Here is a 144,179-nt window from a genome sequence, read left to right on the forward strand (position 1 = left end):
TGCTCTTCTATATGGTGGAGCACAATAGCCAATGGGATTTTAGTACAGCCTATTTTAAAAATACTTTCTCCACTTACTAGTGTGTTAAATTTAAAAGATCAATTCAACATGACTTTTAGTAATGCTGATGTTAAATGGTATCACATTTATGAAATATACTGAAGAGGATGGCTTCACACAACTGGAGAAGTCATGGATTTAAAGATAATAGGAATTAGAAGGTTGTTTTTATTTTAGGATCAAAGTGTATGAACATTTCCAAGTCTGTTCTCTTTGGCAGTTGGGTATCTGCTACAAAGCTTATATTTTTATTTATATATAGATATTTTTTTCTTTTTTTGAAGTCAGAAAATACTAATGATAGAATTATATCATATTGCATTTTTCAGTTTGCCTTAAGATGTCCACGTTCCTGAATTAGTTGTAGTTTAAAGAAATGTTTCAATTCCTGACAGATAACAGTGGTCTCAAGTATATAAATTACTAGTTAGTATCTAGTGAATTTTGAATGCTGAAAATAGCTCACGCTGTGCCCTTAAGCCAAGGTATGAAGCAAGGTTTATTTTTAAACATAATCTTTGTGGAGCCCTGACCACAAGGTAGAGATCAGGGACAAAGGCACAGCAAAGCATTAAAATTATCATTTGAGTTTTTAGATTTGGCAAGGCCTTCCAGAACGGGTTTGAGGAACAGGTATAGTTCATTTTACTTTTCCCGAAAGGTGTGAAGGCTGTATCAGTGTGCTCCAAATGCCAGTAAATTTGATTGCAGAAGAGAGAAAGCTACCCACTGGTGGTAAACCTTAGGTTGACTAGGACTTTGCAGTTCATAAAGCATTTTACAGTAACAGCTATTAAAAACCATGATGTATATTGAAGTACTGAACTGGATATTTTGTTCCTCTCACTTTGCTCCTACTGGAGTTTTTAGCTAGGTCTACAGTGTGACACCTGGGCAGTAGTGCCAGACAGTGGTCATCATAGGAATTCCAAGAGCACTGGAGAATGATAGGAGAGCCTCTTCTATCTCCCCTACTCCACTGTTCAACAGCAGTTCTTTGATTATCTGACACCAACTGGGTTTCCTTCAATTCTGACAGTACCAAGAGTTAACGACGGTACCAAGAGTTAACGTAGATTCCAGAAGTTAGAAGTACCACAAGATTGCCCCCACTTCAGACACCAGCCGACAATAGAGTCCCCCGGGTACCCACACTTCTGCCTGGCCAACTACAAATTAGGTGTTCCCACCCCCTCCCAGGTTCAATAATGTGCTAGAATGACCCAGAATTCGGGAAAGCACTGTACTTAGGAGTATAGTTTTATTATAAAGGATACAAACCAGGAACAGATGGGAGAAAGGACGTGCATAGGGCAAAGTGGGGGGAGAAGTGTGCAGCACTTCCCTGTCCTGTCCTGGTGCTCCACCCTCCCAGCACATGGATGTGTTTACCCAGATGCTCCTTTAACATTGTTTACTTAAGTTTCATTACCTAGACATGATTAAGTTATTGGCCATTGATTATTGAATTCTCTCCAGCCCCTCCTACTTCCCTGGAGATCTTGGGGGTGAGGCTGATAGTTCTAGCCCTCTAATTCATATGGTTGATTCCTCTGGTGACCAGAGCCTAGAGTCACCTCATTACATAAAATCAGGTATAGGCTTGTTAGGAATAACAAGAGATGTAACTCAGGAAATTGCAAGGGTTCTAGGAGCTTAGTGCCAGGAACCAGGGACAAAGACTGAATACATGTTTTTTTATTATACCGTATGTATCATCTGAGATTCAAAGGAAAACTAACTGAACCCTAATGTCAATACATTTAAAATCTAGAAATCTTTTGGATGTGTACAAAAACAGAAGGATCTTATAGTCTTACCATTTAAAAAGGCTGCCATCCTCATCCTACTATTGAAAGTAGAAATATTTTCATGGAAAGGTAAGTGCTTCTGCTCCAACTACATTCAGTTTTGAAGTAATATTTCAATATTAAAAAAGTCCATGAGAGTCTTCTAATTACCCACTTTATACTTTGAATAAGCAAGCTATTGACTGAGGCCTAGATGTAGATAAAGTGTCAACCAGTAAATCAAGTGGATTTTAATGCACATCTTCAACATGGGTTGATCTAAACGAACGAACAATTAAAGACCAAACAAATGGTCTTTAAAGTGTTCACATGGCAACAGTTTTATAACCGTCATGTAAAATTACAAGTAAATGACCTCTTAAAAGTTGAGCCTGATTTTGTTGGAGGTAACATAATAGCTTTGAATTTATTAACACTAACCACTGTGTTTGTTATATCAGGAGAGAGAAACCTAAGCTGAATGCTTTTCATGTGTAATGTGCTGAGCTGTGCCATGGCTCTTAAAGAATTTGTCATAAAGGATTCAAGTGAGAAGCAGAAGGAATTAAAACTATCACCACCAATTACTGAGATCCATTTATATTTGGAGGCCTAGAAGTGTATTGCTTTAAAACCATAAATGTAGAGGCTGTCATTATCATAAATATGCTGAATTTACAGAATATCTTAAAACTACTACATGTTCTATAAATGTTACTTCATTAATTCTGTTGACATGGTACGTAGGAAGGCAGCATGTGAATTCATAATTTTTTTCTCCTTAACTTTCCTACAACCTAATATGACACTAAATATGACACATAATTATACAACTGAAGTGATGCCCACCTTGCTACTTGTACCAAAGTACAGCCTAGGGGAGAAAAATCTTGTAACAGAATAGCGTCATTTATGAATCACTTATTATATGCCAAGCACTTTATATTTAATCATCTCAATGACCTCATGAGGTCATTAACATTATTAGCTATCATTTTACAAATAGAGGAAACTAAGAGGAGGAGATGAGAAATAGCTGGTAGAAAGTGGAGCCAATATTTGAAACCAGGGAGTTAGACTCCACAGACTACACCCTTGATCACTAAAATACAGTTACCTCTGTATGAGATCTGTTTGTGGCTGACAATATTGGATTGCACAGAGCATAAGACACCCATTTTCCTTTTGTAATTTACATCAGCCCTTGATGGGGTTGGGGTGAGGGAACAGGAGATCAGAAAAGGTGGCAAAACACATGGAGCAAATTGCCTTTTGGTAGCTCCTTGCCAGTCTCCTTGCCTTGAGACCACACCATCTAGGCAATGGTTCTGCAACAACAGCATGCATCAGCATTTTGTTAAAATGTACAATTCAATTGGTCTGGGTAAGGACCCAAGAACTTGCATTCCTAACCTTCCCAGGTAATAACACTGGGTTTAGTCCTGGAACCACACCTGGAGAATGGCTGACACAGAGTACTTAAAGGAAGCACAAATGACTAGCCAGTAGCACTAACCTGTTTTGAGGGTCTCTTCTTTTTTTGTAGCATAGTCAGGTGCTACTCAAAATATCTTGTTACTTGTTGTTCATGTTTACTATTCATGTAATGGACTGGACTAAGACAACAGTCTTGGATTTTTTTGTTTCAAGAGCATTCTACGTATTCTCAGTAATGAATTGCCTTTATAATGTTTCTGAAATGAAAATGCCACAAAGACATGAAATGTTAGAGAATAATAAGAAATTAGAAACGGAAAATCACAATAATTGAATAATTTTGCTTCCACTGAGTAACTCAAATATACTTTAGAGACAAAACAATAGCTAATTATCTGCTGAGGAGCAAATGTCAGTATGAATTCACCTAAGAGAAGAGCTAGATCATTAACTGGTTGGGGGTTTGGTAGACCACCCATATTAGAGCAGTAACTGTGTCCTCTGAAATAATAGTTATCAATTAGATACAGCTATGAAACACTATGGAGGGAATAATAGGGGTTCAGAACCCTAGTCCAGTTGAAATGGTGCTTATGAAAAACTAAAGACAAAAATCAAACAAAAGTAACTTTGATTCTGACAACTTTTCATGAGATAATTTCACTACAGGATCAATGGTCCCAGAGCCTTCATCTCTTCACTGTCCAACTGTAAATAATACCCAAGTGCTGATTATAAGAAAATATCACCCCTATTGCTATACTTGGCTACATAGTCAAGAAAAGTTTGGAGTATAGTTGCTACTATAGTGGGAATCTCAGCAACTCAAATTTTTTAATGAAAATTACTTTTATAATGAAAACTTTTTATATGAAAATGTTTCAAGATCACAATTTGGGTTTTTTTCTCCCCCCCCCCACCTCTCTCTCTCTCTTTTCTCTGTTGTACTTTAGAAAGAAAGCTCAATATTGAACATTAATGACTAAATGATGAGGCAGGAAAGTCTAAAGTGAATTAAAGTACGCAGTATATCAATAGAATTTAAGCTGACTGGCAGGAGTAGTGGCTCCTCACTCAGCTGCTGAAATTTACAACCTTTTTTTCTACTTTGTTGTTGTTGTTAAATTATACTTGCTCAAGTAGAAGATTCACCTATTTTAGAAAAATAAGAAAGTTAAAAACTACTCCAAGACCCATTAATCAGAAATAACTATTGTTAACATTACATGAATGTCTGTCCATATACATATGCACGAGAGAGAGAGAACTTTTAAAAACAGAATTGCCATGCTAGTCTTAATTCTTTTTTTTTTTTTTTTTTTTTTTCTTTTTGCGGTATGTGGGCCTCTCACTGTTGTGGCCTCTCCCGTTGCGGAGCACAGGCTCCGGATGCGCAGGCCCAGCGGCCATGGCTCACGGGCCCAGCCGCTCCGCGGCATATGGGATCCTCCCAGACCGGGGCACGAACCCGTATCCCCTGCATCGGCAGGCGGACTCTCAACCACTGCGCCACCAGGGAGGCCCTAGTCTTAATTCTTTTGGTTTAATTTTGCTTGAATTTAACAGAAATAAGAAGGGAAGCAGAATACATGGATAAACCTCAGATAAATGTTTCTTTACTACTAGTCCTTTAAAGGTTCCTATAAAATTAAGGAAAAAGGGATTTTAATAAATACTAATTGTCAGTGATTGAATTTGATTTGCTAATTATATTTGCATCGTCAAGGCTTATAAAGTCAGTGTGAAGATTAAACAGCTGATTAATTACAGCACAGAGAGAATTTGTGAAATAGAAGATAGAGCTGAAGAAATTACCCAGAATGTGAAAGAAGGTAAACAGAAGGTAAAAATCTGGAAAATATGAAAAAAGCCATGAGCTAGAATGAGGGGGTCTGACACCCATAATGTTCAATTGGAAAACCTGAAAGAAAGATAAACATGGGACAGGGATCATATTCAAAGAGATATTGTCTGAGAATGTTTCTGAATTCTCTGTAAGACATGAAGTCTCAGACTCGGGTAGCACACAGAACCTTAACAGCATAAAGAAAACAAATTTTCCTGGAAGAGGATATACCTTTTGAGTTACAGGTTCAACTCTACAGCAATATGCAGTCTTAGATAACTTTTGCTCTGTCTTGGCTCCCAAGATATGTCAAATATCCCTACCAGGAGAGAGGAAGGAGAGTGGAGGTAGGAAAACCCCATGAATAGCCCAGGTTCACATTCAATAGGGATGCTATGTATCAGGTAACTTAATGACCAGAAAATTAGAGTAGAATGTCCCTATATGCCCTAGAACAGCACTAAAGGTGGAAAGGTCCCTCAAAACCTGAAATAAAAATAATAGCTACCATTTATTAGGTATTTATTAGAGGAGGTTCTGACGTTTGGGCCCCAACTACTTAGAGACTGTGATGAAAGGAGTAGACAGATACATTGTCAGTGGGGGGGTCCTCCTGACTACAACCTGAGCCCATGGACTCCAGATTAAGAAAATCTAATGTTTTCCAGAAACTTTGTCTCAATTCTCACAACTCTCAGATTACAGGTGAGGAAACAGACTAGAAGGTGCTTGAAACCAGAGTGTCATATAAGTAGTAAGTAACAGAGCTAGGAGTCAAGGTGTAGCTTTATGACTCAAAAATCTAAACTTTTAGCCACTGTCAATGTTACTCAAAGTATAGAACAAGGACCTCCTGCATTAGAGTCAGTGTTCCTAAGAATGGATTTGACTTCTTTTCCGCTAACACAAGGGAGCAGGGTTTAGCAAACTAAATTTTAATGAGCTCTGCAATAACATGAAACTGTCTATACTGTCTTTATAGGGCTTACAGTTTCATCAATTCTTTTGGAAAATAATATTTTTCTGACATTAAAATTTTTTTCTGACATATACACCCATTGTAGAAAATGCAAACAACACTGAAAAGTATTAAGATTGTTTAAATCACCTGAGATTCTGCCACATAACCAAAAACATTTCCAATGTCTGGTATAGTTCCTTCTAGTTATATATATCACAAATGTGTGTCATTCTGTTTTGTAACTTTTGCTTTCACTTAACATGTTGAAAATATTTCCCCATACTATTCAAAACAAGAAACTTTAACCTCTATATATTATTGTTACACTGTAATCAACCTATTGTTGAATGGCCCTTTCTAGGAGAAAAACAACACTTTTTTCAAGTGAAGGGAATTGAACCATGAGGTCAGCCCTGTATGGCTGGGTATCCCGGGACTCCCAAGGGAAGGGAAGGCATGAAGGAAGTGTTTATGATTTGAAAGGGAGCAGGCCCTAGCAGCATGTCTGCAAGAGAAATTGGGGTATAGGGGGCTCCTGGAATGGAGTCTGGCCAATCGACTTTAAGAGAAGCGGTTTCTGATGCTGAGTTTTAAGTTTTCCTTTTCTATGATAGCCTAAAGTTTTCAGTAACCTCTTAATTCTCTAGAATCAAGCATCGGCTTTGCCCTCTGGTGCTGTACGGGTACACGGTGGGAGGGCCTATGACAGAGTACATGTCAGGTTGGGAGTTTGAGGCTCTTGGGATCTAGGCAGTTTCTTTATGAAATCCTGCTCTGTGTATTGTCATGTTGTAGGATTCAAGGAGTATTTTATATTTTAAAAATATGCAATGATTTATCCTGTATTTTATTGTTTTAGAGAGACTGACGACATGTATTAAGATTACTCCTTTTAAAAAAAGTCCTTTTGTCTTTTGAGGAGAAGTCCTCCCTTCAAAGTCACACTTTTCTCACAGAGACCCTTTATCCTACACAGGTAGATGACCACTCTTACAAAACAAGGAAGCCATTATTCTAGGTTCTCTTGGTTTTCCTGCCAATCTCAATGGTCAGTCTGTGGAGCTGTCCAAGGTTTTATTTCTTGTCTTTCCTGTTCTGGCCCCTTTAATCATCATACAAAGAGGCAGCAGAGGGTAGTAAGGAAGAGCTGCAGACTCGAGTCAGATTGCCAGGTTTGAATCCCAGCACCAGCACTGGACAGCTGTGTGACCTTGAGCAAGTCAAATAACGTTTCTGGGCCTCAGTTTCCTCATCTATCAAAACAGGGATGGTAGTAAGAGCACCTAACTAAAAAGGTTATTGTGAGGATTTAATCGGTTCCTCTTTGTGAAAGTGTCACAGTTCCTGGCAAGTAGTGAAAAAAGGAATCTTTGGATACCCTAATTTCTACCATAAAAGGGTTTTAAACTTAGGTTATTTTTCTCCTCAGCTCTTTCGATTTTGTAAATACTCCCTGGTACTCATGAATTGAGGATGCCGCAACAGGAGGAGGAGGAAAGAGTGTTCCCTGAGCTGTGACTTAGGGCCCCTGATCATGGCTCTGCCATTAACTAGCTGTGTGGCCCTTGTTAAGTTAATTGACCTCTCCGACTTCGATTTCCTCCTCTGTAAAATGAAGGACTTGAACTTCAATAAATCATCTCTATGCTTCAGTATTCGGTGAATCACATTCCCTCCTTGTTTGTAGACTGGAAAAATATTTGGCACCTACCGTTAGCCAGAGAGTCATAGCTGCGGAGTACACAGGAACTTAGGGGTCCACTGCCTAAGTGGCACCAAAGGAACAGGGCCTAATATATGCAAGGACTCCGCGCTGAGGGTGGCATTAGCGCTTATTTCTGCAGAGCCTAAACCCTGCCAGACTCACCTGAAGGAGCCGTCACTGTGGTTTGCTAGAAAACCCCGTTCTGTTAGGAAGATTACTGGGTCGCTGTCTCCCAAGGACACGGAAACCTTTTTTATCCAGAGACTGGAGCGGCTCAGTACGAAGCGTGAGTTGATGGGAGCTGTGTCAACCCTCTTTCGGCTGTGTGGCCACTTCGCATCCGTGCTCTAGGAGGCGTCCTCTCTGCAGCAGGGCCAAACCGCCTCCTCGAGTGTCTGCGACGGGTGTCCCCGCGCCGCGCGCCCCACTCCCTCCAGCCCCTCCCTCCTGGCTGCCATAGAAACCGACCTACGAGGTCCAGGCCCGCGTCCCGGCACCTCGCGGGCCTCTCCTTCCCCGCCTCCGCCGGGCCAGCCCCCCGGTCCGGATTGGTCCTTCGGGAAATGCTGCGGGGCGACTGGGTCCCCTCGGAGAAGCCCGGGCCGGGACGGTGGGCGGGGTTTGCCGCGGCCGCCGTCCGTCAGGTCGGCCACCCCTGACAGCTCAGGGAGCCTACAGCTCGGCCGCGGCGCCCCGACACCCACGCACCGCCCGCGTCCGCGCCAACAACCGGGAGCGCCTGGCCGGGCGCCTCGCAGCCGACCCCGCGAGAGGAGCTCGCCACCAAGGTAAGCGAGGGCCGCGGGGCTCGCAGCCAGCACCCCACCCGGCAGCCCCCTTCCTCCGCCAGGCTGACGACCTGGGTGCTGAGGAGGGACGCCTCTCCTCCCCGTGACCCGAGAGGAAAGAGAGACACGACTCCTGGCGGGGGTGGGCGACTTGGGGTTAGGAGAAGGTTAGGTGCTTTTTAGGGGCGCCCCCTCCCAGGCCCAGCGCGCCTGGGAGGAGAGCGCGTTAGAGGCGGAGACCGGAGTGTGCCGGCGCGTGGGGCCCGTGCCCGGGGGCGTGTGCGCCTGTGTCCCGGAGTCCCGGCTTGGTGCGGGCACCCGTGTCTAGGGGCGCGCCCTGAGCCTCGCCCCGCGCACACCAGCTGCGCGCCACCAGCGCTCCCGGGCGCAAGCCCAGAGCTCGAGAGTTTGTATCGAGGGCCGGGGACCTGCGTGACCCCGGCGGGCAGTGGGCAGTGGAGGAAACTGACAGTGAACGGCTGTGGCCCAGAGGAAGGAACCCTCCACCACCCCCCACGCCACGACGCGCCCTAAAGAAAAACGCTCCTTTTGAAAGACTGTACAAGTAAGGAAGAACCTGTCTCCTCTTCCCTGAGGTCCCTTCAGGAATATTAGGAGCTCGAGGATTGGGCGATGCGACCCGGAGAGGATCGCAACAGGGTCTTTAAAATGCCGTCTCCGATCAGCTTTGTGTGCCTGACACAATATCGGAGCGGATGGAGAGGTCCAGGCAACAGATAAAGGTGCTCCTAGCCCTAATAAGGGTAGCGGAGGTTCAGCCCTCTGCACTTTTTTTCTTCCCTTCTCTCTCTCCCTCCTCCGCCGTCCCTCCCGGCCTGTCTCCCCACCCCCTCCCCGTTTTCGTCCTCCCGACTTTATTAGACAAGAGGGCTCTCTGTTAGAGCCACCCTCCCCCACCCCATTCCTCACCCCGTTTCAAACCGAGAGCGAAGGAACCACATTCTAAGCTCTCACCCGTGCAATTTCAGACAAGTTTGGAAGTTAAACAAATCGCCTTTGCACTCGAGGCCGCGGGAATCCAAAAGGGAAACAAACAAAACCAGACCGAAAAATCGATTCCAAGTTAAGTCAAGATTGCAAAGGGGAATCTAGAACGAGTATTTGTTCATGGCGATATGATTTTTTTTAATGTTTGAAAAATATGTATCACTCAAGTTTGCATCGTCAGTATTCAATTTGATTCACAGAAGAGCTTCAAAAGATGGTTTCTGTTAGTGTGGCAAAAGCACTTCTAATTTTGGTTGCCATGGTAACTGAAGAAGTCGCCCGGCACTGTTGAGAGGCTGCCTGGCTGGATCCAGGAACTGTTCTTGAGGAGATCTCCCCACGTCGCCTCATGTTTCCATGGTAATAATAATCGAGCCTGTAAGACACTTGTTTCTTTAAAGTACTAAAAGCCCAAGGCATGTCGTTGTTGTTTAATTTTACCTTTTCAGAGTGTGCAATTTGTGAAACAGATCTTCCCTCTCAGACAACTGAGAGTAAACACTGCCCTCCAGCCAATCAGTCCCGCTGGCCCAGCTCCCTTCCCACAGCTCTCTGCACTAAGGACAGAGGCCGAGGAGAGTGTCTGATGCTAAAGGAATCCTGGCCTGTGACCAGATCTCTCTCCCCATTAAGCGTTAAATTTGGAATCCTAATTAGCTTTCTAATTAGAAGAGGGGGGAATGTGAGTGGGAGGCCCAGAAAGAGGCTAATAGGGAAAAAGCGAAGTCCAGCTCTCCATGGACTGGTGTTTTGTGTGCTGTTGAATTGCCTAGTAAAGTCCTCATAGGTTTATTTTTGGCTTGACCACTGTTAAGTGGTAAGCCTGTAAAAACCTTCAGAGAGGCCTCATTCTGTGCTAGGAAAAAAATGTGGATTGATATTTAGTTTGAGGTGTGTGCTTTTTTCTAATAACACTGCATTTAAAATAAAGACAGTTTTGTGTGAAATCTCAATTTTCCAGTAATAACTACAGATAGGCCATAGAGCCCTTTATGCTCTTGGTTTGGCCTTAGGTTTTCAGTTAAAAAGGCTTAATTTGGGCGGAGCAATGGTCCCATTCAAATACTTTTATTAGTAAGTGTTGATGTCTTTAAAGGACCATAATTTTTTACACATTCACAATTCCTGAGCATTGAATCCTATAAATTAAATTTACATATTGATAGCATATGACTGGGAAATTTGAAAGCCCCTACACTTACAGTTAAAAAAAAAAAAGAATTTGTCTTAGTAGGTTAATGTTTTCAGCCAAGTATCTAGTTCCATTTTAAGAAACTTAAAAATTAAAATATAATGTAAAATCCAACTGCATTCTTTGCATCTCATTACAGTATTTCTCTAGGGACTAAAGAGCCTTAATTCATTGGCTGATTTTCTTTCAGTTGTTGAAAGGACAAACTGTTTATAAAATTAGTCTCATTCTATGGTTGTCACTTCCTATGGTCATTCTAGAAAAAGTTCTCTAGAATTGAAGTTTCAAGAAAAGAAGAAAATATTAGATTTCTTATGAAGACAGTAGTCTACAATTTGAATTAATCAGATCACAGTTCTTAAATTACTTTTTTCTCAAGAACTTCAAAGATAGCTCAACCATTATCATACAGTATACTGAGGAATATTAACCAGTTTTATGGATGGGCAAGTTGTGTTCTAAAGAACACATCATCTCAGCTAACTACTTGGAAAATTAAGAGATGAAAACTAAAATTACCTGGCATGTCTATGAACATGAGTATCAGGTAGGACTTAGAGAAAATCTAGGTGAGAAGAGAGACAAGGTAGAGTGGCAGGAAGAATTTAAGATTATGAGAAAAATAAAACAGTAGGGGAAAACTCTTAAGTGAGAAGAAAACTCACAGATTAAAGGAAAGGGAGTAAAAAGAAAAAATTGAGTGTAAAGAGAGTTGCACAGAAAAACAAAAACAAAAGAAAAACAAGTTGGAGAACAGGAAGCTAAAAAGAACTCTACTCTTCATCTTCCATGGAGAACAGAGAATCTGATGCTTTTCCAGAAAGCCCCCACTATCCTATTTAGCAAAATCCTCCAACTTAGAGGATCTCTGGGAGGCCTGAGTGGTGGACCAAAAATCTCTCTGGGTCCCTGCTTCCTCTCAGTAGTATGGGCTGAGGCAGCCTTCCCATCTGCTCGCTAGACCTCCTTCTTCCCAATCCTTAAGCCACTAAGAAAGCTTTCTACATTTACACTTGTTGGGATCATTTAGTTGGGATAATTTGTAGACACACTTGATTATGTAATTGCAATTTTTAAACTTTAACTTGCAAGTTTCACTTTTAAAAATTGCTTAAATTGGGCCTCCCTGGTGGCGCAAGTGGTTGAGAGTCCGCCTGCCGATGCAGGGGATACGGGTTCGTGCCCCGGTCTGGGAGGATCCCATATGCCGCGGAGCGGCTGGGCCCGTGAGCCGCGTCCGGAGCCTGCGCGTCCGGAGCCTGTGCTCCGCAACGGGGGAGGCCACAACAGTGAGAGGCCCGCATACCGCAAAAAAAAAAAAAAAAAAAAAAAAAAAAAAAATTGCTTAAATTGTTATCAAAGTAAGGCATTCATCTAATTTTGTGAATTAGAGCATGTGAAAAGATTCTAACAAAACAACAGTCCCCCTCCTTGCGAGACTCTGCTCTTAGCTGTTTGATCACATACCTCCCCATTTCCAAATAATTCACTTACGTGGCTGGTCCTTGAGTTACCAGTTTTAGACAGAATCTATGTACTTTCTCTTATTATAGGGGAAGATATAGCTCTCTTACTCCACCCGTCCAACTTCCCCTTCCTCCATTTTTGCAATGTAGTTGGTGGAAGAAAATCAGCCAGAGCACTATTAGTATAACCCTTTATTTGCAAATACCAGGCAGGGGAGAGCTCCATAGAGCATCAAGCTTAGGCAAGGAGGACGGAAGGTTTCCTAGGATTTTAGCCAGAGCAGCCAGAGTTCTGCTAACTTCAGAAATAGTTGGTCAAGGATAGAAAAGGGAGAAATTGCTCTTTTGGATTTGTAGCCATTGTTTGAGTAATTTGGATTTTATACAGGGGATTGGGGAGGAAGATTTAGGGGCTAATGTCTTGTGCTAGGACGGTGAGGAGGAAGAGTGCAGGAGACAAGGACTTGCACACGCCTCCGTGGAAAATCCTGCCCTATAGTGCTTCTCACAAGTGACATCGCAATGTTAATTAAATCAACCTTGTGTTTGCATTGCTGTGACTGTGTGATTATTGTTCACTGCAGGGCCAAATCGTGAACTATGGTTGTATTTCTTTTTCTCTACAACTATCTTGAGGAAAATAGTTTTTCATTTGTTTACTTTTTAGAACCTATCGCCATTTCTTCTAGTGGCTCTTTAAAATGCCTCTCCTGGGTATTTTCCACACAATGGAATGCATCGGCCAATCGTCTTCTTTCTGGGACCCACTCCAGCCCTCCAAAACGGACCCCTCAGTTCTCCAGTCTGAACCAGTTTTCTGATGGCCCTGACACACACTGGCATTCCAAGATTTTACCTTCCTTCTGTGCTGATTCCCTGTTCCCCCTGTTCTCTTGTTTTCTTCTTTCTTGGTTTATGTGTTCATTTTATGGAGCATCCATTTTGCTAGCTTCTTAAGAAAGGGTACAGGAAGTAAATTTGGGGGACCTTACATGTCTGGAAAAGTCTATTTCACTCTCACACTTAATTGATGGTTTGCCTAGGTATAGGATTCTAGACTGGCAATTCATTCCTGCAAATTTCCGAAGATTGGTTTATTGTTTTCCAGCTTCCAATGTTTCTGAAAGTTCATTGCCATTCTGATGTTTGATTCTTGGCGTGAAATCTGTTTTTTCTCTTTGGAACCTTGTAGGATTCTCTCATTGTTTTATGAAATTTAAGTAAGTATGGATTCACTTTCTATGGATTATGTTCATATACTTGGTAGAGCCAGGAAACTCATGTCCTGCAATTACAGGGAATTAATAATGTAGGCATACTTGGGAAATTATTCCATTTTATTGGTTTCTTTTCCTTGTCATGTATTGATTATTGTTAATTGTATCAACTCAGGATTTTTAGCTTTGAATAAATTGGTTGCTGCCCTTTGGAATCATGCATGCTGCCAAACCAGTTTCTCTTTTCTCACCACTTTTGGTCTTTTAAAAACTGATCTCTACTCTCATTCATATAGTATCATATCCTTAGCTCTACTAATAGTTTTGGAACTCTTTGGGCATCTGCATTACGGTACATATTGGTTTGAAGATGTTAATCTAAACACAAAGACAGCAAATTTGCTACAGACTAATCAATGACGTGAAGGCCAAGACTGAAATGATGGTGCAGGTTTCATGACCTTTCATGTCAACTGTTGGTAACCTGCAGAGTAAAATATCTCTCTAGAATATAGACTTGTTCAGCTTCACATTTTACAGTGGAGGAAACCAATCCTGAGATGTTAAGTGTGGAGTCATTTCTCCTGACTCCTTTCTTTTTTTTTTTTTTTTAAACTTCTTTTTTTTTTTTTTTTTTTTTTTCTTTTTGCGGTATGCGGGCCTCTCACTGTTGTGGCCTCTCCCGTTGCGGAGCACAGGCTCCGGACGCGCAGGCCCAGCGGCCATGGCTCACGGGCCCAGCCGCTCCGCGGCATATGGGATCCTCCCAGACCGGGGCACGAACCCGTATCCCCTGCATCGGCAGGCGGACTCTTAACCACTGCGCCACCAGGGAGGCCCCTGACTCCTTTCTAAACCACTATTCTTTCACCTTGTCTCCTCTCTCTGCTTGGCTACCTTGTCTTATATTTCTTTTTCTTTTCATTTCTTAATCTTCTTTTCTTTAGTATAAAGAAATAAAGAAATATTATAGTTCGTTACTGTAAGACATATTATGTTTATACATAAAGTATATGTTCTAAAACAGTACATATTCCAGAGGCAGCAAGAAGTAGGGGTTAAGTCTAATTCTGGAATAGCTTGCTGAGTTTGAATCCTGGCTCTGTGACTCACCTACAATGTGACCTTGGGCACATTATTTTACCTCTTTGTACCTCAATTTTGGGGGCCTATAATAATGGTACCTACCTTCTAGGATAGTTGCGAGAATTAAATGAGTTGATTCATGTAAAGCTCTTAGAATGGTGCCTGGCATACAATAAATATCAATGTCGCTAGTATTCTTGTCAGAAGTACAGAAACAAATGTTAAAATGATAGAAATAATTATCTTTTTTTAAAAAAATAATTATCTTTAATTCTGTCTCTACTACCATCTATAATCCCAACTAGAGAGATGACCATGGTTAACATTTCTGAGGGTTGTTTCTTGGTAGTTAAAAATAAAGCAAAAAAAAAAGGCATATTGTACATACAGTTTTAATGTTGCTTTTTCCACTTGTCTTTATAGTTTAAGCTTGACTGTTCAATATTCTTCTGTGTGGTATATTTGCTTCCTGTATTGGCCCTAACACAGAGCCTTGCAAATTAGGTTCTTCATAAGTACTAACTGACTGGGAAGCAAACTCTTCCTTCTGGACCCTTTGGGTTTGGAACAGGTGTAAAGAGGTCTTCCTGTCATGAATTCGAGAAGACTCAGTTACCTTTAAGACAGGTCTTATCTTTCTCTAGACAATGAAAGCATTCTGGCATCTGAAGAATCTGGAGATGGCATCTGAAAAGTGTGGATTAGAACAAAATGAGGGGATACTCACATGAAAAGATGATGGAGGAGGAGGGGGAGGGCTGGGTGACAACCAGAATGGAAGTGGTGGGGTGGGACTCAGTGGGACCATTAAGCATGGAGGTGTGGGTCTCCTCACCCGCACGGCAGAGACCACAAGGAATGTGGATCTGATATTTTGATTTTTTCCTTGGAACCTCAGCAATTAAGTGAGGCTGGGAAGCCAGTGAAAAGGCTTCTGTGTGCAGACACATCCTGAAAGCTGAGGCTTCTTTGATCTCCTGGGAGATCCGACATGATCTTCCCCAGTGCATGACAGTCACGTCTGCTTCACTCACACAGGACCTATGTAGCCAGAAGCAGTCGACTTAGCAATGTTTCCAGAGTTCTGGAAGTAAGCCTTGAGCAGCCCCAGTGAAGATTCATGCCTCTTGAGAGCACTCCATGTAACACTGAGACAAATTTATCTTAGTGGGTTTGTGTTCTGTCATGTTGCATGTGCTAGAGAATTACTGTCTTCTCAGGAAGCAGAGAAGTTCTTCAGAGGTTTGTGGTCTGGGTGGTGGGTTTTGGATGGAGATATATAGAAGGTGATGTAGAAGGTGAGGAGGAACACTTATGTCTTGCCTAAACTCAGGCTTCCTTAGGAGTCACCCTCTCTGTATAGCACATCACATCCATGTGAGAACTAGTCTGTGTGGTTTGATGACTACTGTCTGCCAAGAAAAATAAAAAAGATTTAAAACAATAAAACAGGTGACATAGTTAATAGCTATAGGAAACAGGATGCAACATTTTTTTAAAGGTTAGTATATAGCAGTGCTAAGTTAGTATATAGCAGTGCTAAGTAAGTAGACTCTGGGTTTAAAGCTGTTTGTCTCATTGATGGAATGTTCAGTGATAGTTGAAATTTGGTAACTTAAACCTTTTTTGTTCAATGCTAGATTAATTGGTGAAAGTTGCCCATCAGAACAGAGACTAAGGTGCAAATACAGACTATTACTCCCATTCTTGGCTAATAAAATACACTCTGATCATATTTAATTATGAAGGTTTTTTAAAAAGCCTTTTAAACTTTTCTGAACTTCTAGTTTAGACAAATACCCTTTGGACATAATCAACAGCACTAGTTCTTGTAGCAGACAGTGAGGTACAGATTTTCCTACCCTTTACATTGCCTCACATTCAATGGCCATTAAAAAAAACAACAAACCACATTTCACTTTCTGTTTCCCTGACCTACATTTCCTTATCTTAGCACTTGCTTAATCACAGGGGCAAATACTTTCAGGTTTCATCTCATTCACAAGTTTTCCCTGAACATTGACCATACCCCACGTGTTCTCTGGGTGCCCGCCCTACCTGTACATATGTCTGGCCCAGTGCTTTGAACGTTATATTTAAATTATCTGTTTAGGTGTCTACCTTGCCCCACTAGCTGATGATTTAATCGTACCTATGTGGCTCTTAGGGAGGACCTCGTACCCACTGGCTTAAAGTAGTCAAGCACTTAAAAATAGTCTGCTGAACTGGATATTTCATCTTGTTATTGGAGGAGTATCCCACAGCCCTAGCTCGGAGGGAGGAAGAGAAACTGGGCTTTCCAGCCCCTACAGCAGAACAAGGCAAGGAAGGGAGAGTTAATAAAGATGTTGAGTGAGCCAGCCTACGGTGACTGCCACACCATCACTGATTGATAGGGTGACCATGTGTCCCAGTTCATCAGGGAAGGCTCTGGATTACATCTGTTGTCCCAGTGTGATTATTAATAGCACCCCCTTCTACTCTCAAAAGTGTCTTGGTTTGAGTGACAAATTCTGTGTTGACCCTACTTACTGAGCACTTGCTATTTATTGTAGGCTCTCATTAAACAGTAGCTATTAATAAGGGAGATAGACCACAACCATAAGATAAATAACACGCCAAGATTACATGTGGTGGTCTAACAGCACTTCATAGGTCTAACCGTTTTGACACAGTCTGTGGCTGGTTGATCTTCAGCTCCACCCCTCCCACTCCCATGTTTCCTACTGAAACAGGAGGGAAGGGGGCAGGGCACAATCTTTAAAAGAATGACATAGCCATAAGACATGACAAAACTGGTTAGAACCAACTAAGTCCAAGATGGTGGAAGATTTGACTTCCAGTGGACCTTGAGCCTCATTATACACTCATTGTAATACATTAGCATCTAAATGACACACCCACCAGTGCCATGACAGTTCTGAGGCTAACCATAAAAGGCCAAAAAGTGGGTGGTGGCCCAATTCCTGGAAATCCCCACCCCTTCCCTGAAATAGTTGGAATAATCCTTCCACTCATGAGCCTATGAAATTACCCAGCCCATAAAAACTAACCACCCCATATTTCGGCACCTCTCGCCTTCTGAGATGGCCCACACTCCATCTGTGGAGTATGTTTCTTTCTAAACAAATCCACTTCTTACCCAGCACTTTGTCTCTCACTGAATTCTTTCTGTGACATCAAGAACTTGAGCTTCATTAAATCCTGAGACCAGGTGTGTAATCTCAATGAAAAGACCGTAGGTTCAGGGACTTCCCTGGTGGCACAGTGGTTAAGAATCCGCCTGCCAAAGCAGGGGACACTGGTTCGATCTCTGGTTCGGGAAGATCCCGCATGCCATGGAGCAACTAAGCTGTGTGCCACAACTACTGAGCCTGCGCTCTAGAGCCCGTGAGCCACAACTACTGTAGCCCACACTCCTAGAGCCCGTGCTCTGCAACAAGAGAAGCCACGGTAGTGAGAAGCCTGCACACAGCAACGAAGAGTAGACCCTGCTCACCACAACTAGAGAAAGCCCGCGTGCGGCAACAAAGACCCAACACACCCAAAAAAGAAAAAAAAAAGACATGGGTTCAAGTCCCAATCTGAGTTGCACGGTTTCACTATGACCTCCTTTCTAAAGGACATCTCTTAGGTTTTGCAACATGATTTTCCTGTCACTTTTATTTTTGAAACGAAAGACTTAGAATCTAGAAAATTTGCATGTTCAATCATCCCAACTAGTTTTTGTTTAGATTTTCCCTTGGGAAATCATGTTATCAAATAGCTGAATATATTAGTATTCCAATGTCACACTGCCACTTTAAGGAGTAACCATGTTATAGATTTTGACATTTCAGTTGCCTATTGAAATGGTGATACTGGACTAATGTCTTAAAGGTACCGACAGCTCCTATTCCTGACCCATTCCAGGCTTCCACCTCTGACCACCCTTAATGTAGTTTATAATTATTTTGGAATTTTTCTTCCTTGGAAGTTCTCACCTCTACCTTCTCTGCTAACCTCTCTTCCCCATTCTTAAAAACGCATTTATTTTTATGAAATCTTCCTCAGGTAAGATTTTCATTTTCTCAACTTTTCACGTGTCAGAAGATAGAATCATCTGCTGAGCACTTCCTGATTGAGCTAACTGACGGAAGTGTTGAAAAAGGTACCTCCTCTGGTATGCGGGCCTCTCCCGTTGTGGAGCACAGGCTCCGGATGCGCAGGCTCAGCGGCCATGGCTCACGGGCCCAGCCACTCCGCGGCATGTGGGATCTTCCCAGACCGGGGCACGAACCCATGTCCTGTGCATCGGCAGGTGGACTCTCAACCACTGCGCCACCAGGGAAGCCCCCTCCCCTGTTTTATGCCCAGGACAACTCATTGCCTTTTTGGAAAGTTGCTTAAAACCCTACACTTCTGTGGCTGTTCTAAATGACTCATGTTAACAGTTTTGCTCATACCTCTTTCAGAAGGCATGAAGATGTTTGCCGTCCTGAAATTTGGAGTTGAGAGCAGGTGTACCAATCTAAAGCATGAAATTGGAACAAGCCTGTTCCATGTGTTATGGAATGCAAGACTAAATATGCCATTTTAAGCATACTCATACACAAAAACAAAAAACAATTGAGATTTCAATTGAAATTCACTAAGTTTGTATATTCATTTGGGGAAGAGTTTACATCTTTATGATAGAGTATTCTCTTATTAAACATGGTATGTTTTTTCCATGTATTAGTTCTCCTTTTATGTTCTCCAATAAGCTTTCATACTTTTCATGATTTATGTCTCTCTCATCTCCTTTGTTGGATTTATTCTTAGGTATCTCATGAATTTTCTTTTTTTAAATTTTTATTTATTTTTTTGCTTTATAACAAATTTAATCAGTTATACATATACATATGTTCCCATATCCCCTCCCTTTTGCGTCTCCCTCCCACCCTCCCTATCCCACCCCTCCAGGCGGTCACAAAGCACCGAGCTGATCTCCCTGTGCTATGCGGCTGCTTCCCACTAGCTATCTACCTTACGTTTGGTAGTGTATATATGTCCATGACGCTCTTTCACTTTGTCACAGCTTACCCTTCCCCCTCCCCATATCCTCAAGTCCATTCTCTAGTAGGTCTGTGTCTTTATTCCTGTCTTACCCCTATGTTCTTCATGACATTTTTTTTCTTAAAGTCCATATATATGTGTCAGCATACAGTATTTGTCTTTCTCTTTCTGACTTACTTCACTCTGTATGACAGGCTCTAGGTCCATCCACCTCATTACAAATAGCTCAATTTCGTTTCTTTTTATGGCTGAGTAATATTCCATTGTATATATGTGCCACATCTTCTTTACCCATTCATCCGATGATGGACACTTAGGTTGTTTCCATCTCCGGGCTATTGTAAATAGGGCTGCTATGAACATTTTGGTACATGTCTCTTTTTGAATTATGGTTTTCTCAGGGTATATGCCCAGTAGTGGGATTGCTGGGTCATATGGTAGTTCTATTTGTAGTTTTTTAAGGAACCTCCATACCGTTCTCCATAGTGGCTGTACCAATTCACATTCCCACCAGCAGTGCAAGAGTGTTCCCTTTTTTCCACACCCTCTCCAGCATTTATTGTTTCTAGATTTTTTGTTGATGGCCATTCTGACTGGTGTGAGATGATATCTCATTGTAGTTTTGATTTGCATTTCTCTAATGAGTAAAGATGTTGAGCATCCTTTCATGTGTTTGTTGGCAGTCTGTATATCTTCTGTGGAGAAATGTCTATTTAGGTCTCCTGCCCATTTTTGGATTGGGTTGTTTGTTTTTTTGTTATTGAGCTGCATGAGCCGCTTATAAATTTTGGAGATTAAACCTTTGTCAGTTGCTTCATTTGCAAATATTTTCTCCCATTCTGAGGGTTGTCTTTTGGTCTTGTTTATGGTTTCCTTTGCTGTGCAAAAGCTTTTAAGTTTCATTAGGTCCCATGTGTTTATTTTTGTCTTTATTTCCATTTCTCTAGGAGGTGGGTCAAAAAGGATCTTGCTGTGATTTATGTCATAGAGTGTTCTGCCTATGTTTTCCTCTAAGAGTTTGATAGTGTCTGGCCTTACATTTAGGTCTTTAATCCATTTTGAGCTTATTTTAGTGTATGGTGTTAGGGAGTGATCTAATCTCATACTTTTACATGTCCCTGTCCAGTTTTCCCAGCACCAATTATTGAAGGGACTGTCCTTTCTCCACTGTACATTCCTGCCTCCTTTATCAAAGATAAGGTGACCATATGTCCGTGGGTTTATCTCTGTGCTTTCTATCCTGTTCCATTGATCTATCTTTCTGTTTTTGTGCCAGTACCATACTGTCTTGATTACTGTAGCTTTGTAGTATAGTCTGAAGTCAGGGAGCCTGATTCCTGCTGCTCTGTTTTTGTTTCTCAAGATTGCTTTGGCCGTTCGGGGTCTTTTGTGTTTCCATACAAATTGTGAAATTTTTTGTTCTAGTTCTGTGAAAAATGCCAGTGGTAGTTTGAGAGGGATTGCATTGAATCTGTAGATTGCTTTGGGTAGTAGAGTCATTTTCACAATGTTGATTCTTCCAATCCAAGAACATGGTACATCTCTCCATCTATTTGTATCATCTGTAATTTCTTTCATCAGTGTCTTATAATTTTCTGCATACAGGTCTTTTGTCTCCTTAGGGAGGTTTATTCCTAGATATTTTATTCTTTTTGTTGCAATGGTAAATGGGAGTGTTTCCTTGATTTCACTTTCAGATTTTTCATCATTAGTATATAGGAATGCCAGAGATTTCTGTGCATTAATTTTGTAGCCTGCAACTTTACCAAATTCATTGAATAACTCTAGTAGTTTTCTGGTAGCATCTTTAGGATTCTCTATGTATAGTATCATGTCATCTGCAAACAGTGACAGCTTTACTTCTTCTTTTCCGATTTGCATTCCTTTTATTTCCTTTTCTTCTCTGATTGCTGTGGCTAAAACTTCCAAAACTATGTTGAATAAGAGTGGTGAGAGTGGGCAACCTTGTCTTGTTCCTGATCTTAGTGGAAATGGTTTCAGTTTTTCACCCTTGAGGATGATGCTGGCTGTGGGTTTGTCATATATGGCCTTTATTATGTTGAGGAAAGTTCCCTCTGTGCCTGCTTTCTGCAGGGTTTTTATCATAAATGGGTGTTGAATTTTGTTGAAAGCTTTCTCTGCATCTTTTGAGATGATCATATGGTTTTTCTCCTTCAATATGTTAATATGGTGTATCACGTTGATTGATTTGCGTATATTGAAGAATCCTTGCATTCCTGGAATAAACCCCACTTGATCATGGTGTATGATCCTTTTAATGTGCTGTTGGATTCTGTTTGCTAGTATTTTGTTGAGGAGTTTTGCATCTATGTTCATCAGTGATATTGGCCTGTAGTTTTCTTTCTTTGTGACATCCTTGCCTGGTTTTGGTATCAAGGTGATGGTGGCCTCGTAGAATGAGTTTGGGAGTGTTCCTTCCTCTGAAATTGTTTGGAAGAGTTTGAGAAGGATGGGTGTTAGCTCTTCTCTAAATGTTTGATAGAATTCGCCTGTGAAGCCATCTGGTCCTGGGCTTTTGTTTGTTGGAAGATTTTTTATCACAGTTTCAATTTCAGTGCTTGTGATTGGTCTGTTCATATTTTCTATTTCTTCCTGATTCAGTCTTGGCAGGTTGTGCATTTCTAAGAATTTGTCCATTTCTTCCAGGTTGTCCATTTTATTGGCATAGAGTTGCTTGTAGTAATCTCTCATGATCTTTTGTATTTCTGCAGTGTCAGTTGTTACTTCTCCTTTTTCATTTCTAATTCTATTGATTTGAGTCTTCTCCCTTTTTTTCTTGATGAGTCTGGCTAATGGTTTATCAATTTTGTTTATCTTCTCAAAGAACCAGCTTTTAGTTTTATTGATCTTTGCTATCGTTTCCTTCATTTCTTTTTCATTTATTTCTGATCTGATTTTTATGATTTCTTTCCTTCTGCTAACTTTGGGATGTTTTTGTTCTTCTTTCCCTAATTGCTTTAGGTGCAAGGTTAGGTTGTTTATTCGAGATGTTTCCTGTTTTTTAAGGTGGGATTGTATTGCTATAAACTTCCCCCTTAGAACTGCTTTTGCTGCATCCCATAGGTTTTGGGTCGTCGTGTCTCCATTGTCATTTGTTTCTGGGTATTTTTTAATTTCCTCTTTGATTTCTTCAGTGATCACTTCGTTATTAAGTAGTGTATTGTTTAGCCTCCATGTGTTTGTATTTTTTACAACTCTTTTCCTGTAATTGATATCTAGTCTCATAGCATTGTGGTTGGAAAAGATACTTGATACAATTTCAATTTTCTTAAATTTACCAAGGCTTGATTTGTGACCCAAGATATGATCTATCCTGGAGAATGTTCCATGAGCACTTGAGAAAAATGTGTATTCTGTTGTTTTTGGATGGAATGTCCTATAAATATCAATTAAGTCCATCTTGTTTAATGTATCATTTAAAGCTTGTGTTTCCTTATTTATTTTCATTTTGGATGATCTGTCCATTGGTGAAAGTGGGGTGTTAAAGTCCCCTACTATGATTGTGTTACTGTCGATTTCTCCTTTTATGGCTGTTAGTATTTGCCTTATGTATTGAGGTGCTCCTATGTTGGGTGCATAAATATTTACAATTGTTATATCTTCTTCTTGGATCGATCCCTTGATCATTATGTAGTGTCCTTCTTTGTCTCTTCTAGTGGTTTTTATTTTAAAGTCTATTTTGTCTGATATGAGAATTGCTACTCCAGCTTTCTTTTGGTTTCCATTTGCATGGAATATCTTTTTCCATCCCCTTACTTTCAGTCTGTATGTGTCTCTAGGTCTGAAGTGGGTCTCTTGTAGACAGCATATATATGGGTCTTGTGTTTGTATCCATTCAGCCAATCTGTGTCTTTTGGTGGGAGCATTTAGTCCATTTACATTTAAGGTAATTATTGATATATATATTCCTATTCCCATTTTCTTAATTGTTTTGGGTTCGTTATTGTAGGTCTTTTCCTTCTGTTGTGTTTCTTGCCTAGAGAAGTTCCTTTAGCATTTGTTGTAAAGCTGGTTTGGTGGTGCTGAACTCTCTCAGCTTTTGCTTGTCTGTAAACGTTTTAATTTCTCCATCAAATCTGAATGAGATCCTTGCTGGGTAGAGTAATCTTCGTTGCAGGTTTTTCTCCTTCATCACTTTAATTATGTCCTGCCACTCCCTTCTGGCTTGTAGAGTTTATGCTGAGAGATCAGCTGTTATCCTGATGGTGATTCCCTTGTGTGTTATTTGTTGTTTTTGCTTTGCTGCTTTTAATATGTTTTGTTTGTGTTTAATTTTTGACAGTTTGATTAGTATGTGTCTTGGCGTATTTCTCCTTGGATTTATTCTGTATGGGACTCTCTGTGCCTCCTGGACTTGACTAACTATTTCCTTTCCCATATTAGGGAAGTTTTCAACTATAATCTCTTCAAATATTTTCTCAGTCCCTTTCTTTTTCTCTTCTTCTTCTGGAACCCCTATAATTCGAATGTTGGTGCATTTAATGTTGTCCCAGAGGTCTCTGAGGCTGTCCTCTGTTCTTTTCATTCTTTTTTCTTTATTTTGCTCTGCAGCAGTTATTTCCACTATTTTATCTTCCACCTCACTTATCCGTTCTTCTGCCTCAGTTATTCTGCTATTGATCCCATCTAGAGTATTTTTCATTTCATTTATTGTGTTTTTAATCGATGCTTGATTCATCTTTAGTTCTTCTAGGTCCTTGTTAACTGTTTCTTGCATTTTGTCTATTCTATTTCTAAGATTTTGGATCTTGGAAATAGAATCTTGGATCATCTTTACCATCATTATTCTGAATTCTTTTCCAGGTAGACTGCCTATTACCTCTTCATTTGTTAGGTCTGGTGGGTTTTTATCTTGCTCCTTCTCCTGCTGTGTGTTTTTCTGTCTTCTCATTTTGCTTATGTTACTGTGTTTGGGGTCTCCTTTTTGCAGGCTGCAGGTTCGTAGTTCCCGTTGTTTTTGGGGTCTGTCCCCAGTGGCTAAGATTGTTTTAGTGGGTTGTGTAGGCTTCCTGGTGGAGGGGACTAGTGCCTGTGTTCTGGTGGATGCGGCTGGATCTTGTCTTTCTGGTGGGCAGGTCCACGTCTGGTGGTGTGTTTTGGAGTGTCTGCGGAATTTTTATGATTTTAGGCAGCGTCTCTGCTAATGGGTGGGGTTTTGTTCCTGTCTTGCTAGTTGTTTGGCATAGGGTGTCCAGCACTGTAGCTTGCTGGTCGTTGAGTGAAGGTGGGTGCTGGTGTTGAGATGGAGATCTCTGGAAGATTTTCGCCATTTGATGTTATGTGGAGCTGGGAGGTCTCTTGTGGACCAGTGTCCTGAAGTTGGCTCTCCCACCTCAGAGGCACAGCACTGACTCCTGGCTCCTCAATTTGGGATGATTTGTTGTCTATTCATGTATTCCACAGATGCAGGGTACATCAAGTTGATTGTGGAGCTTTAATCCACTGCTTCTGAGGCTGCTGGGAGAGATTTCCCTTTCTCTTCTTTGTTCTCACCGCTCCCGGGTCTCAGTTTTGGATTTGGCCCCGCCTCTGCATGTAGGTCGCCGGCAGGCATCTGTTCTTCGCTCAGACAGGACAGGGTTAAAGGAGCAGCCTCTTCGGGGACTCTGGCTCACTCAGGCCGGGGGGGAGGGAGGGGCACGGAGTGCGGGGCGAGCCTGCAGCGGCAGAGGTCGGCGTGACGTTGCACCAGCCCGAGGCGCGCCGTGCGTTCTCCCAGGGAAGCCGCCCCTGGATCCCGGGACCCCGGCAGTGGCGGGCTGCACAGGCTCCCGGAAGGGCGGTGTGGACAGTGACCTGCGCTCCCACACAGGCTTCTTGGCGGTGGCAGCAGCAGCCCCAGCATCCCACGCCCGTCACTGGGCTCCGCGCTTTGAGTCGTGACTCGCGCCCGTCTGTGGAGCCCCTTTTAGCAGCGCTCTTAATCCCCTCTCCTCGCGCACCAGGAAACCAAGAGGGAAGAAAACGTCTCTTGCCTCTTCGGCAGCTCCAGAGTTTTCCCGGACTCCCTCCCGGCTAGCTGTGGCACATTAGCCCCCTTCAGGCTGAGTTCTCGCCGCCAGCCCCAGTCCTCTCCCTGCGCTCTGACCGAAGCCCGAGCCTCAGCTTCCAGCGCTGCCCTCCCCGGCGGGCGAGCAGACAAGCCTCTCGGGCTGGTGAGTGCCGGTCGGCACCGATCCTCTGTGCGGGAATCTCTCCGCTTTGCCCTACCCAGGTATGTGGGGAGTTTCTTGCCTTTTGGGAGGTCTGGGGTCTTCTGCCAGCGTTCAGTAGGTGTTCTGTAGGAGTTGTTCCACGTGTAGCTGTATTTCTGGTGTATCCGTGGGGAGGAAGGTGATCTCCGCGTCTTACTCTTCCGCCATCTTACCCGGCCATGAATTTTCATTGCTACTCATATGAATGGAATATGTTTTATTATTGTTATATTTTCTTTTTATTGCCAGATTATTATTGGTGAATACAAATGTTATTGAATTTGCACTAATTTTGTCTTCAGCAACATTTTTAAACGTATATATTAGTTTTAATCGTTTGTGAGTAAAGTCTCTAGGATTTTCAATGTTTAAAATTCTCTGTCAGGGCTTCCCTGGTGGCGCAGTGGTTGAGAGTCTGCCTGCCGATGCAGGGGATACGGGTTCGTGCCCCGGTCCGGGAAGATCCCACATGCCGCGGAGCAGCTGGGCCTGTGAGCCATGGCCGCTGGGCCTGCGTGTCTGGAGCCTGTGCTCCGCAATGGGAGAGGCCATAACAGTGAGAGGCCTGCGTACCGCAAAAAAAAAAAAAAAAAAAAAAAATTCTTTGTCAGCAAATCAGAAGTTTTGTTTCTTTTCACCATTTAGTTCTTGTCTTCTTTCATTGGCCAGAGGCTCCAATAAATATTGAATAGAAGCAGTGTTAGCAGGCAGCCTTGTCTTCTTCCTGGTTTTGTAGAGAATGCTTCTAATATTTCACCATTTAAAAAGATGTCTGCTGTAGGTTTTTGGCAGATAGACTTAACTTGGTTGAGCATGTTCCCCTCTATACCTAGTTTGCTAACATTTTTATTAATAATGAGTGTACAGTTATTTGGTTTTTAAATTTAATTTTATTATTTATTTTTTATACAGCAGTTCTTATTAGTTACCTATTTTATACATACAAGTGTATATATGTCAATCCCAATCTCCCAGTTTATCCCACCACCACTACCCCTCCTCCCACATCTCCCTTAGTGTCCATGTTTGTTCTCTACATCTGTCTCTATTTCTGCCTTGCAAACGAGTTCATCTGTACCATTTATCTAGATTCCACATATATGTGTTAATATACGATCTTTCTGACTTACTTCACCCTGTATGACAGTCTCTAGGTCCATCCATGTCTCTACAAATGACCCGATTTTGTTCCTTTCTATGGCTGAGTAATATTCCATTGTGTATATGTAGTACATCTTCTTTATCCATTTCTCTGTCGATGGGCATTTAGGTTGCTTCCATGACCTGGCTATTGTAAATAGTGCTGCAATGAACATTGGGGTGCATGTGTCTCTTTTTTGGGGGGGCTGTGTTAGGTCTTTGTTGCTGTGCATGGGCTTTCTCTAGTTGCGGTGAGCAGGGGGCTACTCTTCGTTGCAGTGTGTGGGCTCCTCATTGTGGTGGCTTCTCTTGTTGCAGAGCACGGGCTCTAGGCGTGAGGGTTTCAGTAGTTGGGGCACATGGGCTCAATAGTTGTGGCTTACCGGCTCTAGAGCACAGGCTCAGTAGTTATGGCACATGGGCTTAGTTGCTCCGTGGCATGTGGGATCTTCCCAGACCACAGCTCGAACCCGTGTCCCCTGCATTGGCAGGCGGATTTTTAACCACTGCACCACTAGGGAAGTCCGCATGTGTCTTTTTGAATTACAGTTTTCGCTGGGTATATGCCCAGTAGTGGGATTGCTGGGTCATATGGTAATTCTATTTTTAGTTTTTTAAGGAACCTCCATAATGTTCTCATAATGGCTGTATCAATTTACATTCCCACCAACAGTGCAAGAGGATTCCCTTTTCTCCACACTCTCTCCAGCATTTGTTGTTTGTAGATTTTCTGATGATGCCCATTCTAACTGGTGTGAGGTGATACCTCACTGTAGTTTTGATTTGCATTTCTCTAATAATTAGTGATGCTGAGCAGCTTTTCATGTGCCTCTTGTCCATCTGTATGTCTTCTTAGGAGAAATGTCTACTTAGGTCTTCTGCCCATTTTTGATTGGGTTGTTTGTTTTTTTAATATTGAGCTGAATGAGCTGTTTATATATTTTGGAGATTAATCCTTTGTCCGTTGATTCGTTTGCAAATATTTTCTCCCATTCTGAGGGCTGTCTTTTTGTCTTGTTTACAGTTTCCTTTGTTGTGCAAAAGCTTTTAAGTTTCATTAGGTCCCATTTGTTTATTTTTGTTAGTATTTCCATTTCTCTAGGAGGTGGGTCAAAAAGGATCTTGCTGTGATTTACGTCATGGAATGTTCTGCTTGTGTTTTCCTCTAAGAGTTTTATAGTATCTGGCCTTACATTTAGGTCTTTAATCCATTTTGAGTATATTTTTGTGTATGGCGTTAGGGAGTGTTCTAATTTCATTCTTTTACATGTAGCTGTCCAGTTTTCCCAGCACCACTTATTGAAGAGGCTGTCTTTTCTCCATTGTGTATTCTTGCCTCCTTTAACAAAGATAAGGTGACCATATGTGCATGGGTTTATCTATGGGCTTTCTATCCTGTTCCACTGATCTATATTTCTGTTTTTGTGCCCGTACCATATTGTCTTGATTACTGTAGCTTTGTAGTATAGTCTGAAATCAGGGAGTCAGATTCCTCCAGCTCTGTTTATTTCCCTCAAGATTGCTTTGGCTATTCGGGGTCTTTTGTGTCTCCATACAGATTTTAAGGTTTTTTGTTCTAGTTCTGTAAAAAATACCATTGGTAATTTGATAGGGATTGCCTTGAATCTATAAATTGCTTTGCGTAGTATAATCATTTTCACAATACTGATTCTTCCAATCCTTGAACATGTTATATCTCTCCATCTGTTTGTGTCACCTTTGATTTCTTTCATCAGTGTCTTATAGTTTTCTGAGTACAGGTCTTTTACCTCCTTAGGTAGGTTTATTCCTAGGTATTTTATTCTTTTTGTTGCAATGTTAAATGGGATTGTTTCCTTAATTTCTCTTTCTGATCTTTCATTGTTAGTGTATAGGAATGCAAGAGATTTCTGTGCATTAATTTTGTATCCTGCAACTTTACCAAATTCATTGTTTACCTCTAGTAGTTTTCTGGTGGCATCTTTAGGATTTTCTATGTATAGGATTATGTCATCTGCAAACAGTGACAGTTTTACTTCTTCTTTTCCAATTTGTATTCCTTTTATTTCTTTTTCTTCTCTGATTGCTGTGGCTAGGTCTTTCAAAACTATGTTGAATAAGAGTGGCGAGAGTGGACATCCTTGTCTTTTCCTGATCTTAGAGGAAATGGTTTCAGTTTTTCACCATTGAGAATGATGTTTGCTGTGGGTTTGTCATATATGGCCTTTATTATATTGTGGTAGTTTCCCTCTATGCCCACTCTCTGGAGAGTTTTTATCATAAATTGGTGTTGAATTTTGTCAAAAGCTTTTTCTGCATCTATTGAGATGATCATATGGTTTTTATTCTTCAATCTGTTAATATGGTGTATCACATTGATTGATTTGCATGTATTAAAGAATCCTTGCATGCCTGGGTTAAACCCCGCTTGATCATGGTGTATGATCCTTTTAATGTGTTGTTGAATTCTGTTTGCAGGTATTTGTTGAGGATTTTTGCATCTATATTCATCAGTGATATTGGTCTGTAATTTTCTTTTTTTGTGGTATCTCTGTCTGGTTTTGTTATCAGGGTGATGGTGGCCTCATAGAATGAGTTTAGGAGTGTTCCTTCCTCTGAAATTTTTTGGAAGAATTTGAGAAGGATGGGTGTTAGCTCTTCTCTAAATGTTTGATAGAATTCACCTGTGAAGCCGTCTGGTCCTGGACTTTTGTTTGTTGGAAGATTTTAAATCACAGTTTCAATTTTATTACTTGTGATTGGTCTGTTCATATTTTCTATTTCTTCCTGGTTCAGTCTTGGAAGGTTATACCCTTTTAAGAATTTGTCCATTTCTTCCAGGTTGTCCATTTTATTGGCATAGAATTGCTTGTGGTAGTCGCTTATGATGCTTTGTATTTCTGCAGTTTCTGTTGTAACTTCTTTTTCATTTCTCATTTTATTGATTTGAATCCTCTCCCTCTTTTTCTTTATGAGTCTGGCTAAACGTTTATCAATTTTGTTTATCTTCTCAAAGAACAACCTTTTAGTTTTATTGATCTTTGCCATTGTTTTCTTTGTTTCTATTTCATTTATTTCTGCTCTGATCTTTATGATTTCTTTCCTTCTGTTAACTTTGGGTTTTGTTTGTTCTTCTTTCTCTAGTTCCTTTAGGTGTATGGTTAGATTGTTTATTTGAGATGCCTCTTGTTTCTTGAGGTAAGATTGTATTGCTGTAAACTTCCCTCTTAGAACTGCTTTTGCTGCATCCCATAGGTTTTGGATCGTGTTTTCACGACGTGTCATTTGTCTCTAGGTATTTTTTTATTGCTTCAGTGATCTCTTGGTTATTTAGTAACATATTGTTTAGCCTCCATGTGTTTGTGTTTTTCACGTTGTTTTCCCTGTAATTTATATCTAATCTCATAGCATTGTGGTCAGAAAAGATGCTTGATATAATTTCAATTTTCTTAAATTTACTGAGGCTTGATTTATGACCTGAGATGTGATCTATCCTGGAGAATGATCCGTGTGCACTTGAGAAGAAAGTGTAATCTGCTGTTTTCGGATGGAATGTCCTATAAATATCAATTAAATCTATCTGGTGTATTGTGTCATTTAAAGCTTGTGTTTCCTTATTAATTTTCTGTCTGGATGATCTGTCCACTGGTGTAAGTGAGGTGTTAATCTCCCCCACTATTATTGTGTTACTGAAAATTTCCCTTTTATAGCTGTTAGCATTTGCCTTATGTATTGAGGTGCTCCTATGTTGGGTGCATATATATTTATAATTGTTATATCTTCTTCTTGGATTGATCCCTTGATCATTATGTAGTGTCCTTCTTTGTCTCTTGTAATAGTCTTTATTTTAAAGTCTATTTTGTCTGATATGAGAATTGTTACTCCAGCTTTCTTTTGATTTCTATTTGCATGGAATATCTTTTTCCATCCCCTCACTTTCAGTTTGTATGTGTCCCTAGGTCTGAAGTGGGTCTCTTGTAGACAGCATATATATGGGTTTTGTTTTTGTTTCCATTCCGCAAGCCTGTATCTTTTGGTTGTAGCATTAAGTCCATTCACATTTAAGGTAATTATCAATATTATGCTCCTATTACCATTTTCTTAATTGTTTTGGGTTTGTTTTTGTAGGTCCTTTTCTTCTCTTGTGTTTCACACTTAGAGAAGTTCCTTTAGCATTTGTTGTAGAGCTGGTTTGGTGGCCCTGAATTCTCTTAGCTTTTGCTTGTCTGTAAAGCTTTTCATTTCTCTGTCAAATCTGAATGAGATCCTTGCCAGGGAGAGTAATCTTGGTTGTAAGTTCTTCCCTTTCATCACTTTAAATATGTCATGCCACTCCCTTCTGGCTTGTAGAGGTTCTGCTGAGAAATTAGCTGTTAACCTTATGGGAGTTCCCATGTATGTTATTTGTCATTTTTCCCTTGCTGCTTTTAATAATTTTTCTTTGTCTTTAATTTTTGTCAATTTGATTACTATGTGTCTCGGTATGTTTCTCCTTGGTTTCATCCTGCCTGGGACTCTCTGCGCTTCCTGGACTTGGGTGGCTATTTCCTTTTCCATGTTAGGGAAGTTTTCGACTATAATGTCTTCAAATATTTTTGGGGGTCCTTTCTATCTCTCTTCTCCTTCTGGGATGCCTATAATGCGAATGTTGTTGCATTTAATGTTGTCCCAGAGTTCTCACAGGCTGTCTTCATTTCTTTTCATTCTTTTTTCTTTATCCTGTTCCGCAGCAGTGAATTCCACCATTCTGTCTTCCAGGTCACTTATCTGTGCTTCTGCCTCAGTTATTCTGCTATTGATTCCTTCTAGTGTATTTTTCATTTCACTTATTGTATTGTTCATCTCTGTTTGTTCTTTAGTTTTTCTAGGTCTTTGTTAAACATTTCTTGCATTTTCTCGATCTTTGCCTCCATTCTTTTTCCAAGGTCCTGGGTCATCCTCACTATCATTATTCTAAATTCTTTTTCTTGAAGGTTGCCTATCTCCACTTCATTTAGTTGTTTTTCTGGGGTTTTATCTTGTTCCTTCATCTGGTACATAGTCCTCTGCCTTTTCATTTTGTCGACCTTTCTGTGAATGTGGTCTTCTTTCCACAGGCTGCAGGATTGTAGTTCTTCTTGCTTCTGCTGTCTGCCCTCTGGTGGATGAGGCTATCTTAGAGTTTTGTGCAAGCTTCCTGATGGGAGGGACTGGTGGTGGGTAGAGCTGGCTGTTGCTCTGGTGGGCAGAGGTCAATAAATCTTTAATCTGCTTGTCTGCTGATGGGCGGGGCTGAGTTCCCTGCCTGTTGGTTTTTTGGCCTGAGGCGACCCAGCACTGGAGCCTAGTGGCTCTTTGGTGGGGCTGATGGTGGGCAACGGGAGGGCTCATGCCAAGGAGTACTTCCCAGAACTTCTGCTGCCAGTGTCCTTGTCCCCTCGTTGAGCCACAGCCACTCCCTGCCTCTGCAGGAGACCCTCCAACACTAGCAGGTAGATCTGGTTTAGTCTCCTATGGGGTCACTGCTCCTTCCCCCTGGGTCCTGATGCACACACTACTTTGTGTGTGCCCTGCAAGAGTGGAGTCACTGTTTCTCCCAATCTTGTTGAAGTCCTGCAATCAAATCCCGCTAGCCTTCAAAGTCTGATTCTCTGGGAATTCCTCCTCCCATTGCCGGACCCCCAGGTTGGGAAGCCTGACGTGGGGCTCAGAACCTTCACTCCAGTGGGTGGACTTTTGTGGTATAATTGTTCTCCAGTTTGTGAGTCACCTACCCAGCAGTTATAAGATTTGATTTTATCGTGATTGTGCCCCTCTTAACGTCTCATTGTGGCTTCTCCTTTGTCTTTGGATGTGGGTTATCTTTTTTTGTGAGTTCCAGTGTCTTCCTGTCGATGATTGTTTGGCAGTTAGTTGTGATTTTGGTGCTCTTGCAAGAGGGAGTGAGTGCATGTCCTTGTACTCCGCCATCTTGAACCAAATCCTCACAAATAGCTCAAGTGTACAGTTTTATCGAATGCTTTTTCTGCACCTGCTGAGCTGTTCTTTTATTTTTCTCCTTTAATTGATTCATGTGTTAAATTAAATATACACATCTTCTATTGTTAAGCCATGCTTACATTCTTGGGAGAAGTTTTAGCTTGTCATACTTTTATAAATATACTGCCAGATTTCATTTACTACTATGTATTTTACATTTTTTATATTTATGTTAGGGAGTGAAATTGGCTTATAATTTCACTTTTTTGTGCAGTCTGCTAAATTTCAACAGGTATTTTATTCCAAGATGGCCTGAGCTGTGATCTAACTTGTTTCTTCTCTGGTGTATACATATACAGCAAGTATTGCTGTGTATTCTTATTTATTTATAACTTCCATTGAGGCATTTGAACTTGTTTAGCAATAATAATAATCATAGTGAACCATTTTGATTTTTCTCCGTGTAGGTTGTCATCCAATAGCATAGGGTTATCTAGAGTTTCATCAAGTCAGGTCGGGTACTTGCAATGGGGAAGGCAAGTCTATTACGTAGTTGCAGATTAAAAGATACTTCCATTTGTATATTTACTGTCACTGATATTCATCAGGCCCAGTGGTTTATTAGAAAACAAAGCACTTTAAAGACTCTTCCTTTCTGATTCTCCTGCCTACCCTTGCTGCTATCTGTAACTCATGCCCAAGCTTGGACCTCAGGGCAATGACTTGTTCCTTTGAGCGTTATGTTCTACTGTAGTGTAGACCACGTGAAGGCAGCCAGTGGAGTCAGGAGGGCCTGGTGTCCATGCTGCCCTGACACTCACTTGCTCTCTGAGTTTGGACAAATTCCTCAGCCTCTATAAACTTTAGTTATTTCATCAGTGCAATGGGAATTTTAATATCTGTCTTACAGGGTTTGTCATAATGACTAATCAATAATATAAAAGCACAGTGTCTGGTATATAGTAATTGCTTATAAAAGTAGCTTTTAGTGTACCTTCTCTGTCATATTGAATAAAATGCTAGTAAGACTATGCTAACACCAACTAAAAGCATGACTACTTACAGTCGTCCTTCCACAGGTGCTATTAGTTTGTGGTTTATAGGTTTATGTTACTTCACCTTTCGTATATTGTTTTAATTCTTTATTTTAAAACAAATATTTTTTTGGTGCCTACCATATCCTAGGACTAGATGCTGGGGAATATTAAGAATACAAGGTAGGGCCTCCCTGGTGGCGCAGTGGTTAAGAGTCCGCCTGCCGATGCAGGGGATACGGGTTCGTGCCCCGGTCTGGGAGGATCCCATATGCCGCGGAGCGGCTGGGCCCGTGAGCCATGGCCGCTGGGCCTGCGCATCCGGAGCCTGTGCTCCGCAACGGGAGAGGCCACAACAGTGAGAGGCCCGCATACCGCAAAAAGAAAAAAAAAAAAAAAAAAAAAAGAATACAAGGTAAACAAGCAGCTGAGGTCAGTCTAGAAAGGCCAAACGTAATTAGAATATGAGCTGATAGGTTATCAGATATGAGATAGCAAGACAGAATATCAGGATAAGATCTGAGAATATCAAGAAATGAATTTCAGTGGGAGTGATTAGGGTGGAACAGCTAACTCTGTCTGGTCTAACACCAAGAAGGTGATACTTCAGCAGGGTCTTGAAGGCTGACTGAGACAAGGAGCAAGTGTGCTCCAGTCAGGGCAAGTTGGGTATGTCAGGCTACCTGGGCATGAAAGGATATTTTACGATAGGGATGGTAAAACTTCAGGAATAAATTGCATAATAGATTCAGATCTCAGAATTCCTTTCAGGGCTGCATATTTAACTGTGAGTCTTTGAGCTTGGGACAAGGGACGAGCGATGCCTTGGAATCCTGGGTAAACACTGATCCTCTAGTGTCCTAGTGGTAGGATTTAATTCACCACTAATTAGTGTTGGTTTTGGCTCCCATGGGGAAGTGTAAACACAAAGAAGGCAAGGAGTAGGGAGAAGGACAAAGGCAAGTGCATGGGTGTGTATATTTGCAGAACCATTTTGGAGGAACTGAGGAGTGCAGAGAAGGTCTTGAAAATAGAGCAGGGATTATTTCTCATGCTTTGAAACCCAGCAAAATCTGCTGGAGGCTACTAATGTGTCACACCCTTAAAATAAAAACAGAGGGAAACGGAGCCTTCTTTACTTGTACTGTGATCATTTTAACCTCAGTAGCCTTCCAAAGGGAACCCGTAATCGGGTTGTTTTTATTGTCTGTGGGCTGGAGCAAGCATTGGTCTGTAAACATTGGATGCTTCCAACTCAAATAACCTACTTAGGAATGTCTACCCACATTGGAGGTGTGCTTCACTGGGAACCTTAGAGTGCTGTACAAAAGCAGTAGGGCATCTCCTCAAACTCACAAGGTTTCAGAAATTTTCCAGCTAGTGGTGCTCGGGTGAGGGGCACTTGTAACAAACCTGCCCTTGTTTTAGGAGACAGCACTTGAAAGAGTTTTGGGTTTTGTTTGGTTGTCTTTTTTAGATTTTTGCCTTTTCTTCTTCATCATACAACAGTTGTTTGTGGTGGGTTTTTTGTTTTTTCAGCCAGAGAAGGATGTCTGTGAGAGAAATATCTGTTTCTTCCAAGATCCACACTACCTTTTAAAGCATCTGTACGATTCAAGTCAATTCAGCCAGCATTTATGTACTCCTCCTGGGTACTGGGTGCCCAGATCCTGAAATTAATAAGATTGAGGACCTGCCCCATAGAAACCCACGTTCCAGTCAGGAGGACAAATATGTACCCAAGTAACTCAAACACCAGACAGGATTTGAAGATGTTGAAGGAAAATGTTGGAGTTTATGGGGGGAAACCAGAGGAGGAGCTAAATTCTTGCGAGGAGTATCAGAAGGAGAACAGAAGGGAAGGGAAAAGAAGGAAAGGAAAGGAAAGAGAATGGAATGTAGTCTTAATTTGAATACGTAGAATTTCAACCATTAGGTGACTGAAATTAAGGAATGAAATTAATCTCTTGTAAAACAAGAATTTAAAATAATTTTTCTGCTTACCAACAAAATAAACTTGTTTTAATCCATTGATTAATTCTTCTACTCCATAAGCAAGCATTGAGTACCTATGATGTGCCAGGCACTGTTCAGAGATAGAAAAGGAAGAGAACATCTCTGCTTTCAGTTCCTTCATTGTCTAAACAGGTAGACAGAGATGTGCACACAAACAGTGACACCACAGAGAGGCAGATATACCCAGAGGGATGCATGAAATACTCTTGAGAGCCCCGTGGGTGTAAGAGAGTCAAGGACGACTTCACGGACGGATAGAGTTTTGGAGGTTTGATGGTGAATGGGTCATGGAAACAGTCAATGTAGAGGGCATGTCATGTACAAAGGCAGAGAAGCATGAAGCAGCCTGGGATGTTTATGAGACCTCAGGTGTTTTGATATGTCTCAAATATAGGGTTATAAGGGATGAAAAGTTTGGCTGGGTCTGGAAATTAAATGGACAAGAACAGATTAACAAGAGAAAAAGGATACAAATTTATTTAATATACATCTCATGTGACATGGGAGCCTTCATGAAGAAATGAAGACCCAAAGAAACAGGCCTGAGTGTTTTACACTGGGTTTGATGGAGAGTTGACAGTCATGGAGGAATATGATAGGCTAAGGAGTACGAGTTGAGTGTAGTCAACTGGTAGAAACTTAGCAAAGCCTCTTTGTTAGGATTCTTCTCTATGACCCTTTGTCTTCAGAGATAAGGCTGCTTCTTTCCTCCAGGTATAGGGAGAGCCCGTCTCACCTGAGGGTTGTATAACATGTTTCAGGGAAGAGGGGCAAGGCGAGAAGAAAGTCAGAGTGACTCTCCTGCTTAAAATACTATGGGGCCATATTTTGGGGTAGCATGTCCTGAACCCCATCAGGGTATATGGAGGGGGCAAATGAGAGGGAGCGGGGGAGATGAGAAATGAAGCTAGAAATAAAATCAAGAGCCAGATCTTTGAAGAGTTTCTAGACCATGCAATGGAAATTGAATTTTATCCTGTAGTCTTTTTTTTTTTTTTTTTTTTTGCTGGGACATTCTTTTTTATTCATTTTATCCTTAGAGAAAAGAAATTTAACTTACAAAGACCCGAAGCAACAATTTGTCAAAATAAGTAACCCATACAGGGTTTACAGACACCAAAGGCATGAAAAGTGGATTCCAACACAAAGCATGACGTGACTCCCAGCTGAAGCCAAACCGAGATGCCTGGGTCTGGGCCTCAGGGCAGTGCTAGCCCCCCATGGTGGAGGCCACAGCAGCACCTACCCCCCTATAAGTTTCCAGGGGAGGAGCCACTAGGAGGCCACTTCCTCCCTCTGGCCCCGGAGGGCTCAGCCCCTCCTCCTCACAGCTGTGATCTGCTTTGTGGAGAATTTACAAGATGAGGATGACCTACAGAAACCGTAGGAACTGACCGTACGTCCTTTCTTATCTGTGTTCAGTGTCCCACCATAGAAAAGTTCGTATCCAGAGAGAGCAGGTACGCCACGTGGAAGGGGCTCTACGCTAGGAAGACAGTCGGGAGGGCGGGGCAGGGAAAATGCCGAGCCCCGGACCTTGACCGTGACCGGCGGCGTGGAAACCGTACGTGATGTCAGTGGGTCCAAGTGGAGGTTGGAGAGCTCCCCTCGCTGTGCTGCGGCAGCTGCCCCTTCCCTCCCGGTCCTGCCGCCCGCAGGCGTGGGGCTCCCACCATCCATCCGCGGTGGCGCTGGGCTGGCAGGGGCGGCGGGGGGGGGGGCGGGGGGGAGGGAGGAAGGGAGGGAGAAGCTCCCTGTCCTCGCCGCTCCGGGGCCGCCCGCCCGGAGCTGAGGTCCTCCGACCTTCAGACCGTGATGGAGTACTGAGGTATATAGTTTCTCGGAAAGTTTGAGAAACGGAATCAATAACGTGCTCGTCGTGGGGCCCGACGGCGCGGGAGGACTCAGGCGGCTCCCCAGCTGCTGCTGCGGGTTGAGCGGGAACTTCGACTGCTAGGACGGACAGCGCCGGGCTGCACACCTGCACGCTCAGGCCGCCATTCTGGGCCCCCGTCCGGGCTGTCCAGGCACAGGGTGCTGCCCACGTGCTGCAGCTTGGAATTGCCCTCCAACTGCTCCCATTTCTGGTCTCAGGACTTAATGAAGCTCAGGTTCTTGATGTCTCATCGCAGAGAGGATTCAGCGAGACACAAAGTGATAGGTAAGAAGTGGATTTATTTAGAGAGAAACACTCTCAAGAGTCTGGGCCGTCTCAGAAGGTGAGAGCGGCCTCCTGCAGTCATTTTAATGAAGGATTTTAAGTGGGAAAGTAATACCTACATTTTAGAAAGATCCTGCAGGTGGTCTCCTGGAGAATGAAGTTGACTGGGCAAGACAGGAAATAGAAAAGCCCGCTAGAAGGCTGTTTCAGCCAACTAGGTACCGGGTGGGATTGAGACCTTCAAAGACCATCACCATCATCCCCCACATGCAATTCAAAATTTAAGCAAAGCTAACCATAAAATAAGAATAATAGAACCCAGGTTCTGATTTTTCTTATGATGATTGTTTAGATGCATTGAAAAAGTTATGTTAAATATCAAAATATTTTAAGGCTTCTATTGCCTCTTCTCTTTGGTGCCCTGGTCTGCTGGTGCCCTAAAGCATGTGCATCACTGTGTCTTGTGGGATCCAGCCTGCCCAGTACAGGCGTTGGTCAGGGTGATGGGTAAAAAGACTGGAGTGGTTTGAAGTGGGAGAATCAACAGGACTGAGTGATGGGTGAGGGGAAGAGAGAAGCCAGGGACGGCGCCGAGCCTTCTGACTTGGGTGGCAGGGTTGTGCCCTGCCTTTGGATTTCTACTGCTCATCACTGCTGACTTTTGGCCGTGGCCCCTCCCAGGCAGGCACCCTTCCAGCATCTGTTCCCTCTGCAGAGTGCACCATCCTTTGCACTTAGTCCAGGCTCCAACGGGTATTTTTAAATGCCCTCATCCAAGGGCCCCCAATAAATCCCTCACAGACTTTAAAATCCTCAGGACCAGATTCAGCCTCTGACATAACCACCATTTCAGCACAGCTCTGTCATGAGACTCCTGACACATCCTTGGCTCAGATAGGAGGGCTCAGCAGGGGCCCCCATTCCTTTCACCCATCTCTCATCCTCCCCTTGTAGGTGGCTCCTCTGTGCAAAGGTAACCTGGTCCCCTTACTTACTCTGGAACTGTGGCTCAGTGACAAAAGGAGAAGATGCACCCTGTGGAGACACAGCTTTATCCCGATGACATGCATCATGTCATCACCCACTGCCAGCCCCCAAATCTGTCTGGGAACAAAAGGCCCCAGGCAGCAGCTACATATATCTCTGGGATTGTTTCTGAATATTCTGAAATATCCATAACTCAATTGGGAAGAGAATTCCCCCCATGATCCTGGGACTAGAGTTCATTATACTGTTTTCTTCGGGATTCCCAAAGCCCTAACTTTTTTTTTTTTTTTTTTTTTGGCGTTACTTGGGCCTTCCACTGCTGTGGCCTCTCCCGTTGCGGAGCACAGGCTCCGGACGCACAGGCTCACCGGCCATGGCTCACGGGCCCAGTCGCTCCGCGGCATGTGGGATCCTCTCAGACCGGGGCACGAACCCGCGTCCCCTGCATCGGCAGGCGGACTCCCAACCACTGAGCCACCAGGGAAGCCCCAAAGCCCTAACTTTGAGAGAAACAAAAACAAGTGCAGAGTGCACACCAGCTAATATTCTCCATGAGGGCTTTAACTCCCTCTTCGTGTTCCTCCAGGCCTGGTGTCAGATACTGGCACCATAGTGCCATGTATTGTTTTCATCACCAATATTGGAGCACCCCCTTCTGCCTGGGGGTGTATTCTACAGTCAGTTGGTAATTATGTCACCATTTCAACCACTTGACACAAAGTGCCAGATTTCATTTCTTTCCAAGTCACCCTACTTCTGAACTCACAACTCTGGAAAATCTCAGCTTTGGAATGCTGGCCTAGACCATGCCAGGTGGGTAGGCCAGTTTATTGTATCAGAGATGAGTTACTTTTACATACACAGTCACCAGAGAGAGGCCACATTCCCCAGAAATCGGTGGAGGTAAACATATATTTTTAGTCCTTAAGCCAAGAAAATCGCTGTCATAATCATAAATAGTCCAAATAACAACAACAAAAGCGCACACTGAAGTACACAGGGTGAAATGTGAAAGAGCTTCTTGAATTCTCCACCTCCTCCCCTATTTCATTTCCCTCCTCCTTGGCAACAGTCGGATACTGCACATCCAGAACTTTTCCTGCACTTTGTAGATATCTTTCCTTATGTGTGCATAGATAGCCATTTAAATGAAGTGACTGTTATCATGAAGCTCTCAGAGATGTGCCCATTTCATAGATCCGTACATCCCCTTATCTTTACAATGATAAATAACTCATAAAATTCAAACTAAAGTAGTACAGGGCAGGGAGGAGGGGGAGTGTGGGCTGAGAATCACAGCAGAAATCTTGATGCATAATTCAGAATCTTTCCCTGTTCAGTCTGTGATCTTTCTGCAGTTTTATACATTCGAATAATAATAATACCTGGTCTCTAGAGCTCATGCTCTGTTCGTGGGCTGCCCCATGAGATGAGATCCTTGTTATCTACTTTCACTCACCTCCTTGGGGAAATATTTTCCTCCTGAAATACCGGGTCAATTAGCAAGCACCATGGAACAGTATGTAATTCTCAGAACTGGCTCCAGAAGCCTCCTGGCTCCCTGGTGGGTGCCCCTTAAACTGCCTCGCCAACACTGTGTAATCACTTCTTCTTCAACCAGCCCCAGATTGTTCCCGCTCTGGGGAAGAAAACGCCTCTAATTACATTTGCCTTTTTCTTCCTCAGTCGCCAAGGTCCTCTGTGCAGACGCCTGTGCTCAGCAGTTCCTGGAGCAGCAAAGGCGCAGCCAGACAGGAGGGCCCTTCCTCTCCTTTTAGAGAGCAGTGAATTTTGCTTTTCCAAGCCAGGTAGGCCTGCGTGATCTTTGACTTCATGACTCATGTTCTTTAATGGATTTACATTATTATTTACTATGTTACTCCCTTCACACGGAAAGCCAGTTTGGTATTAATGTATTTTCTCTTCATGTAAAATCCAGAATGACTGCTTATACCTACATGATTTATGAATTTCCTGCCTCCCTAGAGGATATTCTGTTTCTCATCAAGATGAATATTTATTTGATTTAAAAAAACAAATAATCTTTGATCCTGGTATACCTACGGGTATCGACCTATAAAGACATGTAAATACCCTTTATTACCATTTTCTTTCGTGAGAGCATTTAAAAATGTGGAGATGCTGTATTTTCTATGGGCTAAATTGCTCTTTACTGAAGACCTCAGGAATGGTTTTCTGTGAAGTGAGTTGAGGGAATGTCCTTTATGGAAACCGGGTGAGGGGTTTTTCCCTGTGTTTGTTCCTGGCCAGCCTCCTATGAATTTTCTTTTATTTTATTGAAGGTTTATTTTATTTTTTTTATTCAGCAGGTTCTTATTAGTTATCTATTTTATACATATTAGCGTATACATGTCAATCCCAACCTTCCAGTTCATCCCACCCCCACCCCCCAACCCCCGCTTTCCCCCCTTGGTGTCCATACTCCTATGAATTTTAAATTGTTCATGACAACAGAATAAGAAAAAGCTACAGCAGCTGAGACGTCAGATATAGTAGCCATGGAGATAAAAGGGCTGCTTTTTTCCCTCTGGGATGCAAAATTTGTGTTTAAATGTGAATGACATCTTGAGATCAATGCATTTGGTACAGTTCAGTAGTACAATAAAGAATGGTGTCAGAGATCGGGTAGAAAGATAAGGAAGTGTTCACTTAATGAATGAAGGCTTTTTGGAAGAGGTGGGCCAAAGATGAAGTATTTTGCGAACTAGGGACAAGTCATGTAATCTCTCTGGCCCTTGTCTCCTAAGCCCTAAAGTGAAGGTCAGGGAGGGAAGGAGCACTGAAGTGTCCTCCGTTTCTAACATTCTGTAATTCTTTTTTTTTTTTTTTTTTTTGCGGTACACGGGCCTCTCATTGCCGTGGCCTCTCCCGCTGCGGAGCACAGGCTCCAGACGCACAGGCTCAGCGGCCATGGCTCACGGGCCCAGCTGCTCCGCGGCATGTGGGATCTTCCCGGACCAGGGCACGAACCCGTGTCCCCTGCATCGGCAGGCGGACTCCCAACCACTGCGCCACCAGGGAAGCCCTGTAATTCTTTGTTCTAGCCATTTTGGACAGTGTAGGCAAAGAACAGCAGACAAGATCTAAATAAAAGTCTGAAAGGGGAGATAGATAGCTGTTAAGAATGCAAGCTGGAGGGACTTCCCTGGTGGTCCAGTAGTTAAGACTCTGCACTCTTCCCCTGCAGGGGGTGCAGGTTCAATCCCAGTTACGGGAACTAAGGTCCCACATGCCCTGTGGCGCAGCCAAAAAACAGAAAGTGAGCTGGGATGGAAGATGTGCGCAGAAATGTGAATGGCAGAAAGGGAACATGAATGGTCTGGAATCAGAAGGTTGTATTTAATCCAAAAATATGGTCAAGGTAGTAGGAAAAAGATTTGAAGGCAGCTGGCTGGATAGTTTACATTAAGTGAATATTTTCTAGTGTAACATTTTAATTCCCTTAATTGTTTCAAATGTATTTTAACAGCTTTATTAAGATGTAATTCAAATACCATACAATTGACTCATTTAAAGTATACAATTCGATGACTTTTAGTATATTCACAGAGCTGTGCATATTTGCATCACCACAGTCAGTTTTAGAATATTTTCATTACCCTAAAAAGGAATGTTGCTCTGCTTAGCCAGTATTCCCAACTCCTCCCTCTAAGCCCTAGCCAACCACTAATCTACTTTCTGTTGCTATAGATTTGCCTGTTCTGAACACTTCATGTAAGTGGGATCATACAATATACGGTCCTTTATGACTGCTTCTTTCACCTAGCAGAATGTTTTCAAGGTTTGTCCTTGCTGTACATATGTCAGTACTTCATTTCTTTTTATTGATGAATAATATCCACTGTATGGATATACCACATTTTATTTATCCATTCATCAGTTGATGGATATTTGGGTTGCTTCTACTTTTTAGCTATTATGAATTATGCTGCTATGAACATTTGTATATAAGTTTTTGTGTGGACATGTTTTCATTTCTCTAAGGTATATACCTAGGAGAGGAATTGCTAGTTTATGAGATAACTATATTCAACTGTTTTAAAAACTGACAGATTGTTTTTCAAGGCGCTGCACCATTTCACATTCCCACCAGCAGTGTATGAAGTTTCCAGTTCCTCCACATCCTCTCTAACACTTGTTATTACCTGTCTTTTTTATTCTAGCCATCCTAGTGGGTGTGAAGTGGTATCTCATTGTGGTTTTGCATTCCCTGATGGCTCATGACGTTGAGCGTCTTTATATGTTTTTACTGGCCATCTGTATATCTTCTTTGGAGAAATGTCTATTTAGATCCTTTGCCCATTTTTATTTTATTTATTTATTTATTTATTTATTTATTTATTTATTTATTTATTTACTTTTGGCTGAGTTGCGACTTCGTTGCTTCGCCCAGGCTTTCTCTAGTTGCGGCAAGCAGGGGCTAATCTTCGTTGCGGCGCGCGGGCTTCTCATCTCGCTGGCTTCTCTTGTTGTGGAGCATGGGCTCTAGGCACATGGGCTTCAGTAGTTGTGGCACGCAGGCTCAGTAGTTGTGGCGCACGGGCTTAGTTGCTCCGCGGCATGTGGGATCTTCCCGGACCAGGACTCGAACCCATGTCCCCTCCATTGGCAGGCGGAATCTTAACCACTGAACCACCAGGGAAGTCCCCTTTGCCCATTTTTAATTGGGTTATTTGTCCTTTTATTTGAGTTATTTTTGGTGTTATCTTTTTATTTTTTTATTTTTTATTTATTTATTTATTTTTATTTTTTTTGCTGTACGCGGGCCTCTCACTGTTGTGGCCTCTCCCGTTGTGGAGCACAGGCTCCAGACATGCAGGCTCAGCAGCCATGGCTCACGGGCCCAGCCACTCCACAGCATGTGGGATCTTCCCGGACTGGGGCACGAACCCGTGTCCGCTGCATCAGCAGGCGGACTCTCAACCACTGCGCCACCAGGGAAGCCCTTTATTTTTAATTGAGTTATTTTATTTATAGATTCTCGATACAAATCTTAACACTAGACTACCAGGGAGCTCCCAGAACCTAGTTTAAATTTATACTAACTCAATTTTAGTGAAATCAAGAAACTTTACTCCTTTATAGCTCCATTCCCTCCTCCTCTTTGTTGTACTATTATTGTTATAACTATTGTACCTTTATATGTTAAATATAAAACAACATATTGTTATAATTATTCATTTATATGATTTAATGTCTTTGAAAGAAGCTGAGAGAAGAAAGGATAGCAAGTGTAGATAGACTTGAGGATTATTACAAACCCCTTGAGTGAAGAAATCCTCTCTACTTTGCTTCATTATCATATCCCCTGCACCTAGAACAGTGTTTGTCATATACTAGATGCTCATTTAATATATAAATGAATGAATAATGATCTCCATACAGACAATCAATGAAGTCCCAGAGAGAGACAGTCCCAATAAGATGTAGAGATGAGTAATGAAGAGATTAAGATTAAGAGAATAAGGTTGCGTGAGTTGTGTGTATTGGGGGAGAGGTAATAATCATAGTGAGAAGAAATGAGAGTGTCTTTCTTATTCAGTGCCATATGTGTCTGAGGCTTAACATGGTGTTGACATATAGCAGATGCTCAATAAATGTTGAATGAATGAATGATGCATCCTATGGCTGGTGCAGATCTTGGAGGATGAGACAAAAGAGTTTCAGTCTTAGAAGTCCCTGTGTTGGGACTTCCCTGGTGGTCCAGTGGTTAAGACTCTGTGCTCCGAATGCAGGGGGCCCAGGTTCGATCCCTGGTCAGGGAACTAGGTCCCGTTTGCCGCAACTAAGATCCCGCCTGCCGCACCTAAGACCTGGCGCAGCCAAATAAATAAATAAATAAATATTTTTTTTAAAAAAAGAAGAAGTCCCTGTGTTCCCCAAGTGAATACAATCTCTGTCTCTTCTCAGTGCCTCTGGCTCTAAACTGGTGCTTCTCCTGGGGTCTCACCTTGTGTCCCACATCCCCACTGGACCGCCTGGACCACCTGCTCCCTTTGTGGATCCTAAGCAGGATGTCCAATTACTGAAGGATGAGAAGTGCAAGCCTATTGGTTAAGACTGAGCAGAGGCAAGACAGAATAAATTTATCATTAACCAAGCTGGTAGGGTGGAAGCTGGGCAGTGAGAAGGGGAAGAAGAAAGTTATTAGGGATTGGCGGAGGCAACTCAGAGAAAACCTGTGATCTTCTACAGTTGTATACTCATTCATTCACCCACAACATCTATTGAAAGCTCGCATAGAACAAAGTGTTCAGCTTTCCTTATGCCAATTATTAAAGCCTAGACATAAAAAATTACTGTATTGTAAAAACATTCTGGAAATAACTATATACCCCGCTGTGGTGGTGAAGATGAGCCCTGAGACTGGAGCCTCCCTGCCTGGGCGTGAATCCTGGATGGGTGGAGTCGCCTGGCCTCCGTTTCTGTAAAACTGAGAATTCATGTAAGGATTCAGTGGTTAATACACATAAAGCACCTAGAATAGTGCCCACCCCATCGTATGTATTATATTATGTAAGAGCTAGCTATTATTATCGATGTAATAATTGTTATTAAACAAAGACTAGAATAGTTGAGATTATCAGTAAATTTCAATAAAATTTTAGACTTCCCATTTTCCATACTACATACCTCTCTAGGCTTCTCCTTAGTAGCAGCCAATTATGTATATATGTATTTATTTATTTTACAGCTTGAGCGAATGAGAAACAACAACTCTCTTATATATTTTTATTTCATTTTGTTATGTGGTTACTGTGGTAAAGAGCTGTTTTCTACCTCTGAAAAACCGGCTTTACTCCAGAGGTTACCAGAACAGAGAGAAGCCCCCTGGATGGATAATTCAGAGGGCAGGAGAGCAGTTGCTTTCCTTTCAAATTAGGTTGATCTGAATGAATTCCTGCCTGAGATTTCAAAGCTATGGCAGGTCAATGGACTCAGGAATCAAAGACACCAAAGGTGATGTTTCTAATGTAAATGTATGAGCCATTCAAAACACTGATTAATGACTGTTCCTAGCTGGTTGTATCATGTAAAAGAGCAGCGTCATGAAAGATTCTTTTTTAAGGTTTTAAAAAAAATCTTTAGATTAGAAAGATACAGTAGAAAGGTTGGATGTTTATTTCCATCGCTGAATGCAAGGACCGCCCCTCCCCCCCTACTCCCCTATTCCCCATAAGTGTTCCATAACCCACTTGCATTGCTTGGACCCTTAAAGTTCACTTGTACAATTAAGATTTGTCTTACTGTAGAACTGCAGGGTCCCTTCCAGTCAGTTTTCTCAGTTGAAACATAGAACACACTTCAAACACCAAACATTGGTACCCAGTGTGCTTATCTCAGCAGCAGATCGCCTATTTTAAGTCATGCATGCACAGTGAATGTCCAGGTCGTTGGAGCCTTAGTAAACTCATCATGTGGAGAGGGGGTTTTTGGCACATAATAGGTGTTTAATAAATGTTTGCTAACTGAATGAATGATGGTGGTGATGGTGAGCTGAAAATAACATTTATCATCAATAGGAGTCTAATCTAGATTTTTCACCCTGAATGATACCAGACAAGTCATTTAAACAGATCATTTCATGCCTTGGTTTCCATGTCTTTAAAAGAAAGAATTGATATAATTAGTGGTTTTAGGAGTAGACTAGAGCTACGTTAATTCAAAATAATTACACTGAAGACTTCTACTGCCGAGCTCACCTGGTTACAGCAAGGAGCAGGGAAGCAATCTAAACATCAGGTTATACATTTGTCAACACAGTCTTAACACTGATTGTCAGGAAAGTGAGCACTCGCTCTTATTTGGCCTGAGGTGCCTTCCAGGGAGGGATGCTATCAGGTAAAACAAATAACACAGTGGATATGCAGCTACACAATTATTTATCCTCATTAACTATCCAAAGTAAGAGGAAGAAATAACACATTTAAGTAAAATGATCACATTATATATCATCCAAACAATGACACTTTTGAGAATAAAAAAAGGAGGTAATATTAATTTCATTGGGAAACGCATGGACACTATTAGGCAAACCAGAATGTACAGTCAGCCTGGGTCTATGCCATGTCCAGAAGCAGTCTCAAGTGTGCAGGATCAATTTTGCCCTTTTTTGCCTAACTAAAAATTTTCCCTTCCTGACCTCACCGTTTGCCTGTGATAGAACTCTCAATCCTCTTAAGATCTATGGTAGATCACTTGTAGCTTCAGCTTTATTTGCTAGTTACAGCATCTCTGTTTCTCATTATAAAATCATTAGCATTACCTAGGCAACTAAGAATGAGGCATATGCCTTCTGCTCCGTTTGGTGAAATTCTTCCTCTGTTTTTAGCTAATTTCCTTATGTGAGTGTTCTACTGTTATTCACACCTTATTTTGTCTGATTTTCTACAGGTCCTGGTGCCCTGTACACATTCTCCTAAATTTGCTGGTGACACGTTTCAGTTCTACTAGTGAATCTTGATAACTTTTCTTCCTCCTATAAGATAGATTTCCCCTCTAACTAGCACTGCCCACTCAATAGTCGTAGGATATTGACACCTCAGCTGGCTGTACCCACTAGAATATCCATGTATTCTGGTGGAAAAGAGCCAGGTCTTTTATACATTTGCTCAACAAATATTTAATTGAGCTCTTATTGGGTGCCAAATACTGTTTAGAGTCCTGGATATATAATCTAGTCTGTGATCTGTCTGCTGGTTTTCTTAATGGTATCTTTTGATACCCGTAAATTTTAAATGCTGATGAAGTCAAACTTATCAAATTTTTTTTCCCTCTTACTGTTTGTGTTTTTTGTATCCAATCCAAAAAACTTGCCCTACTTCAAAGTCCTGGAGATATCCTTCTAGAAGCTTTATGGTGTTAGGTTTTATGTTTAAGTCAATGACATATCTCAGATTAATTTCTGAGCATGGTGTGGGATAAAGGTCAAGGTTCAACTTTTATTTACACAGACATCCAGTAGATCCAGCACCATTTGTTAAAAAAGACTTGCCTTTCCCCACTGAATTGGCTTGGCACGTTGGTGGAAAATCAATTGACCGTATATATGGGTCAATTCCTGGACTCTCTTTTGATTTTTTGGTCTATCCTTACACACTGTCTCAATTACTGTAGCTCTTATGAATATAGTCCATAAAAGTCAAATATGATCACTACCCTGAAGGAGCTTACAATCTGATTTATGAGACAGACAGTCAACATAGAAGTCATAATAGTACAAAGAGGTGGAGAAGATCACAGTGCTAGCCACAGATGTTGGAAGTACAAAAGAGAACTCCACCTGGTTTAGGTGTGTAGGTACACAAGCTACCTGAAAGAGGTAACACCTAAAATGATCCTTAAGGGATCAGTAGGAACTTGCAGAGGAGTAGGCCTGGTGCCCTCCAGTAAGAGTGAGGAGACCAGTGTGGCTGGGTGGACTGAGTGAGGTGGAGATTGGAAGAGATGACATCAAAGAAGAAGGGGACCACATTGGGCAGAGACTTGAAGGCCATTTTAAGGGTCTTAGCTTTTACACTGAGTGAGAAGGGAAGCCATCCAAGGGTTTTGAGTAGAGAAGTGACATGATCTGACATCTTTTAGAAGGATCTTCCTGGATTCTCTGTTTGAAACAGACGATGTCTGAGGTGGTCTCAGAGCTTCTATCTTACCTGGCTTGTGGGTGCCAGATAAAACAGAAGCTCTGAGACCAGCTGCAGAGACTGTAACTATAATCCAATCAAAAACTGATGGAGGCTTGGACTCAATGGTAAAACTGGGATGCCTGTGGTTTGGGTAATAATGAGATAAAGGGATTATGTTCTGGATATATTTTGAAAATAGAGCCAATGAGATCTGCTGACAGATTGAACATGAAATATAAGATAAAAAGAGGAGTCCAGGTTTTCGGCTTCAACTAGAAGGATGTGTTGCCACTCACCAATATGTGAGAGCAAGTCTGGAGAAGGAAATCAGAAGCTCGGTTTTCCTACTTTAGAGTAAATATGAGAGATTACTACCCAAAGTACGAGCCATTTCCCCTACAGAGAAACCAGGTGGAGATAAAGTCATCATGCGAGTCGTCAAGCCCAGTGTGAGCAGCACTGTCCTAGGTGATGGGGAATCTAGGGGAATGGACATGACCCCTGCACGTGGACCCTGCTCTTGAGGAGAGCTGCGAGGGGGCTTGATTCACACAAATGAAATGGAAGAAATGTGAAGTCAAGGACCAGATTGTGGATACAGATCTCAGGTGCCACAGGATAGTGGCAGTGTGGTCAGGAGTACTTAAAGTATGCTTCTAGAAGGAAATGGGAAAGGAGCCATCTTCACAGGTTGGGGAAAACTTAGAGAGGAAAAGGCAAAACTGTGGTACTAAGCAGGAACCACTAGAGACACAGATATTCTAGGCCTGGCTGGAAGGGTTGTCAGAAGGATTTTAAAAATTTGGTTCCTGGCACATAGTAGGCACTTGAGAAAGGATATCTAGTAGTAGGTGTTATATGGGAGGAATAATGGAGATAAAATTGTGAGTCAGACTGTCCTGAGTTCAGCCCCACCCCCATGTCAACACCTACTCCTTTGATGCCCTTTGCCCTTTCTCCTTTCCTAGGTTGTCTTCTAATACCTCTATTAGAAACCTTCAAATCTGGCTTTCTAAATTGTTTGTGAGGGGTAAAGGGAATTTGACTATCCTATTTCAGCAGGTTCATGCAGGCTTATGGATTTTTAATCATCTCACTTGTGTGAAGACTGCAAAGGTCCAGAAGAGGGCAATGTGACTCTTGGACTTCAGGAGGGCTTTTTTCCCCCTACAAATGCTTTGGAATTCATCCCCTTGTCCCCTGCCACCAGCACCCCTCACTTACCTCCACTGCTGGGTAACTATTTAAGAATCCTCAGATGTGTTTCTTATAGCATGTAAAGGGCTCACTTATGATGGATGGGAGGATCTTAGTAAAGGTTTCAAATTTTGCTTGAAATTTGAATTTTTTATGATGAATTTTTTATGATGGTGAAAGTAAGAGCTTTTATTCTGAAATGCTGCCCTCCTCCATGACCATAGCATTGCAGCCCTCCTGCCATGATAGACTTTCTTGAGTTCTGCTCAAACAGAAAAAAATGTTTTTTCTAACACCCCCTATGGCCATCACTCAAACGTTGTTCCTCCTTCTTAGTGAACACACTACACTAGAGTTGAAGAAAGTTATAAGGCAGCAAAAGAGCAGTGTCTGCTTTGACTTGCAAATATTTTTAATCCCTTAAAAATAAACCACGAGCTGCAAATAGGCATGAGTGTTCCTGTCCTGTGTTTCCTAAATTAGTTATTCCTGAGGAGATGTAGAATACATTTTGTTTTTCTGCTTAGGGCCACCTGCTTGTGATTCAACCCATGGTTTCATTCTGTACCTTAATGCCATTCCTTACTTGTATGGAGGCAACCATGCTCCCTCAGAAGAGCTGGGAAGATCAGTGTTTTGGAAATGAATTATAACTGAGATTCACATCTTTATGGGGAAGGGCCTGAGTTTCTGCCATGTTGCTTCTGGAACTTGACCCCATTGTCTTCCTCATGCGTTTGAAATTCCTGGTTTCACATGTTGTAAGGTTAACTTAAATATACAATCTCCACGCTCTTGGAGCTAACAGTCAAGACATTAAGGGCAACTTTCTTAATTTCAGTTGGCCTTAGTTTTGTTTTTCGTTTTAATCTGTGAAAAGGAAGTGACAGTACCTTACCTCACAGGGTTGTCATGTCATTCATCCATTCATTCACTTATTCATCCATTTCACTGTTGTCTGTTGTAAAATGCCTAGCATTATAAAATTACAAATATTATATTTTTTCATCTAGTAGATTTTAACAAATTTTAAAATTGCATTATAGAAAAATTTAATACAGATACAAAAATGGTGCAAAGAACGTTATGAACCTCCAGGTGCTCATCACCCAGCTTCAAAAATGATCAATTCATGGGTCAGTCTTATTTCATTTAAATTCCCATCATTTTCTTCACTCATTATTTTGAAACAAACTCCAGACATATTATTTTATCTAACAATCATTTTTAAAGATTAATGTTTATCCTATTAAAAACCTAATTAAACCATTTTTTAGCATTTTAAACTGCCTTTATAATTTAATCTATTTCTATTTCATTTCCTTTTAAAGTACTATATTTGATTAGCAAAAATAACTAATAATTCTTATAAATATAATTATAAGCATACAAACAGGGTAAACCTTAAGTTCTCTTAAATATGTTCCAATGCTACTTATAAACTAAAATTTCAACATGAAACCACCAAAGTCAATTATTCAATTCTTCATTTTAAATTAGAGTCACAAAACTATTTTGTTACTTTATTATGCCAATTTTCTTCACATTACAAGTATATAAAATACCAGTTTCATACAGGTTCATCAAAACAAAAATATTAATAATATGGGATTTGAGTCTCTTAAACATTTCTGGTTTTGCTGCTAAATCTTCCCAAGGTTAAAAGATACTTAATTGAAGGGAGTTCCCTGGCAACCTAGTGGTTAGGATTACGGGCTTTCACTGCCCTGGCCTGGTCCAGGTTCAATCCCTGGTTGGGGAACTGAGATCCTGGTTTAATCCCTGGTCTAGGAACTGATATCCTGCAAGCCACGTGGTGTGGCAAAAGAACAAAAAACAAACAAACAAAAAAAACCTTAATCACTAAGAAGCTACTATGTCATCCTAGACCTCACAGAGGTGGGCCCTTCCCACCCAGCTGGCTACATTTGTGGATTAAACTCCACTATTCTGTTTTCTGTTTCATTCTATACTGAATTGTTTTCATAATCTTCCTTTTGGGACCCAAATTCTTACAGCTATTTAACTGACAGTTAATTGAGGATTTTATAGTTTTATCTAACTCTGAAGTCAGAGTTATAAGAAAATGCCAGAAAAAGATTTGTAAGAATGAATTCGATGGTGGGACTTCCCTAGTGGCACAGTGGTTAAGAATCTGCCTGCCAATGCAGGGGACACAGGTTCGAGCCCTGGTCCGGGAAGATCCCACATGCCGTGGAGCGACTAAGCCTGTGCGCCACAGCTACTGAGTCTGCGAGCCACAACTACTGAAGCCCACAAGCCTAGAGCCTGTGCTCCGCAACAACAGAAGCGAAAGCAATGAGAAGCCCGTGCACTGCAAAGAAGAGTAGGCCCCTGCTCACCACAACTAGAGAAGGCCCATGCCCAGCAATGAAAAAAACAACACAGCCAAAAAGTGAAGAAAAAAAGAAATTTATTAGAAAAAAAAGAATGAATTCGATGGTCAAATAAACTTGGAGAACACTGAATTAAACAAACAAACAAACAAAAAACAGATTTTATTTGTGTGTGTGTTTTAAACACCAGAAGGTCATAAGGTACTAATACAAATATCTAAGAAGGGTATAATATGTACCATTCCCAGATGTATTTGACTATGGACCTATGGACTGCCATCCCCTTTTTTTCTGATGATGTTCCTATAAAACCTAGAGCAGAATTGGCAAATTAGCAACCTGACGGCCAAATCTGGCCTGAAGGTTCAGTTTCACTAGGCCACACAGTGTTTTTAAAATATTTAAGCCACCATTTAAAAATTGAGAGAGTTGACTAAAAATTTATTGATTTCCAGTTGCCTTTAAAGAATTAAAAGGCTTGGAAAAAGTAAGCATGGGGAGCCTGACAAATATGCTGAGGAATAAAAAGCTAGGGCCAAAAGCTAATATGGTGCAAATAATTTTTAAATGTTAAAATAGATTTTCAAATGAAGCATGTTTGCTAATGATCTCCCCCGAGGGCCCACCATGTCTGAGGAGGATTACGTGGCCTTTGGCTGTCCTCGCATTCTGTTGTCACACACAGAGAAAACCCAGCTATTTTCTAAGCAACCCAGTGCCTGGCCTTGCCAACCAAGGAAGAGATTGTCTGAGAGCCTGGCCAAGAAGTTTTGTAATTTAAACTCAGACAAAGAGAACAAAGACGAAATGGTTTTCTTTGATATTATTTTCACAGTGGGTTGCAAGTCAAGAAAATAAATTACCAAGTAAGCTCCATTTTCTTTAATCTTATTTAATGCATTGCTATGCAGCCACAGTAAGCTAATAATTAAGGACCATTCTGCCTCCTCAGAGGCTTTGATCTATAATGACATGACTATATTTTTGGCTGGTTGGGTTTCTAAGCTCTCATTTATGTCCATAAAAATTGGTCAAAATCAAAAGGGCAGAGAGTAAAATGACAGCAAACCATGCTTGCATCTAAGAAAAGGGAGGATTTCGTCTGCAATTAGGTATGTCATAATTTCCATTATTGCTTATTTTCAACATAATATAGCTTGATATTTTAGGACACTACTAGAAAGCAGTCCAAATATAAACTATAGCAATTCCACAACCTGTAATCAGGATTTCTGTTTTCAGACATCTAAGAAAAGTCTTTAGGAAAAAAAAATCCTGCAAAATAAAAATAAATATTCACAGCCAAATAGGATTTATCTTTCTAGTTCGATTTTTTCTTTTACTTTTTTTTATTCTATTGGAATATGTGAGAATCTGGAGTTTTTCCTCACTCATTACTAATTTTGAAATTTCTGAGATTTGTTGGCAATTCAAGTACAGTAGAAACTGTATGTCTTTGTTTATTGGGAGCACAATAGTGTGAATCTGGGAATTCTAATAATTAGATGTTGGACTTCATGAATTGATTACCCACTTTTCTTGTCTTTATTTCTCTATTGTTCATCTCTTCTAGATTTTTTTCAAAAACTCTTCGATTGAATTCCTTAATTTAAATTTCTAATACAGCTCTTTCTTGTTCTCTGAGGGTTTTTGTTTTGTTTTGGTTTGGTTTTAGAATTTTGTTCTTGTTTTATGGATGCAGTATTTTGTCTTTTGTCTTCTGCTTCCTGCAATGCTTTCTGTTTCTTTCAAGTTCCTTTCTCTCACTGCTGTTTTGGTTGGGTATGCTTTCTTTCTTTTTTTTTTTTTTTAACATCTTTATTGGAGTATAATTGCTCTACAATGGTGTGTTAGTTTCTGGTGTATAACAAAGTGAATCAGCTATACATATACATATATCCCCATATCTCCTCCCTCCTGCGTCTCCCTCCCACCCTCCCTCTAGGTGGTCACAAAGCACCGAGCTGATCTCCCTGTGCTATGTGGCTGCTTCCCTCTAGCTATCTACTTTACATTTGGTAGTGTATATATGTCCATGCCACTCTCTCACTTCGTCCCAGATTACCCATGTCCTCAAGTCCATTCTCTACATCTGCGTCTTTATTCCTGTCCTGCCTCTAGGTTCTTCAGAACCTTTTTTTTTTTTTGGACTCCATATATATGTGTTAGCATACGGTATTTGTTTTTCTCTTTCTGACTTCACTCTGTATGACACTCTCTAGGTCCCTCCACCTCACTTCAAATAACTCAATTTCGTTTCTTTTTATGGCTGAGTAATATTCCATTGTATATATGTGCCACATCTTCTTTATCCATTCATCTGTCGATGGACACTTAGGTTGCTTCCATGTACTGACTATTGTAAATAGGACTGCAATGAACATTGTGGTACATGACTCTTTTTGAATTATGGTTTTCTCAGGGTATATGCCCAGTAGTGGCATTGCTGGGTCATAAGGTAGTTCTATTTTTAGTTTTTTGAGGAACCTCCATACTGTTCTCCATAGTGACTGTGTCAATTTACATTCCCACCAACAGTGCAAGAGGGTTCCCTTTTCTCCACAACCTCTCCAGCATTTATTGTTTGTAGATTTTTTGATGATGGCCATTCTGACTGGTGTGAGGTGATACCTCATTGTAGTTTTTTTTTTTTTTTTTTTTTTTAGTTTCTGCTTTATAACAAAGTGAATCAGTCATATATATACATCTGTTCCCATATCCCTTCCCTCTTGCGTCTCCCTCCCTCCCACCCTCCCTATCCCACCCCTCCAGGCAGTCACAAAGCACCAAGCTGATCTCCCTGTGCTATGTGGCTGCTTCCCACTAGCTATCTACCTTACGTTTGGTAGTGTATATATGTCCATGACTTTCTCTCGCTTTGTCACAGCTTACCCTTCCCCCTCCCCGTATCCTCAAGTCCATTCTCTAGTAAGTCTGTGTCTTTATTCCTGTTTTACCCCTAGGTTCTTCATGACATTTTTTTTCTTAAATTCCATATATATGTGTTAGCATACGGTATTTGTCTTTCTCTTTCTGACTTACTTCACTCTGTATGACAGACTCTAGGTCTATCCACCTCATTACAAATAGCTCAGTTTCATTTCTTTTTATGGCTGAGTAATATTCCATTGTATATATGTGCCACATCTTCTTTATCCATTCATCTGATGATGGACACTTAGGTTGTTTCCATCTCCGGACTATTGTGAATAGAGCTGCAATGAACATTTTGGTACATGACTCTTTTTGAATTATGGTTTTCTCAGGGTATATGCCTAGTAATGGGATTGCTGGGTCATATGGGAGTTCTATTTTTAGTTTTTTAAGGAACCTCCATACTGTTCTCCATAGAGGCTGTACCAATTCACATTCCCACCAGCAGTGCAAGAGTGTTCCCTTTTCTCCACACCCTCTCCAGCATTTATTGTTTCTAGATTTCTTGATGATGGCCATTCTGACTGGTGTGAGATGATATCTCATTGTAGTTTTGATTTGCATTTCTCTAATGATTAGTGATGTTGAGCATCCTTTCATGTGTTTGTGGGCAATCTGTATATCTTCTTTGGAGAAATGTCTATTTAGGTCTTCAGCCCATTTTTGGATTGGGTTGTTTGTTTTTTTGATATTGAGCTGCATGAGCTGCTTGTATATATTGGACATTAATCCTTTGTCAGTTACATGGTTTGCAAATATTTTCTCCCATTCTGAGGGCTGTCTTTTCATTTTGTTTATGGTTTCCTTTGCTGTGCAGAAGCTTTTTTTTTTTTTTTTTTTTTTTAAACTATTTATTTGTTTGTTTATTTATTTATTTATTTATTTACGGCTGTGTTGGGTCTTCGTTTCTGTGCGAGGGCTTTCTCTAGTTGTGGCAAGCGGGGGCCACTCTTCATCGCGGTGCGCGGGCCTCTCACTATTGCGGCCTCTCTTGTTGCGGAGCACAGGCTCCAGACGCGCAGGCTCAGTAGTTGCGGCTCACGGGCCTAGTTGCTCCGCGGCATGTGGGATCTTCCCAGACCAGGGCTCGAACCCGTGTCCCCTGCATTGGCAGGCAGATTCTCAACCACTGCGCCACCAGGGAAGCCCCTGTGCAGAAGCTTTTAAGTTTCATTAGGTCCCATGTGTTTATTTTTGTCTTTATTTCCATTTCTCTAGGCAGTGGGTCAAAAAGGATCTTGCTGTGATTTATGTCATAGAATGCTCTGCCTATGTTTTCCTCTAAGAGTTTTATAGTATCTGGCCTTACATTTAGGTCTTTAATCCATTTTGAGTATATTTTTGTGTATGGCATTAGGGAGTGTTCTAATTTCATTCTTTTACATGTCCCTGTCCAGTTTTCCCAGCACCACTTATTGAAGAGGCTGTCTTTTCTCCATTGTATATTCTTGCCTCCTTTATCAAAGTTAAGTTGACCATATGTGCGTGGGTTTTTCTCTGGGCTTTCTATCCTGTTCCATTGATCTATATTTCAGTTTTTGTGCCAGTACTATACTGTCTTGATTACTGTAGCTTTGTAGTATACTCTGAAGTCAGGGAGCCTGATTCCTCCGGCTCTGTTTTTGTTTCTCAAGACTGCTTTGGCTATTTGGGGTCTTTTGTGTTTCCATACAAATTGTGAAATTTTTTGTTCTAGTTCTGTAAAAAATGCCATTGGTAGTTTGATAGGGATTGCATTGAATCTGTAGATTGCTTTGGGTAGTATAGTCATTTTCACAATGTTGATTCTTCCATTCCAAGAACATGATATATCTCTCCATCTCTTTGTATCATATTTAATTTCTTTCATCAGTGTCTTATAGTTTCCTGCATACACGTCTTTTGTCTTCTTAGGTAGGTTTATTCCTAGGTATTATATTCTTTTTGTTGCAATGGTAAATGAGAGTGTTTTCTTAATTTCAGTTTCAGATTTTTCATCATTAGTGTATAGGAATGCTAGAGAGTTCTATGCATTAATTTTGTATCCTGCTACTTTACCAAATTCATTGATTAGCTCTAGTAATTTTCTGGTAGCATCTTTAGGATTCTCTATGTATAGTATCATGTCATCTGCAGTGAGTGACAATTTTACTTCTTCTTTTGTGATTTGTATTCCTTTTATTTCTTTTTCTTCTATGATTACTGTGGCTAAAACTTCCAAAACTATGTTGAATAATAGTGGTGACAGTGGGCAACCTTGTCTTATTCCTGATCTTAGTGGAAATGGTTTCAGTTTTTCACCATTGAGAATGATGTTGGCTGTGGGTTTGTCATATACGGCCTTTATTATGTTGAGGTAAGTTCCCTCAGCCTACTTTCTGGAGGGTTTTTTATCGTAAATGGTGTTGAATTTTGTCAAAAGCTTTTTCTGCATCTATTGAGATGATCATATGTTTTTTCTCCTTCAATTTGTTAATATGGTGTAACACATTGATTGATTTGCATATATTGAAGAATCCTTGCATTCCTGGGGTAAACCCCGCTTGATCATGGTGTATGATCCTTTTAATGTGTTGTTGGATTCTGTTTGCTAGTATTTTGTTGAGGATGTTTGCATCTTATGTTCATCAGTGATATTGGCCTGTAGTTTTCTTTCTTTGTGGCATCTTTGGTTTTGGTGTCAGGGTGATGGTGGCCTCGTAGAATGAGTTTGGGAGTGTTCCTCCCTCTGCTATATTTTGGAAGACTTTGAGAAGGACAGGTGTTAGCTCTTCTCTAAATGTTTGATAGAATTCACCTGTGAAGCCATCTGGTCCTGGACTTCTGTTTGTTGGAAGATTTTTAATCAGAGTTTCAATTTCAGTGTTTGTTATTGGTCTGTTTATATTTTCTATTTCTTCCTGGTTCAGTCTCGGAAGGTTGTACTTTTCTAAGAATTTGTCCATTTCTTCCAGGTTGTCCATTTTATTGGCATAGAGTTGCTTGTAGTAATCTCTCATGATCCTTTGTATTTCTGCAGTGTCAGTTGTTACGTCTCCTTTTTCATTTCTAATTCTACTGATTTGAGTCTCCTGCCTTTTTTTCTTGATGAGTCTGTCTAATGATTTATCAATTTTGTTTATCTTCTCAAAGAACCAGCTTTTAGTTTTATTGATCTTTGCTATCATTTCCTTCATTTCATTTTCATTTATTTCTGATCTGATCTTTATGATTTCTCTCCTTCTGCTAACTTTGGGGTTTTTTGTTCTTCTTTCTCTAATTGCTTTACGTATAAGTTTAGGTTGTTTATTTGAGCTGTTTCTTGCTTCTTTTTTTTTTTTTTCGGTACGCAGGCCTCTCAGTGCTGTGGCCTCTCCCATTGCAGAGCACAGGCTCCGGACACGCAGGCTCAGCGGCCATGGCTCATGGGCCCAGCCACTCCGCAGCACGTGGGATATTCCTGGACCAGGGCACGAACCCATGTCCCCTGCATTGGCAGGCAGACTCTCAACCACTGCGCCACCAGGGAAGCCCTGTTTTTTGTTTCTTGAGGTAGGGTTGTATTAGTATAAACTTCCCTCTTAGAACTGCTTTTGTTGCATCCCATAGGTTTTGGGTCATCGTGTTTTCATTGTCATTTGTTTCTAGGTATTTTTTGATTTCCTCTTTGATTTCTTCCATGATCTCTTGGTATTTAGTAGTGTATTTGTTACCCTCCATGTGTTTGTATCTTTTACAGATCTTTTCCTGTAATTGATATCTAGTCTCATGCGTAGTGGTCAGAAAAGATACTTGATGTGATTTCAATTTTCTTAAAGTTACCAAGGCTTGATTTGTGACCCAAGGTATGATCTATCCTGGAAAATGTTCCCTAAGCACTTGAGAAGAAAGTGTAATCTGCTGTTGTTGGATGGTATGTCCTATAAATATCAATTAAATCCATCTTCTTTAATGTATCATTTAAAGCTTGTGTTTCCTTATTTATTTTCATTTTGGATGATCTGTCCATTGGTGAAAGTGGGGTGTTAAAGTCCCCTACTATGATTGTGTTACTGTCAATTTCCCCTTTTATGGCTGTTAGCATTTGCTTTATGTACTGAGGTGCCCCTAGGTTAGGTGCATAAATATTTACAATTGTTATATCTTCTTGGATTGAACCCTTGATCATTATGCAGTGTCCTTCTTTGTTTCTTGTAATAGCCTTTATTTTAAAGTCTATTTTGTCTGATATGAGAATTGCTACTCCAGATTTCTTTTGATTCCCATATGCATGGAATATCTTTTTCCATCCACTCACTTTCAGTCTGTATGTGTCCCTAGGTCTGAAGTGGGTCTCTTGTAGACAGCATATATATGGGTCTTGTTTTTGTATCCATTCAGCCAATCTGTGTCTTTTAGTTGGAGCATTTAATGCATTTACATTTAAGGTAGTTATCGATATGTATGTTCCTATTACAATTTTCTTAATTGTTTTGGGTTTGTTATTGTAAGTCTTTTCCTTCTCATGTGTTTCCTGCCTAGAGAAGTACCTTTAACATTTGTTGTAGAGCTGGTTTGGTGGTGCTGAATTCTTTTAGCCATTGCTTGTCTGTAAAGGTTTTAATTTCTCCGTCAAATCTGAATGAGATCTGCTGGGTAGAGTAGTCTTGGTTGTAGGTTTTTCTCCTTCATCACTTTAAATATGTCCTGCTACTCCCTTCTGGCTTTCAGAGTTTCTGCTGAAAGATCAGTTGTTAACCTTAAGGGGATTCCCTTGTATGTTAATTGTTGCTTCTCCCTTGCTGTTTTTAATATATATATATATTTTTTTAATTGTTATTTATTTATCCAACTATCCAGTAATCATTTTTTTTTTTTTAAGATTTTACGAAATGTTCTTAATTTATTTATTTTTGCTGCGTTGAGTCTTCATTTCTGTGCGAGGGCTTTCTCTAGTTGTGGCAAGCAGGGGCCACTCTTCATCGCGGTGCGCGGGCCTCTCACTATCGCAACCTCTCTTGTTGCGGAGCACAGGCTCCAGACGCGCAGGCTCAGCAGTTGTGGCTCACGGGCCTAGTTGCTCCACGGCATGTGGGATCCTCCCAGACCAGGGCTCGAACCCGTGTCCCCTGCACTAGCAGGCAGATTCTCAAGCACTGCACCACCAGGGAAGCCCCCTTAATATTTTTCCTTTGTAGTTAATTTTTCGTGTGTGTGTGTGTGCGGTACGCGGGCCTCTCACTGTTGTGGCCTCTCCCGTTGCAGAGCACAGGCTCCGGACGCACAGGCTCAGTGGCCATGGCTCATGGGCCCAGCCGCTCCGTGGCACGTGGGATCTTCCTGGACCGGAGCATGAACCTGTGTCCCCTGCATCGGCAGGAGGACTCTCAACCACTGCGCTACCAGGGAAGCCCTGTAGTTAATTTTTGATAGTTTGATTAATATGTGTCTTGGCATGTTTCTCCTTGGATTTATGCTGTATGGGACTCTCTGTGCTTCCTGGACTTGACTGACTATTTCCTTACCCGTATTAGGGAAGTTTTCAACTATAATCTCTTCAAATATTTTCTCAGTCCCGTTTTTATTGTCTTCTTCTTTTGGGACCCCTATAATTCGAATGTTGGTGCATTTAATGTTGTCCAAGAGGTCTCTGAGATTGTCCTCAATTCTTTTCATTCTTTTGTCTTTATTCTGCTCTGCGGTATTTATTTCCACTACTTTATCTTCCAGGTCACTTATCCATTCTTCTGCCTCAGTTATTCTGCTATTGATCCCTTCTAGAGAATTTTTAATTCCATTTATTGTGTTGTTCATCATTGTTTGTTTACTCTTTAGTTCTTCTAGGTCCTTGTTAAATGTTTCTTGTATTTTCTCCATTCTATTTCCAAGATTTTGGATCATCTTTACTATCATTACTTTGAATTCTTTTTCAAGTAGACTGCCTATTTCCTCTTCATTTGTTTGGTCTGGTGGGTTTTTACCTTGCTACTTCATCTGCTGTGTATTTCTCTGTGTCCTCATTTTGCTTAACTTACTGTGTTTGGGTTCTCCCTTTTGCAGGCCACAGATTTGTATTTCCTGTTGTTTTTGGTGTCTGCTCCCAATGGGTAAGGTTGGTTCAGTGGCTTTTGTAGGCTTCCTGGTGGAGGGGACTAGTGCCTGTGTTCTGGTGGATGAGGCCTGATCTTGTCTTTCTGGTGGGCAGGACCACGTCCAGTGGTGTGTTTTGGGGTCTGTAAACTTATTATGATTTTAACCAGCCTCTCTGCTAATGGGTGGTGTTGTGTTCCTCTCTTGCTAGTTGTTTGGCATCAGGTGTCCAGCACTGTAGCTTGCTGGTCATCGAGTGGAGCTGGGTAGTGTTGAGAAGGAGATCTCTGGGAGAGTTTTCGCCATTTGATATTACATGGGGCTGGGAGGTCTCTGGTGGACCAATGTCCTGAACTCGACTCTCCCACCTCAGAGGCTCAGGCCTGACATGTGGCCAGTGCACCAAGACCCTGTCAGCCACACGGAATCCCTGCCTCACCCCACGGGCGAGCAGCCGAGGTGGGTAGGTATGCTTTCTTCCTTTCATTGTGGAGCCTTTCCTCAGGTGTCTGGCCTCTTGGCTGGACATTCATTCTAAGCAGAAGGCACATAAATCTGATTGGAAGCTCCTTGCCTGCAAGTGAAACTGGCACCTGGAGGACTGCACAGTAGGTGGTCAGGCGGGCTTTGGGTTGGAGAACCTCCGAATATGGGTTTCAGGCGGTCTTTTCTCTTTAACCAAAAGAGGAATCCCCTGCCTGGCAGATTATATACGTGTTTCCCTTTATTCTGGAAACTCAAGGGTTTAGGGGTGCAGAGAGAAGAGGGAAACAGTGATCCCATAACTGGATCTGAGCTAATGGATTCTCCTGTGCCTTGTGCTCCTGAGCTGGCCTGGGAGTGGGCAGAGAGAGTAGCAAACTGGCTCTGAGGAGGAAAGGGGTTGGGGGTCTCACTGCTCTACATTCAGACAATCCCCATTTTTGGTCTGCTTCAATCCTCCAAACTTTGAGGTAGTTGGTCTCTTATAGTTTGAAGTCTCTTGAGCGTTCAGAAAGGTATATCTCATTGGCGTGTCCAGTTTTGCAGTTTTCTTCACTGTCTTTGCAGAGTCATTAACTACTCCTCAATTTGCTTTCCATCTCCCCCAGATGTGTTGGTATCTTACACCTGCTATTACCTCTCTTACTCTGTTTGTCCTTATGGGTTTATGCCTTTTTCCCTCCTGTTCCTACTGTGGGGGTTTGGAAGGAAATAGATATAAATGAAAGCATAAAATTCTGTATTTAACTAGAAGTCCCTAATTATCTTTTGATTTTAAAAGCAGTCCATTAGTATTAGACAATCAGGTGTGGCAATCTCCCTGTATAACCAAAAGTAAAGCAAACTTTCTGTATACCAATTGTGTAAGATGGCAACATATTACATATTTTAAATTTTCTCTTTAAAGGTAAATACATGCACATGAAAAAAAGGTAAATCATATAAAAAGAGTAAATAGTGAAAAATACACAGCTTTTTCTCATTCTGGTTCCCAGTCCAACAACTCCCCTCTTCGAATGCAGTAAATATTGCCAGTTTCTCAGGTATACCCTCCTCTTTCTTGGTTTTTTTTTTTTTTTTTTTGCGGTACGCTGGCCTCTCCCTGTTGTGGCCTCTCCTGTTGCGGAGCACAGGCTCGGGACGCGCAGGCTCAGTGGCCATGGCTCACGGGCCCAGCCGCTCCGTGGCATGTGGGATCTTCCCGGACCGGGGCACGAACCTGTGTCCCCTGCATCGGCAGGCAGACTGTCAACCACTGCGCCACCAGGGAAGCCCCCTCCTCTTTCTTATACTTCTGATATCACATTATGTAAACTCTACTGACCTCTTAACAATGTATCTCGGATATCATAACTCATTCTTTTTCACAAGTACAAGGAATTATTTCACAAATAATCCACTATTTTTATATATGTATGTATTGTAACTTATTTAACTTGTCCCTACTGATGGGCATTTAATTAATTAATATCTAGTTTTTTCCTACAGAACAATGCAGCAGTGAATATCTATCTAGCCATCTTTATATTAGAAATACGTATACCTTTGTGAATGTACGTGCAGGGTAAATTCAAGTGGAATAGCTGAGGCAAAGGATATGAACACTTGTGCTTTAATACCTATAGCCAATTATTCTCCAAGCAATTGTACCAATTTATACCCTGTAACAATGAATGAGAGCTCCTGTTTCCCTGTCTAACCAGTGCATTATAATTTGGAGGCTTTGGATTTCTAAGCAGTACTGTAGCAAGGATACATACACTTGTACTTTAATAGCCAATTGTTCTCCAAGCAGTTGTACCAATCTATGCCCTCTAACAATGAATGAGAGCTCCTGTTTCCCTCTCTAACCAGTGCATTATAATTTGAAGACTTTGGATTTCTAAGCAATACTGTAGCAATTCTCAGTTGGATGGTGGAATTCAGGCTAAGCTTTCACCTACACAAGAAGGCGGGGCCAGGAATACTATTGGCCAGTAGAAGGTAGCCCAGGCCTTGGAAATGTGGACTGAAATAAGCTTTCTGAGATAATTCAAGTATATGTTGGGATAGTGTTATGTGTCTATAAATAACATTTACCTCTACTCCATAGATCATACCTGAATGTAACGATCAATCAGTTGGTAAGTTAATTCATTCCTTCTTCAACAAATGCTTATCGTAAAACTTCCAGGTACTGGGCTGAGCCCTGGGAGTTCGAAGAATAAGGTGCAGGTTCCTGCCCTCCAGGTGCTTATCTAGTTGGGGTTGGTAATGACAGCATTGTGGCGAGGCACTGGGAGAGAGGCAAGCCTGGAGTCCTGAGCAAGGCCCAGGAAGGACACAGAGCCAAGAAGTTCTGGAACCTGCAGGAACACGAGGCGATCGAGCACTGCATCCTGTTGAAAGGCCTACTCTCTTTGCGTAGGTGAAGCTAAAGTTTCTTTCAGAATTAAAACTGTTACACCACTTCTTGTCTGCGTGGTCTCTTTCTGCCAGGGATCTGAGGAGATCTTTTTTGTTTGTTTGTTTGCGGTAAACGCGGGCCGCTCACTGTTGTGGCCTCTCCCGTTGTGGCCTCTCCCTTTGTGGCCTCTCCCGCTGCGGAGCACAGGCTCCGGATGTGCAGGCTCAGCGGCCATGGCTCACGGGCCCAGCCGCTCCGCGGCATGTGGGATCTTCCCGGACCGGGGCACGAACCTGTGTCCCCTGCATCGGCAGGCGGACTCTCAACCACTGCGCCACCAGGGAAGCCTGAGGCCATAGACTTTGCCCTCCGGTAACATTACCCTGTTTTTGAACCTTCAAAATGAGCTGCTGGGCCTGGAGGCTGACACCTGATTAGAAATACCTAGAAAATAAGCCTAGGAGAAAAATTAGCCGGTGTATGACAACATACAGTGTAAAGGAAATATAACACATTGTTATTTGAATCAGTGTAAGAACTTTTGAAAACTGATAGGAAATCTTTGTCATTATGATGATCGTCTCATCATTTTATTTCAAAATTTGACATCGTGGTCACTTTATTTTATAAATGATGTGACCAGAAAAGCTGACAGATTTTACTAAAGGCGTTTCCACTGTACCTACCAATTCCTTTTTTTTTTTGGCCGTGACACGTGGCTCGTGGGATCAAACCCTGGCCCCCGGCAGTGGAAGTGTGGAGCCGTAACCACTGGACCGCCAGGGAATTCCCTACTGTATTATTATTTTAAAAGTCTGGCTTCAAAGCAAGCCAGAAACAGAAGTAGAAAAATTATTTTGCTAGAAATATTTACAGGCTGTGAGGGCTTTTCTGAAATGTAGATCGAGGAGTGTGTGTGCGTACATTTTCTTCTTATTAAATCATATGTGATCAAGCATTTACTACTGATATGAGTCATAACTGAAATTTGTAGAGTGCTTTTAGACTGGTGCTTACCAAGCAGTTTCACATTCATTATAAATCCCGTACTGTACATTAGCATGGGCTAATACATTTCCTTATTCTCTGTTCTTAGGATGAAGTAGCACCCACCAAATTTTTGAGACAGCTCGCGGCTTAGAGGAAGGCTCATCTAAATAAAGGCCGGCTAAAGTGGCATTGCAGGGATTTAATCCTCCTCTGGCTGCCCGTGTGACCAGAAGGCTGATTTGCAAGTTTCTTCTTTCCTGGGGTCCAGATTATCAGGTCTCCAGGGCCCTGCAACTTGACAGCAAAAGTGCAAAATGAAGAAGGTCAGAGATACGTGCCAGCAGCAGAGACCTGAGGGCCTCTGCGGGGCTTTTACACACCAGAGCAAAAGATCCTCTGGCCATCAAAGGAAATAGCAAACTGGAGCCTTTGTTTTGGGACACAGCCACCTACCACAGAGCACCAGCACAGCCAGCCAGAAAGTTCTTGGAGCCTGATCAGGGAAGCGGCTCTGGTACCTGGACGTGTGCCTGATGGTTCAGTTAGAGCTGGGAAGTTCAACGTGGAGGAAGGTCTCGAGTGAGGGCGGCTTCAGGCTTGGCTGGTAGGTGGTTCTGGCACTGGCCTCTGCCCTCCCCCGGCTGAAGCTGAGAAGGGGGTTTGCGCATTCAAGAGTCTTTGCCTGGCTCTCAAGGACACAGGGCTCTGGCAGTCAACTCCCATCTCCCACCCGCCCGGCCCCTTCGGCCCCTCCCCAGCCTGCCCCCCATCGGTGCCTCTGCTGAGATGGAAACGTGGGCCTGCGGAGGACGATGACTGCCGTGTATGTGAATGGAGGCGGCCTGGAGAACCCCCGCTATGCCAGGTGGGACCGGCGAGAGAGCGTGGAGAGCGGCGGCCAGACGGAGTGCGCCAAGGAGGACGGAGAGGGGCAGCCTCGCCAGCTGACGCCCTTCGAGAAGCTGACCCAGGACATGTCCCAAGACCAGAAGGTGGTGAGGGAGATCACTCTGGGGAAACGGATCGGCTTTTACCGCATCCGAGGGGAAATCGGAAGTGGGAATTTTTCCCAGGTCAAGCTCGGGATTCACTCCCTAACCAAAGGTAGGATCCGACCTCCACGGGTGATGCCCAGAGTGTTGGGACCTGGTTGGGGGTCGGGTTAGGAGTCCAGGGCCAAGGAGGCAGGTGAGGCGTCATCACTGAGCCCCTGCTAAGTGCAAGTCCTGTGCCGGCCACCGGCCACTGTTGCCGCAGTTCATTTTCACAGCGATGGTGTGAGCTCAGTATTTTTATTTCACTTTATAGATAAGGAAACTAAGATCCAAAGACGTCAAATGTGGCTTTAGCAGTTTAATCTTAGATGATTTTGACTCCAAAAACTCTCCCACTATAGCATGCAGGTGAAGTCACTCAAACATTGAGGGCAATCTGTCCCCTCCAGTTACACCTTGCAGAGGCGGAGGGTAGTGTGGCTTGGTTCCAAGGCCACTCGGATTCCGGGTCCTTATTTGTAACTTCTGTTTGTGTTTGTTTGTCAATACCAGTGGCACAGGGAACCTCCCGGATGGTCAGTGGATAGCAGGGTCCAGCCTCTCCTCCTTACCAGAGGCTGCTGCTTCTGTTAGGTTTGGGGAAAAGGGACTTGATCTCAAGAACGTCTCTGCTTCAGTCTGCTCTGTACTAGTTCTCATTGTTGTTACCTCCTTGCTTGCTACCAAATAGCCACGCTTGCTTGGTTGCTGGTCACTCTGGATTCTAGACCAGCAGTGCCCACCACTCTGGCCTCAGAGAGGAGCTGTATGGAGAGACCAGCAGCCCTTTGCTGCCCAACCCCTGTGGGCACTTCTCCAAGTTACCTCTAATATAGCTAACTAAGCCTGGAGATAGTCATAACAGAGTCACAGGACAGAGAAAGAATGCCTGCAACTCAGTACAGTCTACAGACTTCCTAAAGCCCATGGGCTCTGCCCTCTCCCTGAGAGTCCCATACTGACATTTATTCTCCTTGCACTCAGGCAGCCACCACGTCTCCAGGGCTGTTCTTTCTTGTGTCAAGAGTTTTGTTTTCTTTTCTTCTCCAACCCCCAATCCTATTCCCCGCTCATCCCTGTTTGACCCCTATGGAGAAAGTACCACAACTTCCTCTACCTACACACACACACACACACGCACGCACATGCGTGCACACACACCCAAGTCACTGGAGCTCCAAGTCCCCTTCTATCTTGCTCTGAGCCCGAGTGTCTGGGTTCATGCCTACTCACCTTACCTACCTGGGGACATTACAGCACTCCTCAGCCCTCAGCGCTGACAAAATGCAGCCAGTAGCATTGATTACATTACTCATAAAAGCAGCTCTAGGGCTGCGATTCACATCTAATTGGGAAAGATGTTGCTTTTCAATAGTCTAGAGCAAGAGTGAAAGACAACATAAAACACATAAGGAGATGAGGGGCCAGAAATTGAGAGGAAGACATGATCAGGAAGTGGAGAGGAGAAGTTGCATAAAGGCAAACCAGGAGAGGAATTCAGAAAGGAGAGTGTCCGTTGTGGCAGAGAGGTCACAGGGGCTAAAGTCTGAGCAAAGCGTGTTGGAACTGCTTCCCTAGTGTAGGTTCAGATATTAGATTCTAGTGGAGAGGATAGGATAGTGGAAAGAACATGTGCTTCAGAATCAGACAAATCTGTTCAAATCCTCGTTCAGTCACTTACTAGGTATCTGACTTCATGCATATTACTTAGCCTTTTTGGTCCTCAGTTGCCTCAGCTATGAAATAGAGATAATGATTCTTATCTTAGAATTGTTGGGGAAATTAGGAATAATATATATGAAGTACATGGCACAGAGTAGCCACTCAATAAATGGTAGCTATCATTGTGCAAGTCTATTTTTTACTTAAACTTATTTCAGAAGGAAATTTGATATTAAAGTCATAAAAACCCATGAATAGAAGGTAGTGGTAAAAATAAATACAATGCACACAAATTTCAAAGTTCTGTTTATTTATTTTTCCAACTTTATTGAGATGTAAATGACACATAATATTGTGTAAGTTTAAGGCGTACAATGTTCTGATTTTATATATGTATATATTATGAAATGATTACCACAATAAGGTCATTTAACACACTCACCACCTCATATAGTTACAATTTCGTATGTGTGTGGTGAGAACTTTTAAAATCTTTTCTCTTAGCCACTTGCAAAAAATTTTAAAGGGGGACTTCTCTGGCAGTCCAGTGGTTAGGGCTCCACACTTCCACGGCAGGGGGCATGGGTTTGATCCCTGGTTGGGGAATTAAGATCCCGCAAGCCGCACAGCATGGCCAAAAAAAAAAAAAAAAATTAAAGGAAACTTACGAAGTGCCTGAAAGTAATTTAAAACATGCCAAAAACCCATCTGTGAGTTTCTCTTTACCTTACTTAGGAGAGTGAAGGGAGAACCGATACGGAAATAACATTTTTATGCTGTGATTTGGTGCTATTTAAGGCTGTTTTCATGCACTAAAATCACTGCATGCCCCATGAGTGTTCAAGGTTCCACTTCGGGAAACACTGACCTCATCTAGCCCTCCTGAATTTTACAGATGGGGAGACGGAGGCTCAGAAGTGGCTGTCCCGAGGTCACGGCAGAGACAGGGTTAGAACCCAGCTTCCTTTTCGCTGCAAGCTACCTCAGGATTTTGGTGCTGGGTGGAGGGGGCAGCTCTTTCACATGCTGCCCTGGACAAGCCGACCAAGTGGGCTACCACTGCCTTCTTCAGCCCCAGACCCCCGCCAGACCCCACCCTGCTCACCAGCCATTCTCCTTCTTGGCGGCCGGACTGCCGAGGAGTGATCCTGCCCTCCAATGCCTGCAGCAGGGAAGCAGGGGACAATGCGCAAGTCATAGAGTGTATAACCAAGACTCAGAAGCAGCACCTACCTTCTGCCCGCCCTCCCTGTTCAGACAGTGTGTAAGACAGAGCGGCACCTTGTCTTGAAGGTGGCAGAAGGTAGTGCAATATTGTGGAAAGATACCAGCTTTGGAGTCAGCCAGACCTGCGTGGAATTCCAATTCTTTTTTCCTCTAGCTGTGTGACCCCCGAACAAGTTATTTTACCATTCTAGGCCATAATTTCCTTACGTATACGTGAAGAAAATATATCAGCTGCCTAGGATTGCTAGGAGGAGCGAATTTTAGAAAGATATAATATACTGATTATTTACCATGTACCTAGACAGAGCATGTGGCAAGTATTCATTAAGTGCCAGTATTAGTCTGCTTTCCAAAAAGTCCAGGTCCTTTAGGCCTGTGTGAGTCACACGTCATTCGTTTCATGGGACAGAAGCCGAGTCAGATGAGCTCACGCTGACAGGGTGACTGGTGTGCAGGGGAGTTTTGTGGCCCCTCAGCAGGGAGGTAGAGCCACGTTCCAAGGATGGACATTACCCTCTCCATCTCCCCTTTCTCTGGGTTTGCGCGGCTTCTCATCTCTACTTCGTACTTCTTTCTGAGGAGTGGCCTTCTCGGCTTAATTATCCAAAGGCATATGGCCAAGAATGATTGTTTCCAGTCCCATATCTACATAACCTCTCAGCTTTATCCCATCTCCATCCCACTAGTTTCATTGTATTTCAGCTCAGATTTTGAAAAGAGAATATAATCGCTCACCGACCAGCCGGCGATGGGCCACCGCTGAGTCAAGGGCCTGCCTATGTCAAGTCAGCTGCAGCCTTTCGGGTCACACGACCCACTGCACTGTCAGCAGGGCCCAAGGTCCAAAGAAGCGTCTCTGAGACGGGAGAGTGGAGAACACAGTAAATGGACGGACATATCATCACCGCGACGATAACCAGCTAAGCAGGGAAACCACCACAAGCCAGGAGCAGGAGAGCGTCTAATTCCTCAGACAGGCTGTTCTGTGAGGAGGACAGAAGAAGGAGGAAGGACCACGACTAGCGTTTCCATAGCGACTTTCTTCTTGAATGCCAGAGGCTTCTCGCCTGTCGTATTACAACACTGACTTAATTCTAGTCCCTTGAGTTTCAGAGAGTGCGGTGTTTTCCTGCTGTGTGGATGGGGGCCTCAGTGGCCTCACTGTCGTGCTCTCCTCTCTCCTAAACCGCCACAGAGTAGCCCTATTATCAAAGGCTCAATGTCAGCCTCTGCTTATGGGATGGGATGGGTGCACAAAAGGGGAGGAAGGCCAAAAGCACAGGCAGAGGAAAAATCAGTTCAACAAGCACGTTTAAACGAGCCAGAAAATGTTAACAGCAGGTCATTGTGCACATTGTACTGATGCAACAGGAAAAGGAATCCCAGACTTCGCCTCCCAACTTGCAGGCTCATCCCAGGACGGCCTCATCCTGGTACCGCGCTCACCTCTCTTCTGGGTTCTATCAGAAGGGAGCCCAGGAAAGAGTAGAAAGGTGAGGACAAAAGGAACTGAGAGGGTCAAGGAGGGGAGACCCAGACGTGAAGCGATGTGGGGATGAAGGAAGAGACGGGCGGTGTAGGTACTAGGAAGTGAGAACTCTGGGAGGATGACAGAGGTAAGACTGGAAGATTGCAACTTATGAAAAGAGGCGGGACGTTAGGCTACTGGGAGCAGACTGGGATGGAAAGACAGAGGGACATTCCTCTAAAATCTTTTTTTTTTTTTTTTGTGGTACGCGGGCCTCTCACTGTTGTGGCCTCTCCCGTTGTGAAGCACAGGCTCCAGACGCGCAGGCTCAGCGGCCATGACTCACGGGCCCAGATGCTCCGTGGCATGTGGGATCTTCCTGGACCGGGGCATGGACCCATGTCCCCTGCATCGACAGGCGGACTCTCAACCACTGCGCCACCAGGGAAGCCCTCCTCTAAAATCTTTACCTCTACAGTGGAAGGAGATTTATCAGGGAGTGGTTTAGCCTTGCTGGGAATTACAAATACCCTGTCCCATTCCCAGGCCATGTCAGATGGCATAGTCTGAATAGCGATTTGTATAAATATGGTTCCCATACAAAGCCAGCTTGCCCAGAATTGTCATTAGGTTTTCTAGGAAAGATGGACAACCTGGATAAGATAACGGAGGAGATTCCCAGGGAAGCAGAGGGTTTCTGTGCCAGGGGCAGCTCCCAAGACAGGAGTTTAAAAAAAGACACCAGCTGCTCTGGATCCCTAAAGAGGAGGCTCCAGTATAGGCCCCTGCTGGCTGGAATTTATTTTTATAGCTAATGGCTCAGATTCTCTTGGGCCTTGCAAGCTGATAGGGCAGGCTGAAGCCATCATGAGTCCCCTTTTAGGCTGATTAGAAATTTCTCAAAAGAAATGACGCACTCGGCTTCTGAATATTTTATGTCCCATCTGTTGCCTCAAACAAAAGTAAAAGAGGCCATGGGTGCCTGTTCCTTTCTGTGTTGCTGTCCTTTCTGACCCCTTCATCCCTGGTCTTCTTCTCTGTTACTCTAGTTTCATGTTTCTAGAAGGCTTTCTTCTTCTCTCTCAATTTATTTATGCATCGGTTCATTCATTCTTTTTTGAAAAATATAATAAACTCTCTTGAGCCTCACAAAGAAGAATAAGATACAGCTCTTGCCCGATAGGAAGTTGCAGTAGGTAATGGAGACAGACAGGAAACAATTGATAAGTGCTGTCACAGGGTGAGGTAACAAAGGGTGTGCTCGACTGTGGCTGAAATCAGGAAAGGGTCAATTGATCAGGAAAGGCTTGCATTAGGTCTTGAGGTTTGCGAAGAAGTAATGCAGGACACAGAGGAAAGGGAATTCCAGTCAGAGAGAGAGGATGTAAAGTGACTGGAGGTATGAGCCAGGGTGCAGAGTGTTTGGAGATTTAAGAGTAATTCAATGAGGCTAGTGCATGGGATGCACCCACAGAGTAGTGGGAGATATGGTGGGTGATGGAGGCAGGGACTAGATCATGGAGAATCTTCTTGCATATTTGGATTTTGTCATTTACGTATCAGGAAGCCATTGAAGAGCTTTAAGCAAGCAGTTGATAAAATGATTAACTATTAATTACTTCAGTGAGGAAAGTGAATTGAAGTTGGGACATGACAAGAGTCAGGCATGTCAGAATAAAATAGTAGTCTAATGATGCAGATGAATGATGATGTCCACCTCAACTAAGGAAGGGACAGTGAGGATGGAGAGAAGGGGATGCATTTGAAAACGATCTTAGAGTATCGGAAAACCTGTGGTCAACTGCATGGGGGAAAGTGGGAGAGGACAGGGAGGGGAAGAGGTAAAGATGACTCCCAGGTTTCCAGCCTTAGTGACTTAGCAGTGAATAGTGAATACAGAAGAAGAAGTGGATTTGAGAGTGCAGATCTGGAAGCACTGACTTGGGGGTACATGGAGGTCAAGTAAAGGAGCCCAATGACCATGATGGAACCCAAGAGAAAGTATGCATGAGAAATCAAGATTTGGGGCCTAACACATCTGGGGTATAGTGAAAGTCTTGTTCGTCCTCGTCATAGGCTCCTTGGTGTCAGACATTGTATCATATTGATCCTCAGACTTCCCCCACATTCATTATAACTAACAAATATTCAACAAATATTTGGTGAATTAAGTTAGTATAATAACTTCCCCGGAAAATCCAGTAGTGGTGGGAAGAGATATGGGAGAGAGCAATGCATGGCAGTCTTCTCTGGTGGGTTCTTCATGCTATAATCTTCTAGAAGGACAGGGCTGCGGGACTCACACAGGCTCTAGTAAAGCTTAACCGAGAAGGCCCAGTGGTTGTGAAAAAGGGGTCCCTCCTCTTGAGTACAGTCATTAAAACAGCAGTTTAAAATTATGTTTTCTGGAGGCAACTAGAGAGTGTCATACTAAGTGAAGTAAGGCAGAAGAAGAAAGACAAATACCATATGATATCACTTAGATGTGGAATCTAAAATATGTCACAAATGAACATATCTATGAAATAGCAACAGACTCACAGATGTAGAGAACAGACTTGCAGTTGCCAAGGGGGAGGGGATATGGGGGAGGAATGGACTGGAAGTTTGGTGTTAGTAAATGCAAACTATTATGTATAGAATGGATAAACAAGGTCCTACTGTAGAGCACAGGAGACTATATTCAATATCCTGGGATAAACCATAATGGAAAAGAATATAAAAAAGATGTTGCTATACAGCAGAAATTAATGCAATATTATAAATCAACTATACTTCAATAAAAAAGTAAATTAAAAATAAATAAAATTATGTTTTCTTACTTTAAGAATGGTTTGTTATTGGCTTTGGTGAATCCATCCTAAAAATAAATTCAGTATTACTATAACAAAAAAAGTTCCCTATTTATAATGCAAAGGACTCAAAATAATTTATATGCTCCAATGATGCAGGAATGCTCAAGGATATTAAAGCATATGCACTTGGATGGAAGTCACACAGCCATTAAAAATCACACTTGTGGAGAGTCTGTGGTAAAATGGAGGATGCATGGGACACGATAATAAATGAAAAAGCAAGGCGCAAACTTGAGTTACACTGCAATGGGAATACTTATCCTGGGCTGTTGTGAGTGTTAAGTGAAATCATTTATTCAACAAATATTTGTTGATCACCTCCCGTGTAACAGGCATTGTTCTAGGGACTGGAGATACAGAAGTGAACAAAATAGACCACAATCTGTCCTGTGGAGCTTATGTTCTAGCGGGGAGACACAGACAAAAGTAAGCCAGTAAAATATTCATTATGCTACATAGTGATAAGTGACAGGAAGGAAGATAGAGCAGAGGGGAGGGGAGGGAGCATTGGGGGCTGCAGTTTTAGACAAAATGGCCAGGGACAGCCTCCCTGAGGAGGTGATCATTGAACTGAAGGGAGTAAGGAAACTGGCCTTGGAGTCCATGGGGGAACGTGGTCAGGCAGAGGGGATAGCAAGCAGAAGAGCGCCAAGGTGGGACAGTGCCTGTAAAACTCTAGGAACGGCTGAGGCGTGTGACAGCAGAGAGTGGCAGGGACCAGATCACATAGGGTTAATATGCAATATGGCAAAGTCAGGACTTTGGCTTTTCCTATGAGGGAAACCCGAGCCCTCTGAGGGAGCAGAGAAGTGACTCGCGCGACCTGGCTTACGCTTAATAGGATCACCTTGGCTGCTCTGTTGAAAATAGGCTACGAGGGGTCAAAGGCAGAAAAGGAGAGATCAGCTAGGAGCCTATTGGAATAATCCAGGCAGGAGAGAATGGTGGCTTGGACCAGGAAGGGAGCAGTGAAAGGCTGAGAAGTGGCTGGATTCTGGCTGTATTTAGAAGTAGAGATAACAGGATTTGCTGACAGATTGAAAGTGGAGTGTAAAAGAGAAGGGTCAAATACTCGAGGTTTTTGCTCTGGATGACTGCGAGAATAGAGCTTCCATTTACTGAAACTGGGAAGACTGTAGAAGGAACAGGTCTGGGGTGGGGGAGATCAGTATTGGACGTGTTGTGCTGGGCGTGCCTGTTACACACGCACAGCAGAGGCTGTTGGTGCCTCACCCGTGTCTCCTTGGGCCTTACCATTTCAGTGCATGCAGGCCAGACCTTCAAATGCCAGTCTCTCCATCTCTTTGCCTCTGGGCTTTCTCTAGCTGCTGGAGCTGCTCTGCCTGCATGCGTGGGAAATAGAGGGGAATTCATGTCTGCCAGGAACAGCCAACAACTAGTTACTGACAGTAGTTGATGTACAAATACTCTAGCTCTCTCACTCTTCTCATGATAAAACTCAAACGATAGGGGCTTCCCTGGTGGCACAGTGGTTGAGAGTCTGCCTGCCGATGCAGGGGATGCGGGTTCGTGCCCTGGTCCGGGAAGATCCCACATGCCGCGGAGCGGCTGGGCCCGTGAGCCATGGCCGCTGAGCCCGTGCATCCGGAGCCTGTGCTCCGCAACGGGAGAGGCCACAGCAGTGAGAGGCCCGCGTACCGCAAAAAAAAAAAAAATCTCAAAGGATAACTCGCAGCAGGATCGTTGGAAGACGGAGGGAACAAAAGATGCCCATCGAGCTGAGAAGTCATCTTGAGACTGAAAAATGAGGCAGGCAGCTCCATATACTCAATGGATCAGTTTATGGTAGGGTACCTGACAAGATGGGATCAGGACTGGGCCGACAAAGGTCTGCAAGCATTTGCAGCTATCCTCTGCACCGCCCGAAGGGCCACTGGGGCAATTTTATAGCTAACCTAGGGTATGGGAGTACCCTTGAAAACAGGAAGTACATTCCTAAGTCAAGATGATTGAATGGGTAACTAGTCTCGTGGGTACCAGGAAAATGTCAGCGAAGGACTTCATCATTATTTGGGGACTAACAGAGCACAGAGGCCACCTGGACCTACCGATCATTAAACAATATCCGTTAACTACAAAGCCCTTGACAGAGAAGTGATTTGCCGCATAGTGCAGTCCTGAGTGGGGTCAGTGGAAGGACAGGAGGAATTGTATGAGCCCGAGATGATGTCAGTTATGCTAACAGCCATGCAGGATTTAGGTAACTTGCTTAGTAACACATCCTTAATTGGCTGCCTTTCCTCATTCTTCTACCAGTGTTTCCTGGGTACCACCTCCTTCATCAACTACTTGCACCTGAATCACTGCCTCATGCTCTGCTTCTGTAAGAAGCCAAACTGAGACAACCAAGTGGAGAGGTCTCGTAGGCAGATGTATTTATGCATCTGGAATTGTTGAGGAAATTGTAGGGACGTCCAAGGACTAAGCCTTCAGGTGTCGAACATTTAGAGGCTGGGCAGATGAAAAGAACACAGCAAAGGAGCCTTAGAAGAAGTGGCAAGAGGTAGGAGAAAAACCAGGAACGTGTGTTTTCCTAGAAACCCAGTGACAAAGGTGTTTCTAGGAGGAAGGAGGAAGTCTGAAAACTGGCCATTGGTTTTAGCAACTTGGAGGTCATTGGTGAACCTGAGAGGAGCTTTTCTGGTAGCAATAGCTCTTAGGTTCAAGACATAATGAGGGGAGGACTGGAGACAGTGACGTAGAACCAGCTCTTTAAGAGAGTTTTCCTACAAAGAGAATGAGAAGAAGAGTCTGATGCTAGAGGGGGAAGTGGGGTCGAGAGAGGTTTTTTGTGGCTTCTCAAAAACTTTTTTTAATGTTTAACATACATAAATACAAAAAGAGGTATGAAAATCACAAATATGCAGTTAAATGAATTTTCCAAACTAAAAAGACCCATATAACCACCACCAAGTTCAAAAAAGAGAACATTCCCAGTACTTTAGAGGCTCCCCTATCCCCCCCTTCTATTTACTGCATCCCCAAGTATAACCACTACCCTGACTTCTAACATGACAGATTGGGTTTGCCAGTAAAACTTTATATAAATGGCATCATATATGTCTTCTTTTGTCTTATTTCATTTGCTCAGTATTAAACTTGTGAAAGCTGGAGACTTCCCTGGTGGTCCAGTGGTTAGGACTTGGCTCTCTCACTGCCGTAGCCCCGAGTTCGATCCCTGGTGCAAGCCGCAAAGCACAGCCAAAAAAAAAAAAAAAAGGTGGGGGGAACCATCCGTATTATTTTATGTAGTTTAGATGCTTCATTCTTATTGCTATATAGCAGCCCATTGTACAAATTTACTACAATTTATTTATCCATTCTACTGCTGATGAACATGAGGATAGTTTCCAATTTGGGGCTATTATGAATAATGTTACTATGAACATTCTAGTAGAAGTATTTTGGTAACATGTATGCATTTTTGTGGGGAAGACTTTTTTCTTTTTAGATGGGTAAATAGCACGAATGTATGCAGATGGAAAAGATTCAGTAGAAAGGTTAAAACTTATGACACAGGAGAGAAGGAAGAAATTTTGGATGCCTGTTCTTGAGTAGAGGAGAGTAGATGGAATCTGTTCAACATGTAAAGGGTTCTTAGCTAGGCCTTAGATAGGAGCAGGGACCATTTACCCAGAGAAACAGGAAGACAGAGTTTATGGGCACAGATTCAGGTAGGCTGGAAGAAGTGGCAGAAGGAACTTGAAGAAATTCTCTTCTATGTCTTTCTTTACTCGATAAAATAGAAATCAAAGTCATCAGCTATGAGTGAGGAGAGAGAGAAGGTATTAGAGATTTGATGGGAGAAGAGAAGCCATGAAAGCATCATCTAAAAGTGTAGGGGTGCTGTTGGACCAGGGAAATATAGTGTGTCTGCCAGGAGCAATTAAGACGCACCTGAGGTTATAGATCATGATTCAAAGTGAGACAAGCCGTCATGGTCACTGCATGGGTGTAGGCAGAGAGTAGGATTTAACCAGGGTGTGGTTCAGCTGAGAAAACACGATGAGAGAGACCAGAGATGTTGAGGGAGTACACAGAGCCATGACAACAACAATAAAGATGGTCCTCCAGGACTTTCCTGGTGGTGCAGTGGTTAAGAATCCGCCTGCCAATGCATGGGACACGGGTTCGAGCCCTGGTCCTGGAAGATCCCACATGCCATGGAGCATCTAAGCCCGTGAGCCACAACTACTGAGCCTGCACTCTAGAGCCCGCGAGCCACAACTATTGAGCCTGCGTGCCACAAGTACTGAAGCCCTCACACCTAGAGCCCATGCTCTGCAACAAGAGAAGCCACCGCAGTGAGAAGCCCACACATTGCAACAAAGAGTAGCCCCCTGCTCGCCGCAACTAGAGAAAGCCTGTGCACAGCAATGAAGACCAAACACAACCATAAATGAATAAATAAATAAATTTTAAAGAAAAAGAAAAAAGATGCCCCTCCAGTGCACGCCACCAATCCTCCCCTTTCCTCAACCCAGAAACCTTTACCTCTTCTTCAACCCTAACCCTTGGCTGAACCCCAAGTGCTATTGATGCTCCCTTCTAAATATCTCACCCTTTCCTAGTTGGATTAAATTGCTGTAATCTGTCTCCCTCATCCATATTTATCTCATCCTCTGCACTGCAGCCAGAAGTGGTCTTTTAGAAAATGCAAGCCTGGTCATGTAGCTCGCTCTCTGCTTGAAACTTTCTAGTGATTTCTCTTGGTTATGAGAGGGGAAGGGTGCAGGCAAGGGATAGTTAGGGAGTTTAGGATTGATATATACACACTGCTATATTTAAAATGGATAAGCAACAAGGACCTACTGTATAGCACAGGGAACTGCACTCAATATTATGTAACAACCTAAATGGGAAAAGAATTTGAAAAAGAATGGATACATGTATATGTGTAACTGAATCACTTTGCTGTTCACCTGAAACTAACACAACATTGTTAATCAACCATACCTCAATATAAAATAAGATAAAGAAAAAAAAAAAAGAAACTCTCCAGTGGTTTCTCAATGCCCTTAATCTGAGGTCCAGAATATGACTCATGGATTTTGGCCCTGGCTGACTCTCCAGCCTCTTCTTGGTTTATCTTTTCCTTCATTCCCCATGTGCCAGCTCCACTCTCTTCTTTCAATTCCTCAAAGGCAATGGTCTCCAAAGTAGGGTGCACATACCCATGGGGGTGCCCACTGGGATGAGGGAAGAAAATATTAGAACTTCTTTTCTATATTTATTTGTGATTACATGTTTTTAATTTCCATGATTACATACATTTAAAATGTGTATATTAGTAGTGCATGCATATAATTTATAAATAAATATACATAGAGAGCAATGCTCAAAAATATTTATTAGTAAAGGAAGCTAATCAAAAAAAGCATATAGACCATTACCCTAAGGTATTAGGGTCTTTCCTGCCTCAAGATCTTCTCTCCTATACAACCCTACTATTACAAACTCTCCTTATTGCTTCTCCCCTACTTTCCTCTAGTTAACACTCAGACTCCAGGGAAAGTGTTAAAAATCTTCCCTGACCCTCTGACTCGGGGTACATCCCCTTGTTTTTTGCTCCACTGCATCCCACTCTCTTACCCTCCTAGCCCACTGTGCTGGACTTCTTCCATCTGCTTCCCCAGATCCATTTTCCACCCTTCATTTTGCTCTCTGTCCCAGACTTCATCGCGTCTCTTTAGTCCTATGGGTTCCAGTTGGCTCTGGCTTGTAGGGAGCCCTTGAACTGGATCAAAGGAAGGAGAGGGAGAGCCTGAGATCTGTTCCCCCAGCCTGACTGTGAGGTTGATTCAGGCCAGCTGTACTTCTGGAAGGGCATATCAGCTCCCCTCAAGGTAGCTTTCTCTACACAACACTCTCTAGGTTCTAATATCTGCTCCCTCCCCCTGTCCCTTTGGTCCCAAAGACAGATTTTGCTTGGTCCACTCTAGGTTTGAAATTTTGAATTAATTGCTGACACTTAATGATTAGAATGATGGCATTACAATTCAGATGTCTCTTGAAAAAAATTAGATTTGATAACACTGAGTCTACATCCCCAAAAGTAACAATTGTCTGGAGTTGAGTAGCAGCTGCCCCTTTGCTCTGGGGCATGTACTTCTCAGGACTCCACAGTCCCCACTACTCCCTATTGCCTTACAATAAGCTTTCCACCCTACTTCCACCCTGGCCTCTAGAGACATTTGAGTTTGCAAGTCCTGGTTTAAGGAAATGTGTCAGTCTCTTCATCAAATTTGGAGAAAGGGGAGGTTTACCTCTTGAATTTCTCTACTTCTCTCTCTCTCCTCTCCGTCACTCCCGAGAGAGTCCTCTCCCTGCCGTTGCTATCGTCACCTCCAAAACCACCACCCTGCCCTCAGGTGTGTTCTGCTCCTACCCCTTTCCCACACTGCAGCCAGAGTACCCATTCTGAAGTGGATATCTGGTTATGACAATCCCTTAAAACCTTGTAGTGTCTTCCTACTGCCCTAAAAATAAAGGCTATTTATTTATTTTTTTTACATCTTTATTGGAGTATAATTGCTTTGCAATGGTGTGTTAGTTTCTGCTTTATAACAAAGTGAATCAGTTATACATATACATATGTTCCCATATCTCTTCCCTCTTGCGTCTCCCTCCCTCCCACCCTCCCTATCCCACTCCTCTAGGTGGACACAAAGCACCGAGCTGATCTCCCTGTGCTATGTGGCTGCTTCCCACTAGCTATCTATTTTACGTTTGGTAGTGTATATATGTCCATGCCACTCTCTCGCTTTGTGACAGCTTACCCTTCCCTCTCCCCATATCCTCAAGTCCATTCTCTAGTAGGTCTGTGTCATAAAGGCTACTTTAAAAAAAAATTGAAGTATGATTAACTTACAAAACTATATTACTTTCAGGAGTACAACATAGTGATCCAATCTTTTTATACATTACAAAATGATCGCCATGGTAAGCCATCTGTCACCATACAGAGTTATTACAATATTACTGACTATATTCCCTGAACTATACATTACATCCCTGTGACTTATTTTATAACTGGAAGTTTGTACCTCCATCTCCATCACCATGTCAACTGAAAAAAAAAAAAGCACAACCTAAAAGTTGAGAATTATCTTTTATTCAGCAGACAAAACTGAGGACTTAAGCTGGGGACACAGTCTCTCAGATGGCTCTGAAGAGGTGAGGGGGGAGCCAGGGTATATAGGAGCTTTTGCAACAAAGACCAGGTAGTCAGAACTTCAAAAGATTACTGTTAATTAAGGAAAACCAGATATTGCAAGTTAAGGAATTCAGCACTTTTCTGTGTATGGGAAGATGCAAAAGTCTGGGCTCACTGAAATCACTCCTTTGATACGCACCTCAGCTGTCTGGGGCCAGTATCCTGCGCTTTCTCATTCTGAGTCTCCTCAGGGTGCAGGGGCGGGTCGGGTGGCTGCGGGGCTGACTGCTCGATGGCTGGCATCCCATTTCTAACCTGAGCTCCCTCAGGCCTCCCCTTGAGCGGCTGTAATGTGAAGGCTTCATGGCTGCAACATCCTTTCTTTACTGATATGTCCGGCAAAGTTTTTTTTTTTTTTCTCTGAGAGTGTATTTCTTTGTCTTCCCACCCCCAAGACTACATTTCTTGAAATAATTTCCAGGTCTCTGGGTAATGTGATGCCTGCCTGCGCTGCAGGCCGGTTTGGGACCCCTTCCCCCCAGCCTGCCAATTCTCCATGCCCAGCGGAGTGGGCTCCTCTTAGATCCTCAGACACACACGTGACATCTTGCCCAGACCTGGCACACTGTCCCCTTCCCACGGCCAAGTATTGGGCCTCCCTCCTCACCTCCTGTTCACAAGGCAAGTGTCATTTCTCAGGGGGTCTCTCTGTTCTCCTATGTGCGCCCCTTCCTAACACGTGCCACGCTTGTAATGAGGGTTTTTTCAAAGTCCCTCTGTCTCACTGGACTGTAGGAACATGTCTGTCTTTTTCACAGTCTGGTGCAGAGTAGGTGCTGCCTGAACATTTGTCGAAAGGGTGGACTTAGAAAGGGTGGACTTAGAGACCTAGTTCTTCACGAGCCGGCAGTTTCTACCACGTAGTGACAATTCAGAACACCAGGGCTTTTTCAAATGTTTCCTATGATTATACATTTACGTTATGCGGCATGACTATAATCTGATTTTTTTTTCTTTGTTTTTTGCGGTACGCGGGCCTCTCACTGCTGTGGCCTCTCCCGTTGCGGAGCACAGGCTCCGGACGCGCAGGCTCAGCGGCCATGGCTCACGGGCCCAGCCGCTCTGCGGCATGTGGGATCTTCCCGGACCGGGGCACGAACCCGTGTCCCCTTCATCGGCAGGCGGACTCTCAACCACTGCGCCACCAGGGAAGCCCCTATAATCTGATTTAACACGAAGCGGAGGAAACAGGCTGGGACTAGAGTGAGCCATCGGACGCCTAAGGGTGTAGAATTTCAGAACGCATTTCCTCTCGCAAACCTTCTCCTGCCTCACTCTGGTCCCGGCCGTGGGAGGGCAGCCTTTCCTAAGAACCGCTCAAATATAAAACTGAAAATCTAGAACTAGGATTGTCCTAAAGGGAGGTTTGAGACAGCGGCCTGGACGCACACCCCAACCGGATTCTTGGGCGGTCGCAGGGTGAGCAGCGCGCGTGCAGCTGCGGCGGCCGAGGGGGCGGCAGAGAGGGACCCGCACCTACGCAGAAGCCTGGCCCGCGCTGGGGAGGACCGGCCGCAGCAGCGGCCCCTTCCGCAGGCAGGCTGCCAGGCTGAAGGACGGACTTCATTATTCTAGCCCTTGGAATAACAGCTCGCCTACCAGGCTACACAAAACCAGAGTTTCTGTTTCAGGTAAACAGCGGCGGGGAATCTTAATCCTAAAGCCTCAGCAGCAGAAAGGACGCGAGCAGCGGGGCGAGAACGCCCCGGGGACCTGCCGTGGCGGTCCATCCGTCTGCCGGGAGGATTGCCCGCGGAGGTCGCGGGAGCCCTGAGGGTCCTGCTGCGTGTAGCTTCCCTCCTCGTTCCCCACCCGAGCAAGCGCGGCCACCTCAGGCACCAGCGAACCCTGCCTCTTCGTCTTCCAGGAGTCCTAATGGACCTACTTTAACAAACCGATAACACTCCTAGTTTAAACTAGCAGCTTCTATCTTCATGCCCATAACCACTGTGCCAAAGTTCCTCAAACCAGTTGTTTTGCAAGTAGGTCAAACAGGCGCCCTGCCATCCCGTTCTCCCCGTTTATTTGCCTGGAAAATTCTTTCTTACCTAATAGAAAGTCTGGTCCAGTTTGAACCAAAAAATGAAATGTTACTTTGGAGTAGAGATTCATTCATTTTCAAACATTAACCATTTTTATTACACAATCTATGTTAATTGTATAATTAATTGTAGGAAAATTAGAAAACACACATAAGTAAAAAAAAGAAAAAGGAAAACCATCCATTAGCGGGGGATAAACTGGGATATTGGGACTGACATATATACATTACTATAAAATAGATTAATAATAACCTGCTGTATGGGGCTTCCCTGGTGGCGCAGTGGTTGGGAGTCCGCCTGCCGATGCAGGGGACACGGGTTGTGCTCCGGTCCGGGAAGATCCCACATGCCGCGGAGCGGCTGGGCCCGTGAGCCATGGCCGCTGGGCCTGCGCGTCCGAAGCCTGTGCTCCGCAGCGGGGGAGGCCGTGGCAGTGAGGGGCCCGCGTGCCGCAATTAAATAATAATAATAATAATAATAATAATAACCTGCTGTATAACACAGGGAACTCTACTCAATACTCTGTAATGGTCTACATGGGAAAAGAATCTTAAAAAAAAAAGAGTGGATATATATACGTATAACTGATTCACTTTGCTGTACACCTGAAACTAACACAACATTGTAAATCAACTATACTACTCCAATAAAAGTTTAAAAAAAAAAAGAAAACCATCCATGATCCCCCTATTAATAAAATAACAATTGTAAACATTTTGGTGTATATCTTGCCAGATTTTTTCCTATGTGAATGCATATTTGTGTTTTTCCTCACTTGTTCTATACTGAGCAACTTTGCATGTTCATACATAAAGATCAACGTGATTATTTTGATAGCTGCATGTTGTACCATTAGAGAGATAGATGAACCACACTTTAACCATCTTTCTTGCTGGACACTTAAGCTGTTCCCAGTGTTACAGAAGTCTTCTTACACAAGCAATCTTGTACATGTGTCAGATTATTTCTTTAAGATTAATTGCCGAAAGTAAAAAGGGTGGGTCAAAGGGTGTGACCATTTTAAAGACTCAATACGTACTACCAAACTACAGTCCAGAACCATCTTACCAACTAGACCTCCCACCAGCAGCACGTTGCAGTGCCCGACTCTTCATGGCTTTCCAACAATCCAGACACACCGAGCACTGGTGTTTCCTGTACTGGTACATGGTGTGCCAGGCACTGACAAAGTCCAATCAGATCAAACAGCCCACACAAGGAAGGGGGTAGGAGGAAGAAACAGATGAGGAGTCAATATTTATAGGTAAATGTGCTGAGATTATAGTACAGAGAATACACAGAAACTGGATGCCATCATCTTCCTGGGACAGGTGTCATAGAAGGCTTCCTGGAAGAGGTTGGTTCTGAGGCTGGCCTTGAAGACTCATCCGGCATTAACTGAGTAAAGAACAGGAAGGAGTGATGAGCCAGAGAGAGGAAATAATCCAGGTAGATCCAGGTAGAGGAAAGATCCCAGGCATGAATGTCCTGTACCTTTTCAGTGAACAGCAAAACGTTCTGTAACGTTAGACTACAGGGTGCATGGGGAGGTGGTTCGGAGCGGTGGGCCATGAGGCTGAAGAGGTAGCTTGGGCCTGATCAAGAGGGGCTCTGTCAGCTAAATAAAGGTGCTTTAACTTTATCCAGAAAACTGGATAAAGTTCACCAAACTGAAACCTCCTCGGGAGGCAGGAGTTGGCATTAAAACCTGTACATGGTAGAGTCACACTGATCTAAGGGACCAACATGGATGTTGAACTCAAAAATTGCTGTTTGTCATTACTGCTCAGGAGATTTCTGAGCTGGAAATAGACACTTATCCTCTGTGTCTAGTGAAATAGAGGGACTAGGTTCCTTCCAGGTCTAAATAGCTATGAACTCAGGCACATCCTTTGACTTTTTTTTTTTTTTTTTTTCCAGAAAAGGTGGCCATTAAGATCCTGGACAAGACCAAGTTAGACCAGAAAACCCAAAGGCTCCTATCCCGCGAAATCTCCAGCATGGAAAAACTGCACCATCCCAACATCATCCGCCTTTATGAAGTCGTGGAGACTCTATCCAAGCTCCACTTGGTGATGGAGTATGCAGGGGGTGGGGAGCTCTTTGGGAAAATCAGCACTGAAGGGAAGTTCTCAGAACCAGAAAGCAAGCTCGTCTTCTCCCAGATTGTGTCTGCCGTGAAGCACATGGTGAGCGGGGCGAGGAGGGAGAGTCTTGCTCCCATTCTACCCACAGTGAGAGCATGGGGCTTTAGTTTACCATCATCTAACCATCCCCGAAGGCTTTAGTCCTACAAGGCCAGACAGCAGTCCCTTCTTGAGAGTCAGATGTCTGGCTGGGATTGTGCTCCCTGCCTCCGAAGCAATACCCAGGGATCTCCAGTTCCACGGCAGCCTCCTGGTCTCTGTGGAAGTTGGCAGGAGTCACTCTGAGCAGCTGGATGACCATCACCCCCTCCTTGGCCACACGCATTCCTCCAACCCCGTCTTCCACTACTCGGAGAGCTGGCTTCTCACTGCTTCTTGGCCTTGCCTCCCTAATTCTGTGTCTAGGATGCCCTCTCCCCTCTTTTCACATCTCACATCCTCAATCCCATCCACACTTCGTGACCCAGCTCAGTTCTGTCTCCCTCTGTGAAACTTTCTTCAATCTTGGGTCAGCCTGCGCTGATCTTCACGCCTTTGGTGAACCCACTGGCTCTTGCTGCCTCTGTGCTCAACACATTAACACTTGCTTGTGTCATTCTTATTTTAGTTCTCTGATTATGTCTTTAGATAAATCTGGACTCCATAAGCATACTCCCCAGTTCCTCCGTGAACTGGTTCTCCTGTGCCCTCCCTGCTGTTGGTTGTCCTGCTGGGCACACAGGGGGAATCCGACTTGCAGACCTGATGACCACTTGCACCGCTCTGTTAGTGCAAAGGTTTGCTGCCCTCTTCGCCCATCTCTCAGTCCAGTTGGCAGGAAGAGACACTGGTCTGGTGTCTATATTAGTTGAGAGGCTGTTTCTAGTTTGCTCCTCTGTTCGGATGTCGTGAGACAAGAACTGGCATCAGTGAGCTCCTGGCCAAGTTATCAGCAGGTTACTAGTGACCTAAGGGGCCCAAGAGAGCAGCTGGGAGGGAGAGGGGGAGGAAAAAGAAGTGAGCAGGGAGAACCTGAGTGTGATGGTAGTGGCTGTTTCAGACCTGTGGTTGTCATCTAAGTGGCCCTGTGCCGGGGTGAACTTTCCCTGGGCCAGGGAATAAGCCAGACCCACACCAAGCAATAGAGCAGATGGGCAGAGTCTTGCACATTCTACTTGGAAAAGAGATCTGGTGGGAGAGCAGAAGAGGATCCAGCACGAGAGGATGCAGACTGAGTCCTCTGAGGCTCTACACCCTGACCTTTCTCCTAGCTCTCTGGTCTCCAAAAAGAGGAAGGGTGAATGATAGACATAGATCCGAATTTTATCTCGTTTGTTTGCTATGTGCCAGGACCATGCTGAATGCTATAGATACAGCATCGATCACATACAGTTCTCACAACAGCCTCGTGAGGCGGTTCTCAGTGTCCCATTTTACAAAGAAGGAAGGCGACACTCACATACACAGCTGGTATAGTTGAATCTAGAATTAACCAAGATGTCAGGCTCCAAAGCCTGGATTCTTGCCAAAGGAGATCCAGCTGGAAAAGTGACATTAAACCATTTTCCAAGAGCCCTTGGCATTAAAGTGGTCAAGGGTCTTCAAGGTTGTCTGGATCCAGAATTCAAGGGTAGGGATTGGATCTGCTGCCAGAACCTTGCCCAACATAGTATCCTCCCTTCTATTGAATTCTGTAGCGATAAAGGAGCCCACCCAAAGGAGCAGGGGTGTGGACTTGGGGGAGGGCTCCTCACCTTCTTGGGGTTGGCCCTACTCAAGGGATTGCTCAGCCAGAAAAACCCATACGTGGTCTCAGAAACGAAGGATTACTATGTTTCACAAGCTCTGGGTCTTACTTCTGGCCCTAATTCCTGAGTCCACGTGTGTGGGACAGACTCCAACCCTCACCCCACAGAACAGAACCTTTGGTCTGCTTGGAGGGTGTGGGCTTTACCCTGGGCTAACGGTTATGACAGGGCAGCTCTCAAGATCTGAGGTCTGACATGACTTACGTTGACCTCCATTGAATTTCTGTTGTTACACCATTATCCCCTCATTGTTTCAGAGCAACTGATGCATCTCTAATGTTGGTATTTTACTTTGAAAATGATGACTTTTTCCCCCTTTGTCTTCTTTCCACAGCATGAAAACCAAATTATTCACAGAGATCTGAAAGCAGAAAATGTGTTCTATACCAATAATACTTGTGTGAAGGTGGGTGACTTTGGGTTCAGCACAGTGAGTAAAAAAGGTGAAATGCTGAACACTTTCTGTGGGTCTCCTCCCTACGCGGCGCCCGAACTGTTTCGAGACGAGCACTACGTTGGCGTTTATGTGGATATCTGGGCCTTGGGGGTGCTTCTGTACTTCATGGTGACGGGCAGCATGCCATTTCGGGCAGAGACCGTGGCCAAACTGAAGAAGAGCATCCTGGAGGGCACGTACAGTGAGCCTCCGCACGTGTCAGAGCCCTGCCTCAGGCTCATCCGGGGAGTCCTCCAGCAGGTACCCACCGAGAGGTACGGCATCGACTCCATCATGAACAATGAGTGGATGCAAGGAGTGCCGTACCCCACCCCTCTGGAGCCTTTCCAACTGGATCCGAAACACTTGTCAGAAACCAGCACCCTCAAAGAAGAAGAAAATGAGGTTAAAAGCACTTTAGAACACTTGGGCATTACGGAAGAGCATATTCGAAATAACCAAGGGAGAGATGCCCGGAGCTCCATCACAGGCGTCTATCGAATCATTCTGCATAGAGTCCAAAAGAAAAAGGCTTTGGAAAGTGTTCCAATAACGATACTCCCAGACCCTAAAGACAGGGACCTAAAGAAGGGGTCCCGTGTCTACAGAGGCATAAGACACACATCCAAATTTTGTTCAATTTTATAAATTGCATTAGACTGCTGGTAATTAACCAAGATCATTGTTGCTGCTTTCAAATTTTTTCACCAACTTGAGTGGAGACTTTTTTGTAATTTTTAAATAAATTTAAATTTAAGATATGCATTTCCCCTCCGCCCCCCGCCCCCCCAAAAAAGTCCATTCGCTCAGATTCTGGCTTGGTTTGCAACCTCATCTCGTTTTCAAACTCTAGCATTCACTCAGTTAATCGAGAAATACTTACGCAGTGCCTACCATGTGCCAGGCACTGTTTAAGGTGCTGCAAAAGAAAAAATAGGCCAGGTCCTTCCTCTCCTGTGCAGGATAGTCTAGTCATTACTGCAGTTTGTCCTGAGGCTGTAACTGGACTCATACCTTCCTTCCTCCATCAACCACTGTAAATTTCCCTCACCTTCGGCCAGCATTTCGGCTGGTCTAGATTGGGTGGTATGACCCAGGCCTTTATCATCAAAGGATCTGAACCCTTAGATGCCTTGCTCTTGTGGGCTCATGGCTGCTGCAATGGCCTCTTCACCATTATTATGAGGCTCTAAAGTAACACTCTTGGGTTCAGACATACTCCTCTTTAGCTCCTTAGGAAAATCAGGGTCAGTAATTCCCACCACTGTAATAGCTCCTTTCTTTGCCTGCTTGTCACCTGGCATGGGGATCCCAAAGTGACCATGTGGTAGCCATAGATCTCAATTCACTGGACCCCTACCGGGTCTCCTGGTAGAAGCATCCCCCTGCCCCCAGGATCGAAAACCTCTAATCTAGCCAAGCCGAGACTGTAGGAAAGAGAAGTACAGATTCTTCAAGTGGGTCCCTGGTTGTGATGGTAAGAAAAGTCAATCATGCTTCTACCCAGTGGTTCCCAGACCTGTGTATTTTAACAGCAGGGGACACGTATCTATGAGCCATTGTTAAATCATGTATACTGGGCTTCCCTGGTGGCGCAGTGGTTGAGAGTCCGCCTGCCGATGCAGGGGACGCGGGTTCGTGCCCCGATCCCGGAGGATCCCACGTGCCGCGGAGCGGCTGGGCCCGCGAGCCATGGCCGCGGAGCCTGTGTGTCCGGAGCCTGTGCTCCGCAACGGGAGAGGCCACAGCAGTGAGAGGCCCGCGTACAGCAAAAAAAAAAAAAAAAAAAAAAAAAAAAAAAAAAAAAAATCATGTATACTGAATCCTGGGGGATAGCACCCCAGCCCTGCAGGGTGCTGCCCTATAACCGGTGCCTTAGCTGAGCCACTCCATCCATCTATGCTGGCTGCATCTGGTGTTGAGGTATATAGTAAGAGGGGTACATCCCATGGTCATGTGCCCGTTGCCCACACGGCTTTTACCAAAACTGTGGTCCTTGAGGCAATGTTATGTAATATACATGATGATGGACCAGGTATTCTCTAGGACCTAGCATGATTGTATTGGAGGATTCACTGAAGGCAGGAAAGGTGAACCCATATCCTGAGTAGATATCATCAGTTCCATAAGGATGAATCACTGCTGTGTTCGTCTGCAGTTATGACTCTGTGGATCTGATAATGCCCAGCTCAGGAGGAGACAGCTCCATTTGCTTGGTCCCTCACTGACCCATAATCAGGTGCTCAGTCTCTCCTAGAGCCTAGAAACACACCAAGATCCTGAGTAGTTCTCTGCTGCAGAAAGCATGGCCTCACTCCAGGACCCTGCAGGGCTGTGCTGTAACCTTCTACAGCGGTTGCCAAAGACTCCACACCATATTCTTAAGCACCACGTAGACAGTCAGAGTAGCAATGCAGTTTGCACCGAAGCCTGAAACTGCTGTAGATTTTTTTTCTGTGGCATCCACTTGAAACCAGCAGTCCCGACAAATGAGTTAGAGGAATATGCCAAGTATAATACATGTGCTTCCAAAACCCAGATAGGCCTACTAAACCCTGTGCCTCTATCTCAGCGCTAAGGGGTACAAGGTGCAACATATGTAGGCGTGCCTCAGGTCATTCGTCCTCTAAACACTTCATCAGTGTGGCCAGATCCCTGAATCTTCATGGGTCTGCTCACCAGCTTGCCTCTTTTCTTTCTTTTTTTTGGCTATACAAGTAACACTCTAGCAAACTGTCCCTCAGGACTCTGTGATCTATTAGCCACTGTCACAAAGCCCTGCAAATCAGGGCACCCTGACTCCCACTCCAGCCTTACCGTCCATTATATTATGTCCACCTCGCCTCTGACATTTAAGTAATGACACATGGCCTCTGCCACTCTGGAATCCCATTATCCCTGCATGCCCAGTTCCATGACGGCATTTCGTACTGTCACCCCCTGCCTGCAGAGGGCAGGAGTCACTGAGCTTTGTTGGAGATGCTGGCGCCCCCTCCCCAGTGCAGTCTTTTTTTTTTTTTTTTAATATAAATTTATTTATTTATTTTTGGCTGTGTTGGGTCTTCGTTGCTGCGTGCGGGCTTTCTCTAGTTGCGGCCAGCAGGGGCTGCTCTTCGTTGTGGTACATGGGCTTCTTATTGTGGTGGCTTCTCTTGTTGCGGAGCATGGGCTCTAGGCGCACGGGCTTCAGTAGTTGTGGCACATGGGTTCAGTAGTTGTGGCTCACGGGCTCTAGAGCACAGGCTCAGTAGCTGTGGCGCACGGGCTCAGTTGCTCCGCGGCATGTGGGATCTTCCCGGACCAGGGCTCAAACCCGTGTCCCATGCATTGGCAGGCAGATTCTTAACTACTGCGCCACCAGGGAAGCCCCACCAGTGCAGTCTTTATTACCTGTGTGAAGGCAGTGTCCTCCTGGGAACTTAGGTGGTTCTTCAGACTCACATAATGAATCCGTTCTAACATTCACACCTCCTGGAATTTTCTGACCCTTTCCTTAATCCTATGGCACAGCAGTTCCCCCGTCTCCACCTCATTTGCATGCCAGACTCACGTCCAAACCTCAGTAGCTATCTCAGCAGTAATATTAGGACCAGCTTCAGGTGTCCTTCACTCAAAGTCATGGGTAAATGCTCCCATGATAATAAACTCTCCGTTAGCCTGCCTTATAGCCTGTCCTCAACCTCCATCCCTGGCTCACTACCCTCAAGAGCCACTCACACACGTTTCGCCCGGTTCCTGACGGTAGCATATTAGACAGGTTCTGCAATTCCTTCAGGGTCTGAGTATTTCCTCCCTGACAGTAGTTGTAGTTCTCTGCTCAGGCTGTGCTGAGGCGTGACTGGTTCCTGGCTTGGAGAATAAGGGTGTTGGAAGCGCATCTTGAGGCGCTCAAGCATCCTCCTCCTCAGGCATCTGCCTCCCCAGAGGCCTTGGCAGGCTCTTCAGGAAAGGAAGTACGAGCTGCCCCTGCCAGCCCCCCACTCGCGGAATCCTGGTGTTCAGCACTTGCAGGCTCCTCCACCCTGTTTACGCTGCCGTGTCCCACTCTCTTGCTGTTGAGGCCCTGACTTTGATAAAGGAGAATTGTCAAGACTGAATATTTTATCTCCTTTGCAGCTCAGCCAGCCTTACAATGAGATCCTGCGCCTGTTTTAGGTAGTTTTCTCTCTGCTGCAGGGGAGAAGCCTCTCCTTAACTGTCACTACAAAGGCCCTTGGGCTTTCGGTGTGCCTTGAGCTGACAGTTGGCTGACTTAAACCTGACATTTTTCCCCCTCAGGCTTCCAAAACAATGAACAAAAGCTAGCCAAATCCAGAGGCTTTATCATTGCCCCATCCCGTTCAGGTGCCGCAGGGGCCGCATGGTCCAGTATTTCATCTCCCCCCCATACCTCTAGATGACGGTCGGTAGTAACTGTGCTGTTCCTGCAAACCAGGGGTTGTCCGCACCCTCTTACCAACAGCGCGTTAGTGTTCTACTGATGTCTTAACAAATTACCACAGATGTAGTGCCTTAAAACAACACAGATTTATTATCTGACAGTTCTGTGAGACAGAAGTCCATTGTGGGTCTCATTGGGCCAAAATCAAGGTGGCATCGGGGCTAGGTTCCTTTCTGGAGACTAGGGGAGAACCCATTTCCTTGTTTGTACCTGCTTCTAGAGGTGGCCCAGATTCCTTGGCTTGTGGCCCCCTTCCTCCATCTTCAAAGCCAGCAATGGGCCATCTCTTTGCTCACCCTTGTATAGTGACATCTCCCTCTGACCACAGCCCAGAAAGGCCCTCTTCTTTTAAGGGCTCCTGTGATTAGGTTGGGCCTATCCAATCTCCCCATCTCAAGGTCCTCAAGCTTAATCACATCTGTTTTTGCCATGTAACATAACATATTCACAGGTCCCAGAGGTGGAGATCAGAGGTGGGAATCATTCTGCCTACTACAAACAGCAATGGGGTTTTTGCCGTGACTGGTCAGTAAACCCGCTCCAACCACCTATCCTGAGGGTCTGCTTTATAGGGGGCTGTTCTGGGTACCAATTGTATTAGCCTGGATTCTCCAAAAGAACAGAGCCTGAGACAAGAGCTTGCATGTAAGTCACTTATTTAGGAAATGATCCCACGATGCAGGAGTGAAAAATAAGAGGCGAGCCGATATAAGGATGTGTTGCCAAATTGGCTGTAGGCAACTGGTAGTTGACTCAGCAGGATCTTCTGAGGCCCCTTCTGGAATGCTTCTCAGAACTGTCTGCCCAGGGGAATGAAAGGAGGAAGCATTCATCTACCAGCAAGTAAGAGTCCACTATTGTTAAGGGTGGCCCCATGGGAACTTAACTTCTCTGCACTTCTGGGCCATAATATTATGAGTTCCGAATGACTTCTATGGGCACCCCGCAACACAGAGACTGAAATGAGGGGTGTGGAGCAGGAATCCGGAGGGAGGTACTATCATATTCTCTGAGATCCTGGTCAAAGACTGCATGGAAGCAATTGCCACAAATGTGGCTAGAGTAGAAGGCAGGGCAAAGAAGGCCTCAAGTGGGCCCAAGGTTTCGGATGCATAGATCAAAGGCTCTAAGGCTGGAGTAAACTTGGCATGTTTGAGGAACGGAGAAGGCAGGGTGGATGAAAACATAGTAGGCCTTGGTGGGTGTGGTATTGAGTTGAAGTAGGCAGGGGCCAGATCCCTCAGGACTTTGCAAGCTTGAATAAGGAATTTGATACACAGGGTGAGAAGTGCTTACTACTAAGGTAGTCCAGGCAGCCTTCAGGGAGGAAGCAGATCTTGAGCTGAGACCCCAAAGATCAACAAGGTTTTGCTATGATGGGTCAGAGGTGCTAATTTAATAGCATGTAAAAAAACCTGGAGGCAAAGGGAAGCTTTTGCAAAATTAGATCAAAACTTTCATTATTTTTACTGTAGATGCCTACACAATGATGAAATAAGACAAAAAAAGTAAAAGGTGAATTCCTTGTTTTTCACTTCTAAACATTTAAAATGAAAATGCATTTTTTATAATTATAAGCTAGAACCCCGATATATAAACTTATTGAGGATTGGTATTCATAATCTTCATCTCCACAGTACCACGCTTGTAATAGTTTGAGGAGGAAAAAAAAAAAATCACAGGTCAACTATTTCCTTCCACCACCAATTAGGAAAAAAATAGGAACCTATGATTTAATTAAGAGCAGTTGCTAGAAATTTTAAAGAAGGTGTTCACTTTTATGTCAAGATTACATAGCTGTAAATTGTTTAAAGATCCTGTTACATTCCTTGCTCTCTTCACTTCCACTTTAGTGTGCCAGGACATTTCAAACAGCAGACAAGAGATAAAGTGTTTCAACTAAGCCACAGGAGGGTCAAAAGGAGTTGTTGCATCTGTTTGAGTTGTCGAGCATTAATCTTTTTTTTTTTTTTTTTTTTTTGCGAACGCGGGCCTCTCCCGTTGCGGAGCACAGGCTCCGGACGCACAGGCTCAGCAGCCATGGCTCACGGGCCCAGCCGCTCCGTGGCATGTGGGATCCTCCCGGACCGGGGCACGAACCTGCGTCCCCTGCATCGGCAGGCGGACTCTCAACCACTGCGCCACCAGGGAAGCCCTGTTGAGCATTAATCTTAAACACACTCAGCACTGTTCATGAAGTAAACAAAACCCAGAAGGTGAAAAAAAAAAAGTTAAGTGCACAAATTCCAAAAAGGAGGAGGGGAAGGATAGAATTCTTAAAGCCATATTAATCAGGATCCTAGAATTTGTAGAATTAGAGAACATTGGCCTCATCTTCTAAATGACCCAGAGATATTGGAAACTGGCCCAGAAAATAAAAGAAATTATTACTAAACATTGAATCTAGACATGACAGCATTATAAAATAGCTGATCAGTACTAGAAAACAATCTGGTTTAATTCCCAAGTCATACAGTCCTAAGAGTTCACAGGGATTGAGATTATCTAGTCCAATATTACTGCCAATGCAGAAATTCTCTCTGTAAAACCTCTGGAAGCACCAGCAACCCGAGACCCTCAGGCTGGAGGCTCTAGATGGCAGTTCTATATTGGCTGTAAAATGTGCTTTTAGTGTTTAATTGCCAACCCTTAATCTTACGTTGTTTTTAGGAAAACACAATAACTCTCTTCATAAATATTTATAGTGAAATTCACACATGCTTAGCACCCAATTTGGGAGTTAATTTCTTTGTTTGAAGTATAAGAATGATAAACCATCAGTATAAATTCCTCCATACTAGACAAATAGCTCCTTGAAGGCAAGACCATATATCTTGTAAATCTTTATTTCTGATGGAAGCAGAGTACCTTGCTTATATCAGGTCTGCACATTTTTTGAATAATGAATGAATGAATTAGTGAATTAATGGACTGAAATGAAATGAATGACTGTATTTTAAAACAGCATATTAGCTGATTTCTTTTTTTTTTTTGCGGTACGCAGGCCTCTCACTGTTGTGGCCTCTCCCGTTGTGGAGCACAGGCTCCGGACGCGCAGGCTCAGCGGCCATGGCTCACGGGCCCAGGCACTCCGCGGCATGTGGGATCTTCCCGGATCGGGGCACGAACCCGTGTCCCCTGCATCGGCAGGCGGACTCTCAACCACTGCGCCACCAGGGAAGCCCTATTAGCTGATTTCTTGCCTAAACTGTTAGTTCAGGAGGGAAAAAAGAACACTCAAATATCTGAAATATTTCTCTAAAACTTTATTCAAAGTTACTCACCTCCCTGTTACTAAGGTGTACAGTTTATGCTGTGTGCCGTTATTAGTAGACCTGCCCATTGCCGGCAATGGACTTTGAGAAAACCCATTTCCTGACACCCCAAAAGTTAAATTACTCTTTTCAAAACATACCAAACTCCCAATACTTGCAGAAGTATTACATGCACCATTTCCCCATCAATCTTTAAATCTGAACTTAAGTTATTAATCTACATCCGTGGATGTTAAAATGAAGTCATTTTAACAAATTATGACTGTACAAATCAAAACATCACTAGCTAATATTAGACAAAGAGTATTTTACAAACACTACATTACATATTACCTTGCAATCTGAAACTTACATTTTATACTTGTGTAAGTTTATTTTAGATAACTGAAATGTCACAGAATTCAATGGCAAAGTTTAAAAAATTTAGTTCTGTACATTAGTTCCAACTATCTCTATTTTACAATCTATAAGGCTCATGTCATAGTTCAGCACCAAAAAGATCTACAAAACTGTCTAACCAGTCTTCTTATTTATTCCATATGATGGTTTTTGTTGTTTTTTTTTTTAAGGTGAAAGTCTGAGAAAATGCTTTATATATCCTACTTCCAGACCTTGAGAAGTGGGATACTTTTTGGCTGGTCATACTATGTAAAAACTTCGGTTGTACCTTTTAAGTTTCATTGAACAGATACAAAAACCAAAATGGATACTTACAATGTGAGTTTAGGTTGTCAGTCTTTAAGTTGAATTTATAACACTGAAGCATCAGAAATAACCTAATAATAATGCCCTGCCCCTATCCTCCCTTTTTGTTTTAAATTTTTAAAAGGCAGCCATAAAAATGTTTTATTTATTCTTCAAAATAAGGTGCAAAGAAGGATTGCAACCACCAACTTCCTCATACACAACTCCAATAACATCTCAATGTTGTTCCGCAAAATACACCCTGAACTGAGTCAGGAGCAGACCTAGAGCTACATCCATGTTTTCTATACCAGACGTCTGCTCAATGCCAGCATCTCTCTGTTCACAGAGGTCATTACAGTAACGCATCACTGCTGGCCTGGATTTAAAGCAACGGTTTTTAGAACTAGTGTAACTGTCCCAACTCTTCTCCTTCTTTAGGATTCATAAATTCTAGAAAAAGTATGTCTGTCTTGCCATTTTTAAACAGGGTTTGTGCATATCTCATTAAGACCACATTCCTTAAACCAGAAACTTTTTCCAAAAACCACAGGAACTTTCAGTAATCTTGTTTGTTCAAAGTATAAAATTCTTATGTGTTTAAAAAAATTAAAATTGGAGACTAGTACCGCTGCTTTCTTCACCAGAAGTGCACGATTCATCACACTACATTTAAAAACTAAGCTTCATGCATACAAGTGGCCAGAGGGGTATGAAGTTTTACAGAGCCCTTAACATCATTCGAGTACATTAAGCATTGGCTAGACCACAACAGGAAGCATGTTAGGAAACTGAGCAAAGAGACTTTCCCAAGAACACGATAATTTTCCAGGCTCCATGTCAGTCACATAAAAATTTAAGCAACATGTAATCCTTTAAAATTGTCCCCAGACAACCCATTCCCCCAACCGTTCCCATACATACCCCCCCCACCCTGAAGTCCTCCACCTCACAAAAGTATCTTAATGCTCCCCGTTACTGATGACAGCTGCTTCAGGTTCTGCTGCCGTTGCAGGGAGTCTTGGCACTTTCTTAGCAGGGCTTGGAATATGCTAAAATCAGAAGAAAAGAGTTGTTGCCTCTTAGCGTTTTCTTTAAGGAAGAGTCAAGTTGCTAATTAAAGTTCTAATAGGAAAACTGATAAGAGGGCAACTTTAGAGAGGCTTATGCTCAATATATATTCTATATAACTTTTCATGGAGGGAGCTAAAGATCCATTCTTTACTTCATGGTGAATTTATTATACAATTATCCATGTAGCAAGAGAGAGGAAGGCCACGGAGATCCACCATACCCAGTATTTCACTTGTCACATCTTGTGTCTGCAACTCAAACACCTGTGGTTTGACTTGCTACCTCAAGGAGCAAGACTATGCATTTAGCAAATTTGTGATGAGTGGATAAGATTAATAACTTCAAAGTTTTTAAAGTCCTCAGTTTGAAGCCTGGCTCTGACCCTGGTTAAGTCATTTAACTTTTTTCAGCCTCATCTCTAAAATGGGCACAGTATCATTTAAGTCAAGGGGGTTCTTATAAGGATTAAATTTAAAAATTAAATTAAATTAATTAGAAAATGAAAAAAGGGGCTAGCATGTAACAGGAATTCAAATCAGCTATTTCTGTTCCTTCTTGACAACTGGAGACAGATTAGACAGTGGGCTGAGAGAAGGGATGTGAGGGGCTCAACACCCTGCCCCTACTTCCTCTCTCACCAAGACACATACCACAGGTGAGCCTTCTCTCTAGATCAGTTTTCCTTTAAATTCTGGTATTGTTAACAAAACCTCGTATTTACTGTGCACTTAAAAATGCGAATCATTTAACTGCAAAGCACTTTATACAACTGGAAAATGGCATAGCTAGAATCCAGTACCAGAGCCCTGGCTCTGAACCACTCTGCTTCATTGACATTCCTTTAAGTTGCTAAATCTCAGTTAGATCCCCTAAGCCCCGAGATCTGGGGATGGAAATTTCTTACCCTGTCAAAGCCCAAGACCAAACACAACGAGCTTTCTTTACCTCAGTTGCTGCGCTTGAATGCACAAGCCCTACGCCTTCATCCAAAGTGTCATCATTTGGAGAGGGGCGCCGAGCGTAAGTTCTTCTGTGCTTCTCATCTACTCGAACTAGGTACCATGTTCCTTCAAAGAGGGAGTCTATGGAACTCTGGGGAATATAGCTGACTAAAGGAAAGGTGGAGAATGTGAAAAATTAGTTATGACATACAGCTCATCTGGTAATAAAACTAAAGATAAAAGTTGCTATTTCCCCATAATTTTCACCAACATCAGGTATGTACCGAATACCGCCTGGATATCTGGACATACTAATCTGATACGTAACATGTTTAATGTTATTAGAGCCCTCCAATAGGCTTCTGGGTATGTATTAACAATTTAATATTTTTACCCAAGTGATGAGTGTCCTCTCGGAGCTTCATGTTTTCAGCAAAGACATCTGGTGCCACGCAAGTTCTTGAGTCAAGCCTTGATTTAAGATCACATAAGCTTGCTATTATTTTATCAAGAGCAGACCCTAAAATAGCAAATAATTCCAACGTTAAAAGACTAAAAATAGCATGCCCCAAAGCCTGAACAAAATGTTGCCAAACGAAAAAAACAACTTTGCATTTTTTCAGAACTACTGGCTATTGTTTAGTTAAAAGATAAGCTGTTATTTATTTGGCACAGCTTCCGTTGACCTCTGACTAAGCGTTTGTTCCGTATCGGCCAGCAGACAAGCTAGGAAACAGGTGGGATTTGAAACTATAAATAACTTGTCTACAGTCAACCTACAGTACAGTTTTAGAGTAATGCCAAGTCTTCCATCAGTTTTTCTCCATATTTTTGCTCCTCCCTGCTCAGGGAAGGCACAAAAGTGTCCTTAAATACAGCTAAGACCATACCCTTATAAACATTAGACAACTCAGTAACTAATTAAAGTTCTAATAGGAAAACTGATAGAGGGCAACTTTAGAGAGGCTTATGCTCAATATATATTCTATATAACTTTTCATGGAGGGAGCTAAATATCCATTCTTTACTTTATGGTGAATTTATTATACAATTATCCATGTAGCAAGAGAGAGGAAGGCCACGGAGATCCACCATACCCAGTATTTCACTTGTCACATCTTGTGTTTGCAACTCAAACACTTGTGGCTCGACTTGCTACCTCAAGGAGCAAGACTATGCATTTAGCAAATGCCAACAACAAGAAATGACCTGGTATTATTCACTCATATGATCAGACTCAATCATTGTTGTGAAGACTCAAAAGCCACCTGCCTTAAATAGGTATACTTCCCTTTCTCTACCTACCTCCCCTGGCTACATATCCTTTAAAAATGAGATAAAAGAGAAAATAAAGTTACTTGCCAAAGAAGGAAAAGTCACACTATGTCATTAAAAAAAAAGAAGTTTCAGCTGATTATACATTTTTTTTCTGACTTGGAAGGAAGGAAAGATATTCTGACTCAGACATAATCCTGCCCTTTACCCAGTTAAGGCAGATTTTTGGAGAGTATGTTGAAAGAAGTAATGAAGATTAAAATGTCATAATCATCTACGGGACAGATTCAAGCACTCACTTGAGAAACCTGCTAAGTCAACCTTACCACAGTAGGCTCTCAAGACATTCTTGTTGAAAGACTCAGCATGTACCTGGTGTGGCATCTTGTGTAACTTTGAGGGAGTACAGAGTGGCAGCTAGACCAGAACCATAAGAGAACACTCCAATCCTCTTTCCTGCCAGCTGCTGAGGTGAGTACCTGTGTAGGAGGGAAAAAAACATTAAAAAGTTTAACTGATCCAACTACAATGGGTGGAAAACCACGAGTTGGAATAAAATTCATCCTAAGCCTAGGGATCTAACCTAAAGCTTTACTATTACAGTAAGCTGACTGAAAACAAGAATTCTCATCTCTCTGGGAATGATGGGGTTTTTGAAAGTTATCATGTCCTAATATAAGTTATTTGCCAACTGGGGTTCAACTGTAGGTCGAGAATAATAAAACCAGGACTTCCCTGGTGGTGCAGTGGTTAAGAATTCACCTGCCAATGCAGGGGACATGGGTTCAAGCCCTGGCCTGGGAAGATCCCATATGCTGCAGAGCAACTAAGCTCATGCGCCACAACTACTGAGACTGTGCTCTAGAGCCCGCAAGTCACAACTACTGAGCCCACGTGCCACAACTACTAAAGCCCACACACCAAGAGCCCGTGCTCCACAACAAGAGAAGCCACCGCAATGAGAAGCCTGCGCACTGTAGCCCCCACTCGCCGCAACTAGAGAAAACCCGTGTGCAGCAACAAAGACCCAATGCAGCCAAAATAAATAAATAAATAAATTTTTTTTTTTAAAAAAAGAATAATAAGGCCATGAGAACAATAGCCAGGAAAGCAAGTATGAAATTAAATACTCTGGAATAATTATAGCCTCATCCCATATCTCCTTCAAGTCAATAGACAATAGGCTAGAGAGCCTGGAAATAAAATACCATTCTGCGACCTGCCACCAACATGCCTGACACCAGATCTGGTCTTAGAAATCTAACATCTCCGAACAAGGGGAGTGAATCAGCAGAAATTTATACTTACTGTGCAAGAACAGAAGCAAGGGAGCCATACACTGAAGATGTGTACATATTTCCATTTTGATTTGACACAAGCAAAGATGCCTTTGTTTTCTGATTGAAGAGTTCTGAACTAGCCTTCATAAATGCCTTTTCTACATCTCTATCGAAGTAGGTATCTTCTAACTTAACATCCCTGAAAGATTTAGAAAGAAGAAAATCTTGCAGTATTCAAAGACTGTATTTTTATTATATTACTTAGTGGACCTAACTATAAGTGTGTATGATTCTGATTTCCCATTTATTAAAAACCAAGTAGCAGTATGCTAATTGCTAGGTAAGATATAACAGTTGTACATATATGGTCCTTTTTCTGAAAGGTTTTTTTTTTTAATCAAATTAGAACAACATAATTCTAATGGGTTAATAACCCACTAAAGCTGTCATCACCAAACAGAATATACTACTATTTGAAGTCCATAATAATGTCCATTTAGTTAGAAAAGTCACATTATAGGAGCCAAGTCTTAAAAAGTTGAATAGAATTTTATCAGAGGGAGAAGAGACACAGGAAAGGAGAAACAGAATGAGTTTAACAGGTATAGCATACTAGGAGGCCCTAGAAGTGGGGAAAACGTGGAAGGAGTATGAAAGCAGATGTCAGCAGTGGCTATGTGCAGGATGGATATGGGCACAAGGGCTTGGGAGAGGCAGGGAGAAGAGTTAAGAGGCTGCTGTATAAACACAGGCACTTGTGGGGCTATGTTATCATGGTGACAATGGCAACAGATCTGAAAGGAGGAAATCAGAAAATCTGAGTAGAAATGACGAAAGAATTCATGTAGGTAAGCGACCCCCTCTCTGGGACTCAGCTTCTTCATTGATTACATAAATACGTTAGACAAGATGACTTCTCTTGACTAAAATTTTCATGTCTGTACAAATATTGGTTTAACAGATATAAAAAATACTCTCACATAGAAGGGAAAATATCATAATTCCTCTTACCCAAAGGCTTCCAGGCCACTATAGATACTATTTTTATCTCTGTTCTGGTCATTAAGGAAATCATTCAGCAACATCCGAGCTACAGATTTCTGAACCAGTTTACAATAGGGTGAGTGGAAGATCATGAAACCAAAATCATTCAAGGTGAAATCTCTATCATTTCCCTCTGAAAGAGAAATCCAAAGAAATTATGAAATTCATTTAAGCCACTAACTTTTTTTTTTTTTTTTTTTTTTTTTTGCGGTATGCGGGCCTCTCGCTGTTGTGGCCTCTCCTGTTGCGGAGCACAGGCTCCGGACGTGCAGGCTCAGAGGCCATGGCTCACGGGCCCAGCCGCTCCGCGGCATGTGGGATCTTCCCGGACCGGGGCACGAACCTGTGTCCCCTGCATCGGCAGGCGGACTCTCAACCACTGCGCCACCAGGGAAGCCCTAAGCCACTAACTTTTGAAGTTTGATTTTAGAACAGGGCTGGGATGTTTTTATATCTTTAAGCAGCAACCAAAAATACACTGTATAATGAAATATCTCTATATTTAAAAATGTTTATCAAAAAGACGTCTAGAAATAGAACAATACACACTACTGTATTACTGGTTTTCAAACTGAACTATCACAACCCATTAGTGGGTTGTGTAATCAATTTAGTGGGTCAGGGCCAGTATTTTTTTTTTTTTTTTTGCGGTACGCGGGCCTCTCACTGTTGTGGCCTCTCCCGTTGCGGAGCACAGGCTCCAGACGCGCAGGCTCAGCAGCCATGGCTCACGGGCCCAGCCACTCCGCGACATGTGGGATCTTCCCGGACCGGGGCACGAACCCGTGTCCCCTGCATCGGCAGGTGGACTCTCAACCACTGCGCCACCAGGGAAGCCCCAGTATTTTTTTTTAACCTTAATAATTAAGAGGTTTTTGTTTGTTGGGTTTTTTTTTTTTTTTTTTTTTTTTTTTTTTTGCGGTATGCGGGCCTCTCACTGTTGTGGCCTCCCCCGTTGCGGAGCACAGGCTCCGGACGCGCAGGCTCCGGACGCGCAGGCTCAGCGGCCATGGCTCACGGGCCCAGCCGCTCCGCGGCATATGGGATCCTCCCAGACCGGGGCACGAACCCGTATCCCCTGCATCGGCAGGCGGACTCTCAACCACTTGCGCCACCAGGGAGGCCCTTTGTTTTGTTTTTAATGAAACAGACTAGAGTAGAAAATAGCAAACTGTATAACCCACAGCATGGGCAGGAAATTTCATGACACTTCGGTTTCCATTTAACTGCACATACAATGTAAAGTATACTTTTTACTGTGGGTCCTAATAAAAAGTTAGAAAATCATTGTATTGTTAAATACTGGCAAACAGTATGATATTTTACATACTTCAAGAATGCTTCTTATGCAAAGCCACTATGTTACCTAATATCTGTTATTGAATATTATTTTTACCCCTCTCTCACAAACCCTATAAAGCAAAGTTGGACTATGGAAAAAGCATACTTTATATGATATTGTGTGTTTTAATAGCATTAATTCAAATACTGTCCTTCTCAGTACCTTAAGAACTTTCTCAGGGTTAAAGATGGAGACTGATGATGACACTAAAAAAGCAAGTATGAATTCACAGGTCAAGTGCAAAAAGACTATGTGGGCAGGGGGATCACTTCGGTATAATTTATTTTCATTAGAGTTTTCTTCGGATCACAGTTGCAAACTAAAACCTTGTGAGAATACCTCTCTCAGAATATGTACAAAATTCAAGTTACTTTCTTTTACCCTATTTTTGATTTTCTTACTGGGGGTAAGTCATCCTAAGTATTTTTATAGAAATACACTACATTTGGAAAGTCTACCTGTTCTCTTAAATTACACATTCCCAGAAACTATGGGAAGACTATGCTATTTGGTGGGTGAGAAAGAAATGGTTTAAGGAGACACTAATGAAGGATGCCCAAGAAGTAGTTTCTCACTAAAGACAGTCAGCACATTATACTGCCCTCACCAGATACCAAAACCAAGGAAAATAGATAAAGCCCACCTTTCTGCCACTGGGCATAGATCTTCTTGCGGTAGACAGAATAGCAGCGGTCTAATGCACTGAGGTAGCACTGAATGGATAGTTTTCCATCCACTATAGGATATTCAGAAAGCATATCAGGCTTGTAAAAGTCATAGGCATGCTGCATATGTGTCCCACGAAGTCCTATTAGAACAAAAAAGAAAGAGGCCCATGTATCTCTGACTTCTGATGTATGTTAGGAAGCATATTGCATCATCTGGGAACTTCCCTTTAATCTAGTCAACTCACTACTCACAGAATAGAAGTCACAAGGTGAAACCAATATGTAATTCAAATGAAACATAACAATATCCATGGACAGGCCTAAGACTCTTTTGATATACAACATTTTATGCAAGTTTCATATACCTAACCAGGAGATCATAACTGCTCTACTGAACTGAAAACAAATTATTGTATGACTATGGGTAAGTTACGTCTCCCAGTTATTACTTAAACCCTACTTAAACCCATTTTACTCCTCTGTAAAGTGGGGATGACATCACTTACCTCATACAATTATTGCTATGAAGACTAAATATGATAATACATAAAGCACTTAGCAGGTAGTGCCTGCATTTAATGAACACCAAGTACTAGCTTCTATTTTTGTTTTCAAATTTCTCAGCATATTGTACAAATAAAAAAAAATGCTTTCCCAGACACTCACCTCGTTCAAAAATTAAAGGAGCATTAGGTCCAATTAGCATAGCAACAGCTCCAACTCCACCTGTAGGTCTAGCATTTCCTGTGGCATATACAGCAATATCCCCTGCAACTACCATGGCATACCGTCCTGAAAAATATTTTGTATTAGTATACAAGAATGTGATCAACACTCTAAACATCATACTTAGAAACTGAATCTGTTATATTTTCCCAGAATATCCTTTCCCCATCTTTGGTAAAGAAAAAAAATATTCTGACTAAATTTTGATAGATAATTTTGCCTACATGATAAAGGTAACCAATTCATAATTCAGATAAGCTGAAAGTCATAGCTAGCTTTCTGAACATGTTCAAACAAGCATAACTGGTAAGTTTGCATATGGCATTAACTAAAGGTCATTTGGGCGTTTTCATCTTCAAGGAGTTTCTTTGGAACAATATGTAACATACCATCCCAAGAGCTGGACTCAATCCAGTTAACAGCATTGAAGACAGCAGCTGTGCCTCCATAGCACGCATTAGTTGTGTCTATTCCTTCTATATCTGTATTCCCAGACTCTTCAAAGAGCTGCATCAAATTCGTCTTCACTGACTTTGATTTGTCGATGATTGTCTCTGTTCCAACTTCTAGCCGCCCAATGCAATCATAAGAAAGGCTATTTCTCTCCATAAGATTCTGGACCACAGTCATGCAAAGAGAGTTGATATCTTCTCTATCTGTGCAGAAGCCCATCTTGGCCTGGCCCAGGCCAATAGTATACTTTCCAGCATCTACACCATCATATTTTTCCAACTCTGCTTGATCAACATATTGAGAAGGAAAATAGATCTCAAGGGCAACAATCCCCACATCTTTTGGCCAGCAGGCTTCTGCGTTCAAAGGAAGTGACCCAGGCATGGTGAAAGAACTTTAGAAAGAAAAACAGAAAAAACATTGCTGTAGATTATAGGTTGCAAATTGTCAAGTTCAAACTTGAGAAATCAACATTGAGATTTTCATTATCACCTAAAGTATTAATTTCTAAGTTTAGTTTACTTAGGGAGTCAATTTTAATATGTGGAAGTAGTAATTATAGTACGATAATTATTAGTAGTATGATAATTATTCTATAATGGAGTTATTATTAACTCCATTATTATTTAAAATTATCATCTTTTAGGGACTGCCCTGGTGGTCCAGTGGTTAAGACTCTATGCTTCCCCCGCAGGGGGCAGGGGTTCAATCCCTGGTCGGGGAACTAAGATCCTGCATGCCGCAGGGCAAGGCCAAACAAAACAAAAAAATTATCATCTTTTAGAAAGGCTTGCAATTTATTCAGAGCTGGATATATTTAGATTTAAAATATGATTATTAGAAGTAAAGAAAACTCAAATAAGATTCTTCTATGTTGTAAAGAACTATAAGATAAAATACAATGACAATTTAGTAATATGGCCCACAAATCAGAAGTCAAGTATCTGATCTATTCCTGGCCCCTCAAAAAGTTTTTAAAAAGTCATTCATTCATTTATCATAGGTATATTGGTTATTCATAGCTATTGACTTTATGGGACTTTAAAACTGTTAGATCAAACAATATTGCAGTCCCTATTGATCTAAACAATACCAGTAAGTAGAAAAGCCACACTGTCAAGTCTACCATAGCAATCTACTCAAGGCCCCTGCTATTATAATCCCAGCTTTCCAAAGAAGCCTCCACCCAGAACCCAGATGATTAAAATTTAAAGCAAAGGCAAGTTCCTGGACCCATAACAGGTCAAAAGTCAATATGCTATACTTTCTACAGCTGGTGTATAGGCAATAAATGATCATAAAATCACAAAGTTATCACTTAGCTTCTAAATCAGGCAAAAAAAACCCCAAACAGATTCAAATTTGAAAACTGATAATCCACACATTATTTGTGTGGCATCTTAGATAACACCTCTTAAAACAACCCTTTCTGTTTTAAAAAGGGCCTTAAAAAGTTGGACTGTTGCCACACTATAAACTAGTGTCTAGATTTATTTACCAACAGGAAAAATAAAAAAGTGCTAGCCACTCAAGAGTGTTGCTATGGCCTATGGGTAAGTCACATAACCTATCAGAGCCTCAATTTCCTTAGAGGTTGTATCAATCAGAAAAAGAGAAATTATTCTAGATATTTCTAACAGAGGAGGATTTAATACAGGGAAATGGTTACCAACTTGTTGGCTGGGCTAGAGAAGCAAAGGGGAGGAAGGTGGCTACTACCCAGACCCCATGAGCTCACATTCCTACTGAGGCTGCCAGAGCTCCTGGTCCCAGCACCTCTGCTGCTGAGTTAGAGCCAAAGCCCCTCACTCTTGCTGCTGCTGCCACTGACAAAAGGCAAATCCTGTATCTATGTCATTTGTCCTCTGCCACTCTGCCAACTCAGGTGTAGCATTAGGGATAATGAAATTACAGGCTATTGCCATAGTGCGTTGCTAATTATTGAAATCTTGAGAAAATATCTAAAGCAGAGAAGCTGTCCTTAAATCATGAGATCTACCTTAGCCCGCAGGTTATCAAGGTATGAGTATATTAAAACCTGAGAAATAAGCACCTGGAAATATAATCACAAGATCTAAGTCAAAGGTCTTAAGAAAATCTTCCTTCTAAATACAAGAATTTTTCATGAAAATTTTGTTTCAATTATTCACACATATCCTGGGTTGCAACTGTGGATTCCTTACTGAGGGTCATAGTCAGAAAAGTTTGAGAGTCACCATTTTACAGTCACTGGCGCTCTGTGGAGAATGGATCTGAGTTAGAAGCTGATACAGAAGCCCATTGAGATGTAGGTCATGAAATAGATCAATTATTACATGAAGAGTAAAGGAACAGCTTCAAAAAAATATGGAAGCAGAAAATTGGCAGAAATTGTGACTGACTAGATAGTAGGAAAAGGATGAAGTACTGAGGATGACTTCAGATTTCTAGCCTCCACTGTTTTATTTCTTGACAGAATCACTCACTGTCAGATACACAAGTGAACAGAGAAGCACCTCTCCACTTTGTCCTATCTTTCCCCTGTTCCATGCAAACCCATCAATTTTATGATAATCTAAACTTTGCTACACGGAAGTTGAAATGAAGACATAAAGGGACTATCTAATATGTCATGAGGCAGATTCTAAGTTTATAGTAAAATAGGTTAAAGTCCTCTGCATAGTCCACAGAAAAAAACTCAACTAGTGTCAAAAACAAAAACACAGTCCATATACTTATAGAAGAACCCCTCCTACATGCTACCCTTTAAGTCACCAAAGCAGAGGCAGTAGGATCAACTACCTTCCCAGCCTTTCCCACAAGGTTAACGTTTACATTCTTTTCAACTCTTCAAACCGCTCTAAACATGCTGAGGACAGTATAATTTTCCCTGGCTGGCCCAACAGCTTGCAGTGCTGTTGGAAATAAAATGGACAAATATATATATAATCTTCTGAAGATATAAACCAGTTTATGAAAAGCCAGAAAGAAGGCTTTAATTCCAGAATTACTCCATATTTGCCATAATCTAACTAGCTCTTATCAGTCACTGCTATATGGTACTTACTAAGTAAGGTGTAACTCTATTTTTAAGCCTCCTAGAGTTAAATAAGTGACTTGTTTCATTTGGGGGGAAAACAAAGGGAGCTAAACTAAAAGCCCATACCCATCAAAGCGACTCATGAAAGTGAATCATGACTCTGATCTTGATGTGGAAAAAATTTTTACATTGTCTAACTCAGTCAACATTGCTCGTTCTCTGAGGACTTTTGACAGCCAAGGTGTTTTCATTACATTCCTGGTAAAACACCATCTAATTTGAAATATTTACCTTTTGGTTGAAATTGAGGGAGAGTGAGAAAAGTAGAAAAAAAGAGGGAAATTAATACAGGGAGTAATTGCCTTCATGGCATTTTGAACAACAAAAAGATTGATATAGTTTAGGGTCTATAATCTTTACTTTTAACTCTCCTGTGTGCGCTCTTATGTTGTGCTCTCAAATGCTCTCTGAAGTAGGCCAGAAAAATTAGAAAAAGAGAAAAAAAAGGCCAGCTAAAGACCTGGTATGTTCACATTATAGCATTAACTTTAGTCAAAGAATGATATATTCTGGTTAATTCACTATTCTAAATATCACAAAAATTTTCTAAATAGAATACAGTTTAAACATCTGACAGTTAAAAAAATTACCTGCATGTATTCTTAATCTTTTGCTGATAAAAACAGTACTTCATGATTTTTCAGAGCATTGTGTTCACAATTAAAAAAAAAATCTAAGCAGGATAATGGGGATTCTGTATTTCCAACAAAAAGATGTAAATATTCTTTTTAAATTTCATCTTTAAAAAGGAAGAGAAAGGTACACTTTTACCACAGAACTCTGTAAACCTTCCAAAGCTATCTTCCAACAAGTACCAACAGAAGACTCCCAAGTCTGTTCTCCTAAAGTGAAGGCTCACCCCCACTGGTGGACAAAAGGAGCTCCAGGTCCTACTTCCAGAGTTGGCAAAGCAAGATAATATAGAAGCCTTGCCTTGTTAACAATTTCTGAATGCTTCCTGCACGGGAGGACACAAAAGGGACCAATATGATCCCCTGAGAATCTTTTAAATCTGTGAATGAAAGACAACTGGAGAAGGAAAAGGATAAAGAGAAAAAAAAAAGGCAAAAAAGCAGAGAAATCAGCTGACGATGCTGATGCAAGGGCAGCACTTACCTAGCTCCTCAGGGCTCGTCAGGGAGGGACTTCGGCATCGGTCCCCAGAGCCTCCTAACTGAGCTCTCTGCCTCCATCTCTCCCCTGTCCTATGCTAACCTTTCTAAAATGCACATCCGAGCTTTGATAAGATGCTATTTAAAACTATTCCAAGTTTATCCTCTATTATTTAAAGTCAGCCTCCTCGCACTAGAAAGGCGCTTCTAGAAAGCAAGAAATGTACCCATTCGTCTTTGTGTCCCTAGTACCCAGCCCAATGCTTGGCATATGATGGAAGCTGGATGTTGAATAAATGAGACCCTACTAGCCTTCTAATCTAAAATTACTAACAACCATAGGAAATCATAAAACTGAAGCATGAAAAAAGCAGACTCATAAGAGGAGCTCCATAGTAATACAAGAAAGCAATAGCTGCAAATAATTAGATTATTGGTTCAAACACATTTGTAACCACTGTCCAATCTTACATAAACATTCAGTCTACAGCCCTGATGGATATCTTTCAAGGCTGTAATTCAGAAAGCACTATTGGCACACATGCTTACCTGTGATTGTTTCTGACTAAGCAGTTTATACGGTTCCATTTTATTATCTAGATTTTTTTCTCTTATGAGTGAACACTAATTTTTAAAATTAGTTTCTAGATTTTAAACATTAGTCTAATAAACACAAAATCAGACGGCTTCCTGAAGCATTATGGCATTAACTAATATTTAAAGACAAGGTATAATCCTATAATGGGTTTTAAGAATGTGTGGTGTACACAAATGGTTATTTGTCTTAGGATAAAATTAAATTTCCCCCTTCCATTAGAAAGGAACACTTTCCTTTAGCAGCATGACAAGATGCCATACCTGTGTGAGGGATAAAGAACGGCAGTCTCCAGGTCTGTCACTCTGTTTCCTCCTTCAGGCACTAGGAATTTCAAATAAGAACCTCTTTTAAAGTCATAAATCACCACACAAATTCAAATAATGACTCCAATTCAAAGTGAGTTAAAATAAACATTTCCTTGTCCAATTACATTAAGTAGAACAGAGTTTGACTTTGCTTAGAAAAAATGGTACTTAAAGCTTAAAAAACTTTTTTCTCCTTATCTTATTAGCTCTTACAGTGGTAGGTTCAGTCCTGGTAATGAACTGATATGAGTAGTTCATATCACTGATTCAGGCTTTAAACCAAATATGATGCTGGCAGAGTTGTAGTCTTCTTTACGAAATTAGGGTTTTCAAGAATTGGGGGAAAGGAATATAAATGAGTTAGTTGTTCTAGGCTAATAAAGTTCTGGAGTAAAGAGGCTTACACATTCAAGAGCTTGCTCTGCACTTGGGAGTTTGTGACTTGAACAATTTGTGCCTCTTTGAGCTTCAATTTCCTCATCTGTAAAATGGAGCTAATACCTGCCCTCCCAGTTCATTGTGAAGGATGGTTGAGAAGATAAAATATGTGAATAATATAAAGCATTTACTATTATCCTAGCTCTTAGTATTTTTCAAACAAAATATGTATCTTTCTAGCAAGACCTAATTATCTTCATTTATTTAATCTTACGCTCCTAGCTTTCAACATGGTCACTTTCACCTGCCCCAACCTTTCAGAAAGTGATTTTCCCCTCAGTGCTTGGTTAAAACGGTAGGTATTTGATATCAAGACCAAGGAGCATTAAGCTTTATCATCATTTAGATTATGTGGAAACAAAATTATGTGGAAACAAAATGCTTTGGAGCATTTTCCTCAGTCCACCTGTTTTGAAGGGCTGTTACTTCAGACAACAGTTCCTGTTTAACGCAAACAATTAATCACCTTTGTTCTCTATTTAATTGTTGGTGAATAGAGCATCCGCCCTTGCCTGATTAACTGGAGACTACCCTCAGCTGCTGTTAGCAAAGCTTTACTTCTTTTACCCGATTAGATCACTTAAGAGCTTAGAGACTTGGTTCCTTTCCCTTCATTAAGTTTACCACCCCCATCCCATAAATCGATCCTGAGGTTTGTGGGAAAAGACTTCCATATTCCAAAAAACCTCTGATTCCAGGATGATATATACATTTTGAGAAAATAACTTTTTGTTCCTTATTCTCTCAAATTATCCCTTTGTAATCTGCAAATTAAGCATTCCATGGGGACTAGTTCTCACTGGTGGAGGGGGGCGGGGACATGATTCCTTCTTAAGTGTTGAGACTATTTAAATAACTTAATAATATTTCTTCTTGAAACCACATTTGCATATGCATTTGACACTATTTTCATCAAGGACATTTCTCCTGAACTGCCAATATTCCCTCTTTCAATTTTGATTATTTAAATTGGGGAGGGAGGTTAGGTGGGAAGGCAGAGAGAGCAGGAGGGAGAAGGGAGAGAGAGAACTCCAGCGCACAAAAGAAAGCAAAGAAAGACAGAAGAAGAAAGAAGACTCACAGAAGACTGCCATGCTACTTAAGCTCTCAGGAGAAAGAGAGGCCTGGAGTCCAGGAAAGGAAATGGAGCAATAAATGCCACTTTGGAGAAGAGTCAATCAGAAAGGGATTAGGCTTTCCATTCTCTTCTGCAATTGCTAGGAGCGTTCTCTATCCTGACTAAAACAGCAGTGCCGAAGTCTCAAGCACGTCATCAGCTTATTTCTAACAGAAGGTCTTTTCAGAGCAAGTGATAGAGGGAAGCAGCGTGGCTCAGAAAGCAGTTTATGAATCACAAGCGGCTGGGCAGGTTATCACAAAGCATGTTTGGAGGAGACTCCTGAGCTGAAATATAGGCGTTTCGAGTTTGGCAAAGATTAAAACTGAAGAATGACAAGACTGTCTAGGGCCAACCAACTTTCTCCTGGGGTTTATTCAGTGTTCTGAATTCCTCTTTCTGGCTCCCTCGTTAGCCTTGATTCAAACAAATGGTCGGAGAAGTTCACCCAGTACCCATTTTGGTACACAATAAACCACAAGCAGTTACCTGCTGATCTTTTTCACTATTACAGGAGAGAAATCCAGGAATCCTTTTTAACTGAGAATGAGCCTTTCCTCCTTAGGAGCAAGCAAGCAAAACTACTGTTAGGAAAGCCTTGCCCACACCTGTACAACTCTGGTCTAGTTCCCTAAGTAAAAATCACAGACACCCTGCCTCCCCCAAGAGGGACTGATCTGCTTATCAGAGATTCTACTCATATTTCAAGGTCCTGTTTTAAGCTCCCTCTTCCAGGAAGGTTTCCTAGAGCTTTCTAATCAGGGCCCTGCACTCCTACAGCAGGTATGTCATTCACACCCACACTGAAGCCTTCATATTCTACTCTCAATGGAAAACTAGTTATTGGCAGTCTTCTTAAGAATACTGGATACTTAGCCTCCTATTGGGAGAAGGGCTATATTTTGATTCTTTTGAAATCCCTTTTAGACCTTGGAGTAAAGGGCACACAGAATTGCTATTTTTTGAGGGGCTGAATTTGGAGTTATAATTAGAGGGAAAATCTTTTAGATTCAAGTACTCAATAGCAGCAGCCCTCATTAGTGAGTTCTTTTCACTATCACTTTTAAGATGAGCTGCAGCACTAAACAGCGTCCAGAAGTTTAAGAAAATTGGCTTTCTACTGCTGCTGTTCAAAGCAAATGGTAGGTTTCAATTATTCCTTGAAAGACGTAAGGAGTTCAAATGGCATCAGAAGAGAACATTTGTCGGTCTTACAATCATTCCCAAATGCACACACGCCCAACCACGAACCCTGCAAAGATGAAGCCTGTGAGCTTTGGAAGATTAGCTTCTCCTCTACTGCTCTTACTACACTCAGTTAACAGCAAGTGGACATCACCACAAGCTAAGCATTAGGGTGACTAAATTATTAAGAATTGAGTCCTACCACCCTCATATTAGATTGGGTAACATGTTTTCAATCTAACATTTTTTATCTATATGTCTTGAGAAACAAAAATATCACACCCTTCTATGATATTTGGTTTTCTTAATAGCCCAGCATAAAATTATGACTCTATATCCCTTTCCAAATGAAACTAAATAGAGATTCTGATATATAGCCCATCAAGCTCCTCCATCCACAACCCCAATGCATCTCCCTGCATTCAGTTCCACTGACTTACTACTGTTTTAAATAATGCTAGGGTACCCAGGAAACACACATTACACCCATATTAGGGTTTTGCATTTCCTGTGAGAAAAGCTATCTAAAATCTCAATCAAAAAAAATCTCAAAATCAATCCCACAGTTAAGAGAAACAAGATGTAAAAGCACTCTGGAGGAATATTTAAGAAAAAAACAAAATGAAAAAACAAGGCCCAGGATTAGTCTAACAGATGACGTGGCCTTTTATGGCCCTAAGCATAATACCATTTAGCTCTCCCCATCGGAAACACCTTCTGAGAACTAGGGTTACTGACTAAACTAGAATTGAACTGAACTAAACTGGAACTGATTTACGGGCAAACTTACAAACTTAGGAGAGAGACCTACAAAGTTTAGACACACAGAAAAGAAAGCCTTTCTCCTTTCCCATAAGATATGCTATCCCTGCCCTCCGTATCCACAGGAAAATAACTGAAATTTTAAACATAAAGAACACAAACTGCTTAGATTTGGCACAGATACAGGTTAAGGACTTTCAATTAGCCTTCTAACAAATCTGTGCAATAAAAGTCCAAACTCCACCTCAGAAGGAAAAATCTGCTAACTATACGGGAACTTCCATTTGTCTCAAACTTGTCATTTACCTTGCCATTGTTTTTCATGATTCATCCCTGAAATAGAGCACATGTTACTCAGCAGCAGCCAGAACACATCATCCACTGCAGCAGTTTGGCAAGAGCATCAGCAGGAGGGAAGAGTTGCAGCAGAGGTGAGCAAAGAAGCCTGTGATGTGCTAAACCAAGGCCACAGGGCAAGCAGGACCAGCAGGGCCAGCCTCACTTTACCTGTTGTCCAAATCTCTCTCTCCTCCAGGGTGGGTCAGAGTAATTCTTTCTCTACCACTGGTCACGGCAGGACACACGTTTTTCAAAGATTCCATATACCAAGCTTTGAAATGTCCTTGGTTCAACCCAAACCTATTGTGGGTGAAGACCCTGTGCTTGCCTGCCCATTACATCATCATAGCAAGTCCGGCTGGTCCTGAGGCTACTGGCAGGAGGGAGATACGGAATTTCAAAACACCGAGGAAACCTATATATATATATATCTTAATGGGCATTAAAAATATGGAGGCGGGAAGGTGGGAAGCAGGAATCTGTGATATCTGAAGCAAGCACAGACCGAAGCAGTCAAGAGCTCAAAGTACTCAGCCAGGTTAAAGCACGGTTATGATGCTTTCTCGCACCTGAGCTAGGGACGAAGAGTAATGCTGCCCACCTCCCTTTCTCCCCGCAACTCTCTATCTGTGGCAGGAGGACACACCCCCTGCCAACCTACAAGCCTCCATCTAAGCGTGATCTTCCCCATCCTTCGGCGTCCACCCCTAAGCCAAGGCTCCGGGAACACCCTGACAGTCCAACTCCTTTCTCGTCCCCCCTCATGTGGCGCCCCCCTTCCCCTCAAGGCGGTCACAGCCACTCCCCTGGCACCTCCAGCTCCTATGTCATCAGAAGCCTAGTCCTCAATGCCCTCTCTCCTTCTCCCCTCTGCGACTCGCCTGCCCACATCAGTGGCCCCGGCCCCTCCTAGGACCCACCGCGGTCGGCCCCAGGTCCCTGATAGGGGAGGCCCTACACGGCCTCCGCTCACGGTGCCCCATCCTCCCGAGCTAAGTCCACGCCTCAGCCCAGACCCTGACGGAGCCGGAGCTCCTTCGGGCCTAGTCAAGGACACGGATCCGCTGGGCCCTCACCCTGATCGCAGGGCCTCAGCAGCCCAGGTTTCTTCCTCCACTCGGGACACTCACCGAAATGTGAGCGGGCGGTGGCCGTGGAAAAGGAACGACCAACGAAGATGCAGTCCACGGCGCCTCCCCTCCGCCACCAGTTTTATAGCCGCCGACCCACCAGACTCCGGCACGGCCCGGAGTCCGTGGGAGGCGGGACCGTGGCCCCAGTAGCCAATCGTGGCCGGCAGAGTAGGCCGGTAGCGCCCGCCTCCCAGTCCGGTTGCAACCAATCCGAAGGAAACTAGAGGCGGGCATTCGCTGGGGTTTTCCCTCGTGGCTGGAAGGGCGGGGGAAGGGGCGGGGTCACAGCCGGAGGGCCGAGGAAGTGGGGTGAGAGAGTGACGTGTGGTGGCCCGAGAGCCGGCCTACCAATGACAGAGCAGCGAGAGACGGCGAGAGCCAACGGGAGCGGAGTGAGAGGTTCTCCGGCCAATTGGAACCCAGTTAGAGGAGATGTGAGCCAATGAGGCCTCCACGTCCCACCACTGGGGAGAGATGGTCAAGTGAGAAGGCAAGTTGGTCCCTGCTGGAGAGTCTGTCAGGTTGCCTAGCAACCAGAGCTAGACTTCACCTGTAAGATTTCTGAAATACTTGATTTGAATTCAATCTTAACGTTTTCTAGTTTCCCAGAGCATCCAAGTGTGCCTGCATGACAAATTGGAGCAGAATACGTCACCAAGAATTTGTAATTTTGTAAATATTCTAAATACCAGATTTGCAGATACTCAATACTGTCACCTCTATACAAGCTAACTAAACCTAAAACAGGATGGTTTGGGATTAGACACCAGTGAGGAGGGTAAAGGGCCTTGCCTAAGCAGGGAGTTGGTCCTGATTCTAGGATTTTTGCTAGCCCATATATTCTGAAGGAAGGGGCTCCATATGGCCCATTCCCCGCTGTATTTTCTGAGCTTAATATGAGGTAGTTGTCCAATAAAAGGTTGTTGAAAGAAGGAAGGGGTCCCATAATTCTCAGTGTAGCAAATCCACAAGATAAGCGCTGCCTAGTTCCCCCAGAAGATAGAGAGGAGCAATGTAAGCTGGAGGAAATCACTGAAACACTGTTTGGGAGAATCCAAAGGAGGATAATTATGGCCTTAAATTAGACTCTGCGTCATCTTCTCAAATAGAGAAACTGTAGCACTTAGCTTTGGTGGGAGATCATGAGAGGTTCAGAGTTGTTTGTATCTCTCTCCCCCTCGGTTTCATTATGACCTAGGAACGCTGTTGATAAGGGGTCACTGATGATTCTATGCATCACAGAACTACTTTTATGTGAAATTCATTATCCACTATAGATACTAACCTAGTTAGAGACATTCTCAGCTGGGAAGTGGCCAATCATATTGGCAATGGAACCACTGTGAAGTGGTGGCTTAAGTTACTTGGGAGAGAAGACTACTCAATAATGGTTATACTCCACAATGTAGCTGATGACATTCATTCTGTTCCAGAATCAATGTCATTTATACCTTCATAAAGTAACTAGGTGACAAAGAGAAAGAGACCCTGCTTGATTGTGACCAACAGCAATTGTGAGGGGGGGTTTACACATTCTTGGCATATTAGATTGCATTGAAAGGCAGTAAGGATAAACACAAGAAAGAAGATATAGCTTTTTCCTTAGAAAAAGATAGCAAATAGTTCCAACTCCAGGAGTACACAATAGGAAATAATTAGCTAGATAGTCTTGAGGAAGATCATTTTGCACAACAGGAAATTCCCACAAGGTACAGACTGTCTTTTTGATCAAATTAATCTCCAATTAAGCGAAGTGAGCATGGTTATTGGGAAGTCAAGCAACAGACAATGGAGTGGGTTAGTAATGAAATATAGAACAACTCAACTGAATTTTAAAAAACAAGCCTCTGTGATTCTGTGAAATATAATGGTAGATTATACCAGGCTACACAGATATGAGCTCTCCATGCAATTGAGGACAAAATACATATATTTACTTTGGTAGGGGCTGCAAGCATCTTTTAGCTACAATCTGACAGAAGCATGTCATACTTGAATGTGCATTTTTAAGACATGTTAATATATATGTTTTATTACATTGTTTCTAAATTTAGTTCCAGGTAGTATTAGTAAAGCACTGTAGATGCTGTACATCAAAGGGAAAGTATAATTTATTGTTGTGCCCTACTTGGAAAGGAGCAAAAGTTTCTTAAGAAGCAGGAAGATGTAATGATAACATTTAGTATTATAAATTCATCCATTGAACAACCGTCTTCTTTTTACTCTGTGACAGGGATTGTGCTAGACCTATGCTGTCCAATAAGGCAAGTGCTAGCTGTAAATGGCTCTTGAGCACTTGAAAGGTGGCTAGTCCAAAGTGAGCTATACCGTAAGTGTAAAATACACACCAAATTTTAAAGACAGTACAAAAAAGGAACTATCTCATTAATAATTTTATATGGATTACTTGTTGTAACAATAATATTTTAGTTTTATTGGGTTAAATAAAATATATTATTAAATTAACTTCACCTATTTCTTTTTAGTTCTTAGTGTGGCTGCTAGAAAATGTAAAACTACATATGCAGCTCCCATTTGTGGCTCCCATTTGAGCTAGACAGTAGGAAGACACAGTTGAAAGACAGACTCTGTCCTTAAAGAGTTCATAGTCTAAAGAGTGGAGGAGAGGGCTTCCCTGGTGGCGCAGTGGTTGAGAGTCCGCCTGCCGATGCAGGGGACACAGGTTCGTGCCCCGGTCCGGGAAGATCCCACATGCCGCAGAGCGGCTGGGCCCGTGAGCCATGGCCACTGAGCCTGCGCGTCTGGAGCCTGTGCTCCACAACGGGAGAGGCCACAACAGTGAGAGGCCCGCGTACTGCAAAAAAAATTAAAAATAAAATAAAATAATTTAAAAAGCACAATTAACGATTACAATGAAGTTCAAGGGCTACATAAAGAAGCATGCCCAAAAGACAATGGAAGTTCAAAGGAGGAGTATCTAGTCCATCCTGGTGGTTAAGGCAGGCTTTCCAGAGCAGGTGATATTCATTCATTTATCACATTCAGGAGTCTTTACTGAGCACTACTATGTGCCAGGCACTGTTCTAGGCTCAGGGGGGTTCTGTGTGGTAAACAAGACAGACACAATTTCTGATCCAGTCAAGCTTAGTTGATGAAGACTAAACATTATGTAAGAAAATAAGTTGAGGTATCTTCAGGTAGTGATAATACTACAAAGAAGATAATGCAGAGTAATGAGACAGACACTTACTGTGGGATGGGTAAGCACTCGAGGTGGTTAGGGGACTCTTACCATAGAACAGGTTTGGTGCTTGGCTCATGGGCTCAACAGACCTCTTTTATCAGCTTGCTAGTAGCAAGTCCATCTCTGAGGGGTGCAATACATTAATCAAGTTTATGATGCATAAAATCAGAATACCAGCCTACTATTTATAATACAAAAGGGACCACAACACTCAAAGTCTACATGACCCAACCTCTAGATTAACTACACAGGAAATCAAGTCATCCTCAAAACACTGATTAGTAAACATGGAACTGGGAAGACATTGGAAAGACAGCTCTTTCATGCTATTGTGTTAAGATAACACGATGTATCCATTTCTCAATAGGATGGTCTTCCCAATAGGAGTGGAGATATGCCAAGGCCATAAGCCATCGATTGCCTTCACCCAGGCCCCTTTAAGACCGGCTTTGCTAATGAGACTAGAATACTTGAAATTTACTCCTAAGCTCTCTTATTCTGTGGACTGTGCTTAACTGGACACTGTTTTCATTTGTATCTATGAATCCCCTTTTCATGAGTCCATGGCTCATCCTCACTTCCAGTGCTCAATTCTCTAAACAAGTCAGTATAATCAGTCAGGTTAATGCCTAGTCTTGATTGCCTGAGTGACATTTGGTTTCTTTCAAGTAACTTTTTCTATCTCTGCTCCAGTATATGTCAAGTTCTTAAGGCTTATTCCTCAGCAGATGATCTTGTTTCCATATCCTTAGGGGGCACCGCACAGTAGACTCCACCTACTGAGAGCCCACACTGCCCTCACTCTCCCTCACAGTAGTGTATGGAAGGAATGTATTAAGACAGCATCCAGACCACAAACAGCCTGAATTATGCAATATGGTTACAAGTGAGTCACCCTAGATTGGAGCACACAGGCAAGCATGAACCTAGAGGCCCAAAGCCGAGATACAAGATATGAGGTATTAAATACCTCACACTCTGAAAAGAACAGTGCTGGGGCCAGATACATTCCTACAAAGGGCTTTTGTTTTTTAATAAATTTATTTGTTTATTTATTTTTGGCTGCATTGGGTCTTCATTGCTGCTCACGGGCTTTCTCTAGTTGCGGCGAGCAGGCGCTACTCTTCATTGCCGTGCGTGGGCTTCTCACTGCGGTGGCTTCTCTTGTTGTGGAGCACAGGCTCCATGCATGTGGGCTTCAGTAGTCCTACAAAGGGCTTTTGAATTGGTGAAAGAAAAATCTTTCTAAATCAACCACCACTTGCTCTACCTTCACAACCTAAAAGAAGGTGCGACGGTGAGGGTAGGAAGAGAGGGAGGTCAAGAGTCATCAGCCCTGGGAGGGGTTCAGTATTTTGGGGAGAGGGTAATTTCTTCCCGCCCTGTGGAGGAAGGGAGGGTAGTTCTTCCTCTATTCCTCTCCCCCAGGTTAAATCCAGGTTTGCAGTTGTTGACAAGAATCAAGCATTATGGGGGAATAGAATGATCATAATTAGTTTTAGCCTTCCCTAAAAAAAATTTGGACTCTTTTCCTAAGGAGAATGGAGCAAAGGGTTGAAGATAGGCAGGAACTGTATCTGCCATGCTGGGGAGTCTCCAGCTGAGAGCTGTTCCACTTGAGCAGCCCATTTCCTATGTGTGGGTGTGGCTGTCTAAGGGCTGCCTGGAGGCCAAGCCATCACAGGACTCTGCCAGCCAGGCTTGCTGGTTTTATGACAGTTCACTCCTTTTAAACCCTAATTGGATGCTGGTTGATCTAATTTGGAGATTCCATTTGTTGGGGTGTTAGTCACTGTTCTGGTTGCAAAGAACAGAAACTAACACATATGAACCTAATCAATTGGATCACGTAACGAAAAATGCAGGCGGTTGGTTTTGTCTCAAGGATAATTGGATCCAAGAAGTCAGTTGATGTCTTTTACCATTATTGTGCTCTCCATCTTTCAAGAATGATTTCCTTGGTGTTGCCCTTTTTCTCTGAAGGTCTCCTTCCTTGCCCAAGATTTCCATCCTATAAGGTTAGCAGTTGGAAACAAGACAGGACAAAGTCTTGCTCCTGGAGGGCTTACTTTCTAGTGGAGTCGTCTAAGGAAAACACACACTGTGTGTCTCCTCCACTCTCAATACTCTGCTACAACATGGCTTCACTTCTGAAACCAGACCTGGGTTTTATACACATCAAGCAAGTCTTCGACACCAGCTGGGTGTCCTACAATTTAACTCAATTCTACAGGTTAAGGGCTCAATCCCACAAGGCTGCTCCCCAACCCAACCCAGTGCAGACACCAATCACATGTTTAGGTTGTTACCTGCACTTCTGACCCACCAGCTATAAATCAGAACTTCCCATAACCCCCTCCTCGGGTTCAGTTAATTTGCTAGAGCAGCTCACAGAACTCAGGAGAACCGTTTACTTACTAGATTACTAGCTTATTACCAAGGTTAGTAAAGGATACGACCCAATAGCCAGGTGAAGAAATGCATAGGGCGAGGTCCAGAGGGTCTCAAATACAGAAGCATCTGTCTCCATGGAGTTTGGAGTGTGCCACCCTCACAGCACATGGACATGTTCTTGTTCACCAGTCTAGAAGCCCTCCACACCCTGTCCTTTTGGGTCTTTGTGGACACTTCTTTTGTTTGTTTGTTTGTTTGTTTTTGTTTGTTTTTGTTTGCGGTACGCGGGCTTCTCACTCTTGTGGCCTCTCCCGTTGTGGAGCACAGGCTCCGGACACGCAGGCTTGGCGGCCATGGCTCACGGGCCCAGCCGCTCCGCGGCATGTGGGATCTTCCTGGACCGGGGCACGAACCCGTGTCCCCTGCATCGGCAGGCGGACTCTCAACCACTGCGCCACCAGGGAAGCCCAAGACTTCATTTTTTAGGCATGGTTGATTAAATCACTGGTCACTAGTAATTGAATTCAATATCCAGCCCCTCTCCCCTCCCCAGAGGTGTTAAGGGTGAGTACTGAAAGTTCCAACCTTCTAATCACCTGGTGGTTCCCTTGGCAACCAGCCCCTATCCTTCGGTGCTTTTTAAAATTCACCTTATTAACATAAACTCAGGTATGGTTGAAACTCAGGGTTTGTTACTGAATAACGAGATACCTCTATCACTTTTATGACTTAGGACATTCCAGAGGTTTTAGGAACTCTGTACCAGAAGCAGAATGAAGATCAAAAATATATTTCTAATTATAAATCACAATATCAAAGGTGGGGAGGGGCCAGAGAATATATAAAAAATATATAAATAAATCCATAAATAAGATGAAATATTTCCATATTGAATATTATTAAGAAAATAAACCAAGATAATAAGATAGAATATGATTGGCTGGGATGAAGATGGTGATACATGAGGTGGTTAGAAAAAAAATTAATTTCTGTGACAGTTGAGCCAAGAAATCAGTGATGAGAAGACGCCAGCTATATGAGGCTCTGGGTGTTGCAAGAAGAACAGCAGGTACAAAGGTTCTGAGATAGAAATAAACTCTGCCTGTTTGAAGAACGGACAAAAGGCAAGTGTGACTGAGTTGAGTTTTGAAGAAGTAAAAGGAGTTAGTCAGACTTGGAGATGGAAACATACCTTCAACCAAAAGAGAGAAGTTTATCTTAAAAGTAACAGTGGACCATGAGAATAAGGGGAAATGTGGAAGTTATAGTCAGTAGCATAAAAATCCTTCCGTGTGCTGGGTTTTTCCTCTGTTCCAGTCTGGGCTAAAAGAGTGAGTTCAGTGGCATACTCCTTCCTCACTGTGATTCTAGGAGTTACCTGCTAATCACTTGAAAATATTTTAATACTAGCTACCATTTATTGAGCATCTACTATTTTCTAGGCATTATGATAGACAGCTTAGGTACATTATCCTACCCACCAAGCTATAAGTAGATACTATTCCCAATTTACAAGTGAAGAATTGAGCTGCAGACCGTTTAAGTAGTCTGCCCACAGTAAATGACAAAGTTGGGATTCAAATCCAGGTCTTCTGTGCCAAAACTCATGTTCTTTCCACTATTCTGTGTACCCCTCAAAATCACAGTTGTGTCCAAGGACAGAGAGAGGTGGTAGACATTGGAAAGAAGGAAGGTGGGTCGTTTCTCCACATAGGCCACTCAGGCCAGTTCTCATTTCTTTGAGGAACTGAACATGCTCAAGGATTTGGCACTTGGCCCTGTGGGCTCAGAAGCCAGCTCTTAGTAAAAGGCACAGAAGTAAACTCATATCAACCAGATTTATGGTGTGTATTATAATTAGAATGCCAGTTCCAGAGATAGTTGCCTGGAAAAGCACAGAGAGAATATTTAATCAAGAATATGAAATGTCAGTTAACAAATGTTAAAAAAAACACTTTTTTGAAAGTACCTTTGATGCATGCAGGTGTGTCCTGTCCAGGATGGATGTGTTTCCTTTCTGTGGGAAAAGTGCAGGGAGCTCTAAACTCTCATGGCTTCCAACCTAGCAAATGAAATGTTACTCTGCAAAAGTTATTTTCAAATACTGTTTATATTCCCTTATAACCTTACTCTGAAAATGAGAGTCCCAAATTGTAGCAACTGTTAGGATAATTGGGATAATTAAGGAACAATATGCCCAGAACAGTTATCAACATAATTACCAAATCTGAATACTTAAGAAAAAGACAGGAAGGGGAAAAAAGGAGAGTTTGGTTGCCATTTTTGAATACTGGCTTGAGGCTCACTTTCTCAAATGAGAAAAGCATGTTAAAGCACTGTCCCCACATACTGAATACTTCCAGTTTAAGAACTAATAAAAACGTATGATATAATACACAGAGAACTATTAATATTTCTTGGTTTACATATTTTCTTGATTCCTAGTTGGAATGAAGATAAACATTTATTGCTGTATTAATTTTTTGTCCTATGGACTTTAATTCTTTAAAAGTCACACATCGTGGGAGTTCCCTGGCAGTCCAGTGGTTAGGACTCGGCGCGTTCACTGCTGTGGCCCTGGGTTCAGTAGCTGGTTGGGGAACTAAGATCCCGCAATACTCAGGCCAAAAATAAATAAAAATAAATAAATAAATTAATTAATTAAATTAAATAAAATTCACTGTGTGTTTTTTTTTTTTAAGTCACACTTTGTATTTCATCTCTCTGGTGATCATAAAGGTACTACAGAATACAAAATTGTGGGTTTAAGCATGACCTATTTTAATTCATGCAAACATTTGGTTATTGGCACTAATGCCAAAAATGACAATGCCCATTTGTCATTCTTTTCTCTTGACTTCTTAGCATGTGGACCTTTTCCCTATATTTGAGGAATTCCCCATGAATGTCTCTTTATGTCTTCCTAAAGATGAGAACTGCAGATAATCACTTTCCCAGAACACCCAAGAGCTAGGGAGAAAGCAATCTGTCAGATGCATCCACCTGGGACTTTGAAGCTAGTGTGGCAAAGAAGCAAGGAAGTGGAGAATTCATTTTGATAGTGGCTGCACCATCCATTTTCCAAGGGCAAAGTCCAAAAGTGTGTTCACAGTCACTTCCTGATGGGCATGACTCTGGCTGCTGTGCTGACTGGCTGGCCCCCCTTCGTTTTTGCCCATCTTCCAATCCTGGTTTTAAGGAATTTCTCTGAAATACCCCCAAGATGCCCAATACCATTTCAGTAAATCCCTTTTCTGTTTAAATCAGCCAGAATTGGTGTCTGATACAATGGCTAACTTTCTATGTTTGCACCTTGCTGAAGTTATTATACTGAATTTTATGATTTAAAAAAAGAACCCTGGGGCTTCCCTGGTGGCGCAGTGGTTGAGAGTCCGCCTGCCGATGAAGGGGACACGGGTTCGTGCCCCGGTCCAGGAGGATCCCACGTGCCGCGGAGCGGCTGGGCCCATGAGCCATGGCCGCTGAGCCTGCGTGTCCGGAGCCTGTGCTCCACAACGGGAGAGGCCACAACAGTGAGAAGCCTGCGTACCGCAAAAAATAAAAATAAAAAAAGAACCCTGAATTTACTTCATTCTCCATATTGGTATTGGGAGATTATGAACATGGGATTTTAACTGATATGTGTTATAATCCAACCATGCCTGTGTCTTTCTTAAATTGGTCCTTGTGAAACCCAGAAAAATAACATAAAAATGGCATAGACCTTGTTGGGGTGGTGAGGGGGAGGCATGTGGAGGGTATGACTGTATAATCCTACTGGCCTCTCCATACCACTGACTCCCCCCTCCCATGGGAAGAAGGAGCAATTTACCTAATTAGAGGCTTTGGAAGAAGACACCAGGTGTTGGGAGTGGTTGGTTGGCCTGCAGAGAGGGAGATGCTCTCAGTTGCTGTCTACCTTGCCATATCAGCCTGGCCTGTCTGAAGGAGGCCTGCCCTCATCCACCACTGCCTATGCCTGGGAGGGTGAGTCTATGATTCTGGGGCACAGTATTGGGAAGGCCATAGACACCACACACCTAGACCACGTCCCTTACCTTGGCTTTCATCAGTAATAAAGGCAATACTTAAATCTCAACCACAGTTGTTTCAGAACTTGACAGTTCTGAAAGAGAGTCCGGAAGAGGACTGCTTTTATTTAAGCCCCCTGAAATTCTAAGAGGTCTCTATACAAATTGTTCCATGTGTACTTTCAGAGTAAACATTTTTTTTTTTTTTGACCTCACCACTCAGCATGGGGGTTCCTAGTTTTCTGACCGGGGATCGAACGCATGCCCCCTGCATTGGAAGCACAGAGTCTTAACCACTGGACAGCCAGGGAAGTCCCTGAGTAAACTTTTAAAAGTTTAATATTTGTCTATTTGGCTATTTTTCTCTCTGACATCAGTCTGGACCCAGTCAGGAAAGAGAAAATGCACAATAGTTTAAACAGGAAAATTTTAATAGAAAGAATTATTACTAAATGATTTGATTGGTCTAAGAGAGATCGGCTAGTCCAGAAGTAAAGGGAACTCTGAAGCACACAGGAATAGCAGAGAGGAGGAGCAGCCAGCAGCCCCAGGGCCGAGAGAGAGCATGGAAGGGAAGCGCCGCTCCACCAGGCTGAGATCCACACTTTGTTGGCGAGAGCTTAGCTGTGGCTCGTGGAATGGCAGAGAAGTCACTTTATAATTTGCTGGAAACTTGCCCTCTGGGGTGCTGGGGAAGTAGCTGGGGCTCACCAGAGGCACTGGGCTACAAAACTGCTGAGGATGAGGGAGCAAGTATAGGGGAGGGGGACAGCTGCTGGCCTCTGGGTGTCACCCACCCCTACCACCCCAGGCACCGTGTCCTGCAGGAGCCTTTTTCCTCCTACAGTGTCTTTGTAGCAGCCCCTCTACCGACAAAGCTAAACACCATGCCAGCTGGCAAAGGGAAAAATATTTAAAGGTACCAGAACTGTTTTCACAGAGCAGGCAAAAATGGTGAATTTGGAGCTAAGAAGCAGCAAATCCATAACCAGTACACCTAAATATGGATTTGATTGTATTTCGTAGTGACATCAAGTCAATTGTATTTTCTGACACTCTTAACTGCTTTTGAAAACTCGGGGTAACCCAGTACTAAAGTAGTAAATAATCTGTGTTTATCCAAAGGCATCTGAGAATTTGGATTTAAGCATTTTCATTCTCTGTTGTTCCCTGTAAAGGAATACTGAGAATTTTTCTTCTCTTCAAATAGCTGGTTATGTGTTCAGATGATACTGATAGCTTTTGCTGTTTTTCGTTTGTTCGTTGTAACCACTGCTTTACTTCCTTCCCAACTAAAGTTTGTTCCTGTGCGTCTTTTATTTATTTATTTATTATTATTTATTTTTTTTTTACAACTTTATTGGAGTCTAATTGCTTCACAATGGTGTGTTAGTTTCTGCTTTATAACAAAGTGAATCAGTTATACATATACATCTGTTCCCATATCCCTCTCCTCTTGCATCTCCCTCCCTCCCACCCTCCCTATCCCACCCCTCCAGGCGGTCACAAAGCACCAATCTGATCTGCTTCTTTTTCTAATCTTCCTACCTTTATAGATTTATGGCTTTATAGTAAATCCGTGTATGATCACTTTAGTCAGTTTTCACTGGAAGCTAATGTCAATGTGTGTTTAATTCATGTCTTCACTTGGAAGTCTCCGTTCTTGTTTCAGTAGCTCCTTGGCTGAAGGACTGAGCCCACCAGCTCTCATTCTCAGCAGTTGTTACCAGCCTGTGCTGTCCCACGCTTCAGGGAACACAGGTCAAACTCTCAGTGGTCCCATCGAAGCCCCACCTAACTTGAGGAGGAAATCAAAGCACACCTCCCTCCCAAGAAACCCTCCTCACTGTATTGTCTCTTAAGCTGTCCTCTGTCAACTCTTCAATACCCTTTGTATCAGTCAGCGTTCAACCAGAGATACAGAACTAATAGGAGATGTATATTAAGAGATTTATTGCAAGGAATTAACTTATGTGATTGTGGAAGCAAATCCATAGGGCAGGCCTTCCCAGAGGGCAGGCTGGAACTCCCCGGCAAGAGTTGAAGCTGCATCTACAGGTGGGTTGGTTTTCTTCAGTGAAGCCTCAGCTGTGCTCTGAAAGCCTTTCAGCTAATTGAATTAGGCCCACCCAGATTATTAAAATAATCTCCCTTAAAGTCAACTGACTTTGGATTTTAATTGCATCTACAAAGTACCTGCTTAGTAACACCTAATTAGTGCTTGATTGAATAACTGGGGGCTGTGGCCTAGCTAAGTAGACACATAAAACTGGCCATTACACCCTTATTATGGTCGAATGTCTTTATAATTGTTAAACTAGTCCTTTAGTCTTTCCTTTGAAAAGCTGCATCTTATTCTAGCACTCGCCTTGGAATTTTCTATTACATCAATTTAATTTCCTTATCTACACCCTTGATGCCCAGCATAAGAGAACAGTCCAGACTGATGAGCCTCTTATTTGTAGTTTCCTGAACCTCCTAGCCTCACCTTCATCTTATTCCATAGCTCACTACTCAGGACATCTCTTGGTCTCCCTGGTTCTTAAACTGGCCGCAAGTTTTATCTGTCCTTACTCTGATGCATGTCCCATTCCTCCTGGCTCACACATTTTCCTGTCTATGCTTGAGTTGCCCTACTTAAGCCCCATATCCTCATAGGACCCTCTGGTTCCCCGGGCTGTTCCTGCCTCATTCAAGGGGCATGCCTTCCCCCAGTCCATCTTATGCTCTGCTTCCACACTGGGGATAAGCATGCCTCTGACCCTCCTACCACTCTGCAGTGAAAACACCAAGCCAAGCCAGGTAAGATGCCCCATCTTCCCTACCAGCGGCACAAATCAGGCGCTTACCATTACGTACAGAATTAAATACCAAGCCACAATCATTCAAAGCCCTCTGTAATATTATACTGGCCTATTGCAGAATTTTCTCCTCAAACCAGGTAATTTGCTCTTCCTCCAATGCAGTCTGTACTTTCCCACATTTCTGACTCGGCTTGTGCTCTTCTTCTGCCTAGAATTTCTCTCCCACCACCATGTCTACCCATCAAAATCTCACCCATCCTCCAAATTCCACCAGGAATGACACCCCCTCCATGAATCCTTTCCTGATATCCTTAACTGGATGTCAGGCCTCTTTACTACCTTGTCGCTCTTATGGCACACATATACTCTTGCTTACATTACAGTTATTCCGCATGTTGCTGTTATGTCCCATCCATCCCTAGATTGGAAGCTCCTTGAGGACAGATACTGTTCTAGCTCATGTTTCTATTACTCTAACATCAAGCACAGTGCTTTGCCCAAAGTAGATCCTGAATAACTATTTTCTGATATGAGTACAGTTGATCTGGGTCATTATTTCCCTAAAAGTTTTTTTTTCTCTCTCTTTTTTTTTTTTTTTAGCGGTACGCGGGCCTCTCACTGTTGTGGCCTCTCCCGTTGTGGAGCACAGGCTCCGGACGCGCAGGCTCAGCGGCCACGGCTCACGGACCCAGCCGCTCCGTGGCATGTGGGATCTTCCCGGACTGGGGCACGAACCCATGTCCCCTGCATCGGCAGGTGGACTCTCAACCACTGCGCCACCAGGGAAGCCTCTGTGTGTGTGTTTTTAAAATAGCAAATGCTAACACTACAAAACTCAGGTAAGATAATTAAAACTAATATTTTATTTGAGTTATTTACATAGCTATCATTATGAGTATACTAGCTCCAAATAATATAAAGTATCTGCTCCATCTTCACTGCCTCTGATTTCTCTGTCTGAAATATGGGGAAATTGGCCTGATTAGGAGGTTTCGTTGGGGGAGCTAGAAATGTCAAGTTTCTTCTTTTACCGCTGGAAAGTAACTTGAGCCCATTTTGGATTAAAGAGCTATTTCTAACAAAAAAATTGATGTGTTTATGTTGCAGGAAAGAGAGTGGTCTCAGGCGTATCTGGGATGGCCGCCAAGTGTGGGTTCTTGGCTTCACGCAGGAAAGAATTCAAGAGCAAGCCATAGTAAAGAGAAAGAAGGTTTATTCAGGGAGATACACACTCCATAGACAGAGTGTGGGCCATCTTGGAAGGTGAGAGAGACAAGGGGCCCCACGGTATGGGGTTGTCAGTCTTTCTTTATAGGGCTGGGTAATTTCATAGGCTAGTGAGTGAGAGGATTATTCCAACTCTTTTGGGAAAGGGGTGGGGATTTCCGGGAATTGGGCCCCGCCCACTTTTTGGCCTTTTATGGTCAGCCTTGAACTGTCATGGCACTTGTGGGTGTGTCATTTAGCATGCTGAGGAATTACAATGAGCTATACTGAGGCTCAAGGTCTAGTGGAAGTTGACTTGTCCACCATCTTGGACCTAGTTGGTTCTAACCAGTTTTTTTTTTTTTTTTTTTTTTTTTTGCAGTACGCGGGCCTCTCACTGTTGTGGCCTCTCCCGTTGTGGAGCACAGGCTCCAGACGCGCAGGCTCAGCGGCCATGGCTCACGGGCCCAGCTGCTCCACGGCATGTGGGATCTTCCCGGACCGGGGCACGAACCCGTGTCCCCTGCATCGGCAGGCGGACTCTCAACCACTGCGCCACCAGGGAAGCCCGGTTCTAACCAGTTTATGTCGTGTCCTCAATGGCTGTCATTCTTTTAAATGTTGTGCCCTGCCCCCTTCCTGTCTCATTTATATTAAGGGTTGCACCCAGTTGAAATAAACCTTGTTCAGGCCTGTCCTTTCAGGGAATCAGAACCTTGCAGTTGGCACCTGTGTTCTACAAGATTTAGATATCTGAAATAATATCTTATGCAACCCATAAGACTTGCTCCACTGGCTTGGGATGTATAAATAGACTCACATTTCTTTTATTCTTCCAATCAATTGATTGCAAATCAATTTACCTTTATTCACAAGAACTAGAGTATTTCCTTCTCAAGGACACTCTATCTCCTCTATCTGAATAGTCTAAGAATTCAGTCCAAAGCAAGGCATGCCTGCTTTCCAAACACCAGGTAGAGAGATTGAAGTCTACAGTTGGTGTGGTTGCTACCATAGGGTGTTGTTACTGAATTCTGGATACTTTATTAGGATATTTTATGCTCAGATATTCACTGAACATCTGCTATGTACTAGTCGCTGCACTGGACACCAAGGATGTAGCTGAGAACACACTAGACATGGCTTCCATCCTCATGAGACTTTCCCAATACCATGGTCCAGAGTATGATGCCCTAACTGGACCAGATACATGGACCAGCTTAGGGAGATGCTCCATGCTTAGTTCCACAGTTGCAGTTCTCCTGGGTCACACACAGGCTCAGACAATATACCAAGTGGCCAGGTTCTGAGAGCTTTGACTGTCAACCACACACCGAGGTAGAAAGAATATACTTTTGTGCCCAAACACCGAGCCCCTGGTGTCAAGCCTGAGTCATCAGCTGAGAAGAATACTTCCGTTCAGGTGAGGTTGCCTTAGTGGCAACTGGTGCCTTGCCTTCCAGCAGACCTTGGGAAATTACCATGACATTAACTCCCATCTCAGCAGTTAAGGTTAGACTGTTGGTCCCTTTTCCCAGATGCTCTGGTCTCCTTGTTCAAATCGTACACTCATTCCCCAGAATTTTAGAAGAAACTGCTCCTAAGCCATAGAGGGGAGAGGGAGCTCTTACTGTGACGTTTGCCTACGTCCACTGACCTTACATTTATGCAGCAAAAGGAAGCCACTCAGGAAACCCTTCACAGAAAAATTGAGACTAGCAAATCACCATCCCAAGGTGACTTTCTGTCTGCCTAGAAAGAAAGAGGCTAAGACCATTGAAACCATAACAGCACTGCTTTACCTGTCTCCGTCTTTGGGGAGAAGGAGAGGGATAAAAGTTTCTCTGCTTAACTCCAGAGAATTCTTATTTATAGACTTCATTTTCTAATAAACATTGTGGGGTTTTTTTTAACTGAGATATAATCAACATAAAACTTTATATTACTTTTAGGTGTGCAAAGATGATGACTTGACCTACATATATATTGCAAAACGATCACCACAACACAGTTAACATGCATCATCACACACAGTTACAGTTTTTTTTCTTGTGACGAGAACTTTCAGGATACACTTTCTCAGCAAATTTCATATATACAATAAAGTATTGTTCACTGTAGTCACCGTGCTATATATTACTTCCTCAGGACTTATTTATCTTATTATTGGAAGCTTGTACCTTTTGATCACCTTCACCCATTTTGCCCACTGCCCCAACCCTGCCTCTGGCAACCACCAATTTGTTCTCTATTTCTACGAATTTGGGGGGTTTTTTTAGTTTCCACATACGAGAGAGCATATTTGATTATTTTTTAACTAGAGCAACACAGAGCAAAGTGATGCCTTGCGGGTGGAGGTGGGGAGGCAAGAAAGAAAGGATAGTGTTGCAGGAAAGAAAGTGGGACACGAGAATATGCTCACGTCCCAGGTCTCGGGCGAGTCCCTGGGATGGCCAAGTGTGGGATCTTGGCTTCGCACAGGAAAGAATTCAAGAGCGAGCCATAGTAAAGTGAAAGAAGGTTTATTCAGGGAGATACACACTCCATAGACAGAGTGTGGGCCATCTCGAAGGTGAGAGACACCAGGGTATGTGGTTGTCAGTTTTTATAGGGCTGGATAATTTCACAGGCTAATGAGTGGGAGGAGTATTCCAGCTATTTTGGGGAAAGGGTGGGGATTTCCAGGAACTGGGCCACCACCCACTTTTCGACCTTTATGGTTGGCCTTGGAACTGTCACGGCACCTGTGGATGTGTCATGTGGCATGCTGATGTGTTACAATGAGCGTATACTGAGGCTCAAAGTCTAGTGGAAGTTGACTTGTCCACCATTTTGAACCTAGTTGGTTCCAACCAGTTTATGTCACATCCTCAACGGCTGCCATTCTTTTAAAAGTTGTGCCCTGCCCCCTTCCTGTCTCAATAGTAGTTTTCCACAAAAGCAAAATGTGTGTGTGTTTGTGGGATACATGTGTGTGCACCTATGCATGCATGTGTATTGTGTAGGGTGTTATATGTATATAATCTTTTAAATATTTATGCCATTGTGTGTCTGTATATGAAATTTTGGTTGCCTATCACTTTGCTAACCCATGAAGTCTAGAAATGGGCATTTCTGATGTCTCCCATACAAATCTTCAAGTCACCGACCAGAACCGAGGCTGAAGTGAGCTGAAACTGAGCAGTTACCAGTAAGGCAGGCATGCTGAGAGCTGCTGGCCAGTGTTCAGGATGCGGTGGGTGTGGTGAAATTCATCAGGCTTCAGCACCAGACAAAATCCTCAGCTGGATTCCAGGCTCCAGCTTTTAATAGGTTAAGCTTTGGGCAAGTTGCTTAATCTCTCTGAGCCTGGGTTTCCTTTTTTGAAATATGTGGGGAAAAAATATCAACTTTTCAGAGTTATTGTGAGAACTAAATATAACATTTCTGGTATGGTAGGTAGCACTCAAAGAGTAATTATCAGTGCACTTTGGAGGAAGACATTAGCTCTCTGCTTCCTAAGATTTTTGCAAACTGTAATGTGTCTAAAGCTACTCATTGCCCTGATATCCATCCTCCCATTCTTCCTCTAATAATAGTTTTGGCTGAGCATGTGACCACCAGCAAGAAACTGTATTTCCTTTTTCTTTTGAAGTTGGGTGTTCATGTGGCTCATTCCTGGCTGAAGGATTCGAGGGAGTGTTATATACAACCTCTGGGTCATGCACTTAAAAGAAAAGAGCATTTCCTCCCTCATTCCCACCTCACTCATCCTCCCTCTTCTGGGTTGAATTGTGCTCACCACCCCCAAATTCTTACATTGAAGTCCTAGTCCCCCAGTACCCCAGGATGTGACTTGTTTAGAAAGCGTTGTTGTAGATGTAATTAGTTAAGATGAGGTCATTAGGGTGGGCCCTAATGCAGTATAACTGGTGTCCTTATATTATACAAGGGGGAAATTTGGGCACAGAAATAGGCATGTGTAAAGAAAAGATGGTGGGGAGAGACACAGGGAGAAGACGACCATGGACAAGCCAAGGAGGCTGCCGGGAGCTGCTCCTTCCCTCACAGACCTCAGAAAGATCCAAGACTACCAACACCTTGATTTCAGACTTCTAGCCTCCAGAACATTGAGAAAATAAATTCCTGTTGTTTACGTCATCCCGTATCTAGTACTTTGTTATGACAGCCCTAGCAGACTAAGGCGCCCTTACTGCAGCCTGGGGTGGTCCCAGCACACATGATGGTGAGCATGTTTGATCATGTGGACAAGAGGACAGCAGAGAAACAAGGCAAAAGCCAGCACGGAGCCACTGTTTCAGCCCTGGACTGTTTACACTTGGAGCACTATGTGAGGAGAGAGAAATAAACTTGTGTCTGGTTTGGACTACTTTTTGTTTCAGAATCTGGACCAGAGTCCTAACTAAAACAAACAATGATTAATAAGCAGCCTGTTCACCAGAGGAGGCTGTCTGAAGCAGCATTCAGTGTAACTGTTAGCTAAGTGGAATGTTCTATTTTGGATGGAAGCTATTTATAATTTGGGGTTGGAGGAAGGGAGAAAATGGGCACACTCCTGTAAATGACATACAACCATTCAAAGGCACAAAGTCAAAATTCAGTGAACTGTTCTCAGAGCATTATATGGTTGAAAAAAATGATCTTGTCTAGTTTTCTTCAGATAACTGGTTCTCTTGCTACTCAAATTAGTTCCTATACTAATTACTATTATTATTGCATCTACTAATTATTATCCTCCTCCCCATTAGAGCATTTACTTCCTTGTAAGTGTATTGTTTTTTAACATTTTGCCCTCTGGTTTGGGCTTTGAACTTCCTGGGGAACTGCAATGAATAAGGCTTCTTTGATCAGCAGATTTTAGGCTGAGTCTGACTGAAAACAAAATCAGATAATTATCAGGATTTTTTAAAATTCAGATGTATGGGACTTCCCTGGTGGCGCAGTGGTTAAGAATCCGCCTGCCAATGCAGGGGACACGGGTTCGAGCCCTGGTCCGGAAAGATCCCACATGCCGCGGAGCAACTAAGCCCGTGCGCCACAGCTACTGAGCCTGCGCTCTGGAGCCTGTGACCCACATATACTGAAGTCCGCACGCCTAGAGCCCCTGCTCCGCAACAAGATAAGCCACCGCAACGAGAAGCCTGCGCACCGCAACGAAGAGTAGCCCCCGCTCGCCGCAACTAGAGAAAGCCCGCACACAGCAACAAAGACCCAAAGAAGCCAAAAATTAATTAATTAATTAATTAATTATAAAAAATTCGGATGTATGGCACCGTGTCAATGACAATGAAAGATATTTGATTCTAGTATTTGGCTTTTATATAGTCAGAAATGGGATCTTCTCAAATTATTAAATAAGAAACAATTCTTCTTATTCCTCAGTGTCTTTTCTGACATCTCATGATAATATCAGTTTCAAACCCAAACATTCCTCTCGTTCTCACTCCGTTTGGCTTCAGATATTCTGTCACTCAGGTTACGGCCAGACTTCGAATATCTGGGTTTGAAATTAAGCTCTTCCTTTTTCCTCAGCTTCTCTTTGCCTTTTATATCTATAGCTCTCACAGTCAGCCATATTTTCTATTAATATATTTAAAAGAAGCTAACTCAGAACTTCCCTGGTGGTCCAGTGGTTAAGACTCCATGCTCCCAATGCAGGGGGCTCAGGTTCGATCCTTGATAAGAGGACTAGATCCCACATGCCTGCCACAACTGAGTCCGCCTGCCGCAACTGAGACCCAACGCAGCCAAAATAAATAAGTAAATAAATATTTTAGAAAGTACAATAAGAAAAAAGAAGCTACCTCATCTGATTCCCAATCCTCAGTGTGTGTGTGTGTGTGTGTGTGTGTGTGTTTGTTTTTGTTTGTTTGTTTTGCGGTACGCGGGCCTCTCACTGTTGTGGCCTCTCCCGTTGCGGAGCACAGGCTCCGGACGCACAGGCTCAGCGGCCATGGCTCACTGGCCCAGCCGCTCCGCGGCATGTGGGATCTTCCCAGACCGGGGCACGAGCCCGTGTCCCCTGCATCGGCAGGCGGACTCTCAACAACTGCGCCACCAGGGAAGCCCTTGTGTGTGTTTTTTTAATTGTAGAATTTGTTGCCATTTTTGCTTTTCTTTGATTACACTATTCTTTATATTCATTATCTATTGCTGCATAACCAATTGCCTCAAAATTTATGGCTTAAAACAACACACCTGTATTATCTTACAATATTTGTGCGTCAGTAATCCAGGTACAGCTTAGCTTGGTGCTTTGCTTCAGACTCTCTCAAAAAGCTCAATCAAGGGCCTCTTGCCTTCTGAGATGACCCATACTCTGAGGAGTTGGTTTTGCCCTTGGCTGCTCTCACTTTCCGAGACAACCCCATGCCCTGGGGCTGCTCTAGCCTTTTGAGACGGACTGCATTCTGTCTATGGAATGCGTATCTCTCTAAATAAATCCACTTCATCACTTTGTCCGTCACTGAATTCTTTCTGCAATGAGACATCAAGAACCTGAGCTTCATTAAGTCCTGAGACCAGGGAAATTTAATTTTGGCCCAGAGCCTCCAAATGTGCATATCCACACTCATACGGATGTGTTTCCTGGACCACCCTAAAATGAGAGGTACTAGAGGCTCGGAAATACAGTATACTGAAACCCCCACCAGCTGGGAGAAGTTAACGGTACACTGCCCACCAGCACGTAGACCCCAGACCAGTTGGAACTAGAAGGTGGATGATGCTGACCCCCACTTACCTCACCACCAACCAATCAGAAGATTGTCCATGAGTTGATCACACCTTCTTTGAACCACTACTCTAAAACTTCTCACTACTCCCTCCAGGTTGGGACACACAGTTTTGAGGGCATCAGCTTGCTGTGGCCCCCTTTGCCTGGCAAAGCTATTCTTTTCTACTTCACCCGCACCCCCCCCCCCATAAAAGGCTCAATCAAGATGTCAGCCCAGGGCCTCTCACAAGCTGTCATCAAGGTGTTGGTCAGGGTTGTAGTCATCTCATGTCTCAACTGGGGAAGGATCCACTTCCAAGCTCATGCACATGGTTGTTGGCTGGATTCAGTTCTTCACAGGCCACTGGACTCTCATACTCAATGGCTATTGGCTAGAGGTCACCCTCAGTTCCTTGCCAAGTGGGCCTTTCTCACGTGGCAACTTGCTTCATTAAGACAAGTGTTAAGGGTTTAATTGTGTGCCACAAATTCATATGTTGAAGTCCCAACACCCTGTGTGTCAGAATGTGAGCTTATTTCTAAATAGGATCATCACAGATGTAATCAGTTAACATGAAGTCGTTACGGTAGGCCCCGATCTAATATGGACTGATGTTTCTATAAAAGGGGGAAATCTGAACATAGATATATGCACACAGAAAGAACACCCTGCAAAGATGAAGGCAGGGATCAGGCTCCTGTTTAGACAAGTCAAGGAATGTCAATTGCCAGCAAACTACTGGGGGAAAGGCATGGAACAGATTCTTCCTCACAGCCCTCAGAAGGAACCAACCCTTCCTACACCTTGATTTCTAGACTCCAGAGCTGTGAAACAATAAATTTCTATTGTTTAAGCCACCCAGTTTGTGGTACTTTGTTAGGGCAGCCCTAGGAAAATAATAGAGCAAGTAAGCCAAGAACACAAGAGAGAGTGCCAGCAAGAGGAGGATCACAAAGCATTCAACCAACACTCAGATAAGCAAGGAACTGAAGACTCCTGCCAACAGCCAAGTGAGCAGGTCACCTTAGAAGAGCGTCCTCCTGCCCCAGTCAAGCCGTCAGATGCCTGCAGCCCCTGCCAACGTTTTGACTGCAAGCTCATGAGAGACCCTGAGCCAGAATCATCCAGCTAAGCCACTTTAAGCACTAAGTTTTGGATTAATTTGTTACATATCAATAGATAAATAATACTGGCTCCTTTGTGTCTGATCAATATACGTGTGAGATACATCCATGTTGATGCATGAGTGTTAGATTGTCATTTCTCATTGATGGATGCTATTTCATTTTATTAATGTAACTTTTTTTTTACTGAAGTATAGTTGATTTACAATGTTGTGTTAGTTTCTGGTATACAACAAAGTGACTCAGATCTTTTTCAGATCATTTTCCATTATAGTTTATTAAAAGATATTGAATATAGTTCCCTGTGCTATATAGTAGGATCTTGTTGTTTATCTGTTTTATATACAGTAGTTCATATCTGCTAATCCCACACTCCTAATTTACCCCTCCCCAGCACTTTCCCTTTGGTCACCATAAGTTTGTTTTCTGTGTCTATGAGTCCGTTTCTCTTTTGTAAATAAGTTCATTTGTATCCTTTTTTAGATCCCACATATAAGTGATATCATATGGTATTTGTCTTTCTCTTTCTGACTTACTTCACTTAGTATGATAATTTCTAGGTCCATCCATATTGGATTATTTCATGCTTTTTTATGGCTGAGTAGTATTCCATTCCACTCACATCTTCTTTATCCATTCATCTGTGGATGGACATTTAGGTTGCTTCCATGTCTTGGCTACTGTAAATAGTGCTGCTTTGAACATTGAGGTGCATGTATCTTATCGAGTTAGAGTTTTGTCTGGATATATGCCCAGGAGTGGGATTGCTAGCTCATATGGTAACTCTATTTTCAGTTTTTTAAAGAAAAGTCCTTTTTAAAGAAAAGTCCATACTGTTTTCCATAGTGGCTGCACCAATTTACATTCTCACAAACAGTGTAGGAGGGTTCCATTTTCTCCATACCCTCTCCAGTAATGAGTGTAACATTTAAAATCTATCCATTCTACTGTTGATGGGCACTTAGGTAGTTGTAATTTGGGGGGTGCTATGAACATTCTTATGCATGTGTTTTGGTGAACATATTTACTTAACCAGATATTGCTTAAGTGTGGAATTTCTGGGTCATAAGGTAGGTATCTGGCTTTATTAGATACTACTGAACAGTTTTCCAAAGTGATTTTTATTAGTTTACATCCCCACCAGCACACATAAGGGTCCCAATTACCCCATATCCTCACTAACATTTGGTATCTTCGCCTTTTTTTTTTTTTCCAGCTGCACTGGGTCTTCGTTGCTGCGTGCGGGCTTTCCCTAGCTGCGGGGAGCGGGGGCTACTCTTGGTTGCAGTGTGCAGTCTTCTCATTGTGGTGGCTTCTCTTGTTGCAGAGCACAGGCTCTAGGCGTGTGGGCCTCAGTAGTTGTGGCACACTGGCTCAGTAGTTGTGGCTCGCGGGCTCTAGTGAGCAGGCTCAGCAGTCGTGGTGCACGGGCTTAGTTGCTCCATGGCATGTGGGATCTTCCTGGAGCAGGGCTCGAACCCGTGTCTCCAGCATTGGCAGGCAGATTCTTAACCACTGCACCACCAGGGAAGCCCTCTCCGTCTTTTTAATTTTAGCCATTTTGGTGGGTCCAGGGTAACTCTGAAAGTTGAGAATCAAACAGGGAGTCACCTCTTTTCTTCACCCTTTATAATCCCCAAGACCCCTATCACCCCACTTCTTCCTAAACCTAGGTTTTCTCACAGATTGTACAATTTGCCTTCACTGTGATCTGGGTTTAGCAAAGTCAATCTGCCAGAAGCTGTTTCTTCTGCCCTACCTCCTCTGCAAAGAAAGTTCTGTAATTCCCCGATACAGATGATTGTGCCCTGGGAGAAAGATAAGCAGAAATGAAGATAAAATCCATGTTATGAACAGGCTGGAGTCAGTCAGAGATGTAGGGAAGAGGTAAAAAAACATAAAAATTCTGAGATTAAGAAAAGCTTGAAGACAATGGAGCCCAGTCATCCTGGGTTTAGTTAGTGTACTCTCCCAGACCAGGACCTTGCAGAATTTAACCCTTAGTATCCCTGTCACTCTCCAGTAGAGGCTGGTCATTACAGGAATGCAGGACTCTTCTGTGGTATCTTATTTTCATTGGAATTGGCCAAGCAAGAGGTCAGTTGCCCACAAATGTTTTCTCAGTAAATATTTATCTGAGTGCCTACTATGTGCTAAACCCTGAATGAAAGAAGGAGATGTTTACTTTTTCAGTAGTTTCTGCAGTGGTAGAATGGCAACAAGATGGAGAGACTACAATATACCAATTGATCAAATTATCCATCAGTGAATTATAAGGAAGAGCATAATCACAGCATTGGGGGTAAGATGGGATGAACTTGGAGTTCTCTTATATTTACCACAGGGAAAGCATGATTTTATAAAAATAAAATAATAAGAAGAAAATTGCTACAATTGTCAAAAGAGCATCAAATTGGTTATATAAATTGTGAAACACATCAGATTTCTATTTGTTCATGGATAATATAAAAATCCAGAGCTCACAGGGAGACCTGGCTACTCCTGAGAAAGAAGTAAAATACCTAAACCGCACGAGTAATATAGAAAGTAGTCATGTTTCATTAGGCTCAAGTTGCCTGAATAGTGAATTATACACAGTTCATTGTTAGAGAAGGGTATTAAACTCTAGCACACTACTTGGCCTGGCAGCGAACAATACTTACATAGTCAGGATGGTAAATAAAAGCGCCATTTATTGGTTGTGTTAATTTCCTATTGCCGCATAACAAAGTACCATGAATTAAACCACACCCATTTATTAGCTCACTGTCTGTACACCAGAAGTCCAGACGTGGTGTGACTGGGTTCTCTGCTTAGGGTTTCGGAAGGCTGAAATCTTCTAGACTTCAAATCTTTCAAATCTTCAAGATATTGGCTGGACTACATTCCCTCTGGAGACTCCGCAGGAGAATCTGCTGCAGGGCTCATTCTTGTTCCTGGCTGAATAAGGTCCCTTATAGCTGTGGGACTGAGGTGCCTGTTTCTTTGCTATCTGTCAGCCTGGGGCCTCTCTCAGCAACTACAGGCCATCCACATTCCTTGGGACTTGGCCCTCCTGTTTTCAAAGTCAGTTATGGCATGTTGAATTCTTCTCATGTTTTGAAACTCTCTGACTACCCTGTCTTTGACCTCTAGACCCAGACTTACAGGACTCCTGTGATTAAGTCATTCCCACCCAGATAATCTCCCTATCTTTTTTTTTTAAATATTTATTTATTTGGCTGCGCCAGGTGTTAGTTACAGCACATGGGATCTAGTTCCCTGACCAGGGATCGAACCCGGGCTCCCTGCACTGGGAGTATGGAGTCTTAACCACTGGACCCCCAGGGAAGTCCCTCCCTATCTTAAGGTCAACTGATTTGTGACCTTAAAAATTTTTGCTGCAATACCTAGATTAGTATTTGGGGGAAGGTGTGTGTCAGGGCAGGGAATTTTGGGGATCATTTTAGAAAATTTCCAGCAATATAGTTTTCAATTTTAGAACCTACCTTAGATTCTAGACTAGTGATTCCCAACTAGGGTTGGGAGTAATTTTACTCCTCTCTCCTAGGATATATTTGACAACATCTGGAGACATTTCTGAATGTCACGTAGTAGGTAGGGAGCAGAGATACTGCTAATCCACCTATAACGTATAGGAGAGTCCCCACAGTAAAGAATTACCCAGCCCAAGACGTCAGTAGTGCTAGAGTTGAGAGACCCTGCCTTAAAGCATGAAAGATGATTATTATTATAGTACAGAATTATAGTTACATAAATGTAAAAATATAGCTGATATGACACAAGATGTAAGATGGAAGGACAGGAGGAAAAGAAAAGGAGAATGGGGGTATTATCTACATCTTCCATAAAGAAGAGACTGAAATTCTAGGATTAACAGACTAATGAATGGAAGGTGGGTATGTTGTAAGTTATAAAGATAAGGATAAACAATAGTGATAAAACTATCAAGAGGGCTTCCCTGGTGGCGCAGTGGTTGAGGGTCTGCCTGCCGATGCAGGGGACACGGGTTCGTGCCCCGGTCCGGGAAGATCCCACATGCCGCAGAGCGGCTGGACCCGTGAGCCATGGCTGCTGAGCCTGCGCGTCTGGAGCCTGTGCTCCGCAACGGGAGAGGCCACAGCAGTGAGAGGCCCGCGTACCGCAAAAAAAAAACAAAAAAACAAAAAAACTATCAAGATGAGGAGGGAGAAGGGAAGGGAAATAGGAAGTAATGAGGAGATAACAGAGATTGCCTAAAATTGATAAACAAATAAATAATATTTTAAGCATTTCACTTGAAATTATGGAGGTAACCACTGATGGGGTTCTGTACACACTACCCCAAAATACGGCATCTTGAATATTGAATATTTTAGGCTGAAGGAGTTTGAGAAAACAGCAGAAGCAGGAAGGTCACTCTGACCTTCCCTCACCCTTCCTCCCTGAAACAGGTCATAAAACCCTCAGGTGACAGGTGCTCTCCCTATACATGGAGGAAAGGAACAGCCTTATTTCTGAGGACAAAGGGACATAGAAAAGAATCCTAACAAACAGGTCTTGCTAAGTTTCCCCCAGTTGACTACACTGCCTTCGTATTCTTTGACCTATCACATTCCTCTATGACTATCCACTCACCATCAAACTGGGCATAAAGATACTCAGGTCTGTTTGTTCGGGTCTTCATTTCCCTTTGAAGGCTCCCATGTCACATAAAATATATATTAAATAAATGTGTATGTTTTCTCTTGTTAATCTGTCTTTGTCAGTTTAGTTTGCAGACCCAGCCGGGGACAATAAGAAGGAGGAGAAAAACTGTTTCCTCCCCTACACCTCCAGAAGAAGGAAAACTTTTAAAAAGGTGAAGAGGGTGCCTCAAAGAAGCAGGTCTGGGAAGAGGGAGGGCAGAGTGAGAGGATGTTGTTTTTCATGATAAATTCTGCTGCACTTTTTCTTTTATTTTTTACTACATACTTGCATTATTTTAATAAAAATGTAATCTAAAAAAAAAACTTAGAGGGTTAACCTGGGTGATATATTCATAGTGCAGTATTGGTGACACAGTAATGTTTTAATAAGCACATGTGATGGCCTGTAAAATGGAATTTCTTTAAGAAGCTGTTCTCCCAGGCATGTGGTCCTTACACAAAGCTTCATTTATTTGCATTGCAGTAAAATCAAAATTTTAAAATATCGCATACAACTTACTGTCCTTATAGCTACAAAAAATTGTGTAGAATTCTGGATCTGGACTGGAAGGGAGACAAAATTGAAAATAATTCAAGTTGTTGGTTGAGAGGATTAGAGACCAATATTTTTATTTTAATTTTTCGTTAATGTTGTCTGTTATGATTAATTAATTTTAAAACTTGTGATTGACTTTAAGTCACTCCCATATTATTATCTTATTTTATTAATTATTTTTAATTCAATGTCACTTTCTTCAGCTTTTAGAACTTGCAAGTTGATGACATTGGATGATAGGACTACAAGATCAAAAGGGAATATTTAGCACTATGGTCTGAATGTTTGTGTCCCTCTAAAACTCATATGTTGATATCTTAACCCCCAAAGTTGATCAGCAGACGGGGTCTCTGGGAGGTGTCGTGAGCATAGAACCCTCACGAATGGGGTTAGTGCCCTGTGACAGAGGTTCCAGAGAGCTCTCTAGTCCTTTCCACCTTGTGAGGACACAGAGAGAAGTCAGCAGTTTCCAACCCAGAACAGAGCCCTCACCAGACACCGAATCTGCCAACACTGTGATCCTGGACTTCCCAGCCTCCAGAACTGTGAGACACAAAGGTTCGTTTATAAGTCACCCAATCTGCGGTATTAGATTTTGTTATTGCAGCTGGAACGGACTAAGACATTTAGGAATTATTTTCCTCAGGATTACCTGCTTTATCATATTAGCATATTAAAAAGCATGATGGAATTGAGTGGAAGCATGCCTCATTTTCTGACAAAATCTGTCTTTAAGTTGAAAAGAAGCAGCTGGTGAGGGAGATTTTGCAGAACAAAGGCCATAAATAGTGTGCAATTTCCTTCACTGCCTAAGAGTGCAAGACAATAGAATCATGTTGGGGCCTGTTCTAATCTATGAAGACGTTTTTTGCCAGTGTTAGCACCAATGCCAGTAGCAACATGTCTTAATTCTAGACCCAAGCAAAACTGTCAGCAGGCATCCCTGGCCCTTTGTGGAGCACCTGATGCCCAGATCTTTACCTGAATTCCTCCTCTTCTACCCCACTTCCATGTCCACACCTTCTAGGCTCGACTGCTGGGGCTGATGGGAGAACAGGAAGCGTCTGGAGACCTGGGTACAAGGCTGTCTCTGCCATTTACTGTGTGCCCTTGAGCAAGTCATTTTACCCCATGAGCTTCTGGTTTCCTCATCCATAAAGTGGAAACATCAATACAAAACTCGCAGGATTGACGGTAAGAATAAATAAATCACATGCTAAATTAGTGTCAATGAGGAGTATTAGACACATGGTCATTTGGTGATATTTTTAACCTACATTAGGTTCAGCACCTCCGTGTGCTTCATTAACACCTCCAAAGTCATGCTGGCAACACCAGTGCCGGAGTGGCCGGCAGCGACTCAGACGCCTGACACTTGGCTGAGTGGACCCTGTGCTGCTGCCATCTGGTGGCTGTTTATGAAAACTACCTCTTACTCTACATCCTGAAGCCTCTGTGAGCAAGGAGGCCAAAAGAGCAGCAGAGCCTTGAGAGGTGGGTTAGGAATGAAAGGATGTAGGCTCCTTGTTTAGGACACCATAAAATCATCCCACACAGGACCCAACTCTGGACCGCTTACAAGCGCCAAGAACTGACTCTAGGAGGCAGATGGCCCCCAGAGCAAAGCAGGCGTTTTTATCAGCATCCAAATTTGTCAGTCCAAACAACAGCAATACTCAAACTAGTACATGTTTTAAGGTGATAGTCAGCTAAAAGTTTTCTATGTAGAAAATGAACTCCACTGTTCATGAACTCTAAATGGTGCAATAAGAAATATACTAATTCACAAAGGAAGCATTCTTACCAAAAAATGTTAAATCTGAACATGATCCTGAGGAAACAGACAAACCCAGAATGTAGAACAGGTTCTGGCCTACACTCTTTTTTTAAAAAAGTTCATGCCATGGGGAGAAAGAAAGAAAAAAAAGCAGAGGGACTTTCTTAGATGAAAAGATACTAAAGAAATATGTAGAGATGTGGGTGGATCTAGAGACGGTCATACAGAGTGAAGTAAGTCAGAAAGAGAAAAACAAATATCATATATTAACGCATATATGTGGAACCTAGAAAAATGGTACAGATGAACCGGTTTGCAGGGCAGAAATTGAGACACAGATGTAGAGAACGAATGTATGGACACCAAGGGGGGAAAGCGGCGGGGGGTGGTGCTGTGACGAATTGGGAGATTGGGATTGACATATACACACTAATATGTATAAAATGGATAGCTAATAAGAACGTGCTGTATAAAAAAATAAATAAAATTCCAAAATTCCCCCAAAAAAGAAATATAACAATTGCAATATGTGAACCTTGGTTAATTGGTTGAAAAAAAATCTATGCTCTGGAGATCGTTGGGGAAATTTAAATGTGGAATATGAGCATATATATTGTATCATATATATGATGAAATTGTTGCTAGGTATAAAGCTGATTATGTGATTATATAGAGAATGTCTTTATTCTTGAAGGATGCCAAGTTGTAACACTAAAAACAGTTTAGGAATGAAGTGTCATGATGTTGGTAACTTATTTTCAAATGGTTAATGGTTCAGGAAAAAAAATTATATCTTTATGTATATAATGTTTTATATATACATGTACAAGGAGAGAAGCAAGAGAACAAAACAAATGTGGCAGAATACTACCAAGGATTAATCTAGGTAAAGGCATACCATTCTTTCTACTTCTCTGTAGGTTTGGAAAACATCATAATAAAAAAGTTGGAGAAATTCGATTTGTATGCTGTGCTTAAAATATTTTGTGAAGATAAGTATTCTCTCTTCATTTCATTTTTTAGTTGAGTATATTATTGGCTACATTTGCATCTGTATAATTGTTCCTTTAAAAAAATATTTTGCTTTGCCCTGTTCCCTGTTGGAACATTCATATGATATATTTATAGCCAGCCATGGCCAAGTTCACTCAGGACTCATCTGTGTAGCTTCATCTGTACTCTCTCTAATAAGGAGTTTTATGGCCATGTGTTTGATGCCTCCCCTGATGTGCCCCTTTACTCTTCCTCCTGCCGTGGTGTTTCTTCTTATGGCAAATGTTGCCTTTAGCATCTTTCGTGGCTGCTTGTTCTTTCATCCATTGCTTAATAACGTGATTGTGCGGGCTGACACAGATTCTTCTGCGCTTGATGTGAAGGCTGCCAAGAAGGGAAGAAAAAAAAATCACTGATAGAAAGTACAAGTCAGTAA

The 144,179-nt window shown here is 42.7% G+C and overlaps 3 protein-coding genes and 1 non-coding gene across 7 annotated transcripts in view; 2 read left to right on the top strand and 2 right to left on the bottom strand.

Annotated features, from left to right (window-relative positions):
- The first annotated feature begins 44,796 nt into the window (after nt 1-44,796).
- On the top strand, nt 44,797-44,869 carry TRNAR-CCG (transfer RNA arginine (anticodon CCG)). The gene has a single exon. It is a non-coding gene; the product is annotated as a tRNA-Arg (tRNA).
- Nucleotides 44,870-65,295: 20,426 nt separating this feature from the next.
- NIM1K (NIM1 serine/threonine protein kinase) lies at nt 65,296-87,647 on the top strand. The gene is made up of 3 exons (XM_060091669.1): nt 65,296-66,208; nt 84,550-84,818; nt 86,898-87,647. Exons 1-3 carry the CDS (start codon nt 65,917-65,919, stop codon nt 87,645-87,647), a joined length of 1,311 nt encoding a protein of 436 aa, XP_059947652.1. The 5' UTR covers nt 65,296-65,916.
- Nucleotides 87,648-94,684: 7,037 nt separating this feature from the next.
- HMGCS1 (3-hydroxy-3-methylglutaryl-CoA synthase 1) lies at nt 94,685-114,400 on the bottom strand. 4 transcript variants are annotated; one of them, XM_060092858.1, is made up of 11 exons: nt 114,268-114,400; nt 109,252-109,312; nt 104,139-104,596; nt 103,690-103,815; nt 102,999-103,163; nt 100,981-101,146; nt 99,998-100,168; nt 99,062-99,168; nt 97,809-97,934; nt 97,419-97,582; nt 94,685-96,451 (listed from the first exon to the last, which is right to left on the bottom strand). In XM_060092858.1, the coding sequence occupies exons 3-11, from the start codon at nt 104,584-104,586 to the stop codon at nt 96,362-96,364; spliced, it is 1,563 nt and encodes a 520-aa protein (XP_059948841.1). In that variant the 5' UTR covers nt 104,587-104,596; nt 109,252-109,312; nt 114,268-114,400; the 3' UTR covers nt 94,685-96,361. The 4 variants fall into 4 exon arrangements, with proteins under 4 accessions (XP_059948841.1, XP_059948844.1, XP_059948842.1 ...); XM_060092861.1 differs by having other exon boundaries at nt 114,214-114,322; XM_060092859.1 differs by lacking the exon at nt 109,252-109,312.
- Nucleotides 114,401-143,934: 29,534 nt separating this feature from the next.
- CCL28 (C-C motif chemokine ligand 28) overlaps nt 143,935-144,179 on the bottom strand; it is a 10,687-nt gene continuing 10,442 nt past the window's right edge. The window contains exon 3 of the mRNA XM_060094325.1: nt 143,935-144,127. Coding sequence (XP_059950308.1) covers nt 143,935-144,127 — 193 coding nt within the window. The remainder of the gene's footprint in view (nt 144,128-144,179) is intronic.

The sequence above is a fragment of the Mesoplodon densirostris genome, chromosome 3 (genome assembly GCF_025265405.1).
Source record: "Mesoplodon densirostris isolate mMesDen1 chromosome 3, mMesDen1 primary haplotype, whole genome shotgun sequence".
Lineage (NCBI taxonomy): Eukaryota > Metazoa > Chordata > Mammalia > Artiodactyla > Ziphiidae > Mesoplodon > Mesoplodon densirostris.

What these genes read in the sequence shown, in the direction of transcription:
- NIM1K (XM_060091669.1), top strand. Translation starts at nt 65,917, where the DNA reads ATGACTGCCGTGTATGTGAATGGAGGCGGCCTGGAGAACCCCCGCTAT. An exon ending in GATTCACTCCCTAACCAAAG is followed by an intron (nt 66,209 to 84,549) that starts GTAGGATCCGAC and finishes TTTTTTTTCCAG; the next exon opens with AAAAGGTGGCCATTAAGATC. An exon ending in TGTCTGCCGTGAAGCACATG is followed by an intron (nt 84,819 to 86,897) that starts GTGAGCGGGGCG and finishes TTCTTTCCACAG; the next exon opens with CATGAAAACCAAATTATTCA.
- HMGCS1 (XM_060092859.1), bottom strand. Translation starts at nt 104,586, where the DNA reads ATGCCTGGGTCACTTCCTTTGAACGCAGAAGCCTGCTGGCCAAAAGAT. An exon ending in CTTGCTTCTGTTCTTGCACA is followed by an intron (nt 99,169 to 99,997) that starts GTAAGTATAAAT and finishes CCTCCTACACAG; the next exon opens with GTACTCACCTCAGCAGCTGG. An exon ending in ATTCAAGCGCAGCAACTGAG is followed by an intron (nt 96,452 to 97,418) that starts GTAAAGAAAGCT and finishes TTCTGATTTTAG; the next exon opens with CATATTCCAAGCCCTGCTAA.